The sequence below is a fragment of the Myotis daubentonii genome, chromosome 5 (assembly GCF_963259705.1).
Source record: "Myotis daubentonii chromosome 5, mMyoDau2.1, whole genome shotgun sequence".
NCBI lineage: Eukaryota > Metazoa > Chordata > Mammalia > Chiroptera > Vespertilionidae > Myotis > Myotis daubentonii.
In genome coordinates, this window is record NC_081844.1 from 7,432,329 (window position 1) to 7,542,856 (window position 110,528).

The 110,528-nt window shown below is 49.6% G+C and overlaps 1 protein-coding gene and 1 long non-coding RNA gene across 5 annotated transcripts; one reads left to right on the forward strand and one right to left on the reverse strand.

Annotated features, from left to right (window-relative positions):
• Positions 1 to 16,215: 16,215 nt before the first annotated feature.
• WNT3A (Wnt family member 3A) lies at positions 16,216 to 76,438 on the reverse strand. Of its 4 annotated transcripts, none has more exons than XR_009452911.1 (5): positions 75,699 to 76,006; positions 59,107 to 59,348; positions 27,508 to 27,773; positions 17,344 to 17,920; positions 16,216 to 17,171 (listed from the first exon to the last, which is right to left on the reverse strand). XR_009452911.1 is itself a non-coding variant. In XM_059695814.1 (4 exons), the coding sequence occupies exons 2-4, from the start codon at positions 59,231 to 59,233 to the stop codon at positions 17,441 to 17,443; spliced, it is 873 nt and encodes a 290-aa protein (XP_059551797.1). In that variant the 5' UTR covers positions 59,234 to 59,348; positions 76,198 to 76,438; the 3' UTR covers positions 16,216 to 17,440. The 4 variants fall into 4 exon arrangements, 2 of the variants coding, with proteins under 2 accessions (XP_059551797.1, XP_059551796.1); XR_009452910.1 differs by having other exon boundaries at positions 16,216 to 17,176; XM_059695814.1 differs by lacking the exon at positions 75,699 to 76,006 and adding an exon at positions 76,198 to 76,438 and having other exon boundaries at positions 16,216 to 17,920.
• LOC132234643 (uncharacterized) lies at positions 75,232 to 77,941 on the forward strand. The gene is made up of 3 exons (XR_009452912.1): positions 75,232 to 75,709; positions 76,605 to 76,721; positions 77,674 to 77,941. It is a non-coding gene; the product is annotated as an uncharacterized LOC132234643 (long non-coding RNA).
• Positions 77,942 to 110,528: the final 32,587 nt, after the last annotated feature.

Sequence of the window (110,528 nt, forward strand, 5' to 3'; positions counted from 1 at the left end):
TGCTTAATACAGAAGGTGACTGAGGTTCAGGGAGGGGATGAGCGCAGGGCAGCACCCCTTACTTAACTTGTCAGGGGCAGATGGTTTTAGCCCTCCGTTGTGCTCTCTGTCCTCTCACCTGCGACAGCCAGGAGCCCAGAGCCTGCCCTCTCCTCGGGATGCTGGGGAAGGGGAGAGGAAACTCTTTCATCTCTTTCCAGGCCAGATGTCTTCTTGGGAAGATCAAGAAATCCTCCCCAGAATCCTGCAAAAGAATCAACTGGGACCCTCAGCTGGGGTCTGTCTGGCTACCTGAAGGGCCTGCGTCTGAGCCCAGAGTTCTTAGGAACTCTGCTGTGTGCTGCCAAATCAGGGGACAGGGATGAGGATATGGGGCTGCTCCACCTTGGGGCCTGCTGGGGTGGGAACTCTCCAGGAATGTCCAAGGGCTAGGGGTGCAGTCATGTTGGGGGCCAGCACAGAGTAGGGAGCAGCTCCATCCATATGTGGGAAGACAGTATGAATGAGCTACTGTTGCTGGAGGCATGCAAGAGGAGGCTAAATGGACTTTCAACACATGAGTGTTGGCATCAGGTAAGGCTTGTTCTAGGTGAGTCAAAACTCAGATTCCAGGGAAAAAACCAAGATGGTGGCATAGGTAAACACTGGAGATTGCTGCCTCGCACAACCACTTCAAAAATACAACTAAAAGACAGAATGGACATCACCCAGAACCACAGGAAGGCTGGCTGAGGGGAAATTCTACAACTAGAAGGAAAGAGAAAAGCATACCGAGACTCAGAGGAGGCGCAGTGCGGAAAATACAAAGGTGTGGAGGTGCGTGCGGAGCGGGCTGGCAGCTGAGGGCGAAGCGGGACTGTCTGGCATCGGTCGGAACTCGAGGGCAGCTTTCTCTCCGAGGTTTACAGTGGTTGCTGGGACTCTGAGAGGCAGAGCCCTGGGGACGGGACTGAGAGCAGCCATAACTGCTCCCTCTGCCCGCCCTGTTGATCCCCTGGGACCTGCCCTGCCCAAGCCTTGCACAGAGGCATTTTCGGGATAGCCTTAGGCAAAGGCTAGATTAGCACCTCCCTAGAGGACAGAAGTTCTCCCACTGCAGACACAGCTGATTCTCACAGCCAGTTGGCCTGGAGGTCAAATGCCCCCAGTGTTACCTACAACAATCAAGGCTTAACTACAACAAGACTGTGCACAAAGACCACAAGGGGCTGCACCAAGAAAGCATAAAAAATGCGGAGACAAAGAAACAGGACACAAATGACGGAAATGGAGGATATAGAGTTCAAAACCACACTTTTAAGATCTCTCAAGAACTGTCTAGAACAGGAGAACCAAGATGGCGGCATAGGTTAACGCCGGAGTTTGCTGCTTTGAACAACTACTTCAAAAGTGAAACCAAAAAACGGAAGGGACATCACCCAGAACCACAGGAACGCTGGCTGAGTGGAAGTCCTACAACTAGGAGGAAAGAGAAACGCATACGAACACTCAGAGGAGGCGCAGTGCTGAAGTCAAATTCTGAGGTGCGGAGTGCGCGGAGCGGGCTGGCGGCGGAGGGCGCGGTTGTTGTTTTCAATCGGGAGGGAGTCGCAGACTCTGAGCACCAGATCCGGGCGAGTCCTTAGGGACCCAGACTCAAACGGGAGAAGCGGGACTGTCTGGCTTCGGTCAGAGCGAATGCAGCTTTCTCTCCGAGCTTTGCAGCGGGTGCTGGGACTCAGAGAGGCAGAGCCCCTTGGGACAGGACTGAGAGCCGCCATAACTGCTCTCTCCGGCCCACCCTGTTGATCCTGTGCGACCCGCCCAGCCCAAGCCCTGCACAGAGGCATTTGCCGGATAGCCTCAGGCAAAGGCATTTGCCGGATAGCCTCAGGCAAAGGCTAGATTAGCACCTCCCTAGAGGACAGAAGTTCTCTCACTGCTGACACAGCTGATTCTCATAGCCACTTGGCCTGGAGGTCAAACCCTCCCTGGAATTAGCTACAACAATCAAGATTTATCTATAAGACTGCGAACAAAGACCACTAGGGGGTGCACCAAGGAAGCATAACAAAATGCGGAGCCAAAGAAACAGGACAAAATTGTCAATGGAAGAAATAGAGTTCAGAACCACACTTTTAAGGTCTCTCAAGAACTGTTTAGAAGCTGCCGATAAACTTAATGAGATCTACACGAAAACTAATAAGACCCTCGATCTTATATTGGGGAACCAACTAGAAATTAAGCACACACAGACTGAAATAACGAATATTATACAGACGCCCGACAGCAGACCAGAGGAGCGCAAGAATCAAGTCAATGATTTGAAATGCGAGGAAGCAAAAAACATCCAACCGGAAAAGCAAAATGAAAAAAGAATCCAAAAATGCGAGGATAGTGTAAGGAGCCTCTGGGACAGCTTCAAGCGTACCAACATCAGACTTATAGGGGTGCCAGAAGATGAGAGAGAGCAAGATATTGAAAACCTATTTGAAGAAATAATGACAGAAAACTTCCCCCACCTGGTGAAAGAAATGGACTTACAGGTCCAAGAAGCGCGGAGAACCCCAAACAAAAGGAATCCAAAGAGGACCACACCAAGACACATCATAATTAAAATGCCAAGAGCAAAAGATAAAGAGAGAATCTTAAAAACAGCAAGAGAAAGAAACTCAGTTACCTACAAGGGAATACCCATACGACTGTCAGCTGATTTCTCAACAGAAACTTTGCAGGCCAGAAGGGAGTGGCAAGAAATATTCAAAGTGATGAATAGCAAGAACCTACAACCAAGATTACTTTATCCAGCAAAGCTATCATTCAGAATTGAAGGTCAGATAAAGAGCTTCACAGATAAGGAAAAGCTAAAGGAGTTCATCACCACCAAACCAGTATTATATGAAATGCTGGAAGGTATCCTTTAAGAAGAGGAGGAAGAAGAAAAAGGTAAAGATACAAATTATGAACAACAAACATGCATCTATCAACAAGTGAATCTAAGAATCAAGTGAATAAATAATCTGATGAACAGAATGAACTGGTGATTATAATAGAATCAGGGACATAGAAAGGGAGTGGACTGACTATTCTTGGGGGGAAAAGGAGTGTGGGAGATGTGGGAAGAGACTGGACAAAAATCGTGCACCTATGGATGAGGACAGTGGGTGGGGAGTGAGGGCGGAGGGTGGGGTGGGAACTGGGAGGAGGGGAGTTAAGGGGGGAAAAAAGAGGAACAAATGTAATAATCTGAACAATAAAGATTTAATTTAAAAAAATTGAAAAAAAGGAAAAAAACCCCCAAAAACTCAGATTCCATCATTTTTTTTAAAGCTAGTTCTTTTTTAAATATGTAAAATTGATTTCAAAGAGGAAGGGAGAGGGAGAGAGAGATAGAAACATCAATGATGAGAGAGAATCATTGATCGACTGCCTCCTTTACACCCCCCACTGGGGATCAAGCCTACAACCCAGGCATGTGCCCTGACCAGGATTTAAACAGTGACCTCCTGGTTCATATGTCAACACTCAACCACTGATCCACACTGGTCAGGCCTCCATCATTTCTTGTGTGGGAGGAAGTCATATGGGAGAGACATGTGTTGATGAGGACAGCTGGCAGGAAGGGACTTCTTTTTTTAAAAAAAATATATTTTTATCGCCGTAACTGGTTTGGCTCAGTGGATAGAGCGTCGGCCTGCGGACTGAAAGGTCCCAGGTTCGATTCCGGTCAAGGGCATGTACCTTGGTTGCGGGCACATCCCCAGTAGAAGGTGTGCAGGAGGCAGCTGATCGATGTTTCTCTCTCATCGATGTTTCTAACTCTCTATCTCTCTCCCTTCCTCTCTGTGAAAAATCAATAAAATATATTTTAAATATATATATATATTTTTTATTGATTTCAGAGCAGAAGGGAGAGGGAGAGAGAAACAGAAACATCAATGATGAGTAAGAATCATTGATCAGCTGCCTCCTGCACGCCCCCTACTGGGGATCGAGCCCACAACCTGGGCATGTGCCCTTGACCGGAATCGAACCTGGGACCTTTCAGTCCGCAGGCCGATGCTCTATCCACGGAACCAAATGGGCTAGGGCAGGAAGGGGCTTCCTTTTGTCTTTGGAGAATGTCTGGGTGTGCCCTGTTTGGTAGTGGTGGTAGGGAGGCTATGTAAGGCAAAGGGGCAGGATTCCCCTCTGGAAGAGGCCAGTCAGGGTGAGAGAGGCTCCACAGAGGGATGTGGTGAGAGCACACTGTGGGGCAGCAGTCAGTAAAGTCGAAGCTGGAAACTGAAGGGCCAGAGGAGCCCCAGTGACTTGTAGGTTTGCCCTGGTGGTCCATGCAGTGTGGCCAAGGAGGGGCTGAAATCCATGTGGCCAGCAGGAGGAGACCACCAGGACCAGGTTGACTAGGCTGTGGAGCTGTGGCACTCAGCAAGGTGGGGGTGGGGAGAGAGGAAGGGTCTGGGCTTCCACAGGTGAGGGGGTGACCCAGAATGTGAGGGTGTGACCATAGGCTCCATCTGGACAGAACTGTCTTTTTGGGACCCACCCCCAGGTTTGAGGGACTGGTGTCTGTGTCCCTTTCTTGGGAACTTCTTCCTCTTTCAAACCCAGACAGAGGACAGACAGAGGGAGGATTCTGCCTGGGCTGGGGGGCAACCAACACAGTCAGGGTTATGAAAACACCTGGAGAGGGAACAGTTAGTTGGTCCCCATTCTGGGTTCTGTGGTCTGGTGACAAGTCATGCAAACCTTAGTGGCTTAGAACGACAGACCTTATGTATGGTATCTCATGGTTCCAGAGGGGTTAGGACCTGGGCTTCTGGGCACCATGTACTGGCCTGAGGTCTCACACAAGTTGCAGCCAGACAGCAGTAGTGCCTGGGTTTATACAGGCTTTGAAATGGGTAGAGCTGTGTCTCCGAAAAGTCATGTCTGCCCGGAACCTCAGAATGTGACCTTATGTGGAAATGGGGTCTTTGCAGGTGTAATCAAGGTAAGGATGGAGATGTGATGACCCTGGATGAGGTAGACCCTGAATCCAATGACATGTCTTTATGGAGAACGGAAGGGACATCTCCCACAGACACAAGGAGATGGCCGTGTGATGGCAGAGGCAGAGATTGGTGATGTGGCCCTAAGCCCACGGATCCTGAGCAGCAGCTGCAAGAGGCAGAAAGGACCCTCCCCTGGAGCCTTCAGAGGGAGGGCAGACGTCTGACACCTCTCTGACTTCTGGCCTCCAGACCTGGGAGAGAGCATTTCTGTTGTAATTTAAGCCATCATGTTTGTGGTCCTTTGTTATGGCTGCCCTGGGACCTCCTGCAGGCTTCTTCACTCACTTGGCTGGTGCTCAGGCTGAAAGGGTGCCCCCACCCTCATAACCTTTTCTCTTCTCTGTGGTCTCAATGGTGTCTGCATACAGTGGCCTCAGGGTAGCTGGGCCACTTGTAAGTGGGCATCTGGGCATGTCCATGGCTCTGACCGCCATCCTTCACAGCCAGTCCCTCTGCAGCCCAGCAGGACCAGGGAAGGACTGGCAGCAGCTGGTGCTGGTATGGAGAACACCTCTCCCCCCACTTCCCTCACTCATTGCCCTCCAAAGCCTTTTGTCTGGAGGAAGCCAGCATGGAGAATGTCGACGCTGCATTGGTGGTTACTGCAAAACTGCCCTGAAGAAAGACGGCAGCTGTGGGGCAGCCTGCTACCATCCCCAGGTGGAGTTAGGACATACACTCTCTCAAGCATCCACGTGCGTCTTGCTTGCAGTCCCACTGTGCCAAGCCAGGCCGCTTGGACAACAGGCAGAGTGGAGTCAGGTTGCAGGAGTCAGGTGCCCTGGTGTTCCTGGTACCTAGCAAGTACCCCTATCAGAAGCCCCATGTAGCCCCCATTCTCCCTAATGAAGCCAAGAGCTCCCTCCCTGCTGTGCCACTCTTTCTAGTTCGCAGGTGCAGCAACACCAGCCCCTAGCTCAGGGGTGGGCAAACTTTTTGACTCGAGGGCCACAATGGGTTCTTAAACTGGACCGGAGGGCCGGAACAAAAGCATGGATGGAGTGTTTGTGTGAACTAATATAAATTCAAAGTAAACATCATTACATAAAAGGGTACGGTCTTTTTTTTTTAGTTTTATTCATTTCAAACCAGCCGGATCCAGCCCGCGGGCCGTAGTTTGCCCACGGCTGTGCCTAGCTCCTCAGCTCTGTCCAGGCTCCTACCAGAACCTTTGCCTGGCTGCTCCTCCAGGTGAGCTCCCTCTCTTCTCAGGCCTGTTATACCCCCTGTTGTCCCCCCCCCCCAATCCCCTTCTAAAACAGCCCTCCCTGCTCTCTCTGTCCCTTGCCTGCTTCCTTCTCTGCTTTATTGTGTTTGTCTGTCTTCTGTCACCTAGCAGGGCCTTTACAGCGGACACCAGACACTCATGATACACTGTTGATCATTCCGGGCTTATTCCAGGGCAGGTGACCGGAGGGAGAGCAGGGCAGGTCTCAGGGGGAGCCAGCAGGGTCAGTGAGGGGCCATGCAGACTGGATGGGAGGCCTCAGGCCCTTGGGGGCCAGCCCGGCTGTGTCCAGCCAGTGGGGGACAGGTGGGCTTGCTATTGCCATCTGAGGCACCACTGCCCTTCGGAGCAAGATTGGAGAGGAGGTGGTCAGGCGGGGGCGCTCATGTCTAGGCCACCACCACCTTGGTTGGGAACCCTGGAACTTTAATTAAAACTGGCCTCCTGCCTGACCCCATTCTGCCATCACATTCTCCACCTAATTAGGGTCCTTCAGAGCTGTGGAGGCTAATTAAAAAGCCCAGGGGAGGCATCGTGGTGTCCCAGCATCTGCCACCAGCACCCACCTGCCTAACCCCCAGAGGGAGGTCCTTTGCCTGTCATCCCTCCTGGGCAAGGGTCCTCTCTTGCCATGTGCTGTAGGCCACCTCCAGTTCTGGTCTCTCCAAGAAGGCATATCATTTGGAGCTCACTGTCCCCACAAACGGAGAGTGCTGTCCCAACTCCAGCCTCCACTCCTCCACCTGCCAGCCCATCTGGGTACCCAAATCTGGGGAGCCACATTTTAGGGGGAGTCTCTAACCTCTCTCCCTCCCAGGCTGTTGCCTCCACCACCACTGTTATGACTGTCTGTGAGGGGTGGGCAGGGTGCCTAGTAACCCAGGTGCATTCAAGGTGGACAGAGGGGAGGGAGGGGAAAGGCGGATGTGCAACCTACCAGGTAAGAGGCCAAGGGCATCGTGGTCTTCCAGCTGAACCTTCAAAGGCCTCATGTTCATGGCCTGGCCACAGAGAGTAAGACACAGGCCAGCCAGAGGAACTGAGAGGCAAAAGGGGTCTTATTCTGTCCTCAAGGGGACAAGGGCAGAGGGAGCTGGACTCAGGGCTGGAGCCCAAGCAGATGACCAGGTTGCTGAGAAGGCCGGGGTAGCCAGCACTTGGGTGGTTTTTATTCTGGAGAGAAAGTATCCTTCCTTAACTGGCTGAAAAAATACCTAAAAAGAACACATCCAACAGTGAAACAGGTGTGCTGGGGGCTTGTCAGGTGGGGTATTGGCCAGGTTGCTGCCTGCCCAGCATACTAGATACAAGCTGTGGGGAGGGCCCAGGGCGGGCTCTGGTCCTGTTCCAGGGCCCCCAGGCCCTCATAGGAGGGGACACAGGAAGTTGACATGGCCCTCTCTGGCTGAGGGTGCATATTAGAGTGGACGGTGGCCTGTCATATGTCAGCTGGGCTGGGATGTAGACACTGGATCCTGTGGGACTAGACTGGCTCAGCTCACTGTTGAAGGTCATCCCAGGGGAGAGGCTAGATCTAGGGTCAGGGACACAGCTCTCTTCTTTCTGTGCATGGCAGGACAGGCCTGGGTGACAGAGGGCGGGTCTGAGCCACCTGTGAGTGTGTCTCAGCTTGAGGCCTCCCATCTGCACTGCATGCAAACCCACCCGTAGTATGCTCCCTTGTATTGTCTCCATCTGCTGCATGCCCACCTGCAGTGTCCTCCCTCACCTGCATCATCTCCACCATCAGTATCCTTACTTGCAGCATCCCATCTGCATTGTCTCCATCAGTAATGTCCTCACTTGCACTGTCCCCACCTGCAGTGTCCGTATCTGAGTTGTTCCAACCTGTATGGTTCCTACCTGATGTGTCCCCACCTGCATTGTCCTTATTGTATCCTCTCCACCTGCATTGTTCTCACCTGTATTGTCCTCACCTGCATTATCCCCATCTACAATGTCACTACCACCTGCAGTGTCCCCACTTGTGTTGTTCCCACCTGTATACCTGTATGGTGCCTACCTGCAGTTTTCTCACCTGTATTGTCCCCACCTGCAGCATCCCTACCTGCATTGCCCCCACTTGAGTTTCCACCATATCTGTTATTGCCACAGCTGTCTGGGAGCTATGCTATACCCTCGTTGCTTGGAGAGGAGGTGGAAGTTGTCCCCGATGGGTTGCACTGCCTGTAGGTGGAGGCCACACTGCCCTCCTGGTCTGAGCAGGTAGGTGCTGGGCCCAAGCCCCACTGGCTTCCCCACATTGGCTGAGGGCTGGGGTGTCTGTCCTCCTTATCTGAGGGGCTAGAACTGTCTACACCAGTGTCTGCCTATCAGTGAAGTTTTCTGCTAAGTCCCATCCAGTCTGCAGATGGGCCACACCCAGGGTGGGGGTCGGGTGAGGCAGCCAGCCAGTGAAATTTTATTGCAACTCAAATTTTCACAGTACAAGGTTATATAGAGTGCAGAATACAAAGCAAAACAGGGCATGGGGCAGGGCATGGGGTGGATGGGAGATGCAGGATGTGCTGGCTCTCAAGCTGTGTGAGATCAAATGCTAGCTGTTTCAGGAGCTGACCAGGCTCCCAAGGTCTTTCAGTCCACTTATGGATGGCCTCATCATGTTCTCACATGGTGGGAGGGGGAGTTAGAGCTTGGGAAGGGGCTCATGTTCCCATTTACCAAACAGACCCTGTCCTCAAGTTGCTGTTAACTCAGAGGCTGGGACAAGGCCTGGCCCGCTCCTGGCCTCAGTTTCCCTGTTTGCAACAGGACCAGATGCGATGCTGTCATCCTGGCATCCAGATGTCCTTCTTCGAATGCCAGGGCATAGCTCCTTGGTGGGCACATACACCTGGCATGGCTATAGGGCCAGCTTATGCTGAGGTCACACTTTGCAGGGTTGGCACCTTCCAGGCGCCCCAGCCTCTTCCACATCTCCCCCCAGAAGAGCAGGTGTTCCTCTGAAGGGCTCCAGGGGGCACTAATTTGGCTTGTTCAGCCTGGCCTGCACAAAGGCTAGGCTGGGGAGGTGTATCTGTTAGGGGTGAGTCTGGAGGTGGGGAGAGAATTGGCCCCTGCAGATGAACCAAGTAGGGGGCGTGGCAGCAGGGCCCCATCTCCCACCATGCACATACATACAGCTTCTCTTCTGGAGCCCTGGTGCCCTGTGTGGGCCCCTGAGGCATGGCTGGCACTGGCTTTCCAGAGTCCCCAGCAAACAGTGATTCAGGAGACACTGAGGGTTATGGCAATGTGGTGGTAAGAAGGCTGTGGTTGGCGGGATGGAGGGAGGGTGAAGGAAGGCAAGAGTGAACTGCAGATGGGACTGAAAGTTGTGATGTGAAGTTGCTGAGTGCCCTTGGGCAAGTCATGCCCTGGTGAGGGTCAGTTTCTCCATCTAACCATAGAGGCCCCCCTTCAGCCCAGAGTAGGACCAGAGTGCAAGGGGCACAGGCTGAGGCACTCCAACTCCATCTGTGGGCACTGGGGAGCCATGGAAGCAGAGGAGGGACTGGCTCCTCTATGCAAGACATGATCTCAGTTCTGGAGGTTCTGGCTCAGACCTGGATGCTGCAAACATGTGTGGGAAGAAGCATGTGTGATCTACAGGGCTCCTTCCAAACAGCCTTGCCCTGGGCTCCCAGCCTTGCCTCTCTGGGTGCTGTGAGCTGGCAGGCTGTGTTGTGCTAGGTGAGGTAGGGAGGATGAACCCAGCGGACTGTAGGCAGCAGAGGGAGCTGAGGGGCTACTGGGAGTTCTGCACGGACCTGCCTGCCTTCCCACCAGCTGTTGTCAAGAAGGGGCAGGCAGGTGGGGAAGTCCCCTTCTCCCCACTGCTGTCTGCCTGTGCCTGGAATTCCACCATTCACCTTCCTGTATTCCTGTCTTTAGTTCTGCAGATGGCTGCTGGGGTGGGGAAAGGACTTGGAGCCTGTTGAGGGAAGTGATAGGAGCTGTGGTTGGATGCAGAACCCCCCTGGGAGGGAGGCAAGGACTCTGGTGAGCTTTCTGAGCTTCCTTTAGAGAGACCTTCCTGCCTTGGAAGCCTCACCTCTTCCTAGAAGCCCTCTGGATTAACTGCAGTGCCACCTGCAACCAAACAAGCACCTGGCCAGCAGGATTCTGGCTAATGCCATTCCAGTCAACCAGTTGATCCCTCACCTCAGGCTGGGCTGCAGGGAGTAGGTCGACTTCCTCCTTCAGAGTGGGGGAGGATCCCCTACAGAACTGGGCCTTCGTGAGTGGGAGGGTGCTGCCCTCCCAGCCAGCCATGTCTGGGTGGACGAGTCTTGGTCCTCACACCATAAACACCAATTTGCAGGTCCCAAGAGCCAAATGACTGTTTACTGTGTGCTCCAAGGACTCAAATAAAAAGAGAGAGAGAGAGAGAGAGAGAGAGAGAGAGAGAGAGAGAGAGAGAGAGAGAGAAGCAAGGAGCCAGCCTATAGCTAAATATTAATTAACACCTTCTGACTAGCTACTGTCCCAGTTGCCAGGCTGGGCAATGGAGCTCCCAGGCTACAGCCCTCCCTGGGGCTACCATAGTGCCCTGGGCACCCTACCTGGTCCTCAAAAGTACAGGAGGCCTAGCGGCCTGGACTGAGGATGTTGGAACCAGAGAAACAATGCCCCATGCTCACCTCCTCTTGAAACCCCTGACCCAGTAGGTGGCAAAGGGGCCATTGTCCAACTCTCTAGGATTAAGGTCACTTGGTGGAATGAGGGTGAGGTGGGTGGGGGTGTCATCTGTTAGCTATTCCCTGTTGTCCCACTTTATGATGGAATAGGAAGGGAGGAAATGGGGTGGCCTCACCTTCATGAACTCATACCCCAGAGAGTAGCCTCTCCCAGCAGGCTTCAGTGTACTGGTCGATACCTATGAACAGGAAGGCTGGCAGTGCCCCCAGCCAGTGTATGGGAGAGATGCCATCCTGTTCCCCTGGGAGCCTCAGATGTCGCTCTAGGAGGCCATGCATCATTCAGGCTGGACTCTAGGCAGCACTGAACTATGCAAGGCTGGAGGGCAGTGTGGGCGGGTCAGGTGTCTAGTTTCTGCTCAGACCTGGAGGCCAAGGGGCTCTGGAGAGGAAGCTGCTGATTGCCAGGTCAAGACCTCAGAATGCCCTGCCTTTGGGCATCTCAATCAGAGGGTTTCATGAAGGAAAAGGGGTCCCAACAAGGAAATGGATGGCAGATGGGAAGGCTGCGGTGTCTGGGCCGGGGAGTCCACTGTAGGGGAGAGCCAAGGGAGTATGGCCACCCCAGGCCATAGGCCAGATACCCAGGATGGGCCATGTTTCTCAGACCAGAGCCCAAGGTAAGGCTGTGTCCCCCTGACTCCGGGAAGGGCCGGGTCCCCCAAACCAGACCTCAGGGCCTTAGGGGCAAAGTTCAGTCCAGCAGGGTCTTGACACCCACCCACCCTCTGGCTCTGCTTTGGGGGGCAGGGCACTTCAACAGCTGGGGTAGAGACTGGGGGGAGGGTCCTGCTGCCATAGGTTCCCAGCCCTAGGGAGAAGGTGGGAGATGCTCAGCAAGTCCCTGAAGGAAGGAAACTGAGGCTCCAGACCAAGAAAGTGGAGGCCAGAGGAGGAGGGCCACATCCCTGCAGGACTTCAAAGCCCTTGCTTGGGGAGTGTGAGATTTGCAGGGGCGGGGCCAAGGGCGCCCTGGGGCAGGGTGGGGGCCTACCACCTCCGGGGCCTTTAATATGGTTATTCCTCTCCTGTCTCAACTACCTGCGAACAGGCCCACCAGGACCATTTCCTCCCTCCCAGGGTGGGCAGGGCGGGCTATAAACTCCGCGGAGAAGTATCTTCAGAGGCCCCAGGCTGCCCAGCTCTGCCCTCCCTTTGAGTGGGGGTTAGGGGCAGGCTGGGGGCTGGGCAAGGGGTTCACGGGGACAAGCAGATGGATCTTAGCAGGTGAGAGGGTAGCCAGCTAGGCTCTAGCAGTGGCTCCAGATAGAGCATTCCACATCAACAAAAGGCAGGAGCCGAGAGGCCCTGGGAAACACCCCCTCATCCCACTTCCTCTAGCACTGGAGGGAAACTGAGGTAGGGAGAGTTGAGGGTTTCCCCTCTTCACTCAGGTACTTCCCACACCCCATAGGGCCTGTCCTGCGGCTCTAGGGGCCTGGGTGCCCTCTCCTGGGCCTTTTCTGGGGAGTTCTGCCTCTCTCCACCCTGGAGCCATGCTGGAAGGGATGGTGGGCATGCCCCTTAGGTGAGCACTGTCCTGGTGCCTCACCTCTGTAGAGCTGAGACCATCTCCACATTGGTACTGCTACCCAGACTGAAGTGAGGCCTCAAGATCCAGCACCCAGAGCCCAGAATGGGTCCCTGACATGCTGTGTCCTCAGGCCAGTGCCACCCCCTCTCTGGGCCCACCTGCGAACAGGCCCACCAGGCCCTCTTTTCACAGTGGCCCCTGGCCAGACAGAGCCTGGATGTTGGGGGTTAGCAGTCCTGTGACTCAGAGGTGTAGACAGGCAGAACCCAACTCTGCACTGACCCCCCAGGATGGTCCCACCTTGCCTCTTTTCATAGGCCAGCCCCGCCCATGCCTAGGCTGTCTCTCTGGCCCTTTCATCTGTGGAGCCCCTGGCCCCTAGTTCACAGCAGGTGCCAATTAGGATGGCTCCTGCCCAGCCCCTGACTCAGGTGCTGCACGTCTGTGCTGTCTGCACTGTGGGCACACCCATGTTTGGTTCTCTGAGCACCTGCCACCCCCACCTACAGGGCCTGACCCCTGTGCAGTGTCTAATCAGCTCTGTTGCCTAGGATGGCCTGGTGGGCTGAGAGCCCAGTTCCCCTTCCTGTGACTCACCCCTGAGGGAAAGATTGCTGTCAGTGCTACAGCCCCCTGCCTGGGCACTTAATCACTGGTTCCCTTTTTATAGAGCATTTGCTTGCAGCCCATCTGGCCCTGGCTGACCTCTTAGAGTCCCAGTTGGGAATCTTTGGTGGTCAGCTGTGGCCCCAGAGCAGTGGGTGACCCAGCCTGGGGTAGGCCTATTGGGGGAGCAGCAGCCCTGAGCCACTGAGGCCATGGGCTTGGGGTGGGACATGGGGGTGCCAGCCCATGAGGGGCAGGGAGGGATGTTGGGAACCTGGAGACCTGTCTGTCCCTGGTATTTTTGCCTTACTGGGCCCCATCGAGCTCTGTCTTCAGTGGCTTGGAGCCTCCAGCAAGGACCCTGTGGCCATAGGAAAGGGGGGGAGGGGTGCAAGTTGGAGTGGAGGGAACTTTCCAGGTCCTGTCTTGACCACCAAAGCCATGACCTCCCACAATCTGGCTTCCTCTTGCCTCCCTCACTCTGATAGGCGCCTACTCTATCCACCAGGCATCTCCCCACGCCCTCCCACAGTTTTCTTCCAGCACAGGGCGTGGTTGTGAGTGGCTATCCATGCCGGTGCCCTGTCTCTGCACACCCCCATTCAGGACCCCCTGCCCTGTCTCTGCACACCCCCGCCTAGGACCCCTGCCCTGTTTCTGCACACCCCTGTCCAGAACTCCCTCCCTGTTTCTGCACACCCCAGTCCAGGACCCTCTGCCCTGTCTCTGCACACCCCCGTCTAGGACCCCTTCCCTGTTTCTGCACACCCCAGTCCAGGACCCTCTGCCCTGTCTCTGCACACCCCCGCCTAGGACCCCTGCCCTGTTTCTGCACACCCCTGTCCAGAATTCCCTCCCTGTTTCTTCACACCCCCGTCCAGGACCCTCTGCCCTGTCTCTGCACACCCCTGTCCAGAACTCCCTCCCTGTTTCTGCACACCCCCGTCCAGGACCCTCTGCCCTGTCTCTGCACACCCCTGTCCAGAACTCCCTGCCCTGTCTCTGCACACCCCTGTCCAGAACTCCCTGCCCTGTCTCTGCACACCCCTGTCCAGAACTCCCTGCCCTGTCTCTGCACACCCCTGTCCAGAACTCCCTGCCCTGTCTCTGCACACCCCTGTCCAGAACTCCCTGCCCTGTCTCTGCACACCCCTGTCCAGAACTCCCTGCCCTGTCTCTGCACACCCCTGTCCAGAACTCCCTGCCCTGTCTCTGCACACCCCTGTCCAGAACTCCCTGCCCTGTCTCTGCACACCCCTGTCCAGAACTCCCTGCCCTGTCTCTGCACACCCCTGTCCAGAACTCCCTGCCCTGTCTCTGCACACCCCTGTCCAGAACTCCCTGCCCTGTCTCTGCACACCCTTGTCCAGAACTTCCTGCCCTGTCTCTGCACACCCCTGTCCAGAACTCCCTGCCCTGTCTCTGCACACCCCCGTCCAGGACCCCCTGCCCTGTCTCTGCACACCCCTGTCCAGAACTCCCTGCCCTGTCTCTGCACACCCCCATCTAGGGCCCCTGCCCTGTTTCTGCACATCCTGTCCAGGACCCTCTGCAGAGCCAGTAATTGCTCTCTTACTCCCTGGGCCCATGGTGTAAGGTGGGGGCCAGGAGGAGACCTCACAAGGAATCCCCTGTCAGCTGATGGTGGAGAGAGGGGGCCTGATGTTTTAGTGGCAGGAGTATGTGCCCAAGTGAGCCCTGGTCAAGTGTGTGTATTGGGCATAGAGCTTATCTGGGGCAGGTATGGGCTCCTAGGTAGGGACCAGGTTAGAGTCTGTTCCCAAGCAGAGGCAGTGGGTGGCAAAGCTGAAAGGATGAGTGGAGTCAGTAGGGGTGCATGTCTCCAGAGTAGAGGTCAGCCTACCCCAAGATCTGGGAAAAAGCTGAAGTGGTGGTGAGTAGCAGGGGCAGGCCCTGCTCCCCAAAGCCATACAGACCCCTCCCTCCTCCTTCCTCCCTCCTAACCTCACAAACAGCTGCCTCAGCTCCCTCTCTCCACCATCAGCTGGCTGCGGAATCCTTGTGAGGTCTCCTCCTTTCCCTCCCTCTTCCCCCTCTCCCCCCACCTTCTTTCCTTCCAGCAAGTGGCCTACATAGGGCCTGAGCTTGGAGAGGGTGGGGGTTGGGCCTCCTGCCCTCAGCTTCCCCTTTATGCTCCTCACCCTCCACCTGTCCCAGCCTGTCCACCCCCACCCTCCTCAGCTTTCTCCCTCCCTGTGAGTCTGGCTCAAGAGGCGGTGGTGGTGATGAGGGGGTGGGCTCAGAAGGGCAGAGAGAGGTGCAGGGAGCCTGCACCCAGCTTGGAGAAGCAAAGGTGTGGCCTTGGGAAAGCCCCCTTCCCCGTCCCAGTTTCCAGAGGCCCCAACCAGCACTGCCTGCATTGGCCCAGTGAGGGTGGACAAGGGCAACTTCCAGGCCTCATCTGGGCAAACCTCTGGTTGAAGGACTGTCTCTTGCCTCCCAGACAGGCTGGGCTCCTGGAACATCCTGGGGTGGGCCACAATGGGGACCCCACACAGAGGCCATGTCCCCAAACCCAGAGGGCGCGGCCACATAGCCAGCACTAAAACGTCAGCTGAATGTCATGGACGTTTGGGGAAGTGGCTTTTGGTTGACTTGGTGGATGTCCCACTGCTCCACTGACTCGTGGGGCCTCCACCCTGCTCACTGCATTGCACCACCCCTGCAACAGCAGGCTTCCTCCTCCTCCCTGCACCTCACTGGAGCCTTCTGCCTGGGTTTAGTTTGCCTGCCCCAGACCTCAGCACCATGGCTGTGCCCTCTTTTCCTTGGCATGGCGGTCCCTCCTTTTTCTGGAATTCTGGCCTCTGGAGGCCACCTCCAAGACCCCAGGAGTCTCTGAGGTGCATGCTGACTGCCTCCTCCCCTGGCCCATGGGTGTCTTCTGTCCCAGAGGCCACCACCAATCCAGCCTCCATGCCTTACCCCAACCCACCACCAGAAATCCAGCACAATCCACAGCGTTTGGTTGTTTCTGCTTTTTGTGTTGTTTTTTTTTGTCTTTTACTTCCCCATTGTTGGAAACTCACAAGCTACGACTCAAATAATTTCTTTCATAGAAAGAAAAGGGAAAAAACAACAACACATCTGTTTGATTAGCTCCAGTGTATGGTGAATATAGCAGCATCAGAAATAAAATTAAAACCAAAAACACAAAATTCAAGGCAGAGGAAGGTCTTGTCCTCGGAGGCGGGCAGCCATCCCTATCTGGCTGGTCTCCCCCTGCCTAGGGCTGGGGGGTGTTTCACAGTGGCAGAGTCTGAGCGAGAAGAGGCCTGGCCTGGGCATTGGCTGAGGGGTCCAGAAGTCAGTACTTCCTGGGCTGGGTGGATTAGTCAGGTGAGGCTGGCTGAGCAGCCAGCCACATGCTCCAGGACAGTGGCCAGTGTGGCAAGTCTGGCACACCACAGCTGCAGCAGGAGACCCAGGGGATAGGTCCTAACTACCAGGGCTGCAAGGGGATACCACTCCTCTGGGGGCTGAGGGTCCTCTGCAGCCCCCAGGTGTGGCTTCTCCTACTGAAACCTCCCAAACAACCCAACCCTACCCCAAATGAGATTCCCAGGCAGGATGATGGAGCTGGGTGGTGCAGGCGAACAGTCCTGGGCAGATGTGGGGTCTGGGCTGTGGATGAGGAAGGTGGGGGAGGTGCTGAGGCCAAAGGGAGGCAGGGTCAGGCTGGGACAGGAGGCTATGCTCCTCTCCTGTGGATGGGGTGCAGGTGAAAGACCTGAGGAAGGGAGGCGGACGGGCTCCACAGGGGGATGTTCCAGCCAGGGCTTGGGCGAGAGCAGGAACAGTTCCTGGGAAGAGCGCCTGGTGTCTGATGCCGCACACAGGTTTCAGGGCCCAGCCTCCAGGCCCCTCCTTCCCCCAGGCCCAGCTGGTCCTTGGGGCTCTGCAAGGCGTGGCTCTCTCCGTTGGATTGGTTGAGAGCGCTGGCAGATGTCAGGCCTTTCCAGAGCACCAGACTTGGAGGGCCCCTGGTCCCCAGACTTCAGAGGAAGAGGTTGGGGGACAGGGGTCTCGGCCGCTGCTTGTCAGGAGAGCTGCTCTACATAGAAGAGTTGGGTTGGATGGAACCTTACAAGTGGGCTGCTAGGAGGAGGTGGCAGGACGGAATTCCCAGCAAGGGAGCTGGGTCCCCAGAGAAGACCCCGCCCTCATCCAAAAGCCTCACCCCCACCCCCAGCCCCGCCCCATCCGGGAGGAGCTCCGAACCTGTCGGGAAGAACCGCCGGCTACTCTGGCCGCCCGCGGGCTCCGTCAGAGGACCCCGCCCCGTCCGGGTGGGGCCGCCACCGAGCCCGGCGCGCCCCTACTTGCAGGTGTGCACGTCGTAGACGCGCGCGCACTCCTGGCAGCTCACGTAGCAGCACCAGTGAAAGACGCAGAGGCACTTCTCCCGGCGCCGCTCCGCGCGCGCGTTGTGGCCCCGGCCGCAGCACAGCAGGTCGCAGCCATCGATGCCCGGCGAGCTCACGTTGCAGGTGCGGTCGCGCGTGCCGAAGGAGCCGGTCTCGCGGTTCGGCTCGCAGAAGTTGGGCGAGGCCTCGTAGTAGACCAGGTCGCGCTCCGTGGGCACCTTGAAGTAGGTGTAGCGCGGCCGCAGCGTCTCCACCCAGCCGCGCGACTCGCGGTGCTTCTCCACCACCATTTCCGAGGCGCTGTCGTACTTGTCCTTAAGGAAGTCGCCGATGGCGCGGAAGTCGGGCTGCGACCACCAGCAGGTCTTCACCTCGCAGCTGCCCGACAGCCCGTGGCACTTGCACTTGAGGTGCATGTGACTTGCAATGGCCTGCAGGAGCGCGGGTGGGGGCGTCAGGGCCCTTGCTCAGACCAAGTGTGTCCGCGGGACAGTCTCCCAGGACCGTGCTCCTGGCCTGCAGCCCCCGCCCCAGGCTCACCCGGCAAACCCAGCCCGCCTGCCTGCTCCATAAATCGCCTGGGGCTCCCAGGCGGAGCAGGTGCCCTCTCCATGGGCCTGCAGTGCCATTTCCTTCTAGGTGCTTCCGTAGCCGATCGAGATCCCGCGGAGCGCGGGGTGGAAGTGGGGTAGAGTAGGGGGGCAGGGCCCGGGAGCCTCCCTGCTCTCTCCTAGGCTGGGTCTAAGTCTTGGGCATCTATGACAGAGTGAAGGAAGGCCGGGGCTGTAACGTGATGGTGTAAGTGCAGACATGAAGAAGGAAGGCGTTAATTCTAACCTGGAGAACCCAAGATCGAGGCCCAGAGGTGTATGGGGGCTGGTGGCGAGACAGAGTCACCTGAGTGTGGGAAATGGGGGTGGCTTGCATTGGGCATCTTCAGGGCCCAGGAAGCTGGGTTCTTGGACTGTAGGGGTTGGGAAGAGGAGCAGCGAGGCTGGGCAGGGCACCAAGTTGTGGGGGCCTGAGGGTGGACAACCCGCAGGGCCTGGCAAAGTGGTGTGTGTGTTTCTTCCTGTGGGAATCCCAGGTTCTCTTTGGGGAAAGAGGTGAAGGTGGGTGACTTAATCAGACCTAAGGTTGCCTTGTCCACTATGGTGACCACCACCAACCATGAACCCGGAGGTGAGGCTGGTCCAAACTGAGAAGTGCTGTGAGTGCAGACCATGCACTGGTTTGCTGTAAATCCCCAGATTTGTACAAGAAGAGGATGTAAACTATCTCATGCATGATTTGAATATTGATTGCATTACTGAAATGACAACATGTTGGGCATAGTGGGTTAAATAAAATTTAGTATTAAAATGAATGTCCGCTGTTTTCTTTTAATATGTGGCTACCAGAACATTTGTTACACATTGCACTCCTACTGGATGATGCGGGGCTACGGCTTCAGTGGGCTCTGCATCCAGGCCCTTCCCTGTTCCGTCCCCATCGCCCTGCTGTTTTAGCTCTTCCCTCTCATACCGGCCTTTCCCTGGGCATCTGTGAGTTGCCCCCACACCAGTTCATTCCTGTCTAATCTCCACCCTCTTCCCTTTTGTGGCCAAGCTTTTCCAAACAGGAGCAGCTGCTTCTCTCCTCTGTATCCCCAGTCTCTTGTAGTTTGACTTTATCAACGATATATATATATGTACTTTAAAACAGCGGTCGCCAACCTTTTTAGCCCTCATGTACCACCAGTGGTCCGCAGACCACCGGTTAGTGACCACTGCTTTAAAAAGCCCAGTAACTCCCGAAATGAAATACAGGAACCATGGCCAGGTAGCTCAGTTGATTAGAGCATCATTCCCATACGCCAAAGTTTTGGGTTTGATCCCCTGTCAGGGCACATATAAGAATTGACCAATGTTTCATAAATAAGTGGAACAATAAATCTCTCTCTCTCTCTCTCTCTCTCTCTCTCTCTCAAATAAAAAACACACAGGAGTTCTGTGCCCACTCTCACTCAGCACTTTCCTGACCATCCAAGGTAGTGCTGTGTGCCTCTCACAAACCTTGTGTTTGGCATTGCCTCTGGACCTCTCACCCCTGCCCCCACCACTCTGATGCACATTTTCAACCTCTTCCTGCCTTAAGAACTAGAGCATATTTCTAGTTAGATCAATATTTAGTGCTGATGGTATTGGAATTGTTAAACGTCATATTCAGCTGAGCCATGTGATATGTTACGATTACTTTTCCTTTCCTACAAGATGTTTTGTTGTTACTTTTTGAATACATGTGTCATAGATTCAGTCTCAAGCTCTCCATTAATTGTCTAAGTCAGTGGTCAGCGAACCAGCTCGCGAGCCACATGCGGCTCTTTGGCCCCTTGAGTGTGGCTCTTCCACAAAATATCACGTGTGGGCGCGCATGTACAGTGCGATTGAAACTTCGTGGCCCATGCGCAGAAGTCAGTATTTTGTGGAAGAGCCACACTCAAGGGGCCAAAGAGCCGCATGTGGCTCGCGAGCTGCAGTTTGCCGACCACTGGTCTAAGTATCTTCTTCAAGACATTTAAACGCACCAGGTGTCCTATCGATTTCATCTCAGAGACATCTTTTTGAGAGGTCTTCTGGTCAATTTTATGAAATGTGCTTGTCTGGAAACAAATCTTTTCTACTTGAAAAGTTGAAAAAATGGTTTAAATAAATTTCTTGGCTAAAAGGCCCCCCTCCCCGCCACCCTCCGCCGCCCCTCAGAATTCTGAAAGTACTGCTCCATTTTATTCTGTCATTTATATTGTTCTTGGAAACTCTGATGCCATCCTGGTTCTGATACTTGACATGAACTTGACCTTTTCCTGGGCAGCTTGGAGGCCATGTCAGTGCTGTCAGCTTGGTGTGGGTCTCCCTTTCTTGTTTCAGTCACTTCCTGGGCCTGTGTGGTCTGAAACCTGTGATCTCCAGTCCCAGAACCTTCCTGCCTTATTTCGGTGCCAACTTTCTCCTCTTCATGTTCATCACTGTCTCTCGTGGACAGAGCCTCCATATTTTCTGTTCTTTCCTAGTTTCCATCTCTTTGTCTTTTTCCCTCTGCTTTGTGGAAAAGTATCTTAACTATCTTCCAGCCTTTCTGCTGAGAGTTTTGTTTCTGCTGTCCTATTTTTAATTTCTTAGACCTCTTCCCCCACCCTCAATGTTCTCTTAAATTAACATGCTGTTCCAATTTCATGGGTACAATATGTTTTCTTATCTCTCTGGGACGGTGATAGTTTTTGAAGTTTTCATCTCTCTTTACAACATCTCTTTTCCATAAGTTTGGATCTTGTTTCTTTGTTTTGGTCTTTACCTTTGTGATTGCTGGAGGCCTCCTTGGGTGTCTGAGAGTCCTTGGTTGTCTGTTTATATTTAAAAGCAGGCCACTAGCCCTAGCCGGTTTGGCTCAGTGGACAGAGTGTCAGCCTGCGGACTGAAGGGTCCCAGGTTCAATTTGGGTCAAGGGCACATGCCCAGGTTACTGGCTGGATCCCCAGTAGGGGACGTGCAGGAGACAGCCAACAATGATTCTCTGTCATCATTGATGTTTCTATCTCTCTCTCTCTCTCTCCCTTCCTCTCTGAAGTCAATAAAGAAGAGTGTAAAAGGCAAAAAAATAAAATAAAAGCAGGCCACTAAAAATCTTGTTGGAAGTTCCTGTGCCTGGGAGGGACTTGCCAACTTGAGCCCTAGCCCCAGAGTGACTTGGCCACATTGTCTCACTAGAGAAGTTAAGTCTCTTCTCCTGGGTTCCTCTGATTTCCAGGGCAGAACTTTCCATTCTCCTGCCTGTGGGCGATCAAGCTTCAGTGCAGCATTAGGAGATTAGGAAGAGAAATGCATACTTAGATATACTATTTTCACTTGGGTGGCCTTGCCCTTAACTGTGCTTGGGCTCCACAGGCCAGACAACCCTGCTTTACCCTTTTTAGAGAATAAGTTTGCAGATTTCTGGTAAAGGAGGGGTGTAGTCTGGGTGCAAGGAGTTGGACAGAAGAGCTGGTGGGTTAAAAAGTGCTTTTAACATAGACTTTCAACCAGTCTTCCTGTTTTCAGGCTCATATTTACTTCTGTTTCTCAAGACACCTGATACTAGTAATTCCTGAGTTGTTTCTCAGATTTCACCTCTGCTGGCTTAATACTCAGCTTTCTTGGGCCTACTAAGACATTGAATATTCATCTATCTGCTTTTTAGCTTCCAAACTTTTGTTGCCATTGTCACTTCTGTTTTTCATGTTTTCAGGAGCCTTATTTATGTTAAAACTAGAGGCCCAGTGCATGAAATTCATGCACGGGTAGGGTCCCTAGGCCTGGCCAGCGATTAGGGCCGATCTGTGGGGCGATTGGGGGGGGGGGGGCCCTGCTGGCACCTGCCTTGGCTGGCCTGGGGTCTGCAGGCTGGGGGCAGCTCCTGCGTTGAGTGTCTGCCTCCTGGTGGTCAGTGCGCATCATAGCGACCAGTCGTTCGGTCAGTTTGCATATTAGGCTTTTATTATATGGTTCATTCATTGTCATTTTAGTGGGTGTTTAGGAGGTTGCAGAGGGAAAGGCATGTGTTTGCTTTGTTGTCTTTCACTGGAAATACTCATTCATTCTTCAGTTCTGCAATTTTTATGTGATTCTTTCCCAAATCTACTACATTATTTTTATAGTTTCCAGTTCCCTGCTGAAATGTTCAACCTTGCATCTTAGCTGTATGAATGTGAGCATTTTTTATAATTATTAATCTCACGTTATTGACGAGAAAACGGAGGCTCCAGAAGGGTTAAGTAACTTTCCCAAAGTGATACACTATTAAACGAAGGCTCAATATTTGAATCCATGTCAGGTTTCATCCCCAAACCAAGTCTCTAGTATATTCCTATGCTATCTCTTAAAGGGTAAATTTTTGTTTTCTTTTTTTAAAAATAAACTTTTTATTGTTGATAGTATCACAGATATCTCTACTCTCCCCCCCTTTACTTCCATCCTGCCAGTCCCTACCCGGCCATGTCTGCCCTACCTTATTGCCTGTGTCCATGGGCTATGCCTATCTATCTATATATAAAACCCTAATATGAGAATAGACTGAACGGTGGAACAATCGAACAACTGATCGCTATGATGTGCGCTGACCATCTTGGCGTGCGCATGGAACATGGCAGGCGTCGGCCATGATGGAATGGTGGAGCAGGTGAGTGGGGGTGCCAGACCAAGGCGGGGCACTGGTCACTGTCATTGGGGTCAGCCTCTGGTGGTTACTGAAAATTCTTTGTTCCTGCACGCCGTGGTACTGCCTGGTGCTTGCACCCGCTGCTGGCTCCCAGCGCCAGCACCAATCGCTCGGCACTGTCAGCAGGTGCTAGTGGAGGCTGCCGCCCCGATTGCCCCTCAGGGCTTCTCCACCTCCCCCTGCTCTTGAGGGGCAATTGGGGCTGGCAACCGCCTCTCTCACCCACTGCTGGAGATGGCCCTGCTCGCACCTGTAGCTGACACCAGAGCCGCTGCTTGCACCCACTTCCGGTGCCTGGCGCTGGTCCTGATCACCCCTGAGGGCTTCTCCACCTTCCCTTGCTCCTGAAGGGCGATCAGGGCAGTAGCCACCACTCGCACCTGCTGACAGTGTTGGCCCCACTTGCACCTGCTGCTGGCGCCGGCCCCAATTGCTCTGTGCCATCAGTGGGTGTGAGCGGGGCTGGCACAGTCAGTGTGTGGGAGTGGCAGTGGTGGGACCGGGGCTGCCAGCAGACAGGGAACAGGGTCCCGGTGGGAGGGGTGGGGCGTGGAGGATGGGCCAAGATCTGCCCCTATGCCCACCGCAGCCTCAAGGCCCACAGTTCTTTTCAAGGTGCATGAATTCATGCACTGGGCCACTAGTAAGTATATAAACTCTTTAGCTTATCTCTTCTCATCTTCCCAACCCCACATCAATGTCTGTCAGTCTGTTCCATGCCTCCCTGTTTTGGGTCTTATTTTGTTGGTCAATTCATATTGCTCATTAGATTCCACAAATAAGTGAGATCATGTGATATTTGTCTTTCTCAGATTGGCTTATTTCACTTAGCATAATATTTTCAAGGTCCATCCATGCTGTTCCAAAGGGTAAGAGATCTGTCTTTTTTATAGCTGCATAGTATTCCATTGTGTATATGTCCCACAGCTTTTTTATCCATTCATTTACTGGTGGGCAGTTGGGCTGTTTCAAAATCTTAGCTATTATAAATAATGCTGCTATGAGCATAGTGGTGCATATATTCTTTCTGGTTGGAGTTTTTGGGTTTTTAGGATATATTCCCAGGAGTGGGATTGCTGGGTCAAATGGCAATTTCATATTTAATTTTTTGAGGAAACTCCATACTTTTTTCCATAATGGCTGCACCAGTCTGCATTCCCACCAGCAGTGTACTAGGGTTCCCTTTTCTCCACATTTTTGCCAGCATTTGTCATTTGTTGATTTTTTTATGATAGCCATTCTGACAGGTGTCAGGTGATATCCCATTGTGGTTTTAATTTGCATTTCTCTGACGATTACTGACTTTGAGCATTTTTTCATGTGTCTCTTGGCCATTTGTAGGTCCTCTTTGGAGAAATGTCTATTCAGGTCTTCTGTCCATTTTTTAAAATGGATTGTTTATTTTCCTTTTGCTGAATTGTATGAGTACTTTATATATTTTGGATATTAACCCTTTATCAGATATATCATTGGCAAATATGTTCTCCCATACAGTGGGCTACCTTTTCATTTTTATGGTGGTTTCTTTTGCTGTGCAGAAGTTTTTTAAATTTATTTTGATGCAGTCCCATTTGTTTATTTTCTCCTCAGTTTCCTTTGCCCTAGGAAATGTAACTGTAAATGTATTGCTACATGAGATGTCTGAGATTTTACTGCCTATGTTCTCCTCTAATATTTTTATGGTTTCATGCCTTACATTTAAGTCCTTTATCCATCTTGAGTTTATTCTTGTGTATGGTGTAATTGGCGGTCTAATTTCATCTTTTTGTGTGTGTCTGTCCAGTGAACATATTTTTTTAAAATATATTTTATTGATTTTTTACAGAGAAGAAGGGAGAGGGATAGAGAGTTAGAAACGTCGATGAGAGAGAAACATCGATCAGCTGCCTCCTGTAACCTCCTACTGGGGATGTGCCCGCAACTAAGGTACATGCCCTTGACTGGAATCGAACCTGGGACCCTTCAGTCCTCAGGCTGATGCTCTATCCACTGAGCCAAACCAGTTAGGGCGAACATATATATATTTTTTAATAATCCATGCCTACTCATTCTAGTATTTAGAGTACTGTTTCTGTTTTTTTTCCCGATTACCACTTATCCATTGTGTCATCAGCTCATGTGACAGGTTATCCTTATTTATGTGGACATTGTGTTTGAAAAATTATTTGTAGAAACAGTGTTCAGCCTAGCTCAAGTCTACACATATGCACAACAGCTGGTCTGCTTCTGGGTTACCTTTACTTCCTAGGGTCCTAAACTGGGCAGTGATTGCCTAGAGCAGCGAGTGGTTCTCAACCTGTGGGTCGTGGCCCCATTGGTGGTCGAACGGCCCTTTCACAGGGGTCGCCTAAGACCATCCTGCACATCAGATATTTACATGACGATTCATAACAGTAGCAACATTACAGTTATGAAGTAGCAACGAAAATAATGTTATGGTTGGGTCACAACATGAGGAGCTGTATTTAAAGGGCCAGAAGGTGAGAACCACTGTCCTAGAGAGACCACCCTTCGTGGGTCCGTTAGCTCTGTGAGGCTGAGAGAAGCGCAGCTTAGTGTATGCACTTTCTTCCACATCAGCAAATGACGCTTGGACAAAAGCTACCCCAGGTACCAGATTCAGTGTCCTGTCTTTTGGACCTGGGACTACTAATTCCTCACTCTATGGTTAGTTTAGTTATGTTACATTTTAAAGTCATTTTATGGAAGTGTATTATACAAAAATGTATATATGTCATAATCTAAACCATGACAAAATTTCACAAATCACCAGGTCCTCAGAAACTCCCATCATGCTCTTTTCCAGTGGTTGTCCTCCCCTTTTTCAGGGCACTGATTCTGACAGCATTTCCTTGATGGCTAATGTTATTGAACAGCTTTTCATATACTTATTGGCCATTCCTATATTTTCTTTTGTGAAGTGGCTTTACATTTTTTAGCCAACTTTTTTATTGGGTTATCTGTCTTTTTAAAAAATTAATTTGGCCGAAGCCGGTTTGGCTCAGTGGATAGAGCGTCGGCCTGCGGACTGAAGGGTCCCAGGTTCGATTCCGGTCAAGGGCATGTACCTGGGTTGCAGGCATATCCCCGGTGGGAGATGTGCAGGAGGCAGCTGATCGATGTTTCTCTCTCGTCGATGTTTCTAACTCTCTATCTCTCTCCCTTCCTCTCTGTAAAAAATCAATAAAATATATTAAAAAAAATTAATTTGTAGAGTTCTTATAGCTTTCATATATTTTTGGAGATATTATTTCCTCCTGTGTGGGTTGTGTTTTCAGTTTTATGATGGTGCCTTTTATGAATAAACGTTTCTTTAAAAAAATTTTGTTTTAATCCTCACCTGATAATATTTTTCCATTGATTTTAGAGAGACACATCGATTGGTTGCCTCCTGCACTTGCCAGGGAGGAGCCTACAACCAAGGTATGTACCCTTGGCTGAAATTAAACTTGGGACCCTTCAGTCCACAGACCAGTGCTCTATCCACTGAGCCAAACCAGCTAGGGCTGAATAGACATTCTTAATTTAACTATGGTCCACATTTTTATATTTTTCTTTGACCTATTTAAGAAATCTCTGCTTAAGATGTCTCCTAGGTTTTCTTCTAAGTGTTTTCTTGGGTTTGTTTTACCTTTCCCATTTGGATTTGTAATTACATTTATATATGGTGTGAGGTAGGGGTCAAGATTACTTTTTCCATATTGTGATTCAATGGACTGAGCACATTTATTGAAAAGCCTTTTTCCCTGTCTGCACTGCTTTACCTCCCTTGAGATAAATCAGGTGACTTTACACAGGTGAGCATTCTTTACTTTTAACAGGGTGCCTTTTGTATTCCATCCTACATTTATACTGTCTTCAACAGGAAGATGAGACTGACTCACCTAGTCCCCGTTTTTGGAAGTTGAGTGTCCCCGTTCACTCTTCAGTCCTCTGCAATCCCCTGGTTCCACTGGGCAAAGCCAGTGCCAACTTTGTGTTGCTAAATCTAATCTACTGGACACCTGTAGGTCCTTACATAGTTCCTGTTATCAGCAGTCAGTCCTCTGTCAGTTTCCCACTGAACTTCTGACCCAGTCCTTTCTAGCAGGCCTCACAAAGCCCTCAAAGCTTGACCCATCAGCTTCTCCATCTCCCAAATTCTCTTTCTCCTTCTGTTTTCCATATTCTACCCAGACTAACTCATGTGCAGCCTCACCTCTCGGCTGCCTGGAGGCTCTCCTGGCCTCCTCCCAGCTAGATAACTGCCATTAGTCTGTATTTCTCTGCTCACCATCTTTGACAGCAGAAGTCATTTTTTTGAGACTCCAGCCTGGGTCTGGACCCTCCTCTGTACCTTATGTGTATGCATTCCCTCACATAGAACTTCCCAGACTGTGCTGTGGCCACCTAGCCGTATCTCTTTGGCTGTGTAGGAGCTCCTGCAAGGCAGGCCTTTATCCCACCCCTCCTTTCTTGTGACCCCAACTCCAGAAGTGGACCTACCAATCTGTGGGAATACCCAGACACTTGTGGAGCAATTGGACAGTACTATGTTTCAGACCAGGCCATACTCCTCAAGGGACCAGGGGTGTGCTCTGCGGGTCCCCTGGAACATCCCCAAGGCCCAGAGGGCCATGGTCTGGGACCCCTCCCTAATGCACAGGACAGTGGTCAGAGGGTGCCCTGGTGCACCCTCAGACACACAGGGCCATGGTCAAAGACACTGCCCTAATCCCCAAGGATACCCAGGGCAGTGCTCAGAGGGCCCCCAGACACATGGCTAGGACACACAGGGTTGTGGACTTACCTGGCGCCCAGCCTCATTGTTGTGGCGGTTCATCGCAGAGCGGGCGTCAGGCCTATTCTCTCTTGCATCCGCGAACTCCCGAGACACCATCCCACCAAACTCGATGTCCTCGCTGCAGCCACCCCATTTCCAGCCGTGGCCCGGAGAGCCCTGGTGACGGCTGCTGCATCCGCAGATGGCAGCGGAGCCCTCCGCGCAGGAGCGTGTCACTGCGAAGGCCACTCCGGCGGAGGCAATGGCGTGCACGAAGGCGGACTCCCGGGTGGCTGTGGAGAAAGGCGTGAGGTGGGCAGGGCGCAAGGGCGGGGCAGGACTTGGGGGAGAGGGTGCTTGTCCCCAGAGGACCTAAGGAAGAGGGAGAGCTTCCCCAGAGAAAGTCCACCAAGGGCCAAGGAACCCAAGAAGTGATGCTGAACGGCACTGGTCCTTGTGGGGAAGTTAGGGACGTGAGCACCTGCATACTGCTGGCTGGAGGGAGATGGGAGCGCCCCTTCGAAAGCGGTTTGGCAGCTTCTAAAAAACATACACGTTCCGCCTGCCCCAGCCATCACCTCCCAGGTATTTCCCCTGCATCGACACAAAGACCAGGAGCAGATGTCAGGGCGGCTCTATCTGTAATAGCCCCAAACTGGCAGCTCCCAAATGCCCATGAGAGGAGACTGGATAAACAGCTATGGCATAAGATAAATAAGTCCTGTGAGAGGATATGCAGGGTGGTGACTGCATTGTAGACCTGAAAGTTGCTAAGAATACATCTTGTGTTATCACCACACACAAAAATAGTAACTATAGGAGGTGATGGATGTTAACTACACTTATTGTGGAGATCATTTCACAATATACAGTATACCAAATCATCATGTTGTATGCCTACAACTAATACAATATATCTGTCAATTATACCTTCATAAAAAATTGTGGCATTTCCATAAAATGGAATTTTATTTAGCAGTAATTGGAAAAAGAGCATGGTGCTTCTCAAAATAATCATGCTGACTGAACAAAGGCCACTGGACAGCCCTGGGGTCAGCTCCCCCTGCCCAGACTTCCCAGTAGGAGCTTCCAGCAGCCTGATGACCTACCCAGAGTGTGGCTCTGGCCCACATGCTGCTACCTATGCTGCCGCTCTGCCTGCACATCTTTTCCCTCCTTCACCTGGACTCTAAGTGCGGCAAGGACCACAGGCCCCCGGTGCACATTCACCCTGTGCTGGCTCCACACGCTCAGGCCTGGGTATGCCCAACGGCTGCCTGACACCTGCCCCAGGATGGCCTCCAGGCCTCTGTTAACCCAGACGCTGATATTGGGCCCCTGCATGCAGCCTCTTGGAAACTGAGTCAGAGGGAGTGACATTAGTTTTGCAGAGGGGCAGTGGGGGAGGGCTGGAGCTTGGGAAGAGGAAGCTCACCAGGCAACAGTATCAGACAAGTATATGCCACTGTCCAGGGAGGCCCCCTGGACCTTGCAGGGTGGGGCGGCCTAGCCTGCCCCTGGTAGACAGAACCTTGAAGATGGTCTTGAAAGACAGATAGGAAGCAGACAGAGAGAAAGCAGCGGGCAGGAGTATTCTGCTGGGCTGGCAGGACCAGAGGGAAGTACAGGGCATGTGGGGGGTGGGGCAGCCTGGCATCCCCAAGCAGGAGTTTTCCTGAGGGAATGAATGTATTGCTTCCTGGGTGTGTGTAAACATTTTGATGGGCTCTGGTTTCAGGATGAGGGAGTTGGGCTGCCCTGGGTTCCCAGGTCACTAGTGCACAGCAGGTGCTGTTTGCTAAGCCCTGCTGGAGAAATAAACAGTAGGGAGCCAGATGGCCCCCTGGAGCTTACCTGCAACTAGCAGGAATTAAAAAACGTAGTGAAAAACAGGGCTTTGGAGCCCATCAGGCCCAGGCTGAACCCTGGCTTGGCTCTGATGGCTGGTGTGCCTTAGGTGTCTCTGCTGCCCTCATGTGGGATCCTACACCCCACCTTTCTTGGCTCTGACTCTTGTCTTTCCTCAGGTCTTGGGTGGAGAGATGTGGGAACAGGACTGATCAGGGCACTGGGTGAGTGCCCTGTTGTATTCCCCCAAGCTCCTCCTGGGCAGAGGCCCCAGGCAGGCCTGGATCCTGCTGAGCTCCCAATAGTTATAGGTGAGTAATGGTGAAAGGGTGCTGTTGCCTCCTTGCCCCACCTCAATGCCCAGGGGGCTTTTGTTCTGGGAGGGATATGGGTAGATGAGCTCCATCCTGGGGAGTAAGCAGGGGTTTCAGGCTGCTTCCAGGTTTGCAGCCGACATGGGTGCCCTAAACCCTGTGAATGCACACACTCAGACTCACCCACCCAGCTTCATTCACATCCACACACACCTGTTACCAAAAAGTGAACATTTCCTCAGATACCGAGAGGACATGCCCTCTGCATTGGCTTCCCACTGGCCATCTGACCCCACTTGCATTTTTGCTTTTGGTGATTCTTTCCATAGATTTACCAACACTTTCTGATAGCCCTGTGCAGGCTCTGGACACCAGTTTCCTCCCTGGGTTCTGAACTGAGCAGGCCTGGTCTCTCCCTGCTTTTGGGAAGCTCTGGGCCACACACACAGCCATAAGCCCCAGAAGGCCTCCCACTGCCAGCTTGGGACTGCCCCAAACTGAAAGCTGCTCCGATCTCAGGGGCCCAGGCCTATCCTGCTCACCCAGTGCCGGGAGCCGGTCCATCCTTGCTGTTTCAAGGGACCTGGCATATATGGCATACTTTTCTTAATATGTTTGCTCACCTTCTTGGCGCTGTGTTTTAACCAAAGTCACCTCTCCGAGAAAGGTTGAATCCCCAGGTAGGGATTTTCCCCTGAAGTTAGGGAGGGAATAAAACCCCTCAACTAAGTGCCAGGCGGGTAATTAATCCCTTTAACTACGAACAATCATGCTTAAACTACATAATCTTTTCTCCCTGGAATGGAGATAAGAAACGCCCTAACCTTTGTAATAGAGATTGATAGGATTGAATCAACTGGTATAAATACAGTTGTAACAAGACAGAAACACTCAGAACTCAGGAGACAGAATTCAGAAGACAGAACCTACACGGAGCCTAGAGACAGAAGAACTTCGCTGGCGAGAGCATGCCAGAGGATCCTGGACCGGGACTGGCCTCAGAGCCTAGAGACAGAGCCTAGCGGGAGAACATGGCAAGGGATCCTGGACTGAACCTGACTACAGAGATTGGCAGGAGAACCTGACTGGAACCTGGACACTGAACCTGACTGGAGAGCCTGGACAGAACCTGGCTGGAGAACCTAGTGAGGGAACATGGCTACAGAACCTCGCTGGAAATCCAAAGCAGAGCCTCTCTGGAGATCAAGACCAGAACTTGGCTGGAGATCCTGGCTAGGCTGCTGATCAACTGAACGCTGTCTCCGTGTCATTCCTTCTTCGCCGACTCCGTCCACACCTTTGGGGACCCCTGGACCTGCTGGGGCTGGACCCCGGCAACCCAGCCCTTCCCTAGGAGTCCAGCCCTCAGCATCTCCCACCAGGACCTGAAGGAGCTCCTGGTTGGAACCTGCACCCTCAGCCTCCAGCTTCTTCCCTGATCCGTATGTACCACACACATAGACACAGGGACACACACACACACACACACACACACACACACGCATGACAAGCACACACACACACCCACACCCATAAACACACTCTCACACAGACACACATAAGTGTATACACACATGTACACACACACACACACCCATAGACAGTTTCTTACACACAGACACATAGAAACACATATAGATACATAGAAACAGAGGCATACACAGACACATGCACATACATACACACATACATGCATGCACAGATATACACACACATAGACACTGTCACACACAGACACAGATATACACAAATAGATATTTGCTCTCACATAAACATAGCCACACAGCCACACACACACCTCTGCAACACCCCCTTACACACATAGACACACAGGCACACACAGACATGCATAGATGCACAGGCACACACGTGCATGTACACACACAGGCAGACACATAGGTACATGGACACACAAACATACATGCATACATATACACATGCACAGACACATGCATACACATATACACAGGCCACTGGCACAGTGCATTGTCCAATGGCCATCTGGCTCTGCCTGGCCCCTTCTCAAGTTCTTGACATTGTGTCCTTGCTTGACTGAACACAGGCCAACTCCTCCCCCGTGCTGCCCTCCCAGTTCTGTCAGCCACACTCAGCTACTGCCCTTCCCTCAGGTTTTTTTCCAGATGATCTAATGCTCATGCAGAATCTGCTTTGTCCACTCCCCACTCTTTGGGGCACAGGACAGGATTCTGTGGCCATGAGGTCTGGGCGTGATCTATTCTTGGCCCCTCAGGCTCCCAGGTCCCATGGGAGCACCCTCCTTCACCCACTTGGTCTGGAAGCTCCCTGAGGCAAGGACTGTGTCCTGTTCACTTTTTGTTCCCAATCAGGCGATCACACAGATGGTTCCTGAGGAGTGAGGACCTGGTCTGTGGAGAAGGCAGGGAGTCTAGCCTGGTCTGAGCCCATCTAGGCAGGCTTACTCTGTGGGTCCAGCTCTCTGACCCTCCCCACTCAGCTTGTCCTTGAACAGATTCAGGATAGCTCCCCTCATGCTCCCCTTTCTCAAATATCAACCAGGCAGCTACCTCCCCAAGACTCATGAAGCCCTCTCCCTGTTTTCCTTACATAATATGATGAATCAGTTCACAGGCAGGCCTGCAGCAGCCTCTTGCTGGCCTAAGGCATCTGAGTGAATAAATGACAGTGTGCTGAACACAGACCCCTTCCGCTCCTGTCTCTACACTCAGCAGAGCTCACACCCTTATTTTGTATTCTCAAGAACTCAAGCTACCTCCTTCCCACTTCTCAGGCCCTCGCTCTCAACTCTTCTCTTTCTCTCCTCTCCTCAGCCTGATGCCTCCTCTCCCACTGGTGCAGCCTGGGTTAGGGGCTATTGTTAGGATGGCTTGTGGACTCCTCAGGGACCAGCTTTCCTGGCCACCCCTCCCAGGGCAGCTCAGGGCACAAGGCAGAGTCAGTATGTCCTGGGCACTCCTGGGACCCTCCACACACAGCCTGGTGCCTTTCTCCACTGCACCCTCTCACTCTCAGCTGCTTGAAGGCCCTGGTTGCCCTTCTCAAGGATCTCCAATATCTGAATACGCTCCTGCAACCCCAGCAGAGCTGCCTTTCAACCCAGGTAGCTCAGGGCAGGTTCCTACCGGAGGACCCTGCTCTGCCTCTGCCTCCTCCCTCTATGCTAGCCCCTCTCTCCTCTGAAGATAATGGGAGAGCAAGCAAAGGCCTTGCCCCACAGCTCTCAGCAAGGGCTTGGAGATCCCTGCTTATTGACCTCAGGCAAACAGCCAGGGCCTCCAGACACACTTGAGGGAATGGGTGTGTGGGGTGGGGTGGAGGGTTTTGGGAGCTTCCCCTTGAACTTGGAGGAAAAAGAACTCATTTTTGCCCAGCTCTGTCACCAGCTAGCTGTGCAATCCTGCACACATTCCTCCCGTCCCCCACTGTGGGCCTCAGTTTCCCCTTCTGCCAGATGAGAAGACCTCTCCTCGGATAAAGTCCTGCCAGCCAAGGATGCCATGGAGCAGCTTTCAACTTGCTCATGGAGAAAAGAAATCTCTGCCTCATGTTTCAGAAAAATGTGCTATGGTTTGTTTTGGCGAAGGAAGTCCATTTTAAAGCTTAAGGTAGGCCTGAGCAGTTCCCTGCAATACTGACCAAGAAAAATGGTGACTGCACTGGAGAAACTGGGCAGGCCCGTCTCACCAGAGGGACTGAGGTTGCCACCGCCAGCAATGGGACAGATACCATGCACCATGCACCATGCACCTCCCCAGACGGTGCTCTGAGGACACTCTATTGCTTTCAAGGCATTCTTTTTTTAAAAAAAATCCTCACCTTAGGATATTCTTTTACCTGAGAATATTTTTTCCATTGATTTCTAGAGAGAGAGGAAGGGAGGGAGGAGGGGGAGAGAAACATCAATGTGAGAGAGACACATTGATTGGCTGCCTCCTGCATGTGGCCCCACTGGGGCCAAGGAACCTGCAGCTAAGGTAGATGACTTTGACTGGAATTGAACACGAGACCTTTCAGTCTGCAGGCAGATGCTCTAACCACTGAGCAAAAATGGCCAGGGCTTCTTTCAAGGCATTCTTTTCTTTTTTTTAAAATATATTTTATGATTTCTACAGAGAGGAAGGGAGAGGGATAGAGAATTAGAAACATCGATGAGAGACAAACACCGATCAGCCGCCTCCTACACACCTCCTACTGTGGATGTGCCCGAAACCAAGGCACATGCCCTTGACCAGAATCAAACCTGGGACCCTTCAGTCCGCAGGCTGACGCTCTATCCACTGAGCCAAACCGTTCAGGGCTCAAGGCATTCTTGACAAGGATGCATAACCTTTACCTAATCGTCAGGAGACCCAGAGACCTGAGCAGGCTCCTTCCAGTCTCGAGGGCACAAAGGACAAGGGCCAGTATAAGATCCTGGATAAAAAAGGAACATTGGTGGAAAAAACGGGTGAAACCTGGGAAAAATCTGGAGTTTAGTTAATGGTAATGGAACTTAATTATGATGGATGTACCTGGTTTGTGCTATGTCAGCCCTGGGAGAGGCCTGGGAGTGGATTTGGACTCACTCTTGCAATGTTCCTATAAGTTGACATTTATTTCCAAAGAAAAAGTTAAAATGCACCCTGAGGCCATGCAGAAGGAAGACCCCAGAACGCCCATATGACTTTAATCTAAGAGCAATAGGGAGGCTTCTGGGGCTTCATAACCCCCCCGAAACTGTAAGCAGGAATGACAGTGCATGTCTGAAAACTTGTGCCGACTTCTGAATCGAGAACCCATTGCCTCGATCAGATTTCCACAGGGATCTGAACAGTAAGGTTATGACCCATGGCTAGAATGGCCTCCATTTACAGAGGAGGGGTACAGGCTTCCCTGAGGTCGTGGGTGTGGAGGGTCTGGAGCCCATTGGCTGCCACAGTTACAGCCAAGTTGTTATCCACAGGCAGCAGCTTCTGCAGAGGTTCCCGCTTCTGTTTACACAACATACCAATTCCTGAGGAAAGGATGGGGAGCCATCCTGCCCTGAGAAGACACCTTCACCAGCAAAATGCCTTCTTCCCAATGAGCTGTGCAAGGTTAAGAGAAAAGGAGGAGACACAGGCTACTGAGGGAGGGGAGTGCTTAAGGACCAATGCTTCCAGCTTGCCATGTCTCTGGGGAAGAGCCTGGATAAGTTTCTTGAGCTACCTCAGGCCTGCTCCCTTCAGGCCCAGGACTTATTCCTACACTGAGATCAGACAAAGCTGTTCTGTAAGACAAGCCTCTTCCACCAGGAAACCATCTTCCCAACTTAATGATGTCTCATTAGCAATTATTTATTGAGTTCATGCAAAATACCAATGATTTATCCTTCCTTCTATCCATCTCCCATCCATCTATCCATCCATCCATCCATCCATCCATCCACCATCCATCCACCATCTATCCATCTTCTGTCTGTCCATCAATCCTTTCATCCATCTAGTATCTGAGAGTCTATAATGAGATATACACTAAATTCAGAACTAGGAATATGAGATAAATAAGATGCAAGGTGCCCATTCTCAAAAGCCAAGGTAAGAAATCTGAAAGAAAGTGGATTGCTGCTCCATATAATGGAGTTCCGAAAGTTGAAAGAGCTGCCTGTCCAAATGGTAATTAAGCAGAAGCTGGATGACCGACCAATTGTCAGGTGGAGAGAATCTTTGTACTGGGAAGGAGGAGGGTGAACCAGAGGAATCCTTCCATACCGTTAGTAGTAGGCTCTGCTGTTGCAAGTCAGGTTTTCTGCTTTGGGCTGTGTGAAGTCATTTGCCTTTGGGAGCTCACAGTTCATGAGGAAGAGAGTAGGGGGAATAAGGCAGTATGAGAAGTAGGTTTGGCAACATGAGCTTTGGGGCAGGCCTAGGATAGATGGATGGTGGATGGATGGTGGATGGGTGGAAGGATGGAAGGATAGATGGCTATATGGCTAGTGGGTGGTGCATAGAGAATAGATGGGTGGGTGTGTGGGTAGATAGGTGAGAGGATAGGTGGATAGATGGATGGTGAATGAATGGGGAGAGTCTGGTGCAGATGAAGGAGTCCTGTGTGGCAAGAACTGGGCATCTGGAGGAAGGCGGGAAGAGGAGCCCATCACAGCTGCCAGTGCAGCCTTAGGTGTGGGGAGCCAAGTATCACTTCTGAGATAGGTTTTGGCAATTACTTCACCTCCCAGCACTTAGAACTAAAAGGATCTTAGAAATTCCTTTATTTCCAGAGGCTTGTCAAGTACCAGAGATCATTTGTGGACTGAAAGAGTACTGCCAAGTATTATTACTTTTCCATGAGAGGGGAAAACATTTAAACAATGACTACCATAATTTCAGAAAAGGACTTTTTAACATCAAAAAGGCTATACTTCTAAAGTCCTATATGTTGAAGAAAGTCCCAAAAAATTATTCCAAGGATCTCATTTTTCATATTTCACCATGAAGCTGGTCAGTTGGCAACTATTCACTGAGTACCAACTGTGTTCATGGTGGACAAGAAAGCCTCTCTCTCTGAGCTGATCTTCCCTTGGGGAGGTCACCCAGGGGCCATTTCAGTCAGACTGTAGGGAGGCACAGCCTGAAGGCCACCTTGCCCTGGACCATGAGTCCTTTATCACAGGTGAGAGAACCAGCCCAGACAGGAAGAGGGGTGCTCTACGCAGCCCCAGCAACATGTGGAGGTTCAGAGCAGGTCAGCTACTGGCCCCAGGCTGCACAGCAGGGAGTACATACCCCAGACAGAAGTCCTGGAGAGGCTTCTGCACTCCCAGCAAGGGGTCCCGAGACTCCACCAGGCCGTTTCTGTGGTTGCAGCCTTGAAGAGGTGGGGACTCCACCCACCCTGCTGAGCCCACATCCACTGCCATGGTGGGGTGAGGGGATGCTTGCCTGTCCTCTCCTGGGAGGGGAAGGCTGTGGAGCACTAATACTGGACGTGGATGAGGGGTTCCTGGGATGAGCTGTTGGCCTGAGGAGACACTGTACTGGCCTTTCTGAGGGACAAGGGTAACTACAGGCAGTGGAGGTTCCTGGAAGGGGACTGTTCAAATGTGATCTCTAAACAGTAAGCTGAAACTCTTGGGACGTTCTGTCTGTGGGGTTCACTAGGTGGTCTCTTTGGGAAGTTCTGCAGGGACAAGTTCACCCAAGCACTATGTCACTGCAGGTCCACCAGTGTGTCTGGGGCCACAGTTCTTGGGGACATCTATCCTATAGAATAAAGAGGTAATATGCAAATTGACCCTCACACCCTCACAAGATGGGTGCCTACGACCAGGCAGGTAGGGGAGTTAGTGAGGGATGACCAAACGACTGAACAAGCAGGCTTCATGGGGTGACCAGGCCGGCAAGGGGGCAGTAAGAGGCAACCAGGCCAGTGGGGGGTGGGGGGGTCAGTTAGGGGTGACCAGGCTGGCAGGGGAGGCAGTGAGGGGTGACTAGGTTGGAGGGGCAGTAGGGGGCAACCTGGCTGGCAGGGGTGGGGCAGTAAGGGTGACCAGGCCAGAAGGGGGGCAGTAAGGGGTGACCAGGCCGGTGGGGGGGCAGTTAGGAGCTACCAGGCAGGGAGGGGGCAGTTGGGGGCAACCTGGCTGGCTGGGGGGGGGGGGGAACAGTTAGGGATGACCAGGCAGGCAGGCAGGTGAGTGATTAGGAGCCAGCAGTCCAGGATTGTGAGAGGGATGTCCTACTGCCGGTTTAGGCCCGATCCCTGGGATTGGCAGGGACATCCTCCGAGGGGTCCTGGATTGGAGAGGGTGTAGGCTGAGCTGAAGGGACCCCCTGTGCACGAATTTCATGCACTGGGCCTCTAGTATCTATAAAAGATCCCAGGTAATTCCCCAGCTATAGGGTGCTAATGCTGGATGAGGAGGAAGGGCTCCTGGGATGAGCCCCCAGGCTCCATTACTCAGATTTGTAAGACCCAGCAGGTGTGTGGGAGGGGAGGAGCTCCCACGAAGGTCTCTGACACAATCCCCCTGTCCTGGGTTCCCAGGGTGGGCTGTGTATCTCTGGCCTGATCTGTATGTGAAGCCAGGCCCTTGGTCACTGACCTCTGGAACTCAGAGGCCTGTCTATTGTCACCTGGTGGCCAGGCAGAGACTCAGCCAAAGACAGGGTGGAGTATGACCTCCCTAGAAGCTGCAGGACCTGTTTGCTAGAGTCTCTTCTTGGCTGACCTCCGCCCTCACCTGGGTGCAGCTCTCCCCACCATGGGCTCCTGGGCTCCATCTCTCCTCGGGTCAGTGCTGACCTTCAGGCCTCTGAGGGTCACTTGGCCCTTGCCTGCCTATAGAGCATCACTGGTGCATCACAGAGAGAACCGGAGTGTCCTCAACCATGCTGTACCCCAGCCTCCTTCTCTGGCCCTCCCCCCCTCACCTCCCCAGCTGGCTTGAGGCCTACAAGCTTCTGCCCACTTGGCAGGTGGAAGCCCAGGTCACTCCTAAAGCGTTCAGTAGATTGGCACCTTCCCTCAATCAATGCCCCAAGAATGTGGCTCTGCTGCACCAGGCTGGCCAATGCTTCCCCTTCCACAATGCATACCCTCCCTGGTCCCAGAGTGAGGTGGGCAGTGGAGGGGGGGTTGCGATGGCATCTGGTAATACTGCATCCTGAAACCACCTGAGAGTGGAATTCAGCTGGCACCCCACTGTGGCCAAGGCAGTGGCCTCTGACACTGCCCCTCCGGCGTGGCCAGTGTCCTCTGATTACCTGCTGGGGCTAATGAATTTGGCTTTGTGAGCCACTGTCATGCCGCATTAGGCCCACAATGGCCTGTGATATTTTATATGAATTTCCCCCTCGTCGGCGATTAGGCCATGGCAAGCTGGTCATAGCAACCGGGAGGTATGTGCGGGGAGCGCTGTTCACACGCCGAACATGGCCCTCGGGCGTGTGAATCCAGCAGCATTTTCACTTTTCTCTGTGGTTAATCTTGTCGTCCTGGTGGGCACATTGTGCTCTGAGCCAGGCGAGGCAGGGTGTTGTAGAGTTTCTCTGGCGCCTTCACCCCCTCCCACTGGGAAGAGTTAATGATATACGGGGGAGCCCCCACCACCCAGCACAGAAACACTTTCTGATGAGGGTCAAAGGTTGCAACCTGGATTGGGGATGCTGATCCCCTCGAGGGCCTCCTATTCAGGCCCCTCCTGAGTACTGAGCCCAGCTCGTGCCTGCACCCAGCCCTCCCAGGGAGACAGCAGACCACCTCTTGGAGCATGTCCAGGAAAAGGGCTCTGCCAGGGAGGGGACAGGGCATGCTGTCCCGCTCCTGCTCCTCCTTAGCCCAGCCCCCAAGGAGAACAGGAATGATTGGGGTCTGGGCACACACTTGCTGAGAACTTGATTGACCTTCGCAGACCTTGCCTGAGGGGCTTAGGGGTCCTGGGGAACTGATCAGTACTCTGAAGTGACAGGCTCCTGGCCCTGCTTGCACCAAGGGCACAGAATGCATGAATAGACACAGCCCAGTGCCTGGTGTCGTTGGAGGATGCAGCTGGGGGCCTTCCATTGCTTTCAGGTGAAATGCCCACCTGGCGGGAAGTCCAGCTCTCTGCAAAGCCATGTGCCACAGGAGAGTCCCCCCGCACGCTTGGACCCTAGGCTGGCCACATGCCACTGTGCTCCCCAGGGGCATGGCCTGGTTGGCCCTACTTCAGGGTGTCTGCAGAGGCTCCTAGCTCTGAGATCTGTCTTCCTTGCCTTGAGGCCTCCCCACTCCTTCACCTCATGGGTCAAGAGGGGGTGTTGGCCAGCTCTGGGGAAAGCAGGCCCTTCAGGTGCCTGAGCCCTGCCAGGGGTAGAGAACAGATAAGCAGCAATCCTGTGCCAGCCTCCATGCACTCAAAAATTCTTCAAATGCTTTTTGCTCTACAATACATATTAAATGGTCCTGCTGCCTTCGAAGCAGAAGGGGGCACTTGTCCCAAGCTAGGGCTCACTTCTGTCATCCAACCCCACCTTCCTGCCAGCACGTTCTGTGGGTCCAGCCCCAAGCCAAGCAGTTGGTGGGGATTGTGTATGTGTGTGTCTGTGTGCTGAATGCAGGAGCTGTGAGCATACGCTCTCCCCTCACATCCTCACACACCCTGCACACACTTACACATGTTCAAACATGCATGCACACATGCCCACACAAGGCTGGGCCCCTATCCTAAGCTGGCCCAGTGGTATTAAGCTCTGTTCAATGAGGCAGCCTCAGTTGGGGGGGCCAGGCCTGGGTGACCTCTGAGATGATTAGGGTTGCCCTGATCCTAATCCAATCAGATTGATTACAGTCAGGGGGCAGGTGAGGAGGAGGGCTCCATAGTTGCCTCCAGGAGCCAGCTTCTCTCTGGGGCACCTGGCCAGCTCCTTCCTTGGTGCTATTCACCACAGTGATCAGGCCCTTTCTCAGCCCTGTGGCAGGTGAGGGAGAGCAGGGCTTCCTCTGCCCCATTTAACCAAATGGTGAGGGGTGGGGGCTGAAGCAATTGTAATCTAGCAGAGAGCCGGGGAGGTGGGATATGTGAGAGGGAGGGGGGTGGGAGAGACTGGATAGGGGGAGCCAGAGGGAGGAAAGAACAGAGACAGGAGCTTGGATATAGGACGAATAAATATAGGAAGTAGACATGGGGAGAGTGGATGTGGGGAGAGTTGACATGGGGAGAGTGAACATGGGAGGTCAGATGTGGGTGTGGATGTGGGGAGGATGGACCTGGGGATGTAAGGGGTCAGGACACTGAGGACTCAGGAGTGTCCCTGTGGCCTGCTGGTGTCCAGACCTCCTAGGAGAGGCTTTGAGGAAGTTAAGGGGTGCGGAAGAGGAGGGCATCTCCCTAGGCCCTGCATACCTGCTTGCTCCAGAAAACCCCTGCTGACTCCACATGGGCTGGGTTACCCTCAGAGTCCTGACTGGGCCCTTCATCTTGCCTTAGTTTCCTCACTTTTAGCCATAATTCTGGCTCATCTGATGCGTATTAGGATTCAATGTATTAGGATTCAATTTGTGGCTTGGTGTAAAACACTGAGCACCCCACCAGAAAACACTGTATACTTGTTGTAAAGAAAGAGAGAAAACTCTTTGAGATCCAGCTCAAGTGCCATCTCCCCTGAGAAGTCTGCCCACACAGGGATATCTGGGCACACACCTCATCTTTCAGTCACTGGCTCAGAATCTCCTTACTAAGCACCTACTATGTGCCAGCACACACACTGGAACTGCCCCTGTGCATCCGCTGTGCACTTGCTGGGCATGGGGTGGGGTACACGAGACTCTTGCCCCAGATAGCATGGCGTTAGTGGGGCACAGATGGAGCCAGGAAATGGGGAGCAGCTCTGGGGGCCTGGAGCTGCTGCCCCGGTGGGACCTGTGGGCTGAAGAGTAAGGAGCTGGACAGGATGAGGACTTTGATGACCGGGGCACAAAGGCTGCCCTCATTTCAGATTCAGGGCGTAGTGAGGTGGGGTACACGGATTGGCAGCTCTGGGTGGTGAGGTAAGATCTATGATAGAGTCACCTGAAGCACACAAGGAGCAGCATCTCAGGAGAAAGCAGGATGCTGCGGGGCCCTGGGGTGGGAAGCACAAAGGGGAGTGGATGAGGTCTTAGGCAAACAGACCTCAGGGCTTCAACGGCCTTGCTGACCTAGATGTTTGTGAGTCTGAGCATAGCTGGGAAATTGCGGTTTGGAGCTGAGGATGATGGGAATCATGTACTAATGTGTGAAGGAAGGACAGAGCCTGCACCCAGTGAGGGCAATGTTGTGCCCTAAGGGAACAACGGCTTACCCCAGGGAACACCATGCGGGCCCATGTATCCCTGCGGCGCCTGCAAAGGAGCCAGAGCCCTTAGATGGCATGGGTGGTTCCAAGGCATCTTGCTTAGGCTCCTGCCTCCCCTTAGAGGGCCCCTCTCTCCCACTCTGCCCAGGAGGAGACTCTTAGTCTTCCTGGCATGTGGCCCGCCTGGTGTTGGCTATGACAGCTGAGCCACGAAATCCTGTGCACATCAGGTGCTTCCAATTTCTCATTTTCCACAGAATGAAAGAGAATCCAACTGAGTCATGAGCTGACAGATTTTTAAAACTTTTTGATGATAGATTGCTATGTGATTTTTGGCACATGTAACTCAAAAAAGTGCAAAGAATCAAGAGAGACATTATAGCTCTAGCTGGTTTGGCTCAGTGGATAGAATGTCAGTCTGTGGACTGAAGGGTCCTGGGTTCGATTCCGGTCAAGGGCACATGCCCGGGTTGCAGGCTCGGTTCCCAGTAGGAGGCATGCAGGAGGCAGCCAATCAATGATTCTCTCTCATAATTGATATTTCTTTCTCTCCCTCTTCCTTACCCTTTGAAATAAAAATAAATAAATAAATAAATAAATAAAACAATTGTCCTTTAAAAAAGAGACTATATATATATATATATATATGTATATATATATATATATGTATATGTATATCTATATCTATCTATCTATCTATCTATCTACATATATATTGAGTGTCAAGATTGTTATGACCACCTGACATTGGTAGGCAAATTAGCTATAATTTCGCTCTGAAGTTGCTAGAGGGCCAGACCATTATAAATAGGGAAGCAGGTTGTTTACCTTGCAGTGATTCTTCTTGGCATTGACTCCACGAGATGTTGAAAGGTGATGCGAGGAATCTGACACCATGCCTGATGAATAGCACTGTCCAGTTCTGTGAGGTTTGATGGTTGTGGAACCAGCTGTCTGATGGCTCTTTTAACTTCGTCCCACAAGTGCTCAATTGGATTGAGATCTGGTGATTGTGGGGGCCACCTAAGCAAGGCAAGGTCTCCCTCATGTTCTTGAAACCACTCCTGCACAATACGAGCACCGTGGCATGGCGCATTGTCTTGTTGGAAGAAGCCATCTCCATTGGGATACGCCATCAACATGATAGGATGAACTTGATCAGCAATGATACTTAGGTATGTTGTGCTATTCAGACGTTGTTCCACACGAATTAAAGGGCCCGAATCATGCCAGGAAAACATGCCCCAAACCATAACACTGCCCCCACCAGCTTGAAGGGTTGTACTCATGCATGTGGGGTGCATGCTTTCATGCTGTTTCCGCCAAATTCTCACTCTGCCATCTGCATGATGCAACTGGAAACGTGATTCATCGGAGCACATGACTTTTTTCCAATGCTCGACTGTCCAATCCTTGTGTTCCTGTGCGAATTGGAGACGTTTTATCTTGGTAACTGCAGACAGCAAAGGTGTTCGAACAGGTCTTTGGCTTTCATATCCCATAGGATGCAGTGTACGGCTAATTTGCCTACAAATGTCAGATGGTCATAATAATCTGGCAATTCATAATAATATATATCCCACGTTCCAAGGCTGTTAAATCGCATTGTTTACCCTTATCTTCAGAAAAAAATCACTTCTACTGTCGTGGTAAATAACCTGCTTCCCTATATATAATAGTCTGGTCCTCGGCAACTTCAGAGCGAAATTATAGCTAATTTGCCTACAAACATCAGGTGGGCATAATAATTTGGACACTCAGTGTACATAGTCTCTCTCTCTCTCTCTCTCTCTCTCTCTCTCTCTCTCTCCCACTCTCCCTCTCCCCCCCCTCTCTATATATACTCTCCCACATTACCTATTCATGCGAATTGGTATCCTCACACTGAGATCCATAAAACTAGCTAGCAGTATACCCAGTGGTGAAACACTACCCACTGCTCTTCAACATTGTTCTGGATGCTCCAGTTAGGGCAACTAAGTAAGGAAAAGAAACAAAGAATGTCTAGACTGGAAAGGAGAAGGAAAACAGTCTCTATTAGCAAATAACATGAAAATCCTAAGGAATTCATAAAAACTATCTGACTGATAAACCTTCAGCAAGGTTACAGTATGAGGTCAATATTAAAAATTGACTGTGTTTCTTTACACTAACAATAAACAATCTAAACATGAGATTAAGAAAACAGTTCCATTTACCATCATATCAAAAAGAATAAACTACATAGTAATAAATTTTATAAAAGAAGTGCAAGACTTGTACCCTGAAAACAATAAAATGTCATTAAAAGAAACTAAGGAAGGCCGGAGTAAATGGAAAGACATTCCATATTTATGGACCAGGAGACAATATTGTAAGACGGCCATGCTCCCAAAATTGATGTGCAGATTTAATGCAATCCTTAAAAAGCTAAGCTTTCCCCAGAAATTGATGAGCTGATCCTAAAATTCATATAGGCTGATAAGGTGCCCCAAATAACCAAACAAAGCCTGGAAAAACAGAACAAAGTTGGAAGACTCACACTTTTGGATTGCAAAACTTACTGCAGGTAATCAAGCTGGCATGGCATGGGCATTGATGGGATAGAAATGTGGAGCAATGGGATAGACTAGAGCCTGTATATGAACCCATACTTCCCTCCCTGGCTTCCAACCCCATCAGAGACAGCCTTACTCCACCACCAATGGCAGCCTCTCCAGGTAGAACAGGCTTCTGCCTTCTTCCCCAAATCCTGCTGTTTCCTTTTGGGGAAGTGGGAACCTGAGGAATGCCAATCTGGGCTCTGAAACCAGGAACCTAGATAGCCCTAGGACCCTGTCTGGGGCTCCTGGCCAAGGTACAAGTGCTGAACATGCCTCCCTGCTCCACAACACCACTGACCAAAGCACAGCATAGGACCCACATAGGAGCAACTGCAGCACATACACGTTTGCTCACATGTGCACACACATACAAGCTCATGCATGCATATACACTATGCAATGCACACTTGTGCATATAGACACACCACACATGTATATACACACACCACACATGTATATACACTTACTAAATACACATATGAACACCAAACACACTACACACATGTGCTCAAACATGGGCACACATGTACACATGCAGCCATGCACACCCATACAACTTTATGCACACACATGCACACATACCCCACACTCACACATGTACAGGCACACATGCAGGCACACACATGCACTCATACACACATGTTCCCACATGCCTGCTGTGCCACATTGCCTTGTGGACCTAATCCTCCCATGCATGGCAGTGGCCATCCCCATGGGGAGCTGCTATATAATTATGCTTATGGTAGTTCTGTGAAGTCAGCTGAGTAGCAATTATTTTCCCATTTTGTAGATGAGAAGGGTGACACTCCAGGAAGTGAGTGGACCCTACAAGCTCCAGAGAACATGGGCTCACCTGGGGGAGATGGTTATGACTATCTGACATTGGGGAGTCCTGGGCCCTTGAACAAACACCATCAGGTCCCACCAGCCCTCAGTGCAGCATTCAGCTGCACTCCCAGGACCCCTCTTCAGTGGGCCCCTGCTACATGTATGCCAGCAATATCAGGACCTGGTGCATCTCTTTTTTTAAAAAAACATATTTTATTGATTTTTTACAGAGAGGAAGGGAGAGGGACAGAGAGTCAGAAACATCGATGAGAGAGAAACATCGATCAGCTGCCCCCTGCACATCTCCCACTGGGGATGTGCCCGCAACCCAGGCACATGCCCTTTACCGGAATCGAACCTGGGACCCTTCAGTCCGCAGGCCGATGCTCTATCCACTGAGCCAAACCGGTTTCGGCGACCTGGTGCATTTCTTGTTCTTTTTCCTTCTCCTGTATTCTGAGGGCGGCTGCACCAGTGCACATCTTATCCTTCATGCTCACCTCTTAAGGTGACTTTAACAAGCCATCAAGGGATGGGGTTTGTATCCCCTACCTTAGACCTGGGGTGGGCCTTTGAAAATGCCTCAGTGAATGTGGTGATGCCTGGTCCTGAGACTAGGTCTCAAAGGCAGTATGAAGTGACATCAGCAAAATGGCAGAGTAGGAAGTGTCAAGGGCCTCCTTCCACAGAAACATGAAAAAAATCAAGCTTGTCCAACATGTCTCAGTGGTAGAGTGTCAACCTATGAACCAGGAGGTCACAATTTGATTCCTGGTCAGGGCACATGCCTGGGTTGTGGGCTCAATTCCCAGTGCAGGAGGTAGCTGATTAATGATTCTTATTCTCTCTCTCTCTCTCTCTCTCTCTCTCTCTCTCTCTCTCTCTCTCTCTCATATCAATAACAATGAATTTGAAATAATCAAGCAAAGACTCAACATCGTCAGAAACCTGGAATGGAGCTCAAGGTTTTCAGCAACCAAGCAAACCACCCTCTGACGTGAAGCCTTGAGATGGCCGTCTTTGTTGTTTCCATGTGGGTAGATGGTTCTGGAGGGAGTGTAGTGGATATTGTTCCCAAGGACTTGTTTGGGGTTCCCTAAAGGACTGATATAAAAAATTAGAAGTTTCTCAGTGGAGGGTATTCCTTGAAAACATTGAACATCAAATAAACAAGCCACTGCTACCTGGGGAAAAAAGATTACAGTTGGCTGCCTGGGAGGAAAGGCTGGGGGAAGAGCTACTTTGGTGAATAAAAGCTTTGAAAAGCTCCTCTGCATCCTGAGAGAGCTAAAGCCACACTGCATACCAAAGGCAGGATGCATGCTCAAGAAATATCTTAAGATTTCATCTCCAGCTGATTTTCAGGCTCAGTGGCAGGGAGCAAAACTAAGGCAGAGTTGTGAGCAGACTAGCTAACATGGAAAGAGTGCACAGCACAGCCAATCTGCAAAGACTAGAAGGAGTATTTTTTTCTTTCATTTGCATATGTTTTGCTCCAGGATATTAAGGAAATTCCTGCCAAACCACTAGCTGACCACAAGCTAAAGAAACAGATACTTCAGAGACCACACATGACAAAGAAACCTGGTTGAGTTAGTTAGTTGGGGTGTTATCCCATACACCAAAAGATTGTGGGTTCGAACCCCAGTTGGGGTGCATATGGGAGGCAACTCATAGATGTTTCTCTCTTACACTGGCATTTCTCTCTCTCTCTCTTCCTCTTTCTCTAAAATCAATAAAAACATATCCTTGGGTGAGGATTAAAAAAAAAGGACACTAAAATAAACAACTACAACTCACAGCAAGCACAACAAAACATGAGGAGGGAAAATAATCCAATTTCCAGAGTTACCATATTATAATATTCAAAAGGTACATATTTCAACCAAAAAATATGAGGCATGCAAAAAAGCAACAAATCTAGATAAAATGGAGAAATTCCTAGAAAACACAAACTACTAAAACTAACTCAAGAAATAGAAAATCTGAATAGATCTATAACACATCAAGTTATTGAATCAGTAATTTAACACCTCTCAACAAAGAAAGCTTGGGGAGTTATAACTAACATTTAAAGAAGAATCAACACCAATGATTCTTAAACTCTTCCAAAAAACAAGAGGAGGGAACATTTCCAAACACATTCTATGAGGTCAGCATTACCCTGACACCAAAACCAGACAAATATAAGAAAAGAAACTACAGACCAAGATCCCTTATAAATACGATTGCAGAAATCTTCACCAAAATCATTGCAAACAAAATTATCCAGCAGATTAAAAGGATTGTACATCATGGCCAAGGAGGATTTATCCCAAGAATGCAAGGGTGGTTCAATGTAGAAACATCAATCAGCATTAACACACCACATTAAGAGGATGAAGGCAACACCACATGATCATTTTACTTGATGAAGAAAAGGATCTTGATATAATCCAACATCCTTTCATGATAAAAGCACTCAATAGACTAGGCGTAGAAGGACATTTCACCAACCTGATGAAGGGCATACATGGCAAACCACAGCTAACATCATACTCAAAGTTGAATGACTGAAAGTTTTCTACCTAACATCAGGAAAAAGACAAGAATGACCACTCTCACCACTTTTATTTAAGAGTACTGAAAATGCTAGCAAGGGAAGTTAGGCAATAAAAAGGAATAAGGGCATATAAATTGGAAAGGAAGAATTAAAAGTGTCTCTATTCACAGATGACATGATCTTATATCATAAAGAATCCACTAAAATTCTCAGAGATAATGAACAGATTAAGCAAAGTTGTAGAATATATGATTAAAACACAAAAATCAATGTATTTCTATATATTAGTAATGAACAATATGAAACAGAAATTAAGAAAACAATTCAATTTGCAATAGCATCAAATAAAATAGTATACTTAGGATTGTATTAACCAAGGATGTACAAGAGTTGTTCACTGACAACTACAAAACATTGCTGAAAGAAGTTAAGAAAGACATAAATGAATGGAAGACACCCCATATTCATGGATTGGAAGACTTAGGTTGTTTTTAAAAATCCTTTGAGAGAGAGGAAGGGAAAGAGAGAGACATCAATGTAAGAAACATTGATCGGTTGCCTCCAGTACATGCCCCAATTGGGGATCAAACCCAAAACCTAGGTATGTGCCCTTACTGGGAATCAAACCCACAACCTTCTGGCATATGGGATGATGCTCCAACTAACTGAGATGGCATACTCCCCAAAGTGATCTACAGAATCAATAAAATCCCCAACAAAATCTCAATAGCTATTTTTGCAGAAATGGAAAAGCTAATCCTAAAATTCATATGGAATTGGAAGGGACCCCAAATAGCCAAAACAATCTTATAAAATAAAAACAAAGTTGGATAACTTACACTTCCCAACTTTAAAACATACTACAAAGCTACAGCAATCAAAATCATGTGGTATTGGCAGAAGTATAGCCATATATATCAATGGAATGGAATTGAGAGTCTGGAAATAAATCCACACATCTATTGCCTATTGACTTTTAAAAAATATATATATTTTATTGATTTTTTACCGAGAAGAAGGGAGAGGGATAGAGAGTTAGAAACATCGATGAGAGAGAAACATCAATCAGCTGCCTCCTGCATGCCCCCTACTGGGGATGTGCCTGCAACCAAGGTACATGCCCTTGACCAGAATCGAACCTGGGATAGAGCAGGCCGATGCTCTATCCACTGAGCCAAACCGGTTAGGGCTGCCTATTGATTTTTGACAAGAGTGCCAATACCATTCAGTGAGAAAAAATAGTCTGTTCAACAGATGGTGCTGGAATAACTGGATTTCTACATACAAAAGAATGAAGTTGGACCCCAACCTCATATGAAAAAATCAACAACATAGATCAAAGATTAAATGTAAGAGGTAAAACTATGAAACTCTTAGAAGAAAACATAGGTATAAATCCTTGTAACCTTAGACTAGGCAATGCTTACTTTGATATGATATCTAAATAGATAAATTAGACTTCACCAAAATTTAAAAATTTTGTGCATCAGAGGACGCTCTCACAAAAGTGAAAAGACAACCTACAAATGGGAGAAAATATTTGCAAATGATATATCTGACACGTTTTTAGTGTCTAGAACAGCCGTGGGCAAACTACGGCCCGCGGGCCGGATCCGGCCCATTTGAAATGAATAAAACTATTGAAAAAAAAGACTGTACCCTTTTATGTAATGATGTTTACTTTGAATTTATATTAGTTCACACAAACACTCCATCCATGCTTTTGTTCCGGCCCTCCGGTCCAGTTTAAGAACCCATTGTGGCCCTCGAGTCAAAAAGTTTGCCCACCCCTGGTCTAGAATGTATGAAGAACTTCAACAGCTAAAGAGTAAAAACACAAACAACCCAATTAAACACTGTGCAAAAAACTTGAATAGACATTTTTCCAAAGAAGACATACAGATGTCCAATAAGCCCATAAAAAGATGCTCAGCATCATTAGCCATCAGGGAATTACAAATAAAAACCACAATGGGATACCATTTTTAGTGTCCACTGACATGGCTAAAGAAAAAAGACAGAGAAAAACAAGTGTTGACAAGGATGTGGAAAAAACTGGAACCGTTATGCACTGTGATAGGAATGTAAAACGGTGCAGTTGCTGTGGAAAACAGTTCGATGGTTCCTCAAAAACTTAAACAGGAGGACCGAAAGTGGAGACCGCATAGAGACTGGTAGGAGGGGTGGGTGTGTGAAAGGGCTGGTCTGGTGCCCATAGACAGCAACTGAAGTCTTGGAGAGATATCTCAGCTGTGGGGGGTTGCCAATGAGAACTCTGGGATCTAATCCCCAAGCTGCCCCTGCCCCCAGGAGAGAGCACCAAAACTGAGGAGGGTACCCACGTAACATCTGGCTGTGAAAAGCAGCATGGCACTGTCTGCCAGGGAAAAATGGCTGGAAATTCAGGTACTCTTTTAAAGGACCAATGCACAAAATTCCCTGTGGAGCCACCCACCTTGTGCTCCGGCAGAGGGAGGGTGAAGTGGACTGGAGCTGTGAGGGCAGAAGCCAGGACTGAGGACTCTGGGGATAGAGCTCAGAAGGCAGACACACTGTTTCCTGGGCTGAGTCATTCTCTCAAGCAGCGGAGGACATCTTTCCCACATAGACATCTTTCCCACATAGACATCTGTCTTGCCTGGGGCCATATTGAAAAACACCTTGCCCTGAGGCCACATAAGAGATTAAAAATAACAATTAGCCTCCAGGCAGTAGCAACTGCTTCACCCTGTTGAAAAAAACTCACCACACTTGAGGATGATTGCCTGGTGGGCAACTCAAATCAGAATCCTATCAGTCTGTAGGCAGAGGCAGTCCCTGGAGGCTTTTAGTCTTTGCCCAATCTAATTATTCAGAAACAAACTTTAACACTGTCCTACACTAGAGATTGAGAGGTGTAGAGAATCTACCTAATACATAGTCACAAATCCAAACAGACAACCAAAATGAGGAGACAAAGAAACAACCTCAAAATGAAAGAAGCAAAGAATTCTCCAGAGGAAGAGATAAATGAGGTAGAGATGAGAAATTTATCTGAAACAGAGTTCAGATTAATGATGGTAAAGATGCTCAACAGCATGAAAAAAGATATAGTAACTATGAAAAAAGAATAGTCTGAGATAAAGAATGACATAACACAAATAAAGAACATGTTGGAAGGAATACAAGCAGATTAGGGGAAGCTGAGGATCAAATCAGTGAATTAGGAGACTGAGTTGAAAATATTACTCAATCAGAAAACCAGAAAAAAAAAACACCAATTAAAAAGCAGGAGGACAGCTTAAGGGAGCTGTGGGACAACATGAAACATAACAATATTAGAATAGCAAGTGTGCCAGAAGTGGCAGAAATGCATAGAGAAGATGTTTGAAGAAATAATGGCAGAAAACTTCCCTAACCTGGTAAAGAGAAAAGTCACACAAATTTAGGAGACACAGAGAACTCCAAACAAGAAGAACCCAAACAGGCCCACGCCCAGACACATCATAATTAAAATGCCAAAAATTAAAGACAAAGAGAGAATCTTAAAGGCAGCAAGAGAAAAGAAAACTGTTACCTACAAAGGAGTTCCCATAGGCTGACACCTGATTTCTCATCAGAAAGTCTATAGGCCAGAAGGGAATGGCATGCAGTACTCAAGGTAATGGAAAGCAAGGATCTGAGACCAAGATTACTATATTCAGCAAGACTATCATTCAAAATAGACACTCAAATAAAGAGCTCCCCAGACAAAAAAAGGATAAGGGGTACATCCCCACCAAGCCAGCATTACAAGAAATGCTAAAAGAATTTCTGTAATGAGAAGAAGAAAGAGAGAGAGAAACCTAGCCATACAGAAATATAATGGCAATAAATAAGTACCTATCATTAATAACCCTAAATGTAAATGGACTAAATGCTCCAATCAAAAGGCATAGGGTAGCAGAATGGATACAAAAACATGACCCAACTATATGCTGTCTACAAGAGACCCACCTCAAAACAAAAGACACACACAGGATGAAAGTGAAGAGATGGGGAAAAAATTTCCATGCAATGGAAAAGAAAAAAAAGCTGGAGTAGCAATACTCATATCCAAAAAAATAGATTTTAAAAGGAAGGCCATCACAAGAGACAACAAAGGTCACTACATAATACTAAAAGGATTGATCCAACAAGAGGATATAACCCTGGTAAACATATATGCACCTAACATAGGAGCACCTCTCTATATATAAAAACCTAAGCAACTGTTATGACCCAATGACTGAACGACCAAATGACTGAACAACTGGTCAACTGGTTGCTATAACGTGCACTGACAACCAGGGGGCAGATGTTCAACGTAGGAGCTGCCCCCTGGTGGTCAGTGTGCTCCCACAACCAACCTCCCACAGTTCCAACCCCTCCCCTTCAGCTGGCCAGCCCCAATAGGGACTGGGCGAGATGGCCCTGATCGACCTCGATCACTGGCCAGGCCGAGGGACCCCACTTGCGCATGAATTCGTGTACCAGGCCTCTAGTAAATATATAAAAACTTCTAGAGGACTTTAATGAAGAGATTGACAACAATACAGTCATAGTAGGGGACTGTAACACCCCTCTGACTTCACTGGATAGATATTCCAGACAAAAACATAACAAGGAAACAGAGACTCTAAAGGACACACTGGATTAGATGGATTTAATTGACATTTATAGAACACTTCACCCCAACACAGCAGAATATACATTCTTCTCAAGTGCACATGGATCATTAATATAGACCACATGTTAGGACACAAAACAAGTCTCTACAAGTTCAGGAAGATTGAAATCATATCAAGAATTTTCTCAGATCACAGTGGAATGAAATTAGAAATCGACTACAGTAAAAACACCCAAAACATTCAAACACATGGTTGCTAAAAAGCATGTTATTAAACATTGAATAGGTTACCAATGAGATAAAAAAATAAATCAAAAACTTCCTGGAAATAAATGAAAATAAACACACAACAACCTAAAATCTCTGGGGCACAGCAAAAGCAGTCCTGAGAGGGAAGTTCATAGCACTACAGGCATACCTCAAAAAACAAGAAAAACCAGCAATAAACTATTTAACCTTACAACTTAAAGAACTAGAAAGAGAACAACAAGAAAAGCCCAGAGTAAGTAGAAGGAAGGAAATAATAAAGATGAGAGCAGAAATAAATGACATAGAGACTAAAAAAAATAAAATACAAAAAAATCAATGAAATCAAGAACTGGTTCTTTGAAAGGATAAAAAAAATTGATAAACCATTAGCCAGACTCATCAAGAAACAAAGGGAGAGGACCTAAATAAATAAAATCAGAAACAAATGTGGAGGAGTAACCACTGACACCACAGAAATACAAAGGATTGTAAGAAAATACTATGAACAACTATATACCAATAAGCTGGACAATGTGGATGAAATAGACAAATTCCTAGAAAAATATAAACTCCTAAAACTGAATCAGAAAGAATAAGAAAACCTGAATTAGCCAATAACAACTGATGAAATAGAAACAGTAATAAAAAAAAAAAACTCTCACCAAACAAAAGCCCAGGTCCAGACGGCTTCACAGGGGAGTTTTACCAAACTTTCAAAGAAGAACTAACACCTATAATTCTCAAGCTATTTCAGAAAATCCAAGAGGAAGGAACACTTCCAAACTCTTTTTATAAGGCCAGCATTATCCTAATTCTAAAACCAGATAAAAGCACTACAAAGAAAGAGAATTACAGGCCAATATCCCTGATGAACATATATGCTAAAATTCTCAACAAAATATTAGCAAATAGCATCCAGCAATATATTAAAAAAATCATACGGCATGATCAAGTGGGATTTATTCCAGAGATGCAAGACTGGCACAATATTTGCAAATCAGTAAATGTGAAACATCATATAAACAAGTTAAAAGACAAAAATAACATGATTATATTGATAGATGCAGAAATAGTATTTGACAAAATCCAACACCCATTTTTGATAAAAACTCTCAGCAAAGTGGGAATAGAGGGAGCATATCTCAACATGATGGACATATATGACAAACCTACAGCCAACATCATACTCAATGGGCAAAAACTAAAACCATTTCCCCTAAGAACAGGAACAAGACAGGGTTGCCCACTTTCACCACTCCTGTTCGACATAGTACTGGAAATGCTAGACATAACGATCAGACAAGAAGAAGAAATAAAAGGCATCCAAATTGGAAAAGAAAGAGTAAAACTGTCACCATTAGCAGATTACATGATATTGTACAAAGAAAACCCCAAAGACTCCATCAAAAAACTGCTAAACTTAATAAATGAATTTGGCATTGTAGGAGGATACAAAATTAACACTCAGAAATCCATGGCTTTTTTATATACCAACTAGAGGCCCGGTGCATGAAATTCACGCACAGGGGGTTTCCCTCAGCCCAGCCTGCACCCTTTCCAATCGGTGACCCCTTGGGAGATGTCCAACTGCCGGGTTAGGCCCAATCCCACATGGATCAGGCCTAACCTGGCAGTCGGACATCCTTCTTGCAATCTGGGACCGCTGGCTCCTAACCACTCACCTGCCTGCCTGCTGGTCACCCCAAACCACTCTGCCTACCTGCCTGATTGCCCCTAACTGCCTTAGTCTGCCTGCCTGATTGCTCCAAACCACCTCTGCCTGCCTGCCTGATCACCCCTAACTGCTCCCCTGCTGGCCTGATTGATCCCAACTGCTCTCCCCTGTCTGCCTGATCATGCCTAACTGCCCTCCCCTGCCAGCTGATTGCCCCGAACTGCTATCCCCTGCCAGCTTGGTTGCCCCTAATTGCCCCACCTACCAGCCTGGTCATCCCCAACTGGCCCCCTGCTGGCCTAATTTCCCCCAACTGCCCCACCCTGCTGGCCTGATCACCCCCAACAGCCCTCCCCTGCTGGTCTGATCTTGCCCCCAACTGCCCTCCTTTGCCTGCCTGGTTACCCCCAACTGCCCTCCCCTGCTGGCCTGATTACTCCTAACCCCCTGCCGGCCCAATCTTGCTCCCAACTGCTCTCCCCTGCCAGCCTGATCGCCCCTAACTGCCTCTGCCTTGGCCCCCACCACCATGGCTTTGTCCGGAAGGAAGTTGGACATCTGGAAGATGGCCGATAGACCCAGTCTAATTAGCATATTACCCTTTTATTAGTATAGATAGATTATATAGGATAGGATTGCTTAAATGGGGGTTGGGGGAAGCCTTTTTCAGCAGGAGGAGATGCTCTTGGCAGACAAAAATACATAATCCCTATATCTGGACTGATAGCCAGCCACTATATTGCCAAACCAGTTATTAAAAAATTGAACTGCTTTCTTACACCTTACACCAAACAGCTGTTGCCCTAAAACCCCTCCTCAGCCCCCACCTTAGGATCTGCCTTCGCAGTTCACCCAGATTAGGTTCTGATTGGTCAGTTTCTATACTAGTCAGTGTAAAAAGCTCCGCCTCCTAGGCAGCCATTGGTTCTTCTGGGAAATCCAGAAGGCACCAGCTGTCCGGGCCTATCTCCAGGCCTGATCGCAGCCGCCGCAGTGGCTGATCCGCAGTGGCTGCGATCAAGACCTGCCCCTCTCTCTGGGCCTATCTCTGGGCCTGATCCACAGCGGCCATGGCAGCTGTGCATCAGGCCTTGCCTCTCTCTCTCTCCGGGCCTTGCCAGCAGCCACAGTGGCTGCGGATCAGGCCCTGCCTCTCTCTCCAGGCCTCTCTCTGGGCCTGATCCACAGCCACCGCAGCAGCGGTGAGGTTGTTAAGCTTCCAGCCCAGCCTCAGGCCTGAGGCTAATGACCTCACTGCGCCCTCCTTGCCCCGCCCACCCCCACCCCACCCGCCCACCTGCCACCAGCCTTGCTGTGATAGGAGCCTGTGGGCCGTGGGGGAAGGACCAAGAGGTGCTCCATGCAGTTCCTGGTGACCGGTCACCAGACATCCATCTGGTCGTTTAGGTCATGACAGCCCTAGGCTATTATTTGTATAGATAATAAACTCATTTTTTTGCAAAAAAAGAAATTAAGATACTTAGGAATAAACTTAACTAAGGAAGTAAAAGACCTGTACTTGGAAAACTACAGGAGGTTGGAAAAAGAGATAGAGGAAGACATAAACAAATGGAAGAATATACCATGTTCATGGAATGGTAGAATCAACATCATTAAAATGTCCATACTACCTAAAGCAATCTATAGATTCAATGCAATCCCCATTAAGATACCAACGGAATATTTCACAGACCTACAACAAACTCTCCAAAAATTCATATGGAATAAAAAAAGACCCCAAATAGCTGCTGCAATCTTGAGAAAGAAGAACAAAATTGGAGGAATCACAATACCAGATATCAAGCTATATTACAAAGCCACTTTTCTCAAAACTGCCTGGTGCCGGCACAAGAACAGACATATAGACCAATGGAACAGAACAGAGAACCCAGAAATTGACCTAAGCCATTATGCTCAATTAATACTTGACAAAGGAGGCATGAGCATATAATGGAGTCAAGGCAGTCTCTTCAATAAATGGTGTTGGGAAAATTGGACAGATACATGCAAAAAATGAAACTAGACCACCAACTTACACCATACACAAAAATAAACTCAAAATGGATAAAGGACTTAAACATAAAATGGGAAACCATAAAAAAAAAAAAAAATGGGAAACCATAAAAATCTTAAAGGAATCCACAGGCAACAAAATATCAAACATAGGCAGTGGTTCTCAATCTGTGGGTCGCGACCCCTTTGGGGGTCGAACGACCCTTTCACAGGGGTCACCTAAGACCATCGGAAAACACATATATAATTACATATTATTTTTGTGATTAATCACTAAGCTTTAATTATGTTCAATTTGTAACAATGAAATTGGGGGTCACCACAACATGTGGAACTGTATTAAAGGGTCATGACATTAGGAAGGTTGAGAACCACTGTTCTAAGGAAATGGAAACTAAGGAGAAAATAAACAAATGGGACTACATCAAAATAAAAAGCTTCTGCACAGCAAAAGAAACCATCAACAGAACAACAAGAAAGCCCACCGCATGAGAGAACATATTTGCCAATGTTATCTCCAATAAGGGTTTAATCTGCAAAATTTACAGGGAACTCATATAACTTAACAAAAGGAAGATAAACAATCCAATCAAAAAAGGGGCAAAGGACCTCAATAGACACTTTTCGAAAGAGGACATACAGAAGGCCAAGAGATATATGAAAACATGCTCAAAGTCACTAATTATTGGAGAGAAGCAAATCAAAATGACAATGAGGTACCATCTCATACCTGTCAGAATAGCTGTCATCAACAAATCAACAAAGGACAAGTGCTGGCAAGCATGTGGAGAAAAAGGAACCCTATTGCACTGCTGGTGGTAATGCAAATGGGTGCAGCCACTGTGGAAAACAGTATGGAGTTTCCTCAAAAAGTTAAAAATGGAACTCCCATTTGACCCAGTAATCCCACTTCTAGGAATATATCCCAAGAAATCAGAAACACCAATCAGAAAGGATATATGCATCCCTATGTTCATAGCAGCACAATTCACAATAGCTAAGATTTGGAAACAACCTACGTGCCCATCAGCAGATGAATGGATTAAAAACTGTGGTACATCTATACAATGGAATACTACTTTGTAAAAAGAAGGAACTCTTACCATGTGCAACAGCATGGAAGGACTAAAGCAAAATAAGTGAAATTATGCTAAGTGAAATAAACCAGTCGGAGAAAGATAAATATCTCATGATCTCACTCCTTTGTGGAATAAAATGAACAACATAAACTAATGAACAAAAATAGAGCCAGAGGAAAAATATTTTAGACTATAATAGAAATAATCCTGTTATTTGCAGTTTTTAATATTTCCTACAACTTTTGTGATATTATACTATGTTAGTACAGTTTTGGTAATATCATTATATTTAAAATTTTTTCTTGAAATATTAATTTTTATTGCATGTAATCTATAATAATAAAAGCATAATATGCTAATTAGACTGAACAGCCAAATGACCTTCCAGATGTCATTCCGGACGTCCTTCCAGACAACCTTCTGGATGAAGCTGCAGCGGCGGGGGCCAAGGCAGAGGTGGTTAGGGGTGATCAGGCAGGCATGCAGAGTGGTTAGGGGCGATCAGGCAGGCAGGTGAGCAGTTAGGGGCAATCAGGCAGGCAGAGGCAGTTAGAAGCCAGTGGTCCTGGATTGCGAGAGGGATGTCCGACTGCCTGCAGATCAGGCTTGAAGCGGCAGTTGGACATCTCTTGAGGGGTCCTGGATGGCAAAAGGGTGCAGGCCAGGCTGAGGGGACCACCCCCCGCCACTGGTGCATGAATTTCGTGCACCAGGCCTCTAGTATTATTATATTTAAAATCGTTGTTCTTGAAATATTAATGTTTATTGCATGTAACATTATTATACTTAAAATATTTTTTCTTGAAATATTAATGTTTATTGCATGTAACATTATTATAATTAAAATCTTTTTTATTGAAATACTAAAAAATACCCTTAAAAAAGAAACAACAAAAAAACTTAAACAGAATTATCTTGAGACCAAGCAATTCTACTCATCCACTCCAAAGTCTTTGAAAACGGTTGTACTAAAATGTTCATAGCAGCACTATATACAATGGCCAAGGGTTGAAAAAACCCAATGTCCATCAACGATGAATGGATAATAAAATGTGGTATATCCATATAGTGGGATACTATTCAGTAATAAAAGGAATGAAGTGCTGTAACATGTTACAGTGCAGATAAATCTTGAAAACATTCCGCTAAGTGAATGAAAGGAGTCCCTCTCTCTCACTCTCCACTTCCTGCCCTTCCCACTTGCCCATGTGGCCCAACTCCCATATAGTGATGGAGCCCAGGCCACATGCAGAGGCCCACTGATCGCCAGATGTGAGAGAGAACAGGGACTGGCGGAGGGGCACAGACCAATCTGGGTGTGCTGCACTCTGATTTGTTGGGACATATGACACAGCATCATTGTCCAAACCTGAGATTTTCAACCTTTTTCATCTCATGACATACATAAACTAATTACTAAAATTCTGCAGCACATAAAATATATATATAGTTATAATTTTGATTCATTTACACTGGATGGCTATTTTGTTCCCTGTTGTCATTTAAAAATCTGACATTCTAAGGAAAAAGAGGTCAGTGCCTCTAACTAAATAGTCAGGTAATGCATGTTTTAAATAGTCTTGTGGCACACTGGCTGAAAATCGCTGGTTTAAACCATGATGTTTTGAGAAAATTTGCTCTTCACCAAAAGTTAACCAACATGCAGCCCTCCTCATCTTCCTCTCCTTCCCAAATAACCACTGGCTCCAGGGCCCTGGATAGCTTCCCTCATGTGCTTCTTGGCCCCCACTTCTCTCCCTTCCTGTCTTTTTAAAAAAATTTTTTTAAAATTTTTCTTTTAATTGTGTTTTCTCTCTAAGGCCTGCCTTAAGTGCAATTTCCTTCTGGGGAAGGGAAGTCAGAGAAATCTGTGTGATCATGTGTCCTTCCTGAGCTCCAGGAGCCCCCTCAGAGCCAGTGACCATGGGAAGAAACCACATCAGAGATGCCGATATCACCAGGTGTGTGCAGCACTGCCCACCTGTTGGAGGTGCTGCTACTATGACCAGGGGCAGGTGAGACACGAGGGCAGAGCAGGGCAGCTGGATTGGGCCTGCTGCACCAACAGGCTGCCACCTCCACCTGGAAGGCATACCTTTGTCCAGCACAGGGCCGAAGATGGCCAGGCTGTTGTTGATGGTGGTGCAGTTCCACCTGCGGCCGCGGAACTGGTGCTGGCACTCCTCGATGCTGATCCTGACGCCCTCTGCCACGCTGGGCATGATCTCCACGTAGTTCCGACAGAAGCGCAGCTGTTTGGGTACTAGGCCTGGGATGCTGGCACAAAGGATGGGCTGTGTGCCCAGGGACGAGTACTGGGGCCCGACAGCCAGGGACCTGGGGGAGAAGGGCAAAGAGGCCTGGTGAGTGGGAGAGCTGCCCTGGCAGCCTTTGAAACAGGAGCAGAAGCTGGGTCTGCCCTGGAGGGAGTATGAAGGTCCTTTTCTTTGGGGCACTTGTGCATTCCAGGGTGAGATGTGCTTCCACCCTGGAGGTAGCTTGTCCTTACACTGTGCCTGAGATTTAGCACAAAACCTCAAGATGTGCCTGTGGAGTGGTGGGGAGTAAATCAAGGAGGCATGGAGGCCACTTGCTGCCCAGAGGAGGGGCTGCTGGTTGGGGGCAGGAGTGAGGGTAAGGTGGGCACAGCAGTGGCTGAACCACAGCTCCTCCCCGCCCCCCACCCCCGGGCCAGCCCCACAGAAGTAAAAACATATGTCCCAAGGAAGGTGTGCTCACGAATATTCACATGCCTGTGAGCGTGCACGCAGACAGGAAGCACTGCGAGTGCAGCAGGGAGGTGTGGATACAAGACAGAGCTTCTGCAGGGGAATCCGCTGGGAGACAGAGGAGTGAGAGCAGCAGAGAGGCCTGACAGATGCCTGAGTTCCATTTCTCTAAGACAAAAGCTGACCAAACCATGGATGGGAACAAAAACCAGAGAGGTGATTTCCACATGCACACGGGGGCGGGGGGTGGGGGGCGGGACGGGCCTGACTGGGGCAAAGAGAAGCGTTTCTCAGGCTGCAGAATGGTCCCCTCTACCCACAGGCACCTGACTTTTAATGAAGTAAAATGACATAAAAAGAGAGAAAACTTTGTTTCTCAGTCACACCAGCCACATGTGGCCCAAGGCTACCATGGTGGAGGGTTACCTATGGGACATTTCAGAGCCTGTGGAGAGTTCTACTGGACCACAGGGGATGAGGGTGACAGAGAGCTCTGTGTTGATGGGGGAGTTAACTACACATGTGTTTGTGTGTCAGACTGATTGAATCATTTTCATTTTACTGTACATAATTGTACCTTGGTTTAAAAAAATGACCAGGTCCTCTTGGCAGGAGGAGTGAGAGTTTATTTAATCCAGCAGGTGATACACAGTCCTGCTACCTGTGGACTTATCGTTTCCATAGTGGGTACTCCACCATCCTGCCGCCATGAACATGTCCATCTCCACAGTGGTTCCTGTGGTCCTGCCATCTGTGTATGCACCCATTTCAGTAGTGGGTGCCCGCTGTCCTGCCACCTGTGGATATGTCCGTCTCTGCAGCGGGTGCCCTATGGTCCTGCTGCTCATGGACGTGTTCATCTCTGCGGTGGTTGGTGGCACTTATAGGCAGAGCTCTGCATCTCAGTACCTCCTTCATGCTTGTGAATGGTGCCAGGCTGTGCAATCTTCTCTTCCATCAGCTGCCGATACCACTGAGGGTCTGCAGGGTCTCTGGGAAAGGGCTGTGGAGACCTTCAGGTTGGTGGGGGAGGCCCCAGATCCAGGAGCACTGCTGGGTGGGAGATTCTAGGGGACCAACAACCATGGCTTCTGAATGCACCATCATCATCAAAGGTCGGCTGTCTCTTAGCATAGAGGTACCCATGCTCACTCAGGCCATGGGCTGTGCATGCTCTGTCCTCTTTCTCCTCAGGGAGCCCAGTCCCTCCTTATTCTGGACTGTGCGGTGCAGGGTGTCCCAGGCCCAGGTCCAGAGCAGCCCCTGGGTCCTTGCTTATCTGGGAGCTTGCTAGCTGGGCTCCAGGTGGGAAGGCCTGTTTCTCCTTCCTTGTTTGGTGCGACTGAGGAAATGGCAGCTTTATTAATGCCTCAGCCAGAACTCCTAGGGCTTCTTCTTATTCAGTACCTCCTCTCCCCTGGGCGGGCTGAGCCCCGAGAAGATGGGACAAGGCTTCTGTGTCCCTCATACCCACATTATGATACTTGTATTTGGTGAGTCCTACTCTAAGTAACTCAGTTCCATCTAGCTCTGATGAGAGCAATCGAGGACAGAAACAAACCTGCTCTCTGAAGTAGGAAACGGACCCTATCATGTTTCCCACTCCCGTCTCCAACATCTTCAAAACCTTCTCTTTGCCTGAGGCACAAAGCCCGTGCCCTTGAGCTCCTGAGTGCCTGCCGCCTGATTGGCTCAGAGAACATTTCCTCATTGCACAGTCCTGCTAGGGTCTGGATCTCTCCAGCTCCTTCCTCTCACACCATGGGGCCCTGCACTCAGCCACACCAGCCTCCCAACACACTCCCTGTTTCCTGCACAGAGCTTTCTCCCACTCATGCAGACTGCCACACAGAACACCCTCTCTCCCCTGCAGACCCCTGCTCCTTGCCCCTCGGCAGGCAGCATGTATACAATTCCATCTTATTTACTTCACCAGCTGCAGATGGAGGCTAGAGAAAGGGCAACTTCTCCTTGGAAGTCCTGAATGCAGGGTTTCACATGTATGACATCCTCTCATCCCATGCCCTCCTGCCCAAACCCCTCAACAGCCTGTGTGTTCCCACCATTCCTGGGCACTCTCCCTTCCTCCAGATCATGTGCATGTCCCAGGGGTCAAACCTGTCTTCTTCAAGAGTGCCAACCCACCCTGCAGTCAGATGTCTTAATGAAGCCAAGCTTCCTTCCCGTCGGTGCCAGCCCCTGTGTCCCTGAGCCTCGGAGTGGTCTGGCACTTCTAAACCAGACTTCCAGTCCCTTGCATGTCCCCGCCCTGATATTCCAGAGCACTCCCCATCCTGCCCATTATTTGCTCGAAAGCCACAAACCAGCCATGACTTCGTGCCAGACACCACAGGCCTCCCCTCATCTCCATCTGAATCTGTTTCCCTGGTGTGGTGTGCAACGGTGGGGCTGGCTCATTCATTCACTCGTGAGCCCCAGTGAATGCCGAGCACTGGGCCAGGCCTGACTCTCAACTGCCTCATAGTCCCAGGATCCCAAAGTTTCCAGAAAGGCCAGCCCTCTGCTCTCACTTTACTGTTTGGTCTTCTCTTGGAAGCACCTTGTAACCTGCTCCTGGCTCTCCTACACACTTGCCCTGCATGGATGGGCTGTCTCCACTATTCCTCTGAGACCCCTGTGTCAACCTGGTATTTGGCTTCCTGATGGATAAGCAAGGATCAAGTGGACAGATGGCAGGATGCACTGAGGTCAGCTGTCTCTGCCCTCGGAAGCAATCAGTTGGTTAGGGTAAGGCCTCCAGGCTGAGAAGTGGGCCTGGCCTGGCTCCAGGACAGGGCAGGGATGGGTGGACAAGAGGAGGCAGTGGTGGGAGACAGTCTGTAGCTAACCTGCACACCCCCTGCCTCTCTTGGCCACTTGGAAACAGAGAACCATAAAGAGAATGTGCAGTGCCCAGAGCCCTGGTACTCCTCACAACCTCCACTTCCTGTCCAGTCCACTCAGTTTTTATGACACCCACCTACCAGATGCCCTGTCCCGGCCCCAGGGACTGCACAGCCTGTGCAGACTCTGTGTGTGAATGGCTCTTCCTGCCCCAGACTGAGGTTTGCGTCTGTTTCTGAAGCTTGGTGTCCCCACTTCTGACCACACCTGGTAAGAAGCAGGTGCTGGGGCTCCACACCAAGGACTAGGGACCAAAATCCTCCTTGTGGCACATCCACCAGGCGCATGCCCACCAGCACTGGGCACTAGTGGGATTGACCTGAAACCACAGCACCAGGGGTGGGGGTGACACCCTCTGCAGTGATGGCGAGATGCAGGTGTAGAGGCCCGGGGAACCGTGTGGCTGGCTGATTGTCCATCAGGAAGCCAGGTGGGGAGAGGAGCCACGGTGGCTCCGGCTTCTTCAGCAGCTTCCACAGGCCTCCTGTCGGGGAGCCCATCTCTCACTAGAAGGAAAATTCATGTCGATGTTGACTTAGAGTCTCAGACAGAAAGACAAGATGACTCCATCTCTCTGTCTTTGCCAGTCTCAAGGTGCTGGCCCCTGCCAGATGTGAGGCCAGGATGTATTCTGTGTGGGGGTACAGGAGGGGCAAGGCACTCACCCCAGAACCCCACAGCTCCCACACCTCCCACAGAGCCTGCACCACCTCGGCCTTTCCCATCTTCCTTCTTGCCTGCAAGCCAAGGCCAGGGCAGAAAGATTGGACCCACCCTGCTTCCTTCACACCCCAGGACTCTGCTCTAGGGGAAGCAGAGAGGGTCTCTCAAGTTAATAGCCTCTCCCAAGTTCATTTCTGGGGGTGCTAAATCAGCTCCCACCTGCCTCCTCCGGGCTCTCCTCTGGGCAGGCCCGGGCTCGTCACCTCCCTGAGTGAGGCCAGGATGCCAATGGCCGCCAGCCCAGATGCCGCTCCAGCTGCTCCAGCCTCTACCGACCCTAGCAGGATCCCTCTCCCACCCCTTTAATTTCTTGAATTACTTCCAGGAAGGTTTTTCTGCTCAAGAACCAGGTGACTAAGGGGGTCTGGGCAATGCAGACCCTGTCTGAGGAAGACTGAGAGCAGAGGATAGAGCGTGGGGCGGGCGGGCAGGTTGGGGGTGTCCCTTTCTACAAGGGCAGGGGATGTTGAGCAGGAGGAGGGCAGGAGAGGGCCAAGAGGGCTAATTGGGCCACCAAGTGTTGGCTAGGTCTTAAAGGATAAATTGAACCATTAAAAAATCATAAAAAATCCAAATACGTTCACTAACCTTATGTGAGCGTATCATTTCACAACATCTACATTATCAAATCTTTGCACTGTACACCTGAACCTCACACAATGCCATGTGTCACCTGAATCTCAATAAAGCTGGGAAAGCATCCACACTGCACACACCCAGGACCCAGATTTCTCACTGAGGAAAAAGTAGATGTCCCTAGGCCGGCCGTGGTTGGCAAACTGCGGCTCGCGAGCCACATGTGACTCTTTGGCCCCTTTGAGTGTGGCTCTTCCTAAGCCTTAGGAGTACCCTAATTAAGTTAATAACAATGTACCTACCTATATAGTTTAAGTTTAAAAAAATTTGGCTCTCAAGAGAAATTTCAATCGTTGTACTGTTGATATTTGGCTCTGTTGACTAATGAGTTTGCCGACCACTGCCCTAGGCAATCAATACTTGGAAACCAGAGTCTATAACTCCCTCCCCCCACACACTTCCAGGAGGAAGTGGGAGGCTCTGGGCGGGGCTGAGGGCTGGATGGGAAGGTGGGGAAGAGCCTCCACTTGCAGCAGTGGCTGTCTGGGGGTCAGTCTCCTGGGACTGCCATGTACTGGCCTCTCCTAAGGACTAGAGGCAGCACAGAATGGGATGGGGTAGGAAAAAAACATCCACAGAGACTGGTGACGTTGGCCATGCGTGGCTAGTGGCACTGCACAGGACAGGCTCTCCACCTTGCAAACATGCCCCTTATATAAGATGTGAGCATGATGGGAAGTGGACACAGCGTGGGAATGGGTGGTAGAATTCATCTTGAATCAAGAGAAGACACAGTTATGAGGAAGCAGCAGACTGACTGCAGCCGCAGCACAAGGCTGTGATTCGGGAGCCGGCGTGTCTCTTTGTTGAGCCGACGCCTGGGCTGAGAGTGCCAATGCATTCTGTACTCTCTGGCTCCACCATCAACTGAGATGAAAGTGTCTGCTTTCTCCTGGTGAATCTGGCTCAGAAACTGCCAACGGTGCTGCAGTTTGCCACCGTGTTCATAGTTGAAGGTGAGCCCAACTGCGGTCTGTGGTGGGTGCAAATAGAGATGCCATCTCCTGTCCCAGGGGCTGGCACTGAAGCTACTCCGAGTGTTTGTGGGGGGTTGCGTGCTGTGGGAAGGCAGGGCGTGGCTCCTCCTGCCTCACCACCCCTGAGCCTAGGTCAGGGGTGGGCAAACTTTTTGACTCGAGGGCCACAATGGGTTCTTAAACTGGACCAGAGGTCCGGAACAAAAGCATGGATGGAGTGTTTGTGTGAACTAATATAAATTCAAAGTAAACATAATTACATAAAAGGGTACGGTCTTGCCGAAACCGGTTTGGCTCAGTGGATAGAGCGTCAGCCTGCGGACTGAAAGGTCTCAGGTTCGATTCCGGTCAAGGGCATGTACCTTGGTTGCGGGCACATCCCCAGTAGGGGGTGTGTGGGAGGCAGCTGATCGATGTTTCTCTCTAATGGATGTTTCTAGCTCTCTATCTCTCTCCCTTCCTCTCTGAGAAAAATCAATAAAATATTTTTTTTTAAAAAAGGGTACGGTCTTTTATTTCAATAGTTTTATTCATTTCAAACGGGCCAGATACGGCCCGCGGGCCGTAGTTTGCCCACGGCTGGCCTAGACTCTACTGTGGCCCCAAGAGCCCCCACCCTGCTGCCCCGACTGTGATAGACAGCAGATAACAATAGCTGTATCGGCAGGACCTGTGGTGGAGAGCGGATGTCAATCAGGGCCCACCATGAGTTGTTTTCACAGCACAACCTCCAGCTGGGGGTGAAGTCAGCGCCCTCTGGAGCTGCTGAGGCTCCGAGATGGAGGGGCCAGAAAGTGGCCCCTAGGAGCTACACACCACAAGACCAACAGCTGCCAGTACATGGAGACTGGGTCCCCTCACCACAAGGGCCTGAGTTTGACGGCTAGATGAGGTTGGAAGCATGTTCTTCCCAGACTGGCCACTTTGATTTTGGCATCATGAGACCCTGAGCAAGAAACCCAGACAAACTGCCCAGCTTCTGACCTGAACTAATGAATGGGTGCCATCTGAAGCACTGAGTCTGGTCACTTGTTACACAGTACAGACTGGTGTACCCTGACTCCTCCTCGGCTCACAGGGTGCTTCTCTCTCAGACCTTGAGACAGAACCTCATGGGCTGATAGGCCTTCCATGTGAAGCTTGAGGGTCCATGCCAGTGCCGCTTTCACCAGCCAGTCACCAAGATCTTTAGATAGCTCTTCCAGCTCTTCACCTCAGCCAGCACCACCTCTCCCCGCAGCCCAGTGCCCTTCTCTCTCAGAGGGTGGTTATTGCTTCCTGGCATTGTTGGGCCTCTGCCTGCAGTTAGCTACTGCCCAACCCCTTACTTGGCCCACCTGCCCTGTCACTGTCACCTCAGCCTGGCTCACTATGTGACTCCCTTCAATCTGTACAAACTATGGAGGTGGTTCCCAGGACCCTCTGTACCGGGAGGCCATGGCTCAGAGGAAGACACTGGCCAACAGATAGCTGCCTTCTCACTATGTCCTCATCTGGCAGAGAGAAGGAGTTCCTCTTCTCTAAGGACAGTGATCCTATCTCCTAACATCACATTGGGGGTCAGAGCTTCAACATGTGGATTTGGAGGACATGGACATGTAGTCCAGACAATCAGTATGGTGTACATCATATTAGTAAACAAAACCCACCAGCCATCACTACACTCATGTGGCCCATTTCCATCATGGAACCGTCATCAAGGGGGAACCCGTGTGGTGGCCCCTGCCTGTCCCTTGGCTGGTTGACTTTGCCTGCAGCTAGGGAACCTTTTGTGCTTTGGTTTCCCCATCTGACACACCAGGTGGCTGGGTGAGAGCTGGGTCCTCCCAGGGTGACCCTGACTTGACAGCATGCACAGCACAGGACCTGTTAGAAACTCGAGTTCCCTGAACCTGCTGAGTCAGAAACTTGCCCTGGGACAGGGGTTCTGATTCTGGGTAACATCAGAACCCCTACTGGGGATGTGCCCGCAACCAAGGTACATGCCCTTGACCGGAATCGAACCTGGTTCTGATTGAGGGTGTGTCCAGCTCTGAGTGTGAGGTTGCAATGCCTCTCTATTGGCAAGGAGACCCCTTGAGAGGCCTCTTCAAGTCCAAACCCTTGGGTCTGGCAGCCAGGTTTCCCTCTGGTTTCTGCTTCCGGACCCCAAGGCTTCTGGGGATGTCCAATGCCACCTCAGTCAGACCCAGGAAGGCAGCATCTGACCCCGGTCAGGAGTGGGACAAGACATGAGCCCTTACCCCCTACAGCCCCATCCATCTCCGCGAGGCGCCATTCACTTCGCTCCAGCCCAGTGACCCAGAACCAGAGATGAGCAGGTGACCAGGGCCCGGCCCACGTGTCCCTTCAGAGGCACCAACAGGAGGAGGCGGAGCCAGTGGTGAATGTTCCGAAGCCATGACATGGGAAGGTCGATGCCTGAGGGGAAGTGACAGCCTGCTCCCCAGCCGGAGGAGACAAACTGGAGACTCTGTCCAGCAGTAATGAGAGGGGCTCTTGGGAGGGGCCTCAGTCAACCCCGGAGCCCACGCTGAGCTCTCACCTAGAGCCTGGGCGGCAGGTTGATCCTCCAGTCTCCCCTGAGCCCCTTATGCACTGCACAAAAACGCAAATTGGGGTCACTCACAGGAGTAATGACAGTGTCCAGGTGAGCACTGGCGGTGGGACCCTGAAATCTATTACCCCTTTTTTAATCCAGGTCACAGCAAGGTCTTGACCCTACCTCAGGGGTACCATGTACTTCCTCCTCCTCATGGCCTTTGCTACAAAAGGATGTTTCAGCCGATGGCCACTTTGGGGGTTGCCCAGCCCTTCCCTGATGGCCCCTGGGATTGTGGTCCTGGAAACAACAGGGACATGAGGGCCTGCCCATCCTGGGGAGAGGACTGAAGGCCACCTGCCCTTGCTTCACCCATTTCCTCTACCTGCTCCTGGCCACATGATTCACCCTTGCATTTCCCTTCCTCTGCCAACCCTTAGGTGCAGGATGGCATCCCAGGAGGGGCCCACACATTAGCAGAATTTTAGCTGCCCAGCTGGACATCACACCCCGATGTCCCACAAGCCTCTCAAAATCAGTGTCCTACACTGAATTCACCCCCAGATGCGTCACTCTTCCTCCTCCTGCCCCCCTGAGTTCTGAGCCTTTACCCTGGATCCCAGCTCAGGAGAGACCCTCCCTGCAGGAGTATCCACACAGCAGAAAGGGCCCACAGTCAGACATAGCACATCCACACCACAGACCTGAGTAACTGCTCTCACCATCACTCAGAAGGCCCAGAGATTCCAAAAACGCTCAATGGACAAGGCAAGCCCTTACCCCCTACAGCCCCATCCATCTCCGCGAGGCGCCATTCACTTCCCTCCAGCCCAGTGACCCAGAACCAGAGATGAGCAGGTGACCAGGGCCTGGCCCACGTGTCCCTTCAGAGGCACCAACAGGAGGAGGCGGAGCCAGTGGTGAATGTTCCGAAGCCATGACATGCAGAACACAAACTGCTCCATGCAGTTTTTACAACCAGGAAAAATGTGTGAGTGAAATGAAAAGAACCCGCAGTATTAAGTCGGTGAGATGGCAAACTTGTCTTTTTTCCAAGGTGGGGGGTGTCACCTTCAGCCCAGAACACACCACGTGCAAAGTGGCCCCTAGGCTTGGTTCCACTTGTGACTGGGGCCACGTGAACCACGGCTGCGCTAGCACTGGTGGTTTTCCTCCTTCCTCGCTCACTCCTGTTGAAGACGACACTGCAGAGGCGGGCGCCTTGCCAGACTGTCTTACTTGGAATAGAGGCGGCACTGGCTGTGACATGCAGGGGGGCAGGCTGTCCAGAACCCAGTCTGGCTGATGGCCTTCACCGTGTGGACTTTACCATGATTTTGTGGTGGGGCCAGAGGACAGAAGAGGCTGGGCAGAGGCATAAATTCCCAGTCAGAGAGGCTGGCTCTGTGCACTGTCCAGGCGGGTCTGGATGGGCGGCAGGATCTCAGGTGAGCATTTTGTGAGCTCTGTAGGTGGGGCCTCTGCTGGGCCTGCAGGGCAGGACGTGGGCCACGTTCTATCTGAGGCTCCCAGAGGGAGGTGAGCAGTGGGGACGTGTGTCCTTATACCTTGGTGTCCCTAGAGCACATTCAACCCCACATCATTAGGCCACCTCTTCCAGGAAGCACCCTGTGCCCCAGCCCTGCTGTCTGCTTTCTTGTCCCAATGAGGCTCTCCACCTTTCTGCACGTCCTCCCATGTCTGGGCCATGAGGTGTGTCTCTCCCAGACGGCAAAGCCATGCCTTCTCTTGTCCTTTGAGGGCACAGAGCAGGCACAGAGTGGGCACTGAGCTCTGCCTAGGTCCCAGGAGAACAAGGAGGTCCAGTGGCCTCTGCTGTCCACCCTGTGGGGTCTCTGGCAAGAAGGGTCCTGGTTTGTCCAGGGGTCTCCTCCTTGATGACACACGAGGCCTCCAGAGCAGCTGTCCTGTCGGAATTGCTGTCTTCTAAGGTCAGAGCCTTTCCACAGGAGGAAGAGGGTCCTGTCCTGAGATCTGAGGCCCCAAGTGTGGGCTGGTTGCCCTGAGGATTGATGGCTGCCTGGCTTGATGGACGGGCTCTGCTCCTCTGGGTGGAACTGTTCAAGAGCCACAAGGAACCGAGGCTCTCCGATGGGTGCAGACCTGCCTGAGGGAGAACCTCCAGGTTCTACACGCCAAGGGGACCCCAGGGAAGGCAGCATGCCTCCTCTCTCTCTCTTCCACTTGGAAGACCCTGCCCTCGGAGCTTGAGCACGTTCTCTTTGGGGAGGGCCAATGGGAGAGGGGTCCCAGGACCCACCCCTCCCTGCCCAGTGCATGACCCTGCCTGTAGCCCTCCCAGCACTCCCGACCCACCAGGCCAGAAAGCATTACTGACACATACTTTGAGCAAGTCCCAGCAGGTGGGCAGAAGCTCGAGTGCCTGCGGCCAAGCATTTGCCCGCTTCCCTGGGCGGCAGCGGCGGCACGTTTTTGTCTGGGAAGGAATGTGGAAGCGCCAAAGCATTAAACACCTCCAGGGTGTCACCTGTGGAGGCTTGGAGGGAGATCGAGGTAGCGCTCCCCAATGAGTCATGGGCACCCGGCCCCAGAATGGGGAACTCAGAGGGTGCTGTAAAAACATTCAGCTATGTCCTCATGTCCCTCAGCTCAGGCCACCTCGTTATGGCTTGTTTTTCATGGGAAAGATTCTACTGGTTCATTCACTCATTTGTTCATTCAACAAAATCTTACCAGCAATTTCAGGGGTAAAGAGTGCAAAGGGAGGAAGAATGAATCCCCTCATGGGATTTCACAGCGGTGATGCAGGGACAGTCCTGTGACAATTTCATAAAGAGAGGGAGATTGACCTGGGCGCAGGCAGCCCGACTGTGGTCTCTTTCCCCACAACCTGAGACCCAGTCAGCTCATGTCCAGCCCAGCGTGGGTGCGCAGGCAGGCTGTCTCTGCTCTTTGTGCCGGGGCTTCTCTGCAAGATCTGCTCAGTATAGTGCATGTCTGACACCAGCTGTTGAACAAACAAGCTACTCAAACTGCCGACCGCACTGGCAGAGTTTAGGGAAATGACCAGGAGGGCTGTCAGCTGCAGTGGTGAACACCAGGTGTCCATGTGCCCACGCGGCAGCAGGCTGTCCCTTTCCATGCCTCCAGGATGGGCAGCCCACCACCTCCCATGCACCAGCACCGGGATTGCTCTCAGATTCAGGGAGCCTTTCCCCCTCGGAGCCAAAACCCACCTCCTGGCCCCCAGCAGCTTCTGGCCCCCACCTCTCAGACCCCACACAGCAGTGTGGGCTCAAACACTTCTCAGTCCTCCAACCACCCTTAAAGAGGGCAAATACGAGGCCTCACATTTGGTTCAAAAATCCAAATGCAGTACCGGGTGGTGAAGCAAAAGGGCGTTTGTCCTTTGGGCTGCCTGCTGCAGGGGACTCCGGACTCCAGGCGGACAGATGCTTTTCAAACTCGCTAGAGAACAGCTGTATTTTGGGTTTTCTTTTTAAACTCCTAATCCATTATAAAATACCTAAAAATGCGGCAGTGCAGGCACTGCCAGGACCCATGCACATTTTTTTTTAAAAATATGTTTTTATTGATTTCAGCAAAAGGAAGGGAAAAGGAGAGAGATAGAAATCTCAATGATCATCAGCTGCTTTCTGCATGCCCCCTACTGGGGATTGAGCCGGAAACCTGGGCATGTGCCCTGAGGGGAATCAAAGTGTGACTTCCTGGTTCATGGGTGGAGATGTTCAACCACTAAGCCACACCGGCGGCCTCACACACGTATTTTTTAATAATATTTTTATTGATTTTTAGAGAGAGAGGAAGGGAGAGGAAGAAACATCAATGATGAGAGAGAATCATTGATTGGATGCCTCCTACATGCCCCCTATTGGGGATCGAGCCCACAACTCGGGCATGTGCCCTTGACCAGAATTGAACCCGGGACCTTTCAGTCCATAGGCTGACACTCTCTTCACTGAGCAAAACCAGCTAGGGCCTCACCCACGTATTCTTAATTTCTGTTCTTGTTTCTTCATGGACAACCTGTGGACTACACTCTCCGTATAAGCCACCTTTCCATGGACAGGTGGTACATCCCGGCCCTGCTTTCTGTCCTGGGCCACACCTGCAGGGCAGGACCAGGTACTTCCCATCCTGAGGCTGGAGACTTGCACAGGGTACCCACCATGAAGAGTATAATTTGCAGCCTCTCTGAGACTGCTCCTCCTACATGTATCCATCCTGTTCTCCTGACACAAAGGATTCTAGCAAGTTTATGCAAATAAAACAGAAAACCACTTCATAAAAATTGATAACAAGCCCAGCAAAATGGAGGGCAGCCCATCTGGGAGGATCTGCCACACCCAGACCCCAGATAGAGGCCTGAGTGTTTGGGTGGCTAAGTCAGAGGGTCAGATGTCAGTGTGTTTGTGAGGGGTCAAGATGAGGGAGAGCGGACTTGGTAGTTGTATGAACTAGTGTTCTGACCATATCTTCTGTCTGTGGCCATTTCTGACATTGCCCCTCAGGACAAGGATGTCCGTTCGTTGTTCTGTGCAGAACACTGTTCCTAGTGCCCCAGGGTCCTGCAACACTGGGGGTGTCAGCTGGCGCCGGGATTTCTCTAGTTTTATAAGCTAGCTATGACCATCACCAGCCTCAGGGGTGCAGAGACAGACAGAGGTGGGGAGAGAGAGAGAGAGAGAGAGAAAGAGAGAGGGTTGGAGAGAGACAGGGGGCAGGGCCACCCTGGGAAGGCACATTGGATGCAGCTCACAGAGGCAGGGCAGGTCCGGAATCTTGCCCACTTGGCCCTGCCTAAGAAGCCTGAGTCTTGCTCAGTCCTTTTCCTCCTCTCCTCCCCCTCCTTCTCCTCCTCTTTGCCCATGCTGGGAGGCTGAGGGTCCTGGGCAATGCCTCCACAACTCTCCTTCACCTGCTCCTGAACTCAACACGCATATTCACCCCATAACAGTGGGGCCCACTGAGGGAGGCCTATGTCTCACCATCAGAATGAGAGGAGCCTGTGGGGCCAGTATGAGGGAGGGCCACCACAGAGGAAGTTTCAGAAGGTGAGGGCAGGTGATGGCCTTCTTTGGGGGCTAGAAGGAGCAGGAGGGCTGGACACATGCTCTTGGCTGGTGCCTACATGCCCAGGTGTGGCAGGGCTTAGCGGGGTCTGGGGAGGAAGATGAGAGACTGGAGAGGAGGGAGAGGCAGGGAGCACATCCCAGCCTCTGTGCTGGCCAAAGAGTGGGAGCAGGCTGGACTCAGCCTCACTGCACTGCTTAGCTGGGGGGACATCTGCTCCAAGGCATGGCCTCTGTGCCGGGGAGCCTGCAGTCCAGCAGGGGCTAGTGAGGGGCCAGGCAGCTGGAAGGGGGTTGCTACAGGGAATGAGGGGGGCGCGGGCGGGCAGGCTGCCTATGCAGGTGAAATCAGGGCAGTAGCTCTGAGAAGAAAGGTGTGGGATTGGCCTGGAGAGCAGGAGGGTGAGGATGGAGGAAGCAGATGGTCTATGCTACTGGGGGGTGGGAAGTGGAAGGAAGGCGCCCAAAGCACAACAGGTCTCACCTTGCCCACGGGAGGGGGGCGCTCTCTACAGGGCTCTGTGTCCCCTAGACTTGATGCCTCTCCTGTGTTCCCAGGGGGCCTCCACTTAACTCTGACTCTTTAGGAATGCAGCCTGGTGCGGGGAGGGAGCACTGGCCAAGGGTGTCAGGTGCCCAGACCCCTCCCTTCTCTGGGCTCCCACCTTCACCTGTTACCCCGGAGCACATGCTCCTGCAGGGCTCCGCAGCTCTTAGAACCATTTCACCTTTGGACCTTGGAACAACACTCTGAGATGGTCCTGAGGAGCCTGTGCCCTTCAGGTCCCCACAGTCTGCTCCTCCTCCTTTCCCTCCTCCTCTCCCTCCACCCTCCCACCAAGAGCCACACCAACTTCAAAAGCCTAATTACTCCTGACTTGGGCTGTTTCCTGGCTATTTCTCAGGTGAGGAAGTCCTCATCACTTTCACTTTTATATGTGAGCTGCTGGGGTGGGGAAAAGGAATGGGATAGTAACTTCCTTTGGGGCAGGAAGGGTGAAACAGAACAGCCAATTAGGGAGGCTGGGCGTGAAGGTGAGAAGTTATAAAGGGAGGGTCCCTCAGGCCCCCTTGTGGGCGATGGCAGGAGAAGAGAGGAGCCACCTGTGGGAGCTCGGGACAGGTGGGGCTGAAGATAGAGGCTTTTCCTGCTGTAACCCCCATCTTTCCATGAGCCCTTCTCTGTTCTGCTTGTGTGCCCTGTGGGGAGACAGCACCCCTCCGGTATCCAGCTCGCCTGGGAGCAGAGAGGAGGAGGGGAAATCGGTGGTCCCCAGGAGCCCTGAGGTTGTGTCCACCAGATTCACTTCTTCTCAGGAAATAGAGATTCACTGAGTGTGCAAACAAAGTGGAGTTCCATGACACCCCCACCCTCTGGGGCCACAGGCTACCCTGCACTCTTGCTTGGGTGGGTGCCTAGTGGTAGCTCCTGGAGAGAGGACCCCCTGAGTTGATCTGGAGAAGACCAGGTTAGGGTCAATTTAGACAGGACACACATGGCTCAGGTGAAAGGAGTGACACACGTGTGCTGTGGGGGGCAAGGCTACGGTCCCGCGGGCCCAACAGGACAAAGCTCTCAGTGCGTGAGGCTGGTGACAGGGCCCTTCTTTACGAGAGCAGCGCGAGGGTGAAGGCGCTTCCTCCTGCGCCCAGGAATGCAGCGGCGGTTCTAATTAGAAGCCAGCGAGGGAGCTGGCGGCCGCGGGCCCTCTGGACGCGCTCCCTGGCTTCCCCCACGGCTGGTGGCGCAAGCGTCAGTGTCCCCGCGTCCGAGGCACGCTCGGCGCAGCCCGCGCTCTGGGGGCACCGGAGCTGCAGGTGACACGCGGGTGCGGGGCGCACCAGGGTCTCCGAGGCGCGTCCCCGCCACTCTACCGCCCATTCCCGGCCCCCGGACCCGCCCCATCGACCGTTCCGCTCCGCCCCGCCTGGCTGCGCCTGGACCATAGTTCCCACCCCGGGCGCCCCCACTCTTGAACAATCTCGAAGAGAAAAATTATTATCGGATTAGATGTACTTGGGCTCGCTGGGTCTCCCCCTTCCCCTCGGCGTAATTATTATAATTCCAGGCAAGCCGTCGGAAAGGGTTCCTGGGAGGGTGTGTGCAGAGCGCGCAAGTGTATGGGGAGGCTTCTCTCCAACTCTGAGTCTCTTCCAATGGCGCGCCCGGCCCCTCGGCGCCCGCTTTCCCCGCAGGGGGTTTGGGGTGACGCTGACTGTGAGGGTCTTGCCTCATCAGATGCCCGGAGGGAGAGTCACCCTGACCCGCCTCCCCCCATTTGTGCTGTAAATTCTCGGGATCCTTCCCGCAGTTTGTCTGCACTTCCATGAGCAGCTTTAGGTTGGTCTTACAGAGATGTGCCTGGTCTGGGGCAGAGGACAGAGCGCCCTAGCCTTCTCCGAGGTGGGTTCCAGGGCCTCTCCCTCAGGAAACCTCAAACTCGATGCTCACTCCCTCTGCACCTCTGGGCAACTCCTTCTGGCTATGGGAGTCCAGGCCGACGGCTCACAGACAGGGCCCCTGGGGACACTGTCGCCGGGAAAGCGGAGGGAGGCACGGAGAGCCTGGCACTGGCCCCACTGCGCCTGCCGCTCCTGGCCAGTCCCCACTGCTGTCTTTACGTAACTGCGCTGCCCCGAGCTGTTCGGTCTTGTCTCAACGACTTTGTTTTAAGGTGTGTGTGTGTGTGTGTGTGTGTGTGTGTGTGTGTGTGTGAGTAAGACACGGTCCTTAAGAAAAATCTCTGGCGGATTTCTCTCTCCCAGCTCGCCCTCCCCGCTTCGTTTGGACTCAGGCTGCCCAGACGTTCGTGACATCTGTGCGGACCCTTTTCCCGCCTCTCTCCAGCCCACTGTTCGCCTCGTCTCTCGCCGGGGCCCCTCTTGGCCCGGAGATCAATGTCCCCGGAAGCTCCGCCACCCGCATCCCAGCCCTGGCCCGAACAGGTCAAAAGAGGCCGCCAAGGGAAACCACCGGGTGCCCACGGCCCGCGGAATCGAAGGGGTAGGGCGTGGGCTCCGGGCCACTGCGGGCCCTGCCCGAGGGGATGGCGGCTGGGGGCGCACAGAGGCCGCGGCGAACGCGAGGAAGGCTCACTCACCACCAGATCGGGTAGCTGCCCAACGCCTGCTTCACGCTGTAGAGGAATAAGAAGTACCCAAGCGGGGCCATCGCGGGGAGGCAGAGCGCGGGCGCCAGGCGGGCCGGGGCCCTGGAAGCTGGCGGGCGGCGGCGCTGGGTTTTCTTGCTGCCACAGGGTGTGCGGGTTGCGCGGGTGCTCGCGGGTGTGCGGGCTCCGAGGGCGGCGCTGCGCCAGGTGGGCCGGCGGCGGGGCGGCGGGCCCCGGCCCAAGGCAGCGCGGGACGGCGGGGGCGGGGCAGCGCCGCGGGGGGCGCCCGCCGGGGCCCTGGCCGGGGCGGGGCAGGGAGGGCCGGGCTGGGGGCGGGCGGGGCTCTGGGAACTGGCGCGACGAAGGCGCTGGCCCCTCCCGCGGCCGCGGGATGCGCAGGGTGCGCTGGATGCACCCAGTGTTCAGGAATTGCTGTCAGATGCGCGGGGTGGGGGGATGATGGGGAGGGAACTACCGCCTGCCGACCCACCTGGACGGCGTGGTCGGCAATCATCCGCTTTGAGCTCCCGGGCCGCGCCTGGCGTTTGGAGCCCTGCGCGCCCTGCGCTCACCGTGAGACGCGCTGTGCTGTTCTCGCTCTTGCTTCTGCTGTGTCTCGCGCTCTGTCCCTTGCCCTCATGGTGGCCGGGCTGCCGCTCCCTTCCATCCATCTCTTTGCCAGTTCTTCCGAGGCCGGCCCTACAAGCCGCGCCTTTCTAATCCGCTGGGATCCAGGTTGCCCGAGCAGCTCCGCCGACGGAGATGGGCTGGGCTGGGCTGGGAACGGCGGCCCTGGGGACAGCGGCTGAGTGGGCGTCCAGGGTGCAACCACGTACCTGAAGGTTAAGATTGAGAAACAGGTGGTGACGCCCCCGCTTTCTTCCCACACCCCACCAGGAAAGAGAACGCGGGATCTCCTGGTATTTTGAGGTGGCGCGCGCAGCTGTGCCCTGAGCTCAGGGACCTCGGATCACCGGGTCTGACAGGGCCCAGAAGGGATTTCTGACAACGGAGGTAAGCCTTATGGTTCTGCTGACGGGGGAGGGAGAGACCAGAAAGGGAAAGTGACTTATCCGAGATCTCACGGAGTGGCTCTCTAGCTCTGGCTTGCAGTCCATTGTGTGGCTGTCTGCATATTCATCCGTAGTCCAGGGAGACACAGGAGCTATTATTTGGGGAGGAGAGGGAAGAGGTCACCCCTCACTCTAGTTTTCCCTGGTGCACATGATAATAACAGGTGAGATGCTTGCGCCCATGGGAGACTGGTCGGTTTCAATTATGCTGTGAGGAGAGCAGAGCGGGAATTCGTGTCATTGTTTGGGGCCTGGGGGGCGGGGGGGGGGGCAGGAGTAGAACTGGACCTAGAAATCCTAAGCCGGGGCTCTGCCATGATGCCGCGTTTCCTATGACCACTGCTCAGACAACCTCTGAGTTGTGTTACACTGTACAGTGTGGTCTGCAGAATGTGTCAGCCCCAGAGAGGGGTCCCACAGAGAGGCCCCAGTTCAGGGGTGGCTCCATGTCCCTTCAGATTTAGTACTGGCTGGAGACCCAGAGGCAGGTCTCACCCCCAGCATGCTGCCTGCTCATCTGCAAAGGGAGCCCTGGGGCCTGTGGATGCCGGCCCTGTGGCACCTGGTGACTTGCATCAGCAGCCCTTTCCCAATGTGGAGCAAAGTCTTTGTATTTCCAGGAAAGCTCTTTTCCCTTCACCAGCTTTGGGATCCAGTTTTGTCTACGCATACTCCTCCCTACACCCCTCCACTGAGTCAACAAATGCCCTCCACCCACTGAGGGAAGGAGAAGGGATTCTGGAATGAGATGGGTGGGCAGGAGGGAGCTAGATTGATCTCCGGACTTCCATTCTCTCTCAGAGAAAACTCCGCCCAATTATCAAATTACTGGGGACTTGGGCTGTGGGAGTGGGGTGGGAGCCACACTGCAGCTCCTACCCCTGCCTCTCCAGGTGCTCGGCCTGCCTGGGATTAGAGCTTCGACGAGGAGCCCCCAGACACAGGGGTGGATCCATACACAGGGGTGGCCATCCCACCGGGATGGAGCAGGTAGGTCTTGCCTCTTCAGTCCTCCATCCTGCCCCTCACCTGCTTGGGACCTCTAGGCTCCCCCTGCTGCTCTCCTCTTTCCTGGGCCTTGTCATCTGTGGTGCTAGGTGGTGGGGAGGGAAGAGAGAGTGAAAGGTGAACGCTGCCACTCCCAGGTGAAGCCTCCCTGTTCCGGAGACTTACCTGAAGACACGCATCATAGCAAGCCTTCCAGAGAGCATCAGCCAGGGAAGCTCTTCCTTCACCCCATTTTCTAGGAGCCGTCGAAGCCCTTGAGTCTGTTTCCTGCAAGCCCAGGAGCATGGGGCCAGGCCATCCTGGGGTTGATGTGGAGAGGAACACAGGTGCAGGAAAGGGAAGTTTCCACTACAGTTGGGTGGTGAGGTTCTTTCCCACTCCCTTACTTTCAGCTGGAAATTCTGTACCCTGACTGGAAGAGAGAGACATGTCCCCCCCCCCCCCCCCCCGCCCCTACACACACACACATGTCTGCTTGTGCCCCTGCTTGCCTGGCCCTGGCCACTTCCCTCTCAACTAAGCCTCCCTTTCAACTAAGCTGCTGAAGGGGAAGTCCTTCCTGTCAGCGCCCTCTGCTGTCATCCCGAGGGAGTTTCCCTGACCTACCCAGGGCCACAGGTCTGATCCCACAACATCCCCCTTTGTGGATGACTCCTGAGGAAAGATCCTGTTTTTGCACCACTGTAGACTGGAAGAGGCCCATGGGAGCTGCTTTCTTTCCAGAATAGGCCTGAGGGGAAAGAAGGTTTGGTCCCAGGACCTCTGGGTGGCCCCTGCTGGGGTCAGGGGTGGTGAGGACCTGGTGTGGGGGCAGGCCAGATGGGAGGGCTGTTTGCTATCTGAGGTGTTGAGCTCCCTATCTGTGGTGGTGTTGAAATCCTTCATGGCAGGTATCAGGTGGAATTTTGTAGTGATATTTCTTGTATTAGGGAGGGGGATGCCAGGCTTTCAGACACTAATTGCCTAATCCTTAACTTCCTTCTTTCCATAAAGAAGTTGGGGAGGCAGGAAGGGATGTGGGCCACCAGGGGCTGGAGGTGGGAAGCCCATAGCTATGCTCTCAGAGGGACCAAGTGCATACAGGATGGGAGTCTCAGATCAGAAGCAGGGGTGTTCTTCCTGCCCCTTCTGGAAGCTTTCCTCACCTACTGTGTGTGTGTGTGTGTGTGTGTGTGTGTGTGTGTGTGTGTGTGTGTGTGTGTGTGAGAGAGAGAGAGAGAGAGAGAGAGAGAGCGAGAGAGAGGCTGACTCTGGGGCACCTGCTCCTCAGGGGTGAGGTCCTTGGTCCTTGCATTCCCAGCAGAGGGTTCAGGCTTTCTGTCCATGCTCAGTCATCTTTTCAGAGTGCCCCAGGCCAAAAGATATACCTGACAGCTTTTTAAAAAATATATCTTTTTATTGATTTTAGAGAGAGAAAGGGAGAGGGAGATAGAAACATCAATGATGAGAGACAATCATTGATCAGCTGCCTCCTGTACACCCCACCCTGGGGATTGAGCCCGCAACTCAGGCATGTACCCTGACCAGAAATCAATCTGTGATCTCCTGGTTTGTAGGTCAACAACCACCGAGCAACACTGGCTGGGCCATACCTGACAGTTTTGTTTAGCAAGTCATTAGGTCCAAAAACCATAATAATGAGTAGTTCTTTTTTTAAAAAAAATTACATAAGTTAAAAGAATACTGTTTTTATTTCATTCTCACATAGCTGCAGTTACCAATGGGAAGCTGTGCCCACGCAGTCGGCAAGAAAACTTTATTTTCTGTTCCTTGTGGATTTTCATTAGTACATGTTTTTTGTGTGTTGTGTGTGTGTGTGTGTGTGTGTGTGTGTGTGTGTGTGTGTTTTAATCACAGCATCAGCCAGAAAGCCAGCTTCACAGAGATGTGATAACTTGCAAAGGAATATGGCCCATCCCAGCTAAAATACAGCTCCCTAGAGCCAGTAGGTGTCTTTCCTGCAGATGACAATATTGCTGTGTCTCCTGTGAGTGTGCAGTGCCCTAGGAATTTGCTGCAATGGCCCAGAGTGCCTTGGCACATAGTTTGGAAACCATGGCTCTAACACAAGTAGCTGGGAGTGGCCCCCAGATGCATGGTCCATTTCAGCTGCTCTGCCTCCCCATCTCTCCCCTGATCTCAGATGCACTTCTTGGAGACCCCTGCTGCACATCTAATCTGGTTGCGTGTTTCTGGATCTTTCCATTGGCCTATATTCTTTTTTCTTAGTTTGTGGGCATATTGTGTTTTAAGAGCCTCTCCTTTCTAGCCCTGGTCAATTTTTTTTGGCTCTCCAGAAGGTTTTCCTTATAAAGGCAGGCTGTTGGATCAGATGACTTCTCCAAGCCCTCTGAGACAGTGACAACACATGCTCTGGGTTCTGGGCTCTGCACAGTGCTGTGGTCCCTGATCTCACTTGGAACCCCAGAAGCATCTGTTTCCAAGTGGGCAGAGGTTCTTCACGTCCCCAGAGGGAAGTGAGGCAGGATGGGGTCTGTCTCTGTGGATTAGGTGTTTCCCACAATCTGAATACCAGAGGTGGGACTTGAAGTTTATGAGGCCATGAAAAGCCAGGGTCAGGATATAAGGGTGTGGTGGGGGCATGTGCACTCATCTTTCTGATCTGCCTGGTGGATAGAGAGTGAGGTCCTTTCCATTCCTGAGAACTAGTCCACCTGTCTCAAGATATCCCACAGCAAATGCCCCTCTTGCAGTCACCATTTCTAACTACCCCTGGGCGCTCCATTTTGATTTTGATAGGATGCTCTGACTAGACCCTGTGGCAATGACTGGACCCTTAGGTCAGCTCCTCCTTGTATGAGAAAGTAGGCTCTGAGCAAGTGGCAGAGACTGAGGAGTTAATGGGTGAGACCTCTGCTTCTGGACCCCACCCTCCAGAGACCCTCCACGTTAGCCTGTGCCTCTGGATGTCACGTGGGAGGCTGTCATCCATGGCACCCCGGAACAAGACTCCTGTGTGCATCCCCAGCGTGCAACCCTAGCTCAAGTGGCTTTCTGTTGCATGATCTTCCATTCTCTGCTCCAGAGGGTGCACCATAAGACCTCTGCATCTATGATTCTCAGAGCTCTTAGCAGTAGAAGAAAACAGAATTTGAGGATAAAAATTAGCATCATGGAGGTCTGGAATCCTGGACTCTCATCACAGTGGTTAGGACTGTAAATTGGTTTTCTGGAGGCTCAGCTTCCAGGGGGCCTTGCAATCTCGGCTCTGTGGCCTTACTCATCTATAAAATGCAGTGTTAGCCTTCTGTCCAATGTGCTGTTTTGCTGTGATGGCCAGATGGGGCCATTAGTTTGAGTGGTTACCTGTGGAAGTTCCACTCTTGGGTCAACATTGCTACCTTGTGGAATGAGGCAGCAGAGTGGACAGGACACTGGGGCCACATTGAGGTCCCTAACCTATAGGCAGTGCCCACTTGGGCTCTGCTATGGGTGGAGGGAGTTTCAGTCGCTCCTTAGCTCTTGACCTTCCTAAGGCCTCTCTTCCTGGTAACAGGATGACTACAGTCCCAGAGGGTCTGCTTTACTCGTGTTGGGTAATTCACTTGATCCTGAGATCACTCGAGACACACTGTTACCATCCTCAGGGCATGAATGGGTGCTGAGGACCAGAGGCGTTGAGAGTGAGAGTCATGAGGCCAGTGTTCAGAGGGTTAGGCTTAGAGTCTAGGTGGCTCCCTGGCGGTATCCTTCTCACTGCCCTGTCACCCTGGCTAACGGTCTGACTTCTCTCTCCTTTAGTATACCACACCCCAAAGTGTCACCTTTGGAGCCTTCCTCAGGGATGGTGGAGACACATATGTCTGTTGGTCTCCATCTCCACAGGTTGTGGCTGGCTGGGGTGTTACTTCCCCCCATCTCTATGTTGGGCTCTGTGAGCCAGGACAGATGGAGCCTGATCCCGGGAGGATGTAAGCAGGGTGGGGCAGAGGCCTAAGGCTGTCCAGGTCTCCACTGGCCACTCCCTTCCTCTTTTGCTGCTCTCTGGCACCAGATGTCACTTGATGATGTGTTTTCTATGAGGTCATCAAACCCTTGGTCAGTGACATGCTTTTCTACCTGCTTACAAGACTTCCCTACCCAGCAACCCCATCTCCCCACATCTCCACAGCCCAATCTGGTGCCCCTCCAGCAACTTCTTTCACTTCCTTCTGTAATTCCAGTAGACTCCCTCCTCTCTCATGTCATTGAGGGAAATTGAGGTCATCAGCTTCCCCATTATAACCTGCAAGAGCCTCCATCTCTCCTGTCTCAGAGGATGAATATTCCATTAGCCCCGCTGGTCCAGAAAGTTTAGCAAAGCATTTGTTTTCATTCTCTCCAGGCTCAGCGACCATCCCTCTCTTAAATCTTCCATCTGCCCCTAGACCAGCTTCTTCCTCTTAGTCTGGAAGTGAAGTGCTATTTCAAATGGTATTTTTCTTTCAATTTCAAGTTCCATCATTTGCTGTTAGAATGTAAAAATATCATTGATTTTAGTATATTGATCTTATAGCCTTCCCAAACTCATTTGTTAGTTCTAGTAGTTCCCCACCCCTATAGATTCTATAGGATTTACTACATAGACAATTGTGACAGTTTTGTATCTTTCAATTCCGGATACCTTTCATTTCTTTTTCTTGCTTTATTGCATTGGCTAGAAGCTCCAGGACAAGAGTGGATATCCTTGCTTTGTCCTTGTTATTGGGGGACAGGCATGCAGTGTTCCATTTAAGCATGTTACCAGTGGTAAGCTCTCCATATATGCCCTCTCTCAGGTTGAAGACATTCCCCTGTATTTCTAGTTTGATGAGAGTTTTTGTCAGAATTTGTAAAGTGATTTTTCTGCATCTATTGAGACAATTATAGTTTTTATTATTTAGTCAGTTAATATATTGAATTATATTAATTGATGATCAAATAGCAAACCAACCTTACATTCTGGGATAAATCCCTCTTGGTTATGATGTACTGTCTTCTTTATATATTTGAATTAGATATGATAAGCTTAGTTAAAACTATTTGTTCACAGGAATATTGGTCTGGTATTTTCTTTTTTTATAATATTTTTGTCTGACTTTGGCATCAGGGTAATTCTGGCCTCATGGATTACTCAGATGTTCCCAACTCTTTAATTTTTTAGAAGAATTTGTAAAGAATTATTATTTATTTCCTGAATGTTTGGTATAATTCACCAATGTAGCCTTCTGGGCCTAAAGTTTTCTTAGGAAGAAAAGTTTCTACAAGAAGTTTTATAACTATATATTCAATTTATTCAATAGATTTAGAGCTATTTTGCTTATTTATTTTTTGTTGAGTGAGCTTTTATATTTATATCTTTCAAGGAATTTGTTCATTTTGTAGAAGTTGTTGACTTGTTAATTTGATGTAGTCCCATTTATTTTGGCATATATATTATAATAAATCCCCTTGTACTTTATTATTATTTTAAAAAATTTTATTTATTGTTGAAAGAATTACAGATGTCCTCTTTTCCCCCCATTGACCCTCTCTCCCCCACCCCCATCCCTGTCCCAGATCTGTTCTGCACTATTGTCTGTGTCCATGAGTTATGAATATGTGCATATAAATTCTCTGTTTAATTTCTTCTTGACCCCCTCTCCACCCCATTCCGTCTGCGATTCATCAGTCTGTTCCATGCTTCTATGTCTTTGGAGATCTATTTTGTTCATCAGTTTATTTTGTTCATTAGATTCTACATATGAGTGAGATCAGGTGATACTTATCTTTCTCTGACTGGCTTATTTTGCTTAGCATGATACTCTCCAGGTCCCTCTATGCCAGTGGTTCTCAACCTTGGCTGCACATTAGAATCACCTGGGAATCTTTTTAAAATCCTGATGTCTGGGCCTCATCCTTTGGAAATTCTGTTTCTTTGTTACTAATGTTGTGGCCCAACCCCATAACAAAGAAACAGAACTTCTGGAGGATAAGGCCTAGAAATCAGGATTTTAAAAAGATTCCCAGGTGATTCTACTGTCTCTGGGCCATCTGTATGTCCACTTTGAAGAAGTGTCTATTTAGGTCCTTTGCCCGTTTTTTAATTGGATTGTTTGTCTTCCTTTTGTTAAGTTGTACGAGTTCCTTATATATTTTGAGTATTAAAGCTTCATCAACCCTAGCTGGTTTGACTCGGTGGATAGAGTGTCGGCCTGCGGACTGAAGGGTCACGGGTTCGATTCTGGTCAAGGGCACATGCACGGGATTCAGGTTTGATTCCAGAAAGGGGCATGCAGGAGGCAGCTAATCAATGATTCTCTCTCATCATTGATGTTTCTCTCTCTCTCCCTCTCCCTTCCGCTCTGAAATAAATAAAAATATATTTCAAAAGACCTTTATCAAATGTATCATTGCCAAATATGTTCTCCCATACAGTGGACTCCCTTTTCATTTTGCTGATGGTTTCTTTTGCTGCACAGAAACATTTTATTTTGATGTAGTCCCATTTGTTTATTTTCTCCTTAGTTTCCTTAGCCCTAGGAGATGTATCCATAAATATATTGCTATGAGAGATGTCTGAGATTTTTGATGCCTATGGATTCTTCTATGATTTTTATGATTCCACAACTTACATTTAAGTATTTTATCCATTTTTAACTTATTTTGTGTATGGTGTAATTTGGTGGTCTGGTTTCACTTCTTTGCAAGTATCTGTCCAATTATCCCAGCACCATTTATAGAAGAGACTATCTTGACTCCATGTATGCTCTTAACTCCTTTGTAAAATATTAATTGAGCATTATGGGGGTGTGTTCTCTCTTCCCACGGCCAGCGTCGAAAGAGCGAATGTGGGGGTTCAAGAAATCTTGAGTAGAATGCGACAAGGGTTACGGAAAAATGAAAACGAATGAGACTGAGACAGAAATAGAGGGAAAGCTGGGCCTAGGTGTAGCGTCTGCCCTCTGACAGATGAACAGAGCTCAGAGCCAGGGCAGCAATTTTTATTTATAGCCAAATATCAGGAAGTTTAACTAAGGGTAAATAAAAGGGGATTGTGTGCATTCTTGTAGCTTCTTTGTAAATTGTCACCTCCGTCACCTCACCTTGTCACCTGTCACCTCCGGGTGGGCCAGAATAGAATTCATTCCTGGTGCTTGACTGGATTTGCATAATAAAAACCCATTTCCCGGAACCTGGGCTTTGAAAAGTCCAACTGAGGCATTCTCACCTCTTGATTAGATGTGCCTACATCATGGGTTCAGTCAACATGAACTTAAAAGAAAGCCCATGGCGCCTTCCCTGGCAGGGGACCCTCCACAGAGCATAATGGCTTGGGTTGATTTCTAAAATCTCTGTTCTGTTTCATTGCTATATATGCCAGTTCTTGTGCCAGTACCAGGCAGTTTTGAGAAAAGTGGCTTTGTAGTATAACTTGATATTTGGTATTGTGATCCCTCCAACTTTGTTCTTCTTTCTCAAGATTGCTGAGGCTATTCAGGGTCTTTTTAGTTCCATATAAATTTTTGGAATATTTATTCTAGATCTGTGAAATATGCCATTGGGATTTAAATAGAGATTGCATTGAATCTTCAGATTGCTTTGGGTAGTATGGACATTTTAATGATGTTAATTCTACCTATCCATGAACATGGTATACTGGAGGCCTGGTGCATGAAATTTGTGCATGAGTAAGGTCCCTAGGCCTGGCCAGTTGTCCCAAATAAGCTTCTATTTCTTATATATTTAAGGCCCGTCACCTATGTCAAGGTGCAAGGGATTCCCATATAGGTGCTGCTCCTAAGTGGGACATGCACAGGTGGTCTGGACCATCTGCTTGAGGCTTGCGCCAATACCTTCTGGTCAGACACTTTTACAGAGACAGCACCAAGATTTGAGCTGAGCCGGAGAAATTACATACAGACAAACAGGTTAGATGCAAGCACACAGGGGGTTTATTTACCAGTTCCTGATGGATCTCAGACGCTGGGAAGGATCCACCTGGCGATGCTCGCTGACACACACAAAGGGGTAGACAGCGCCTTTGGCTGCTGGCTCCTTCGTTGATCGACAGTTAATTGGGCAGAGTTTCATGCTGGGAACTGAGATGTGAACACACACAGGCCCTCACACTCTGGCGACAGGAGAGCTATGAGTTGCTGGGTCGATCAGACTGTCTGATTTTATACCCCTCTGTAGACGTGGTCTTTGTTGGTGTGTGTGTTATCAGCGGCTGCCATGTGTAGATCCACCTGGGGACTGCTAATCTATGGGTGTGTACTGGCTTTGGGCGTTCCCATCAGATAGGTTGTTTACCAGTACTAGTGAGGTTACAAGGGTGCATTCTTGGGTCTCACACAGTATTCCTATATCTAACTATAACAGTCCACACAGGGTTGCATGCTTTAAGTCTTACATTCTAAGGTCCTAACATTAAGTACCATAATGATTACTATAACACCAATGATCAGGGCTGATCTGTGTGTGACCAGTGGGGCAATCAGGGGGCCCCGCCCACTCGCCGGCCCCATGCCCCTGCCTCCGCAGCTGGTCGCCTCCTTCTTCGGCAAGGAGATCAGGGGACCCCCGCTGGCACCTGCCTTGGGTGGCCTGGGGCCTGCAGACTGAGGGCAGCTCCTGCATTGAGTGTCTGCCCCCTGGTGGTTAGTGCACATCATAGCAACCCATTGTTCCACCAGTCGTTCCTTGGTCAATTTGCATATTAGGCTTTATTATATAGGATTCTTCCACTTGTTTATATCTTCCTCTATCTCTTTTTTCAATGTCCTGTAGTTTTCTGAGTACAAGTGTTTTACCTCTTTGGTTAAGTCTATTCCTAAGTGTTTTAATTTTTTTGTTGCAATGGTAAATGGGATTATTTGCTTAGTGCCTCTTTCTGAGAATTCATTATTGGAGTATAAAAATGCCATTGATATCTGGATGTTTATTATGTATCCTGCTACATTGCCAAATTCATTTATTAAACCTAGTAATGTTTTGGTGGAGTCTTTAGGGTTTTCTATTGCAACTAGTGGCCTGATGCATGCAATTCATGCACAGGGGAGGGAGTGTTCCTCAGCCCAGCCTGCACCCTCTCCAATCTGGGACCCTCTCAAAGGATGTCCTACTGCTGGTTTACAGGGATCAGGCCTAAACTGGCAGTCGGACATCCCTCTCGCAATCTGGGACTGCTGGCTCCTAACTGCTCACCTGCCTGCCTGCCTGCCCCTAACCACTCTGCCTGCCGGCCTGCTTGCCCCCAACTGCCCCCCTGCTGGCCTGCTCACTCCAAACTGCTCCCGCCCCCTGCTGTCCTGATCACCTCCAACTGACCCCCACTGATGACCTGCTTGCCCCCAACTGGCCCCCCTGCTGGTCTGCTTACCCCCAATGGCCCCACCCCCCCACCAGCCTGATCACCCACAACTGCCCTCCCCTCTTGGCCTCTAACTGCCTCTACCTCGGCCCCGCCACCATGGCTTTGTCCAGAAGAATGTCTGGAAGATCTCCCAGTCTAATGAGCATATTACCCTTTTATTAGTATAGATCAGCCGTGGGCACACTACGGCCCGCGGGCCAGATCCGGCCCGTTTGAAATGAATAAAACAACAACAAAAAAAAGACGGTACCCTTTTATGTAATGATGTTTACTTTGAATTTATATTAGTTCACACAAACACTCCATCCATGCTTTTGTTCCGGCCCTCTGGTCCAGTTTAAGAACCCGTTGTGGCCCTCGAGTCAAAAAGTTTGCCCACCCCTGGTATAGATAGAGGCCTGGTATATGGGTGGGGGCCAGCTGGTTTGACCTGAAGGGTGTCCCGGATCAGGATGGGGGTTCCCTTGGGGCATGGGGCGAGGGGCTTGTGGTGGTTAGCAGGCCAGCTATGCCCCCTTGGGGTGAGGGTCCCCACTGGGAGGGCATGACCAGCCTGGGTGAGGGGCTGATGGCTGTTTGCAGGCTGGCCACACCCCCTTCAGGGTGGGGGTCCCCACTGGGGTGCCTGGCCAGCCTGGGTGAGGGGCTGAGGGCTTTTTTCAGGCTGGCCGCACTCCCTTCAGGAGGGGGTCCCCACTGGGGTGCTTGGTCAGCCTGGGTGAGGGACTGATGGCTGTTTGCAGGCTGGCCACAGCCCTGGGCAACCCAGGCTCCCAGACCCTCCTTGAGTGGAGGCCAGAGCGGCTGGAAGCAGGTATCTGGGATTTATTTATCTTCTATAATTGATACTTCTATAATTGAAACTTTGTAGCCTTGAGTGGAGCCCAGGTCCGGCCAGGGTAGGAGGGAAGCTTGGCTTCCTCCATTGCCAGGGGCAACCCAAGTCTCCTGTTCGCTCCAGCTCCATGGCTGCCAGCATCTTGGTTGGATTTATTTGCATACTCGCTCCTGATTGGCTGGTGGGCGTGGCTTGTGAGCACAGTGGAGGTATGGTCAATTTGCATGTTTCTCTTTTATTAGATAAGATATCATGCCATCTGCGAATAATGAGAGTTTTACTCCCTCCTTTCCAATTTGGATGCCTTTTATTTCTTCTTCTCGCCTGATTTCTATGGCTAGGACTTCCAGGACTATATTGAATAAGAGTGGTGAAAACAGACATCCCTGTCTTGTTTCTGTTCTTAGGGGAAATGGTTTTAGTTTTTGCCCATTGAATATGATATTGGCTGTAGATTTGTCATATATGCACTTTATTTTGCTGAGATATGACCCTCTATTCCCCCTTTGCTGAGAGTTTTCATCAGAAATGGGTGTTGGATTTTGACAAATTTTTTTTTTCTGTCTATTGATATGATCATGTGAATTTTCTCTTTCAGTTTGTTTATGTGATGTATCAAGTTTATTGATTTGTGAATATTGTACCAGCCTTGTATCCTTTGTATAAAGCCTACTTGGTCATGGTGTATGATCTTTTCAATATATTGCTGGATCTGATTTGCTAATATTTTGTTGAGGATTTTAGTATCTATATTCATCAGAGATATTGGCCTGAAATTATCTTTCCTTGTAGTGTCTTTCTCTGGTGTTAGAATTAGGATAATGCTAATTATCCTCTTATCCATAAAAAGAGTTTAGAAGTGTTCCTTCCTCCTGGATTTACTGGAATGTTTTGATGTGTATAGGTGTTAGTTCTTCTGTGTATGTTTGGTAAAACTCCCCAGTGAAGCAGTCCGGACCTGGGCTTTTGTTTGCTGAGAGTATTTTGATGACTGCTTCTATTTCATCAGTTGTTATTGGCTAATCAGGTTTTCTGATTCTTCCTGATTCAGTTTTGGGAGATTATACTTTTTTAAGAATTTGTCCATTTCATCCACATTGTCTGGCTTGTTGGCATATAGTTGTTCATAGTATTTTCTTATATTGTATTTCTGTGGTGTCAGTGGTCATTTCTCCACTTTCCTTTTTGATTTTATTTATTTGGATCATCTCTCTCAGTTTCTTCTTCTTTTTTTTCTTTTTTTTAAATTGAATCTTTATTGTTCAGATTATTACATTTGTTCCTCTTTGTTTTTCCCCCCCATCCTCCCAGCTCCCACCCCACCCTCCGCCCTCACTCCCCACCCACTGTCCTCATCCATAGGTGCACGATTATTGTCCAGTCTCTTTTCGCATCTCCCACACCCCTTTCCCCCCCAAGAATAGTCAGTCCATTCCCTTTCTATGTCCCTGATTCTATTATGATCACCAGATTATTTATTCACTTGATTCTTAGATTCACTTGTTGATAGATGCATATTTGTTGTTCATAATTTTTATCTTTACCTTTTTCTTCTTCCTCTTCTTAAAGGATACCTTTCAGCATTTCATATAATGCTGGTTTGGTGGTGATGAACTCCTTTAGCTTTTCCTTATCTGTGAAGCTCTTTATCTGACCTTCCGTTCTGAATGATAGCTTTGCTGGATAAAGTAATCTTGGTTGTAGGTTCTTGGTATTCATCACTTTGAATATTTCTTGCCACTCCCTTCTGGCCTGCAAAGTTTCTGTTGAGAAATCAGCTGACAGTCGTATGGGTATTCCCTTGTAGGTAACTGGGTTTCTTTCTCTTGCTGCTTTTAAGATTCTCTCTTTGTCTTTTGCTCTTGGCATTTTAATTATGATGTGTCTTGGTGTGGTCCTCTTTGGATTCCTTTTGTTTGGGGTTCTCTGCGCTTCCTGGACCTGTAGGTCTATTTCTTTCACCAGGTGGGGGAAGTTTTCTGTCATTATTTCTTCAAATAGGTTTTCAATATCTTGCTCTCTCTCATCTTCTGGCACCCCTATAATTCTGATGTTGGTGCGCTTGAAGCTGTCCCAGAGGCTCCTTACACTATCTTCGTATTTTCGGATTCTTTTTTCACTTTGCTTTTCCGGTTGGGTGTTTTTTGCTTCTTCGCATTTCGAATCTTTGACTTGATTCTTGCACTCCTCTGGTCTGCTGTTGGGTGTCTGTATAATATTCTTTATTTCAGTCAGTGTATGCTTAATTTCTAGTTGGTTCTTTATCACAACATCGAGGGTCTCATTAGATTTCTTGAGGATCTCACTACATTTATCGGCGGCTTCTAGACAGTTCTTAAGAGACCAGACCTTAAAAGTGTGGTTCTGAACTCAATATCCTCTATTGACAGTTTTGTCCTGTTTCTTTGTCTCCGCATTTTTTATGCTCTCTTGGTACACCCCCAAATGGTCTTTGTGCGCAGTCTTGTTGCCTTTAAGCCTTGATTGATGTCGGCAATACCGGGGGTGATTTGACCTCTGGGCTAACTGGCTATGAGAGTCAGCTGTGTCTGCAGTGGGAGAGCTTCTGTGCTGGATCTCTAGGGCGGTGCTAATCTAGCCTTTGCCTGAGGCTATCCGGCAAATGGTTCTGCGCCGGGCTTGGGCGGGGCTGGTCCCCGGGGATCTACAGGGCGGGCCAGAGCGGGCAGTTATGGCTGCTCTCAGTTCCTTCCCCAGGGGCTCTGCCTCTCAGAGTCCCAGCAATGGCTGCAAACCTCGGAGAGAAAGCTGCCTTGGAGTTCTGACCGAAGCCAGACAGTCCCGCTTCTCCCGTTTGAGTCTGGGTCCCCAGAGACTCGCCGGGATCTGGAGCTCAGAGTCTGAAACTCCCTCCAGATTGAAAACAACAACTGCGCCCTCCGCCGCCAGCCTGCTCCGCGTGCGCGCACTCCGCACCTCAGTATTTCACTTCAGCATGGCGCCTCCTCTGAGTCTGGGTATGATATTCTCTTTCCTCCTAGTTGTAGAATTTCCACTCAGCCAGCCTTCCTGTGGTTCTGGATGCTGTCTGTTCTGTCCTTTAGTTATATCTCTGAAGTGGTTGTTCGAGGGCAGCAATCTCCGGCGTTAACCTATGACGCCATCTTGGTTTCTCCGAGAAATGATTTTAGAGGAAGCGCAGCAGCTTGTGGGTGCAGGAGGCCTGGCTTCCAGGTCCAAAATCCCTCTCTCAGTTTCTTGATGAGTCTGGCTAATGGTTCATCAATCTTGTTTTCCTTTCAAAGAATCAGCTCTTGGTTTCATTGATCTTTTGTATTTTTTTTTTAAGTCTTCTGTCATTTATTTCTGCTCTAATCTTTATTATTTCCCTCCTTATACTTACTCTGAGCTTTTCTTGTTGTTCTCTTTCTAATTCTTTAAGTTGTAGGGTTAGATAGTTGTTTTTTTAAAATATATTTTATTGATTATTTTACAGAGAGGAAGGGAGAGAGACAGAGAGCTAGAAACATCGATGAGAGAGAGAAACATCGATCAGTTGCCTCCTGCACATCTCCTACTGGGGATGTGCCCACAACCAAGGTACATGCCCTTGACCGGAATCAAACCTGGGACCCTCCAGTCCGCAGGCTGATGCTCCATCCACTGAGCCAAACCGGTTTCGGCAGGTTAGATAGTTTATTATTAAATTTTTTTGTTTTTTGAGATAGGCCTGTAGTGCTATGAGCTTCCCTCTCAAGACTGCGCTTGCTGTGTCCCAGAGATCTTGGGTTGTTGTGTATCATTTCTTTCCAGGAAGTTTTTTATTTTTATTTATTTTTAATTTCTTTCTTGATCACATTGGTAACCCATTTGTTGTTTAATAACATGCTTTTTAGCCTCCATGTGTTTGAATGTTTTTATTATAATTGATTTCTAATTTCATTCCATTGTGATCTGAGAAGATGCTTGATATGATTTCAATCTTCTTGAAATTTTAAAGACTTGTTTTGTGTCCTAACATGTGGTCTATCTTTGAGAATGATCCATGTACACTTGAGAAGAATATACGTTCCACAGCTTTGGGGTGAAATGTTCTATAAATGTCAATTAAATCTATTTGATCCAGTGTGTCCTTTAGAGTCACTGTTTCCTTGTTAACCTAGTGAAGTCAGTGGGGTGTTAAAGTCACTTACTCTGACTGTATTGCTGTTGATCTCTCCCTTAAAGTCCTCTAGAAGTTTTTAAAAAAATATTTAGGTGCTCCTATATTGGGTGCATATATGTTTACCAGGGTCATATCCTCTTGTTGGATCAATCCCTTTAGTATTATGTAGTGACCTTTATTGTCTCTTGTGATTGCCTTCATTTTGAAGTCTATGTTGTCAGATACGAGTGTTGCTACCCAGCTTTTTTTCATTTCCATTTGCATGGAAAAATTTTTTCCATCCCTTCATTCTCATCCTGTGTGAGTCTTTTGGTCTGATGTGGGTCTGTTGTAGACAGCATCTAATTGGGTCATGTCTTTGTATCCAGTCAGCTACCCTATATCTTTTGATTGGAGCATTTAATACTTTTATATTTAAGGTTATTATTGATAAGTACTTATGTATTGTCATTTTAATTCTGCCTATGTTTCTCTCCCTATTTCTTCTTATTACAGTAGTCCCTTTAGCAATTCTTGCTGTGCTGGTTTGGTGGTGATAAACTCCTTTAGCCTTTTTTTTTTTTTTTTTTTGGTCTGGGAAGCTCTTTATTTCACCATTTATTTTTAAGGATAGTTTGCTGAATATAGTAATCTTGGTTTCAGATCCTTGCTATTCTTTACGTTGAGTACTTCATGCGATTCCCTTCTGGCCTATAGAGTTCCTGATGAGAAATCAGCTGACAGACTAATGAAAGCTCCTTTGTAAGTTACAAAGTGCTTTTCTCTTGCTGCCTTAAAGATTCTCTGTTTGTTTTTAATCAATGGCATTTTAATTATGATGTGTCTGGGCGTGGGCCTGTTTGGGTTTTTCTTGCTTGGGCCTCTCTGTGCCTCCTGAACTTGGGTAAACTTTTCCTTCACCAGGTTAGGAAAGTTTTCTGCCATTATTTCTTCAAACACATTCTCTATCCCTTGCTTGCTTTCTTCTCCTTCTGCCACTACTCTTATGCAAATATTGTTGTTTCATGTCCCACAGCTCCCTTAAGCTGTCCTGTTTCTTTTTAAAAAATTTTCTGGGGTTCTCTGATTATTTTTTCTCCCCAGTCTTCTAATTCACTGATCTAATCCTCAGCTTCCCCTAATCTTCAGTATATTTCCCCCAATGTGTTCTTTACTAGTGCTATGCCATTTTTTATTTCTGACTGGTCTTTTTTCATAGTATATATTTTCTCATGCTGTTGAGTATCATTACCATTATTATTCTGAACTTTATATCTGATAAATTTGTTATTGCCATTTCATTTATCTATTCTTCTGATGAATTCTCTTGTTCTTTTCTCTTTTTTTTCTTTTTCTTTTTGGTCTCCCCATTAGGGCTGCCTGTTTGTGTTTGTGTTTATGTATAGGTGGATGTACTATGACTCCTGATCTCTAGTGGTGGACTATGTCAGACATTGTTTCTGATTGGCCCTGAGTACCCTGTTTGGCACTTCAGCAATCCACAGTCTGTAGCTCCCTCTGCTGGGGCTAGATGTTTTCGGAAAGTATCAAAATGTTCATAAGGATCAGTTTTCCCTACTGCCAGGTCCAGAAGGAGATCAGGCAAATACTCAAAGCCTCCAGAGATCCACCTCTGCCTGCTGTCTGATTGTTATCAGCCTTGATTACTCTCAGGCTGTTGACCACAGGGTGAGGCAGGAGTTCTTTCAATGGGTGTGGGCACCTCTCCCCCTCCCCCCCCCCCAAAAAAAACAAACCAAAAAACACAAAACCCCACCTGGATAGCAAAGGTCTGCAGCATGAGTGAATGACTCAGCACAGGAAACCAGGGTGGTTGCCCTCTAAGTTCCAACCCCCAAGCCCCCAACTCTGGACTCTTCACACAGCTCCAGTTTGCTCTGCCCTCCCTCTGCTGGAGCCCAAGGTGAGTGGCTGCACACAAAATTTTGGGCATTGGCCCTTTAAGAGGGTGCCTGCATTTCCAACCATCTCTGGCTAGCAGATAGCAACCCTGCTGCTTTTCACAGCCAGGTGTTATATGGGCACCTTTATCAGTTCTGGTTCTCTGGGTTAGGGAGCCCAGCTTGAGGTTTAGACCACAGAGTTTTCAGTGGGAACCTCCCACAGCTGAGATATTCCTTCGGACCTTCAGCTGCTATTTGTGGGAGCCTGGCCAACCCTTTTGTGCCTCTGCCCTTCCTACCAGTCTCTTTATGATCTCCACTTTCCATCCTTCATTATCAAGGTTCTCTTCAGTTGATTTTTCAGGATGTTTTTACTCTATTTTAGTTGTATTTCAAATTTGGTTCTGGGAGAGTGTCAGTGTAGCTTCCATTTACTTTGCCACCATTTCCCCCGAACACCATTTATTGAAGTGACTGCCTTTACTCCATGTATGCTCTTATCTCCTTTGTCAAATATTAATTGAGCATAATGGCTTGGGTTAATTTCTGAGGTCTCTGTTCTGTTCTATTGATCTATGTGCCTGTTCTTGTGCCAGTACCAGGCTGTTTTGATTACAATGGCTTTTTAGTATAGTTTGATATCTGGTATTGTGATCCCTCCAGGTTTGTTCTTATTTCTCAAGATTGCTGTGGCTATTCGGGGTATTTTTGGTTCCATATAAAATTTGGAGTACTTGTTCTAGATCTCTGAAAGATACCATTGATAATTTGATAGGGATTGCATTGAATTTATAGATTGATTTGAGTTGTATGGACATTTTAGTTATGTTAATTCTCCCAATCCATGAATATAGTATATTCTTCCACTTGTTTATATCTTCCTCTATCTCTTTTTTCAACATCTTGTAGTTTTCCATTTACAAGTCTTTTACCTATTGGTTTATTCCAGTGTATCTTATTTTTGTTGTTGTTGCAATGGTAAATGGGATTTTTTTTTTTTTAGTTTCTCTTTTTGGGAATTCATTATAGGTATACAAAATGTCATTGATTTATGGATAATTTTATATCCTGCTACTTTGCTGAATTCATTATTAAACTAGCAGGGTTTTATTTGGATGGAGTCTTTAGGGTTTTCTATGTACAATATCATGTCATCTGTGAATAATGACAGTTTTTACTTCCTCCTTTCCAATATGGATGCCTTTTATTTTTTTCTTTTTGTCTGATTATTGTGGCTAAGACTTCCAGTACTATCTTATATAATAAAAGGCTAATAGGCAAATTGTCCCCACGGGCAGGAGTTCGACTCACTGGGAGTTAGATGTGCACTGACCACCAGGAGGTGGCACAGAACATGGCGGGGGTCAGCGATGCGGCACTGGCAGCTGGCGGCAGTGGAGGCACTGCTGGCCCTGATGCACCCCGGCGAAAGTGGGACCATGATGGGATGGTGGGGCAGGTGAGTGGGTGGCGCCAGGCCAAGGCGGGTATAAGCAGGGGCCCCAATTGCCCTGCTGGATGCCCCACAGATCAGCCCTGATCGCCAGCCAGGCCTAGGGACCCTACCTGTGCATGAGTTTTGTGTACTGGGCCTCTAGTGTTGAACAAGAGTGGTAAAAGAGGACATCCCTGTCCTGTTCCTGTTCTTAAGGGAAACACTTTTAGTTTTTGCACATGGAGTATAATGTTGGCTATAGGTTTGTCAAATATGATGAGGTATGACCCCTCTATTCCCACTTTGCTGAGAGTTTTTGATCAAAAACGGGTGCTGGATTTTGTTGAATGCTTTTTCTGCATCTATTGATATGCACAGATGGTTTTTTTTCTTTTTGTTTTTTTTTATTGCTTAAAGTATTACAAAGGGTATTACATATGTCTCCTTTCACATATGGTTTTTATCTTTCATTTTGTTTATGTGATATATCACATTTATTACTTTGTGAATATAGTACCAGCCTCGTATCCCTGGGATAATCCCACTTGGTCATGGTGAATAATATTTTTATTTTATTTTTTATTATTATTTTTTATTTTAGTAATAACTTATATTTATTTATTTATTTATTTTTTAATAAATCTTTATTGTTCAGATTATTACAGTTGTTCCCCTTTTTCCCCCCATAGCTCCCCTCCACCCAGTTCCCACCCCCCCCCTGCCTTTACCCCCACCCCCCCATTGTCCTCATCCATAGGTGTACACTTTTTGTTGCCGGGTCAAAGGTCACACACATGGAAAATGTAGCTATTTCCATCTGCGACGTGTCCCTGTGTTTGGAAAGGTCTCTCACGACTTGTTCACGCTCTACTCAGAAAGGGTACGGAGACATGTAACGGCTTTTTAAAATAATGTGTCCTCTTATGTTTAAAATGAGGATTTTGTTACCAAAAGTGAGGAGAAAGCAACACTACAGCTGCTCTCGCCCCTCTCGCCCTTTGGGTGATAGTTGTGCTTGGGGCTGCGTGCTGGTTCGAGGGCTGTCAACGAAGCCGTCTGGGCGGCTCGCGCTGTTCTGCTGGCATCCCCGAGGCTGTCACAGCCTCACTGGGACAGTCTCAGCCTCACAGGGGCCATCTTAGCCTTACAGGGGCCGTCTCAGACTCAATGGGACTGTCTCAGCCTCATAGGGGCTGTTTCAGCCTCACCGGGACCGTTGCAGCCTCACCGGGACCGTCTCAGCCTCACCGGGACCGTCTCAGCCTCACCGGGACCGTCTCAGCCTCACCGGGACCGTTGCAGCCTCACCGGGACCGTCGCAGCCTCACCGGGACCGTCTCAGCCTCACCGGGACCGTCTCAGCCTCACTGGGACCGTCTCAGCCTCACCGGGACCGTTGCAGCCTCACTGGGACCGTCGCAGCCTCACCGGGACCGTCGCAGCCTCACCGGGACCGTCTCAGCCTCACCGGGACCGTCTCAGCCTCACCGGGACCGTTGCAGCCTCACCGGGACCGTCGCAGCCTCACCGGGACCGTCTCAGCCTCACCGGGACCGTCTCAGCCTCACCGGGACCGTCTCAGCCTCACTGGGACCGTCTCAGCCTCACCGGGACCGTTGCAGCCTCACCGGGACCGTCGCAGCCTCACCGGGACCGTCTCAGCCTCACCGGGACCGTCTCAGCCTCACCGGGACCGTCTCAGCCTCACTGGGACCGTCTCAGCCTCACTGGGACCGTCTCAGCCTCACCGGGACCGTTGCAGCCTCACCGGGACCGTCGCAGCCTCACCGGGACCGTCGCAGCCTCACCGGGACCGTCTCAGCCTCACCGGGACCGTCTCAGCCTCACTGGGACCGTCTCAGCCTCACCGGGACCGTCTCAGCCTCACTGGGACCGTCTCAGCCTCACCGGGACCGTTGCAGCCTCACTGGGACCGTCTCAGCCTCACCGGGACCGTCTCAGCCTCACCGGGACCGTTGCAGCCTCACCGGGACTATCGCAGCCTCACTGGGACCGTCTCAGCCTCACCGGGACCGTTGCAGCCTCACTGGGACCGTCTCAGCCTCACCGGGACCGTCTCAGCCTCACTGGGACCATCTCAGCCTCACCGGGACCGTTGCAGCCTCACTGGGACTATCGCAGCCTCACCGGGACCGTCTCAGCCTCACCAGGACCGTCTCAGCCTCACCGTGACCGTCTCAGCCTCACTGGGACCGTCTCAGCCTCACCGGGACCGTTGCAGCCTCACTGGGACCGTCTCAGCCTCACCGGGACCGTCTCAGCCTCACTGGGACCGTCTCAGCCTCACCGGGACCGTTGCAGCCTCACCGGGACTATCGCAGCCTCACTGGGACCGTCTCAGCCTCACCGGGACCGTCTCAGCCTCACTGGGACCGTCTCAGCCTCACCGGGACCGTCTCAGCCTCACTGGGACCGTCTCAGCCTCACCGGGACCGTTGCAGCCTCACTGGGACTATCGCAGCCTCACTGGGACCGTCGCAGCCTCACCGGGACCGTCTCAGCCTCACCGGGACCGTTGCAGCCTCACTGGGACTGTCGCAGCCTCACAGGGGCCGTCGCAGCCTCACAGGGGCCATCGCAGCCTCACAGGTGGCACCGCAGCCTCGCAGGTGGCACCGAATCCCACGTTGGGGGTGGAGGTGCGAGTCAGAAGCTCCTCTCGCTGTCTCTCCTGCTGGAAGTTTCTGAGAGCCGTCTGCAGGTGCTGGACATCATACTTTAACTGGTCAACATGAAGCTTGGCATTCTGTCTTTTGTTGGGAGGCTCCTTGCTGGACCAAATCCCCAGGCTTTCTGCTTCTTCTGTGTCCCTTATGGGTGCAAGGAGTTGAAATCTGCAGTTTGTTGGGTTATGCTGCAAAAGCGTGGGTGGTTCCTTTTGTGCCTCCGGCACAGCTTGGGCGGGGATGTAAATTGAGTAGGGTGGGGTCTCAGGGAGAGGGCAGAGCAAACAGCAATGGCATCTCCACAGCTCCTCGCCTCTCCACGACTCTGCATCCCCGAGTGTCATGAGAGAGCCACCCTCACTTTCTGACCCACTGCAAGGCTGTCCCACCTCTCCCTGTAGGGGTCTGGGACCTCGGAATCCCGCTCCAAACAAGCTCAGTGGATTCCAGAATTTGTAACCCCTTCCAATTGAAAAAACCCGTGCATCCAGTTGCAGCCCGCCTGGCACACGACGCCATACCTCTGTTCTTGGCACCTCTGCATATCCTACTCAGTCTCAATGCACTTCTTTCTTTCCTTCCAGTTGTAGAACTTCCACTGGGCCAGCTTTCCCATGGGTCTGAATGATAGCTGTTTGTCTTATAGTTGGTAGTTTCAATGTTGTTGTGGGAGGCAGCATGCCCAGGTCTATACCTTATGCCGCCATCTTGGTTCTCCTCAATCGTGAATAATATTTTTAATATATTGTTGGATCCAATTTGCTAATATTTTGTTGAAGATTTTGTCATATATGTTCATCAGGGATACTGGCCTGAATTATCTTTCTTTGTAGTGTCTTTATCTTGTTTTGGAATTAGGATAATGCTGGTCTCATAAAAAGAGCTTGGAAGTATTTCTTCCTATTGAATTTTTTGGAATTGTTTGAGGAGGATAAGTATTAGTTCTTCTTTGACTGTTTGGTAAAACTCCCCTGTGAAGCTGTCCAGTCCTTGACTTTTGTTTGCTGGAAGATTTTTTAATTACTGCTTTAATTTCCTTAGTTGTTATTGGTCTATGCAGATTTTCTGATTCTTCCTGATTCAGTTTTGGAAGATTGTATGTTTCTAGTAATTTGTCCATGTTACCCAGGTTGTCCAATTTTTTGGCATATAGTTGTAACATTTTATTATAACCCTTTGCATTTCTGTGGTGTCAGTTGTTACATCACCTATTACACTTCTGATTTCATTTATTTGGGTCCTCTCTCTTTGTCTCTTTTTTTTCCCAATCTTTAATTTCTTTATTGATTAAGGTATTACATATGTGACCTCATTCCCTCCATAACCCCCCTCCCCCACTCATGCCCTCGCTCTCCTGTTGCCTGTGTCCATTGGTTGGGCTTATATGCATGCATACAAGTCCTTTGGTTGATCTCTCCCCCTTACCCTCACCCTCCCCTACTTTCCCTCTGAGGTTTGACAGTCTTATTGCTGCTTCTCTGTCTCTGGATCTATCCCTTTTCATCAGCCTATGTTGTTCACTATATTCCACAAATGAGTGAGATCATGTGGTATTTATCTTTCTCTGACTGGCTTATTTCACTTAGTGTAATGCTCTCCAGTTCCATCCATGCTGTTGCAAATGGTAAGAACTCCTTCTTTTTTACCACAGCGTAGTATTCCATTGTGTAGATGTACCACAGTTTTTTAATCCACTCATCTGTTGATGGGCACTTAGGCTGTTTCCAAATCTTAGCTATGGTGAATTGTGCTGCTATGAACATAGGGATGCATATATCCTTTCTGATTGGTGTTTCTAGCTTATTCGGATATATTCCTAGAAGTGGGATCACTGGGTCAAATGGGAGTTCCATTTTTAGTTTTTTGAGGAAACTCCATACAGTTCTCCACAGTGGCTGTACCAGTCTGCATTCCCACCAGCAGTGCAAAAGGGTTCCTTTTTCTCCACATCCTCTCCAACACTTGTTGTTCGTTGATTTGTTGATGATAGCTATTCTGACAGGTGTGAGATGATATCGCATTGTCGTTTTGATTTGCATCTCTCGTATAGTGACTTTGAGCATGTTTTCATATGTCTTTCAGCCTTCTGAATGTCCTCTTTCGAAAAGTGTCTATTTAGGTCCATTGCTCATTTTTTGATTGGATTGTTTAGCTTCCTTTTGTTAGTTTTATAAGTTCCCTGTAAATGCTGGAGATTAAACCCTTATCGGTGATAACATTAGCAAATATGTTCTCCCATGCAGTGGGCTTTCTTGTTGTTTTGTTGATGGTTTCCTTTGCTGTGCAAAAGCTTTTTATTTTGATGTAGTCCCATTTGTTTATTTTCTCTTTAGTTTCCATTGCCCTAGGACAGTGGTCGGCAAACTCATTAGTCAACAGAGCCAAATATCAACAGTACAACGATTGAAATTTCTTTTGAGAGCCAAAGTTTTTAAACTTAAACTACATAGGTAGGTACATTGTTATTAACTTAATTAGGGTACTCCTAAGGCTTAGGAAGAGCCACACTCAAGGGGCCAAAGAGCCGCATGTGGCTGGTGAGCCGCAGTTTGCCGACCACAGCCCTAGGAGCAGTATCAGTGAAGAAATTCCTTCAGCATATGTGTGCAATTTCGCTGCCTATGGATTCCTCTAGTATTTTTATGGTTTCTCATCTTACATTTAAGTCCTTTCTCTTTGTCTCTTGATAGTTCATCAATGCTGTTTATCTTTGCAAAGAACCAGCTCTTGGTTTCATTGATCTTTTGTGTTGTTCTTTTTAGTCTCTGTCATTTATTTCTGCTCTAATCTTTGTTATTTCCCTCCTTATACTTACTCTGGGCTTTTCTTGTTGTTTTCTTTCTAGTTCTTTAAATGGTAAGGTTAAAAAGTTTATTATAACTAGCGGCCTGGTGCACAAAATTTGTGCACATTAAAAGGGAATTAATTAGAGAAAATATTTTAATATTGCTATTTTCCCTTTCTCTATAATAGAAGTGTCAGAGATGAAAGAAAATTAGTAAAATGTATATAAAAATCTCCCTCCTGTCAGAGTCTGGGGCATGCCACAGGACCCAGAGTCAAGTCCTTGCCCACCTGCATGTGCCTCGAAATCACGTGAGACACAGACCCGGCCGGCCCCAACCGCATCATGCCCCAAGGGTGGAGGTGCAGCCTCAGGTCCCGTGGCCTGGTGCATGATGACTATTTGCATATTAGCTCTTTATTATATAGGATTTTTCTTGTTTCTTGAGATAGGCTTGTGGTGTTATGAATTTCCCTTTCAGAACTGCTCTGGCTGTGTCCCATAGATTTTTGTTTTTCATGTGTCCATTTTGATTTGTGTCCTACCTTATTTGTAATGGCCAAAAATTGCAGACCAACAAAATATCCCTCAGCAAGTGAATGGTTAGACAAACTTTCAATGTACTACCTACCAATAAAAAATAATTGATATGCACAGCAAATTAAATGGACCTCAAGGGAGTTGTGCTGAGTGAAAAAGCCAAGTCTCAACAGGTTGCATGCTGCATGATTTCATGTGTAGAATCTTCCTGAAATGACAAAATAATAGAGCTAGAGCTTATTAGTGGCAGGGGTTTGGAATTATCAACAGGCACATGAAGATAGTTGTGTATTGGTGGAAAAGTTGTGCAGGGCCCTACCAGGCAGATACCAAGGGTGGGCAGTTGCATTCTCATCAGGAGGCTGGACTGGGGTCAGCACTAGGTGAGCTTCTCCTCAACTTCTCCAGGTCACTTTGTCCCGTCGGTCTTCTTCAGGTTGCTGGCAGAACCCTAGTCCTTGTTGTTCCAGGCCAAGGTCCCCATTGTCCCAAGTGTTGGGAGGCCTGTGAGCTCTCCCTGTAGGATGGCCAGAGCCTGTCTGCCACTGCCAGTTCTCTGGTCCAAGCACATAGCCACCAGTTCCTGTTCCTATCCTTGCCCCACAGCCCTAGAGACCACACCCTGGGCTCCAGACCTGTATGCCTGCTTGCTCAGCACAAGACCCTGTGTGATCTGCTTCCCTGGTGTCCATCTGATTCTCTAGTGTCCCCTGGCCCTCCTGCACTCTGTGGCCTCCAGGCACTGACAATGGGGCACATGCATTCAGCTTGCTTTGCTCAGATGGGGAAAGGGCAGTGGGGAGCTTGCCTGGTTTAGGTGGACACTGTAGTTAGCAAAAGGCACTTCCCCACCATGGACCAGTCAGCTGAGCTCTGTCAGAGGAATGACTCAGGGAGCAGCAGTCTCCACCCACCCTTGATCTGGGAAAAACTGTGACACTGGAAAGAAAAGATGCTGGTTACACACACCCTACCTCAGGCCTGGCCCTCCTAGGCAGTGTTTCATTTCTGAGAGTCACGGAATCTCAGCTCAAATGCTCAGCCTTACACCGCATGGGCAAACTGAGGCACAGCAGGGTGGTAGGCCTGGACTGGACCCTCCATACCACTGTTCCCCCTCATCCCACAGGGGCCCCAATCTCATTTCTACTCTCTTCCTCCCTGGACTAGGGACAGCCTGATGGCCTCATTTCACCTTTATCACCTCTGTGAAAGCCCTTATCCAAATATACTCACCCTGAAGTCCTAGGGGCTGGGCTCCAACATGTGAATTGAAGGGATGGGGGCACAACATAGCCACAATGGTATCCCTGGATTCTGGCTGTCTCCTCAACCTAGGACTCCATCTGGACCCCCTGCCTGTGCTATGCGTGGGGAACCCGGGCTCACTGCACTCTTCACCCTCCGGGGTCACTGTCCTGTGCTGCCTACTGTCCAACATCTGAAACCTCTCCATAAACTTTGTCTAGTTTCTCTGTTGCTTGAGAGGTAGGGTAAATCTTGTCCCTATTACTTAATCTTGGCTGGAGCAGAAGTCTCCCCAGTGCAGACAGTTAGCCTGCCTCCAGACCCCCTTTTCCACCTCGTCCTCCTGCCAGCCATGCTTGTCCCCAGGGCTGTGCCTGGGGAACCCACTCTCCTTTTGGTAGTAGCTCTCCACTTTGCCAAATCAGTGGCCTGTGTTCTTCCTTTCAAAAATCTGTTGTAATCTCTCCTCAACCTCTCCAGGTCACTTTGTCCCATAGATCTTACATGTTATTCATTTATTATCATTTTAGCAAGGTCTTGGGAGGAAGAAATCAATGTGTGGGCTCAGCAGTCATCTTTAGCCAGCAATTGTCTCATGTCTTTAGACAGTTAAATTGCCCTGGAAATGTTATTTGAAAATGTTATTTGTCCTCTGGAGGACATTTATACTGCTTATAATTTTGTACTATTACAAATAATGCTTTGATAACTATCCCTGTCTACAGTGTTTGTGCCTCTCTGTTACTTTTCTAGCATAAATGCCTAGAGACTGGGTCCAAGTTTTGATGTGGTTAGTGAGCTCTATTGCCAGATAGCCTACAAAAAATGTGCATTTTACCCTGCCCTAGCCAGCATTTTCTTCCTATGCTGAGGAAGGGCTTTCTCACGGTACAGAAACTCTCCTGTATTTTATTTTCATTATTTTAAAGTCCCTTTAATCCCTCTGAAAATTGTTTATGGCAAAGCCAGGCTTGTGTGACTTTTTCAAATAGTTAATTTATTCTCTTTAAAATCAGTTTTCAGTCAACATATCCCTGCTGCACATTTAAACGTCCACCCACCTCACAGTGGCCACAGGGCTGGACTGGCACTTGGGAGGGACACAGACATAGATAGGACCAACTTGTGGTCTGGTCCAGGAGGATGCCTGTTGGGTCCTGCTGGCCCAGCTGTGACACCAGCAGCCTCCCTCACTGACAGAAGAGCACCTCACCTGGCACCCAGCATCTCAGAAAATTCTTCCCACCATAGGTCAAATTGGAGCAGAGACAGACTGCCTGAAGAGGTGCTACCTTTGTGATTAAGACCTGACTGCACACAGGCAGGAGGGAATGGAGGTAAATCAGGTATTCTTGCAGGGGGTGCTGCTGCTCTCTGCCCTGTAGTCAGCACACCCTGGCCAGTTGGAAGGTCCAGAAGGTACAGTGGACCACATGGCCTGGCACCTACATCTCAGGGATCCAGGCTGCTGAGTCTGCAGGACGAAGTCATGGGAAAGACAGGTCCAACCTGGCGGGTGGTGATTCAGGCTCCCACAGGTGAAGGCTCCTCAGCATCCTTGTCTCTCCGCTGCTGGCATCTGGACCCCTACTGAGCTGACAACCTTGCCTCCCTGGCCTCAGAGGAACCTGCTAACATTGAAGTTGCTCCTGGGTCAGGGCCAATCCCAGGGAACATGTTGACCACTGGGGAGGCTTGGCATGGCCTCCGCATCCACATCCCCTCTTGTGAGCTGACAAACCCCAGGAGTAGGGGCACCTGACTGAACATGGTGGTCTCAGTGTCAGAGCTCCATAGGCCAGAGAGGAAAGGGAAGAGCCTGAATGCCATGAGTCATCAGCCACTGAACTCCAGCCATGAGGAGTGGCCTTTAGGGGCAGGAGCCAGGCCTTGATCATGGCATGTGTCAATCCAGCCCCTAAGTGGGACTAGTGCCTCTTTCACTTATGCTCTAGGTGGGAACAGTCATTCAGTCTGAACACCTGTCCACTTTTTCTGCTGGGTCTGTGGTGGGCATGGATCAGTGCTCACTGACTGGGACCATGTGCCAGGGGCACTGTCTCTACCAGTGGTGGATAAACCAAGGAAGAAGAGCCTATTCAGATTTCTGGTTTGGAGTAGATTATTCATACAAAATCTTTTCTCAAATCAGATGTTATTGTCAAATTAGGGGATAGACTATTTATGATTTAATTTAAAAACAAAAATTTGGCCCTAACCGGTTTGGCTCAGTGGATGGAGCATCGGCTTGCGGACTGAAGGGTCCCAGGTTCGATTCCGGTCAGGGGCATGTGCCTTGGTTACGGGCACATCCCCGGTGGGAGGTGTGCAGGAGGCGGCTGATCGATGTTTCTCTCTCATCGATGTTTCTAACTCTCTATCACTCTCCCTTCCTCTCTAAAAAATCAATAAAATATATTTTAAAAAAACACAAAAATTTGAAAATGTATTTTTTAATTTCCTTTGAGACTATTTGGCCCATGGGTTATGTGTTGTAGCCCTGGCTAGGTAGCTCAGTTGGTTAGAGCGTCATCCTGATATGCCAAGGTTGTGAGTTTGATCCCTGGTCAGGGCATATACAAGAATCAACCAATGAATGCATAAACAAGTGAAATGGCAAATCAATGTTTCTCTCTCTGTCTAAAATCAATTTAAAAAGAAAGTGTGTTGTTTAGCTTAAGTGTTTGGAAAATTTCCAGGTGCTTTTCTGGCACTTATTTCTAGTTTGATTCCACTGTGGTCAGAGAATACACCCCAATGATTTCATTCCTTTTACATTTGCTCAGATTGGTCTATTTGCACAGCCATTTGAAAAGAAGGCACATTCTGATGCTGTTGTATGGGTGTTAATCAGACTTCTTCAGTTGTTGAATTCCCTGATGCCCTTGTTGATTTTCTATCTGGTAATTCTTCCCACTGCTGACTGAGGGGCATCAATGTATCCGATAATTGTGGGTTTGTCTACATCTCCTTTCAGCTCTAACAGTTTTTGCTTCATGGATATCGAGGCTCTGTTGTTTGATGTGCACAAACTTGGAAATTATAATGAAAATACAATATATCAAATATGTGGGATGCAGCTAAAGCAGTGATAGGAAGTTTATAGCCCTGAATGCTTACATCAGACAGGGGACAGTTCTCAAGTCAATATTCTAAGTTCCTGTCTTAAGAAACTAGAAAGAGAGGAGCAAAATAAAACCAAAGCAAGAAGGAAGGACGTAATAAGAGGAAAACAATAGAGAAATCAGTAAAACAAAAAGCTGGATCTTCAAAAAAATCAATAATGTTTACAAACCTCTAATAAGACTGAAGAAGATAAAAAGAGAGAAGACACAAGTCACCAATATCAGGATGAAATGGGGACATTACCATGATTACAAGGTAATGCTATGAACAACTTTCTGCTCATAAATACAACAACTAAGGAGAAATTGACCAATTCTTCACAAACTAGACTACCAAAACTCAACCAAGATGAAATAAACAACCTGAATAGTTCTATTATCATTTTAAAAAATTGATGTAAATAAGAAACAGACTTATACTAGTAGATGCAGAGAACAAACTAATAGTTGCAATACGGGAAGGGGTGGGGGGACTAGGTAAAAAGGTGAAGGGAGTAAGAAGTATAATTGGCAATTACAACATAGTCACAGGAACATAAAGTACATCATAGGGAACATCTATATATGTAAACTAGAGGCCAGGTGCATGAAAATTCATGCACTGGAGTGGGGGGGGGGGTCCCTCAGCCCGGCCTTCCCCCTCTCACAGTCCAGGAGCCCTCAGGGCAGGAGGTGACCCGGCGATCAGGGGAAGGTGACACCCCCATCACACCTCTGCTGCTGCCACTGCCAGCAGCGCAAGCCTGGGCTGGCCCTGGTTATCTGAGCTTCGGGCGGCCCTAGGCAGCTGGGCAGCTGCCATCTGAGGCTTGGTTGTGCCTTGGACTGGCCCGGAGCAACTGGGGGGCTGAGGGGACTGGGCACTGCCATCTTGTGGCTGTGGGCGCCGCCATCTTTGAGGGCCAGGCAGCCAATCAGCATATTCCCTCCTTATTGGCTGTGGGTGCCACCATCTTTGCGATGGTGTGAGGGTCAATTAGCATATTCCCTCTTTATTAGATAGGAAACCTAAGCAACAGAACAGCTGAATGACTGGAACTACTGGAATGACTGAAACGACCAAAATGACTGGTTGCTATGATGCACACTGACCACCAGGGGGTAGATGCTCAATGCAGGAGCTGCCCCCTGGTGGTCAGTGTGCTCCCACAGCGGGAGCACCACTCAGCTGACAGACCTGTCCTGGCGGCCCACTGGCCTGGCGGTAGCCACTCCCTCAGTAGTCCTGCAGGTCCAATTTCCAGAGAACGGGGCCAGGCACCGATGGACCAGAGCCACCAGCATGATCCCGACAGTGCTGCTAGCCTCCTGGAAGTCAGTCTCCTGTACTGCGGCTGTTTCCCCACCCTAGTCACTCCACGAGGGAGAAAGGATATAAAAGTGGCTGCCAGGTGGTTCCTGAAAACTGGTGTGAACATCAGTGGGACAGATCTGGGTCACGGGCTGGCAAGGGGGTCCCACTGTCCACCCAGAGGGCTGATCACGTCTCAGCTACCCCTCCCCCTTGGGACCCCACCTGTGCACGAATTCATGCACCGGGCCTCTAGTAGTCAATAATATTGCAATAACTTTGTATGGTGCCAGATGGGTACTAGACTTATCAAGAAGATCACTTCATAAGTTATATATATGTCTAACCCAGCCGTGGGCAAACTAGGGCCTGCAGGCCGGATCCGGCCCATTTGAAATGAATAAAACTAAAAAAAAAAAAAAAAGACTGTACCCTTTTATGTAATGATGTTTACTTTGAATTTATATTAGTTCACACAAACACTCCATCCATGCTTTTGTTCCGGCCCTCCGGTCCAGTTTAAGAACCCATTGTGGCCCTCGAGTCAAAAAGTTTGCCCACCCCTGGTCTAACCCCTATGTTGTACACATGAAACTAATATAATATTGAATGTCAACTGCAATTGAAGGGAAAAAAAAGAAGCACCCAAAAAAGAAATCTCCATGATCACATAGATTCACTGAAGACCTCTATCAAACATTTAAAGAAGAAATAACACCAATTTTATACAATTCCTTCTAAGAAATAGAGGAGATGGGAATAGTTCACAACTCATTTTCGAAAGCTAGTATTACCCTGCCTGACACCCAAATCAGGCAGATAGTACAACAAAGAGAAACCTACAGACTAATATCCCTTATGAACATAGAAGCAAAAATCTGCAACAAAATATTAGGAAATTGAATCTAGCAATGTATGAAAAGAACTATACACCATGACCAAGTGGGATTCATTCTAGGTATGCAAGTCTGAGTCAACATTTAAAGTCAATCAATGTAATTCATCATATCAACAAGCTAAAGAAAAAAACACCCATATGATTGTATCAATGCAGAAAAAGCATTTGGAAAAATGCCAACACCCACTCATGACAAAACTCTTAGCAAATAAGAATAGAGGGGAAACACCTCTACTAACCTATAGCTCATTTCATACATAGTGGAGAAAGGTGAATGCTTTCTTTTTAAGAGTGAGAACAAGGCAGGGATGTCTGTTCTCACCACAACTATTAAACACTGTGCTGGAAGTCCTAGTCAGTGGAATAGGACAGAAAAAAGAATAAAAATCATACACATAGGTAAGGAAGAAAAAACTGTTCCTATTGACAGATGACATGATTATCTACATAGAAAATCCTCCCCCCCCAAACCTTCTAGAACTAAGTGAGTTCTGTAAGGTTGCAGGATACAAGAACAATGCTCAAAACTCAAACACATTTCCAGATACTCACAGTGAGCATGTGGGAACTGGGGTGCAACACACAGCACTGTTTATAATCACTCTAAAGAAAACAAAAGTTACAAACTGAACACAACGTGTCAAATATCTGCTTGCTGAGATTACAACATGCTGACAGAAAAAGTCAAAGATGATCTAATTAAATAAAAACACATTCTGTGTTTGTGGACTGGAGGACTCCATTCTCCCCACATTGGTCTCCAGGTATAGCATGATTCCTATCATAATCCCAGCAAAGCTTCTTGTTGGCACAGACAAGCTTATTCTAAAATTTATATGGTAAGGTGCAGGCCCTGGAACAGATAAACAGTCTTGAAAAACAGGTAGAAGAATCACTCTACCCAACATTAAGGCTGCTTTACACCTACAGTAATCAAGACAGTGTGGTATCAGAGGCTTAAAAATGATAGTGGAGTAAGTGGAAGCTATACTGACACTCTTCTGGACCAAACGAAATAAAACTAAAATATAGAAACACCACCCTGAAAAATCAACTGAAGACTAGCTGGAGAGAACCCTGATAACTAAGGACAGAAAGTGGAGACTGCGTAGAGACTGGCAGGAAATGCAGAGATGCAAAAGGGTTGTCTGGGTCCCACAGACAACAGCTGAAGGTCTGGAGGGATATCTCAGCTATAGGGGGTTCCCACCAAAAACTCTGGGGTTTAAACCCCAAGCTGAGCTCCCTGTTCCAGAGAACCAGACTGGTAAAGGTGCCCACATAACACCTGGCTGTGAAAAGCAGAGTTGCTGTCTGCCAGCCAGAGACAGTGAAAATGCAGGAACACTCTTAAAGGGCCAACACACAAAATTTTGTGTGCAGCCACTCATCTTGGGCTCTGGCAGAGGGAAGCAGTGTGGATTGGAGATGTGTGAGAAGAGTCCAGAGTTGGGGGCTCGGGGGTTGGAGCTTAGAGGGCAGCCACCCTGTTTTCTGTGCTGAGTCATTCACTCATGCTGCAGAGGACATCTTTCTTCATGGACCTTTGCTATCAGGCGATTTCCCCCCTGGGGGAAGGCAGTTGCTGAATCCTGTGGGAAGATCTCTTGCTCGATCCTGTGGTTGATAGCCTGAGGCTAATCAAGTCTGAATGGGTCAGAGGTGGGTCTCTGGAGGCTTTGAGTATTTGCCTGATCTCCTTCTGGGCCCAGGGTTAGGAAAAACAGACCCTGGTGCACGTCTTGGTCTTTTCCAAAGACAAGCAGCCCCAGCAGAGGGAACCCCAAGTTGTGAATTGCTGATGGTTCCAAACAGGGTACTCAGGGTCAGTCAGAAACAGCATCTGACATAATCCTGCACTAGAGATTGGGAGTCATAGCAGATCTACCTAATATATAGACACAAACCCAAACAGGCAACCCTAATGGGGAGATAAGAAACAAAAAACAACAACCACCGAATGAATGAACAAGAGAATTCTCCAGAAGAGGATCTAAACAAAATGGAGATAAGAAATTTATCAGATATAGAGTCAAGAATAATGATGGCAAAGATGCTCCACATCATGAGAAAAGATATAGTAACTATGAAAAAAGACCAGTCAGAAATAAAGAAGGACATAGCACTAATAACACAGTGGAAGGAATAAACAGCAGATTAGGGGAAGCTGAGGATTGGATTGGTGAATTAGAAGACAGGGTAGAAAACTCCTGTTTTTCAATTGTTTTTTCTTTTTGGTTCTCTGATTGTATGATCTGACAGCTTAAAGGAGCTGTGGGTCAACATGAAATATAACAATATTCATATAATAGGAATGCCAGAAGGAGAAGAAAGCAAGCAAGGGATAATGTGTTTGAGGAAATAATGGCAGAAAACTTCCCTAACCTGGTGAAGGGAAAAGTCACACAAATTCAGGAGGCACAGAGAGTCCCAAGCAAGAAGAACCCAAACAAGCCTATGCCCAAACACATCATAATTAAAATGCCAAAAATAAAAGACAAAGAGAATCTTTAAGGCAGCAAGAGAAAAGCAATTTATTACCTACAA

Excerpts from the sequence above, each read along its gene's own strand:
- WNT3A (XM_059695813.1), bottom strand. The coding sequence starts at position 75,769 with ATGGCCCCGCTTGGGTACTTCTTATTCCTCTACAGCGTGAAGCAGGCG. Across the intron at positions 59,349-75,698 it reads GGCAGCTACCCGATCTGGTG|GTCCCTGGCTGTCGGGCCCC; the intron begins GTGAGTGAGCCT and ends CTTCTCCCCCAG. Across the intron at positions 17,921-27,507 it reads ACAATGAGGCTGGGCGCCAG|GCCATTGCAAGTCACATGCA; the intron begins GTAAGTCCACAA and ends GCGCTCCTGCAG.